The sequence below is a fragment of the Salminus brasiliensis genome, chromosome 9 (genome assembly GCF_030463535.1).
Source record: "Salminus brasiliensis chromosome 9, fSalBra1.hap2, whole genome shotgun sequence".
In the NCBI taxonomy this organism is placed as follows: domain Eukaryota; kingdom Metazoa; phylum Chordata; class Actinopteri; order Characiformes; family Bryconidae; genus Salminus; species Salminus brasiliensis.
Genome location: NC_132886.1, coordinates 26,096,013 through 26,211,692, shown reverse-complemented (window position 1 = coordinate 26,211,692; position 115,680 = coordinate 26,096,013). Strand labels below are relative to the sequence as shown.

The following is a 115,680-nucleotide window of genomic DNA, read 5'->3' as shown; positions in this document are numbered from 1 at the left end:
ATTACAGCAATCAAACGCTTCCTGTAATTGCTGACCAGCTTTTTGCATGTCTCCACTGGTATTTTTGCCCATTCATCTTTAGTGATGAGCTCCAACTCTTTGAGGTTCGAGGGTCTCCTTGCCATCACCCTGATCTTTAGCTCCCTCCACAGATTCTCAATTGGATTCAAGTCAGGACTCTGGCTGGGCCACTGCAAAACATTAATGTTTTTGTCTGCTAACCATTTCTTCACCACTTTGGCTGTGTGTCTTGGGTCGTTGTCGTGCTGAAATGTCCACCGGTTCCCAAGGCCAAGTTTCTCTGCAGACTGCCTGATGTTGTTGTTGAGAATCTTGATGTATTGCTCTTTTTTCATGGTGCCATTTACTGCGATCAAGTTCCCTGGTCCATTGGCTGAAAAACACCCCCAAAACATTAGGTTCCCACCACCATGTTTGACAGTGGGGATGGTGTTCTTAGGGTTGAAGGCTTCTCCTTTTTCACGCCAAATGGTGCACACATCATTGTGGCCAAACAATTCAATTTTTGTTTCATCTGACCATAAAACAGAACACCAGAAGTCTTCTTCTTTGTCCAGATGAGCATTTGCAAAGGTCAAGCGGGCTTTTGTGTGCCTTTTCTGGAGAAGTGGTGTCCTCCTTGGCCTGCGTCCGTGGAACCCAGCAGTGTGCAGTGTCCGTTGAACTGTCTGCCTTGAGATGTCGCCACCAGCAGAGTCCAGATTCACCAGGATGGCCTTGGTGGTGATCCTTGGATTTTTCTTCACCTCTCTCACTATTCTCCTGGCCAGCACAGGTGTCACTTTTGGCTTCCGGCCACATCTTATGAGATTTTCCACAGTGCGGAACTTCTTGTATTTTTTAATAATACTTTGCACTGTAGCCACTGGAACTTGAAAACATTTTGATATGGCTTTATAGCCCTTTCCTGACTTGTGAGCGGCCACAATGCACAGCCGCAGGTCCTTAGTGAGCTCCTTTGTCTTAGCCATGACTGTCCACAAACCAACTGCAGAGAGCTGCTGTTTTTCTCCTGTTGAGTTGATTAAAACAGCTGTTCCCAATGAATCAGGGTAATTAGGATGCTTTAAAACAGCTTGGACTATTTGGAATGGTATAGAACTTTGGATTTTCCCATATACTGTGACAGTTTTCAAAGGGTATGAATAATTTTGGACATGCCACTTTTTGTTCAAATGTGTATAAAAGCTGAGAAATATTTTTTCCCACAATGATGCCTCTTGTACATCATCGTGTTATCTCCTGGGAGATGCCTGTGTCGTTTCAAGGCAAAAATATAACTTCTGGTTAAATAAAAGTAAATTTAAGTCAAACTTTGCCAGGGGTATGAATACTTTCGGGCATGACTGTATATATATATATATATATAACAGTCAGTTCTTGAAGTAGATGTGTTAGGAGCAGCAACAACGCATAAGCTGAAGCCTCTTTCACAAGGACTAAATGGATCTGGCTAGATGACTAGAATGGCAGGTCTGGTGGGGCGTTCCTGGTTTGCAGTGGTTAGTACCTATCAAAGTGGTCCATGGAAGGGTAGTGAGTGAACTGAAGAACCCATAGGCTTTTGGGTGCCCAAGGCTAGTTTATGCCATCCGTGAAGGTTCCACCTCACAGGATTTGAAGCATCTGCAACCAACATCTTGGCAGCAGATACCACAAGGACACCTTCAGAGGTCTTGTGGATGCCTTAATGGGTCAGAACTGTTTTGGCAGGCCTGTTGCATATGGGGCTGAGTAGCTGCGGACTATTCATGCTGCCCATGCTAACATCTGTCCGCTTTTAAAAACAACATCTGTGATGGGCACACAAGTGTCTGGACTTCACCTTGGAGCAATGGAACTTTGGAAAGGTGGCCTGATCTGATGAGGCCTGTTTTCTTTTATATCACACAGAACGTGTTCGTTCAAACCGCAGTGCCTGCAGCTCGCAACTGATGGGACTGCTGCTAACGTCCTGGTGCCAGATTCAACTTCACATGCAGAGGTCTTGTAAACTGAGGTGTTTTGGTGAAACAGAGGACCAACAGCATATCAGTCATGGGTGTATATAAATATGTGACGTTTTGCTAAATTTGAATAAGTCACGAGTTTTGGATGGTCTAAGCTGGTATTTGATGGCCAAGCTGGTTGAAAAGGAAGAAACCATACTGGTAAGTGAACTGGTTGACCATCATAGTGTATGGTGCATGTATGTTGCATTTGATTTTGGTCATGCTTGTTGATGCTGGCCAATCAGCATGGTGTTGCTGGTTAACCAAGCGTCCAGGCTTTTCTCTGTCCTGGCATCGAAGTGGTGGAACGAACTTCCCCTGGGTGTCCGAACGGCAGAGTCGCTCGCTGTCTTCAAATGCAGACTGAAGACCCACCTCTTCCAAAAATACTTGGGTGAATGGTAGAGTACTATGGTCTCCATATTGACTTGTGTTTAGTAAGAGCGTCTGCTAAATGCTGTAAATGTAAATGTAACCAGCATGGTTAAATTGGTCATGCTAATCATTCTGGTCAACCAGCTTGGTCAACAGTTTGGCTGTCCAGCCTGCTCAGGGTAATCATGCTTGTAGGCCAGCTAAACCATCCAGTATGATTGCTACTTATTTGCTTCATTTAACAGGTTGCAAACCCCAAAACAGATTTCACATTAGATAGGTTCCACTTTTCCAACATGTTAAATTCAGCAAATAGGAATTGGGTTTGTTTCCTCAACACACAGCTAATAACTGATTATCAGACCAGTACTGATACCTCCCAAACATACTCCAGCTTAGAGCTTTCAGGAGGTCAGAGGAGCCCTGGGAGCACCAGGTGCTCACAAACCAGTGATTAACAGATCAGTCAATATATTGATGGGAAGGTGCATTCGGATGATTGGCTGTCAATGAGGAATGTCACAATGTTAAGAGTTTCAGGTTAGGAGGAGTTTTGAAGGTCATTGCAATGAGTTAGACAGTAGTTGAAAGGACTGATTTGAGAAAACAGGCTATGACTGGATATGTGTGTGTGTGTGTGTATATATGTGTGTGTGTATGAGTGTAGACACGGGGGTGGAGGAAAGCATCTTGCTGCCAAATTTAGTCTCCTCAGAGCTCTGCTGCTGTCATCCGCGTCGATATGACGACTTACAGGGGGGCGGGTCTCTCTCCACCTGGGACCTTCTGAGATGTTTTTGAGTCTATTTATACCCCAGCAGCCGGCTCTGTTTCTCATGCTTTTAATGCTCTGTTTAATGCCGCCTTGTTCCCTCTCCCTCTCTTACACCCTTAGACAACACACTCTTGCACATCATCATTTAGCGTGGTACATGCAATCCACCAACAAATTCAGGCCCAGGAAGTCTAAAAATCCACCCTGGCTGAGCCGCCCTGGCAGGATTTTTAGACTTCCTGGACCTAAATTCGCTACACACACACACACACACACACACACACACACACACACACCAAAAAAGTATAAAGTATTACAAAAATACATATTTAAAAAAAATAATCATTATTTTAACTTTGAGTTGAGTTTATTATTGAACCCCTTTTGCTGTCTTTTCACACATTTACACCATATAGAAACATATTTACACTGTTTACTGTTTACAAATTGCGTCACACACTGAGCTCTGTAAAGAAAGTTGCGCACGCACACACACACAAATACACACCCACACACACAGAGTGGACTGAGAGTTGCTTATTTTCGGAGTGCAGCTGAGAATGAGAACAGGTCAAGAGAGCAATTCCAGGGCTTAGGCTGCAGTACAGGAAGTCCGACTGTGCTCCACTGGAGTGAACCCTTGCATAAAGTGGATGTGTGATACAATCAAAGCACACACACACACACACACTTGCACACACATCAACATTTCACTAAGGAGACTGGCAAGCGCATGTTTTACTCACACCAGATTAGCTTACAGATGTGGCTCTAGGAAAACATGCACACAGGCTCTCATTCCAAGATGAACTCTTACTGAACCTCTGATGAAGGCTCCTCTCACGAACATAGCGCATGATTAAGAAGCTGACCTTCATCTCAGTCCAGCCAGTCCTGGATCCAGTATTTCCTAATGAGACTGTTGTGGGAATATTATACATAGAATTATAATTATACATGTATAAACATAATGATACATTATTTTAAATAATCTATGTTTTAATATTTATGTTATGTTTTATCTTCAAATACCAGCTTTTTCATCTTTTTAATGCTCCACTGCCTGTACTGGGGGTGGGGGGCGGTCTCTGATATTGCAACTCCAGGCCAGAACGGTGCCACTGCACAACGTAACTTTGGTAGAGCCGAAGCCGAATCCAAGTCATATTTGTGTAAAATCCTGTCATTTTACTGTACTGCGTCAGTCCACATGCTTCTTTTACTACAGATGATTGTTCTGTATCTCTCAGCTTGTCCAGAAATGCACAAATATGCACAGCTGTCCATGAGAGGGCGCACTGTATTTACGGCAGTGGTGTAAAAGTCATTTACACTTCAGGAACAAAAATACACACAAATCTCACACAATACTGCTTCTTTAAAAACTACTGAGCTTGTTTTTTCCCCAAACAATCTAGGCCTTAAACTTTACTACATGGACAAAAGTATTTGGACACATACATATATTTTTTCTGAAATCAAGGGTATTAAAAAAAGAGTGTATCCTGCGTTTGTTGGAGTAACTGCCTCTACAGTCCAGGGAAGAAGGCCTTCTACTACATTTTGGGGCATTGCTGTGAGAATTTGATTGTATTCAGGGATGAGAGTGTTAGTAAGGTCAGGATGACCAGGATAAGGTTGGATGATCACCTCCCCACCTCATCCCCAACTCCCTAACCCATCCTGAAAGTATTGGATGGAGCACCATCATCATTCCAGAGAACCCAGTTCCACTGCTCTACAGCTCAATTCTGGGTGGCTTTATACCCCTCTAGCCCACACCTGGCATTAGGCATGGTGCCAATAGGTTCATATTTATCTTCTAAAGAGGGTCATATTCTAATGGCAGTACTTTCTTTACAGGGGCTAGACAAGCTGTGTGTCTGTGTCAGCAATGGGTGCAATTTAAAGTAGCTGCATGCCTTTATTAGAAGGGGCGTCCACAAACATCTGTGTGTGTTTAAGGCTCGATTTGTTACAGAACTGGATCAGGAGGGTGGAGACACCGAATTGTTGTAGTGATTTTGTTTCTTAAATTCATACTTTAAAAAATCTACTAATTATGCTGAGACCCATCAACCCTGATATGCCATCTGTACTAAAACGTAAACATATCATCACTGTCACGCAAAAAATGTAACTGTACAGAAGAAGGCAAAAACCTCAACTTTTAATGGAAGTCAAAGTAAAAAAATGTACATAATTTTAGAACATTTCTGTTGGTCCATTCCACAATATAAAGAATAACAGATTCACATTATCAAAAGGTGAAAGTTGTTTTTTCCCCCAAAAGTGAAAAACAGTTTTACGTGACCGTGATGATAGCTTTAAAAAGTCTTACAATCTCAAGAAGAGACACTTTGAGACACCTTGACTAATTTAAAGATGACTTACTTGCCAATATTCAATGTTTTTAGCATGCACAGTAATAAAGCTACAGTTAGTCACATTCATTCTGGGGTAAAAACGGCCATTTTACAAGTTAGGACGTCACTTTAATGAAATATCCATAGGTCTGGAAAGCTCTACCTCATCCCAAAGGTTGTTAATAATGAATGGAAGCTATTTAGAGCAGCTTAGCATTAAACAAACAAAGTCATGCTGAATGGTCCACTTAGCTCGAACAGTCTGAACACATTCACATAGCACTTCAGTCAGTGTGCTGACTTTCTGCATTGGGCTTGAGCAGCTCATCACTGCATTACACTGAAGTAAAGAGCACCAAGCATCTTTTTGGTGCTATATAGAACTATTTGTAAAAGGTTCTATAAAGAGAAGTATGTCGTCGCTGTCGCACAAAAACCTTATATACAGATTTAACCACTGATTCTCAACCCTGTCTCAGCCTCAACCTGACTCTAACACTAGCCCTAACCCTAGTGCTAACCTTAAACCAAGCCCTAGCCGTAAGTCTGAACCTAGCTTTAACCCTAGTACTAGTCGTAACCCGAAGGCTAACACTAAACCAAGCCCTAGCTGTAAGCCTAAACCTAGCTTTAACCCTAGAACTATACCTAACCCTAGTGCTAATCATAAATTAAGTCATAGCTGTGAGCCTGAACCAACCTTACCCCTAGAACTAGACCTAACCCTAAGACAAGCCTTAGCCGTAAGCCTGAACCAACCTTACCCCTAGAACTAACCCTAACCCTAGTGCTAACCCTAAACTAAACCCTAGCCATAGACCTAAACCTAGCTTTAACCCCAGAACTAGCCCCCCCCAAGTGTTAACTCTAAATCAAGCCTTAGCTTTAACCCTAGAACTAGTGCTAACCCTAAACCAAGCCATAGGCCTAAAAGTAGCTTTAGAGCCTAGAACTAGACCTAACTCTAAGCCAAGCCCTAGCTGTAGGCCTAAACCTAGCTTTAAGCTTAGAACTAGATCTTACCCTAGTGCTAACCCTAAGCCAAGTCCTGGCCATAAGCCCAACCCTAGCTTTAACCCCAGAACAAGACCTAACCCTAAACCAAGTACTAGCCAGACGCCTAATTTAGCTTTAACCCCAGAACTAGACCTAACTCTAAACCAAGCCCTAGCTGTAAGCCTACCATAGCTTTAAGCTTAGAACTAGACCTAACCCCTTTTTGTAGATGCACAGATTTCTCTGTGACAGCGACGATAACCAGGCAAAGAACCACTGACACAGTCAAATGCTTCACCAAAGAACCCTTGGAGAACCCCTTTTCTAAGGCTTCCTAATAACATTGTTTCTTCGTAGTGTGCTCTACGTTTCAGCATCCTGTCATTATGCACCAAATTCACTCCTCCACCAAGAGCGTTCCGCAGCACAACCCTGACAGATCCTTCCACTCCCCGTTTGCCTCTTCCAGCAAGAACAGAGCGACAGCGAACATTGGAGAACATCTGGGTTCATCTCAAACCTTCATTTTCTGAAAGAAGCAGTGAGACAGCTCACACACGGCACAGAACTGAACAACTGTCTCCTGTAGGACATAAAAAAGAGGCTGCGAAGCGTCAATCACACAAAGCATCACACAGCTTTCCAGTAAGTCTGAACATTTCCGTCTTGTTCTTCTAGACGACCACAGCGCAAAGATGATGAAAAGAAGAAGAAGAAGAAAATAAAAACGGTGTTTCAAACAATTGGATGCGTTTGTTCTGGTGTGTAAGGCAAAACACAGTTGTGCAATTGTATCAAACATTACGTAGAATCATTCAGTCACTGTTAAAAATGCAGGGAGAAGGTCACACATCACAACGTACCACTTAAATTAGCATTTCTCTCCAACCAAACCCAAACAGTAGTCAGAACGCAATGGGAACACACCTAGCTACTAGAACCTACCAGAACCTGAAGACCCAATAAAAAAGACATCATTCCTGACAGACCAGAGACAAACGTGGGTCATTCACATCAAAAGGAAATGAAGAATGACGCCGTTTTATTGTTTAATAGTCATGTGTCCACACATAGATAGAACAAGTATGTTTGGCTGTGTGTGTGTGTGTGTGTGTGTCTGTTATTTACATGAACCTAGTCATCTTTAAAAACACCAGTCTTTACAAAGGAGAAATAGGAACTGACAGCCAAGAATCCAGGAGAGAGGATAGCAGCACATGATGTGTGTGTAAGTGTGTGTGTGTGTGTGTGTGTGTATGACTGTAATATACTGTCAGACCCAGTATTACCCTGTGTTGAACCTTAAGTGCGTGAATGGAACTGGACATTATGGTCATAAGAGACAGAACTTGGTATTATCTACCACTGGTGTTTGTGGAGTCTGAACAGGAACGAGACACACCATGAATTAAACGATTTATCGACCTTTTGGGGGCTGATCTGCTGCCAGTGGTCCAGGGGCTCGTTTTAACATTTGAGTAGTTTAATGAATTCCACTAAGTAGCCAAAAAACGTGGAGGTCTCTGCCAGCATGCTGAGACTTGGCCAAAAGGGGCACCTAAAAAACAAGCCCAGACATACCACCAAATCATCTGGGCAGTTAAGAATTGCAAACACACAAGTACAAACATTAAGGATATCAAGATTCCTGGAGGAAAGCCTTGAGATATGTCCTAGGACCCTATTAAAATGACAGGAATATCGGGCATGGAGGTTGCTGTGCCAGAACGCGCTGTTTTGAGAGGTATTTATAAATAAAAATAAGAATTTCAGTGAACCATTACTAGAACATTATTTTTTGATGTATTAAGAAATCACAGTACTATATAGAACAGCAGTTCCCATCACACAGCCTGATTGGTCAACAAGGGCTTTTTCACTGCAATCCAATGTTGCTGGAACTACTTTTGCTTGGAATGACATACAATATTTTTAAGCTTTCTTTGGTTTACTTTTTCCTTTAAGTGGTAAAACTGCTATAAAATCCTTTCTATGAAAAACAACATGGCCGTCATGCTGGAACCGCTCAAGCTGGTCTGACTGACCAAGAAAATGGGTTTACAACTAGTAAACTCCGTGGTTTCAGGTACTGTAGTAAGTAGTGCTTGGTGTAATGCCATGGGTAAGCAAAGATGGGTAATTACCCCGATTAACCCCCAGCAGACTTGGGCAAGTCTCCAAACTGAAAACAAACATCAGACAAATTCTGTAAATGGACATCCTGGTGCAGCCAACAGAGTAAAGTTGGTTGGGTGGGGAATGGGGCTTATTTTATGGACACATTTAAATGACCAGGGTTATTATAAATCACTTATATATTGTAGGCGTTATTTTGTCAAAGGGTGGTGCAGCAGGCCCTGAAAAAAAGCCATTTTAGAATGATGCAGTATAGAGTCATTGACCACTGTTAAAAGTATAAGATCCTTGAGGACATTTCAGTTCTTCAGTTTAGAACTGTGAAGAAACCTCTTAGGGTGCCTTGAAATACCTCCTAAAAACCTCAAAGCATCCAGGTTTCTCCACAGTTTCAAATGGAAGAGTCTCCAAAAGTTCCTCAAGGATTCATTTAGCAGTTTAGGCCACCAAATCTGGAAAATCTAATTAAACCTTAACCTCAGAATTTGAATATGGTGATAAGTTTGAAAATATGAGCATCATTATACCGCAGTAAGGTCCAACCTCTCCGTGTGATTGGCTGAGAGGCATTCTGAAGCCTGGATGGGATTAGTTTTATGTGGGGAGGCGAGGTAATGTAATTATTACCAGAGTTTCTCAGTGATTTTAGTGCCGCCTGAATGCGTCATGTCAGTCGTTTTTATGGACTGAATGCTCCCACATCAGTAAAAATTCCAGCACCTTTTACTTTCTATAAAACGAGCCATAAAACCTAACTTGGGTTAAATTGAAAAAGTGGGTAAATATTCTGCCATTTTTCTGCAGAAAAGGAATTTTTCGCAGATTAACTCCAGTATGGAGGCGCTCGAGGAGGCTATTGGTATCGTTGTGCATGGCATTTAAGCCTGGTAAGCCTCAGTCAAAACCAGAAAATCAGGCAAGTCATTGTGTAGCAAAGCCTATTGCCTACATATGTGTTATGAATGTGTAGCTGCATTATTGCTATTAGTGGGTTATAAAATTATTAGGATCATCACATTTATTTGGAGGTGACGGCAGTGCATGAATCGAGTAGATGCTCTCATCTCGATGCTTTTATGCTGAGATTTCTTATCCTGTGTGAATCTGTAATAAATTGTACAGGCGTCCTGTAGTAAAATGACATTACTCCACCTCACCATGTAAAGTGATTCCGTCCGAATAAGGAATGAGTGCCAATATCTCATGAATGAGAAAATTTCTGTAAACATCAGTCCACCTCGCCTGTAATCTATCAAAGGCCAGGAAGCGGTTTAAAGTAAGCGAGTAGGCAAGTGTAACGAGCTGAGGTTAAGCAGCTCATTACAAACAACATAGGCCTGTCTCTACATGCCACCAGCTGCAGAGCGCCCGTTTGGACAGACGGCCCATTTCCGTGTTTGAAGCATTGCACTGATGTTCCTCCTCAACTAAAACAAAGTGGTAAAGCCAGTGTCTGGTTAAGCTAGTTATACACAGTCGAGCAGAAACTAATTCATGAGCTGGAGAGCAGAGAGTTGTATGACTCTCACGGTTTAAAAGCAGCAGCTTGCTTTGCTGCACATTACAGATTGGAGCTATTTTTCTTGGCGGATGTGTGTACACTTTCTCTGTAATCAGTGTTTGTGTCTGAAAATTGAATCAGAACTGTGGTAAGGGGCTCTGAGTGGTCCAGTGACTAAGGAACTGCCACTATGATCTGAGGATCACTGGTTTGAATCCCAGGTTATAAGAAATAGAGAGCACAACTGGCCTTGCTCCCTCAAGGGTGAGTTGAGGGGTGTTGGTCAGCACAGGCGTCTGTTAGCTGTTGTATCGGAGCTAGGGAACCTTGCTTTCCTCCGAGCGTGCTGGCTACCTGGTTTACCTAATTGGCCTCCAAATTGGAAAGAAAATGGGGTAAAAATAATTCACAGAAAAAAAAGAACTGTGGTATGGTTGCAGTAATACACTGTGGTTGTGCTACACCATGCACCTACACTTGGCATGGGTGTGCTGCGGTCATAGTGTGTTGTGTATTATTGTGCATTATTGCATAATGATCACGCTCCTATATTTTATGATTGTTCCATCCCTGCTATACCAATAAGAGGCCTTGGGGAAGACTTCTGACACTACACTCCCCTACTTCTAGAGCCACTCTGGATCAGAGCCTCTGCCAAATGTTGTAAATGTGGTAAAAAAAGACTGTAAATGAAGGTTATTCCGTAAAACCCATCAATGTTACCAGTGACTGAGGACCTGACAGTAGATTACTGCAGTAATGGCGCATGTGTGATGTGTTGGATGCAGAGGTTCTAGTTGTGTTTGTGTGTGTGTGTGTGTGTGTGTGTGTGTGTGTGTGTGTGGGTGTGTCACTACTCTATGTAGTGATCTCTCGCCCACTCTGTCTCTCCCCTTTTCTTCTCTCCCTCAGTGGAGCGCTGTCTCTCGTAGTCGTGGTAGCGTTCTCGTTGCCCTCTCAGCGGCGGGCGCTGCCGACTGTTTCGGTCGCTGTGCTCATGCCCTCTCTCCCTGTCTCCACGGTGATGATGGTGATGGTGATGATGGTTATGCTGAAGAGGTGGCTCCTCCTCTTGCTCCTCTTCCTCATCCTCTTCCTCCTCCTCCTCCTCCTCATCCTCCTCGCCAGGATGGTGTGTATGTGTGTGCGGGTGCGAGTGTGTGTGTGTGTGGCTGGCTCGTGGCTCAGTGTAAGCTGAATCCCTGCTCTCCAGCGTCTCCTGCCTGGAAAGCGTCCGTGCGGTGCGGTTGTGGTGGTGGTGGTGGTGATGATGGTGATGGTTGTGGTGTTCGGTCCTTGTGGAAGAAGAGCGGTGGTGTGTGTGGGGCGCTCTCCGCCCGCTCCGCAGCGGTCTCTGCTCTTCCATGGCCTCGGGTTCTTCCTCCTCGCCGTCATCCTCCTCAGCGTGGTCCAGACTGGCCTGCTTCTGCAGCCGATGGTGGTGACGGTGGTGGTGATGATGATGGTCTTCTTGAGAGCCTTTCCTGTCGCCTAGCGACTTCTCCACTTTCGGGTTGCCCCCCGTGCCCTGGGTTAGCACACACATGCGCACGCACGCACACAGAGACATGCATTCATTAGTGAGGTGAGACGCAACAGTTAAGAGTTACTGCACTGCATAACATGCATTGCTCTGTCCAGCTTGCTCACTCCAGTGTTTCCAACCTAATCCATATGTGTCGCATCTGTAGCGGACGGCAGATTTTTGCCATTTTTGTACCCTCATCACTGTTTGCTGAATCATAATCAAAATATACTATACCTTAACCTAACAGCTTAGACACATTCATATCAGAACATTATGACCACCCCTGGATTGGAATGAATTTGGCCCGGGAGGTCACAGATACCACGTGACAGGGTTTGCTGCACGTATAAATAAGCGAGCACACCAGTCAGTTGTAGCAGAGTGCAAAACGATCATCATGCAATCGCAAAGGACTCAAATTGACTGACGTCCAAAATGGCAAAACAGTGGGGTCCCACGGGCCATTTATGCCAGAGGGGAACACCTCCCATCACTTAATACAGTCCATGTCACGACATCTCACAAGAGTCACTCGAGCCAAGGGTGTTTTTTCCACACTATTAGGGAGGTGGTACTAATATTCTGATATGACTGTGTATATGCTTTGTAATCATCCACTATTTTAATGCTATTTTAAAAATTATCAAATAATACATGTATGGTTAGTTAGCATCTGTTTGATATAGTTAGCATCACAATGATATTAGTCACCTATGAAGCACTAGCACTAAGTCATTGCTTTAAATGTGCCTGGTATCTAATTACATACCTAATCAAATCACCCATGGTGTGAATAGTTCCTTATAATTCAATAAATAACTTAATACTTAAAAACTTGACCAGTGGCTTCTGCACCTTCCCAATGGCCTCTACCATTCAACAAGCATCTCGTTCATTTTCTATGTGCAGGGTTAATGGCCTGTTCGTCACAGATGCGACAGATATACCTTTAAACATCAACCCAAAATCATAGACACCCTCAAAATTCAAACACACATACATACTAGGTGATGTGCATACAGAACAGGAGACCACTGCAAACCACTGCAAAGCAGAAACCCCCAGAAAACCCATCAAGACAGAGAAAAGGTTTCAGTCTCTCACACTCAGTATGAATCTCAAATCTATCCAGTATGAACATACCGCATAATTGGACCTCATTTCACTTTAACAGTAATTAATACGGATGAGATTCATTAAATATTGGCTGGTCATTGCAGTTTCACTCCTCAGAACTGACTTTAATGAAACTATAATTGAGTCTGAGTGCGAGGGCAACTGACCTCCTCTCTCTTTCTCTCACTCTCTCACGCGCTCACTCTCTCTCTCCCCCCCATGAGCACACCCACACTCACCATGGCTGAGGCTACCCATCTGCAATTGGAGTAGCCTCCTCAGTCTGAACATGAGCCACAGCAGTCAATAAAGAGATTGTTTTGTTTAGAATACAACACCCCAACACACATACACACATTGTAAATGCAGTGGTTTTCAAGCAGCACTATATAATTAGGCATCAGCAGCTGATGTATGGTTACTATGACAACATTTGCCAACAGTGGTAAGGTTAAGACTGCAGATGAATGACCATGATGGCCCTCAGAGAAATCTTAGTGATTCTACGAGTTGCGCTCCATGCTCCACAAAGCCTTTTAGAAACTCAGCTCAGTTCTGCCTTTCAGAATATGTTCAAGATGTTCTTTTCTCCCTGACCCTTTTTTACTACAGTACCTCGTCCCTCAAATACTAAAATAGTCCCCCACCACTGCAAGTCTGGCCTTGTCATTCATATCACACTCTAGAGTCATGCCTAGAGTGGAGTCATGCCCATAATGGAGATGTGTGTTTGTTTGTTTTTTATGTAGTATATACCAATAAAATTCATCCATGTGACTATTCTCTGACTATTTTCTTGTTTCTGGTACTCTTTAAGGTACTCTCTGGGCCTTGTGGGGCCGGTATGGGTAGCCCAGTTTTGTCCATGGGTTTCATGTAGGCCCCACATATGGATGCCTACCATGGTCAGTGATGGGACCAGGAGGGCTTAGATATGGTCCCCACCTGATTTGTAGACTGCATATGGGGCCTAGATAGAACACTGGTGAGATTAATGGGATAGGGCCCCTTTGGGAAACCCAGCTGGGTCCCAATAATAATGCATGTACAAACTCACTCAGAGCCCATGCCCACCTGGAACCCACCTATCCCACATTCCACCCATGTAAGCCCCACTTGAGCATGTTGCCGTTTTGGAGATACAAGGTTTTGCATGACGGCTACGGTATGTATAACTGTATGTATGAAAGTTATCTCTGTGTATGCCTTATATTGTGCCCTACTGACAAAACAGTACAGGTACAAGTTTGCAGTGAAAGCTCTGAGCTGGTGTTGAATGGATGGCAAACGCCTTCATGATTGTGACATCAAAACAGGCAGTTTTTGCAGCTTAGCTTTCATTAATGGGACATATCTATTCAGGGCAATAAAATCTTACTCAAATAAAGGACATAAGACAATTTTAGGAATGCATAATGATATCATAACCATATTATCATTCAAAATTGATCAAACAAATGATTAAATCTCCAGAAGAGCTCAGAGAATGTTTAGGTGATGCTGGACGACCTTAATAAAATATCTGCATTTATTTTACTATACTATTTGTCTGCAATGCTAATCCATTTGGATTTTGTCTCAATTTCTATATTTGTAAAAAGAAAATTATGTAATTGGTATTAGTAGCAGCAGATATGTACATGGAAAATATCAGATATCGGATATAAATGCATCCCATCTGGAATAGGGGCTCTTTCCACCATTTCCCCTCCCCTCCCTCTATCACTGTGCTGGTGTGCTGGCGGGACGGAGCTTGGTGAGCACCTGGAGCTGTAGGTTGGACAGTGGTTCTGGACTGGCCGACTGAGCAGCAGTGGCGGTGGTGAGCTTGTCCAAGAGCGGGTTAGCTGGAGTGCTGCTGGCCGGATGAGTGGACTTCCAATACGCCTCCAGATAGTCGGCCATGTGCTCACAGGCATCCTCTAATTGATTCTCATCCAGGATGATATCAAAGAGCTCCTGGGGCAAGTGAAGGTCAAAAAGGCAAGTAAAAGAGAGGTGGGAAAAGATGGGCAGGAATGGACAGGAAAGAAAAACAAAACAAAAGGGTCAGAGAGAAGACATAACAGGAAGAGAAAGTGAAAGGAGTAAATGAGACCATAAACCTGACTGATTTCATCAGGCTCTTTCACTTCTGCTTGATAAACAGACTTGTCAGTCGGCTAATATTAGAAGAGCTGATAAATATATACTCAGGGCAGATGTGAAGCCAGACTTTGGCTTATGAAACTACAGGAATTGGTGTCAGAAATAAGGTGACCCATTTAGTAATTTTATCCATTCATTCTGTATGAATTCAAAATCAAACGAATTATTCATAGAGCCCTCAAGGGCTGCAGCACACAAAGGAGTTTAGGGCTTTAACTAAGACTAAAACATTTTGTCTACCCACTCACTACACACACACACACACCAGCAGCATTTTCTTACTAATACGACCCACTTTAAATCTAGCTTTTTAACCCTTGCATAGTCTTAACATTATAAATACTGCACTTGTCCTAAGGGTCAAAAATGACCTGAAGACAATTAGGAAGCAGCGTTCATGGAAGTATAAACAAATTCTGTTCCAAAAAGATATCCAAGGTATTTTTTCTGATGTTGAACATAATGGCGTCTCACTTTTAAACAATTTTTCAACACAAGGGTAAATCTAACGTTGATTGTTTTCTGACACTGAAAGGTTCCATGTGCTCAAGTACTAATTATAAATTGTGTATGAGAGAGTGTGTGTGTGTGTGTGTGTGTGTGTGTGTGTGTGTGTGTATATATATGTCTGTCAACACTCACTGGAGGGCATTGAGCCAGTTTGTCTGCTGCCACCATCTGCACATTGAGGTGTTTGGCCTGAGACTTCCCTCTAGACTTTATCAATCTCTGCAAGACCTGAAAAACACACAAACACATCATTAGTACTGCCATAATACAAGGCCCATGTTATCACGATGAACCCATAAGACCCATAAACCACCTCTGCATCAGTCTCACAGCAATACTATAATAGTGTCACATGGGCATCACTGTTGTGTGCATGTCGAACTACAATATCCCTGTTGTTTACACCTACTGTAAGAGCTTGTTATCGCATTTCTACAGCTACTGCATAGCTGCTTTGGCAAATATCAAAATGAATATCTATTAAAGCAACATTATGTAGAATTTTACCTTAAAACAACAGCTTCAAAATCATTCGATACTCCACTCATCTGTAAAAGGGAGAACTGCATCTTTATTGTTGCTACTCCGGGCTTGGTACGCCGCTAAGTACACTATGTAACGGTGCTTGCGGGAACTGCGTAGCCCTAATCATATTTGTATAATATCCTGCAATATTACTCTACCGCCTCAGTCCACATGCTTCTTTCACTTTCAGTGACAGTTCTGAATGTCTCAGCTCGTCCAGAAATACACCTGAACATTTCCTTTAGTGCTGGCACTCGACTGTAGAGGGAGCCTAGAAGCAAGAAATACCAATTCTCACATAATGCTGCTTTAAGTGAAAATCACTGAAAAAGAGAGTGATATTACTTAACCATCACGACACAGGGTCATAGTGCTCCACTGCACACCATGCACACACTTTCACGAATCAGCCGATTGTAAAAAGAGAGTGAGGGAGAGCACTGGAAGGGAGAGTGACGGAAGTGGTGTGTGGGTGTGTACCTTTGGAGAGGTGATCTTGACATAGACGATGATTGGCGCGAGTGAGGTTTTGCCTAGTTGAGCTGGATGGTTTATCGTGTCAGCGTCTAAAACCACCAACTGCAGTGTTCGCGCCAGCTCAAAAATCCTCTCGATCTCACTCTGTACTTCAGCTAACACAAACACAAAGACACAAAAGAGGGTGTTATGAGTGTGGATCTGTTTTTGACAGTTTTGTGATAAATCTCACTTTGCTGAGAACTTTCATCTGGAGGAAGTTTTTAGCACAAATGCACAACACTATATGTGGAGAGAAAAAAAATACTGCACAACTGTGAAGCATGGTGGAGGGAGCATCATGGTTTGGGGCAGCTTTGCTGCCGCAGGGCCTTGTATGAAACGGCTTGTGATCATTGAGGGAACAATGAATTTAAAGCTGTCCATGACCTCAAGCTGAGGAGATGTTGGATGACCCAACGAGACAATAACCTAAAGCACAGCAGTAAGTCTAAACTAAAGAATAGTTAAAATAGAAGAAGATTTGTGGATCTGGGATTTGGGATCTGATCTCAACCATATCGACATGATGTGGCATGAAATGAAGATGGGCTCTGCACAAAAGCCATCCCAGAGATACTGATGAACTGAAACACATTTGCAGGGAGGAACTGTCCAACACTATATGAACCGTTTGGTAGACGTAATTGCTGCTAAAGGGAGATCTACAGGTTATTCACTCAAGGACTCACTTACTTTTTCTAGCCTGCATTGTGGATATTTACTCAATAAAAGACAAAATATTTTTGTGTGTTATTAGTTTATTAAGACTGTGTCTTAAGACTTAGATAACCATGGGACACTTTTATTAGAAATCCTGATCCCTTACTTGCCTACTTGCTGTATGACATACTGTTGTCAATATAATTGAATGATGGTTTGCATGATGGTGTACAAGCTTCTATTACTTTTCAGATACTTTTTTCACAGATCTTCAGCATCAAACTAAAGAAGAAAGCTACACCAAACATGGTTTGGCAGATTAATTAATAGCAATATGGTGTAAATGATACTATTCTAATGCTAAAACTAAACTACTGTCCCAAAAACCTGTCACTGTTAGACAGCTCAATAAGAGTCTGGTTCTGGTTCTCAGTACAGCTACTTTTATGACAACTTCTGTAGAAGAAATATACACCAATTAAAAAAATAAACCTCATCTGAATCAAATTGGAAAATCTGCAGGTTACAGGTTTGTGAGTAAGCATGTGTGTGTGTGCGCGCGCACTATGTGTGTGTGTGCTGAATAGTGATTGTACAAGAGATTACCAGCAGTGCAATCAGGAGGTCATGCTTTAAGAATGTCTTTGATCTTAATCATGCCTCGTTAATCAAGCCAAACTAACAATCATAGCGAGCTTCCTGCTCGATCTATCTCTCTTTCTCTCTCTCTCTCAATCTCTCTCTCACACACACACCCTCCCTCTGAAGCCTAGCCTTTGTATTCTTTCAGTGTTGGGAAGGGGGATTTTATATCATTGCTGCTGTATACGGTATGTTCATGAATTAATGGACATTAGGATTATGACATTATTGTTCTTTCAATGAATGCATTTTCTGGGGCAGGATGATTGACAACATACATCATTAACTGGAAAAAAATAAGTATTAAGTGCATAGGTTTTCTGAAATCAACACATGCTCAAAAATGACACACATGGTCAAAAGCACATACACCCACATAGTATATTAGTTTAGTGGTCCTGAACGTTCCAAAAGCTCTTAACTTCCTGTTAGTGATCATGATGAACTATAGCTGGTTGATGTACAATGGGAAATTCCAAGGAGTTCAGTGCAGATCTGAGAATATATAGGGAGGTGTAGTCACTTGGTCAAGCACTGGAAGAAGACCCAAACTGTCACCCTCAGAATTGATTCGGATTGTCACAAGCAACTCAAGAATCACCAAAGAACAGGTCTGCCACGGACTAAAAGATGCTGGAACACCACTGACACTATCTACGGTCAAGCAGGTTTTACATTGCCATGGACTAAAAGGCTGCTGTCAAAGACAAAAGATCCTGCTCCAACAATTGACACCTTCAAGCTTGGCAAAAGTTTGCAGTTAACCACATGGATTAAGACTTCTGGAGGGAAGTTGTATGATTAAAATGAGGCAAAGATGTTTGGAGGAGAAAAACTGTGTCATTCAGTCCACAGAACACTGTACCAACTGTTAAGCATGGTGGTGGTAGCAGCATTTTCTGGGGCTGCTTTGGAAATGGTACACTGCACGATACTGAAGGAGGAGGACTAGCTTAGAATTCTTCAGCATGACCATCAAACCATTAACTAGACGGTTGAACCCTGGACACCATTGCGTTTTCCAATAGGACAATTACCCCAAACAGGCAGTAGAGTTGGTTATAGAATGGATAAAGCAGGCTAATATTAAACTTTTGCAATAGCCTTCCATAAGTCCTACCCTAAATATGTGGACCTTGCTTAGTCAAGTCTGAATAATGTTTTAAAATATTTAGTTTCATTATTTATTATTTTAATCATTTAAACCTATAATAACTGACACTGTAGTGTATGTAGATACACATTTTTTATAATACCATCTGGTACCAGTACACACTTACAGCAGAAACCCACTCACCCAGGTTGGATCGTGTGTTGGATCGTTCAATGATGGCGTGTTTACTGGGGTTATTCAGAACAGAACGCTTGGCCAGAGAAATGTCAGCCGTCACCCGAGTGATGGATATCCTAGAGAGAGAGCCCGAGAGAGGGCAAGAGAGAGAGAATGCACAAGACAAGTGATGGCATTTAAAAAATGACTTCCCACAGATAATTCAACAAGAGCAAAAAAGCGGTACTGCAACATATATTACTACAGCAGCCACGAGCAACAGTGCTCAGACTTCCATCGCTCTCATTCAGCTTACCACAGTGTCACAATGATTTGTATATCTGTATACTGTAAAGCAAACTTAAGTTGGAGAATGGCGCATTATAAATAGAGTGTTATTATTATTATTCTATCTTTAGACCCATTGCTAGTCTACAGTGATTCATGAAATTTGATCTGAAATCCGGTCACTAAAACGCAATATTCCTACCTAGAAGTGATTTTACCAGGCACAATCATTACTACATCAGACCTTCTTCAAGATATATGCTTTGGTTATTTATTTATTTATTTTTTTAAACACTGCAACACAGAAGCAGTGGTGCGTCTTTTCTGGGTAGTGCAGTGGGAAGAGGGATTGGTCCTGCTCTGGGAATGCTCCAGCTCAGAGAAAGTGCAGGCATGCAGACCAGCTTTGTGCTTATGGTCCAGCATGGCCAATTAAGGCAATGAGACGAGACTATTTAAAGTAGCTCCGCACACACGCTAATACATAAACTACCCCAAAGGAGGACCGGCGAGGCTGCCAGAGAGAGACAGACAGACAGACAGACAGACAGGGACTTTCAGAAGCTCTTACCTCCCCTCAAATCTGTGCTTCAGAAAGTCAAATAATGCTTTCTGCATCATGTCTGTTACCTGCAGAGGTAAGAAAACAGAGACAGATGAATTTTGAAGATTTGTAAATTGCTCTGAAAGCATATATATATATATATATATATATATATATATATATATATATATATATATATATATATATATATATATATATAAATATATATATAAATATATATAAATATATATATATATATATATACACACACACACACACACACACTCTATAGGACAAACGTATTGGGACACTGCTCATTCATTGTTACTTCCGAAATCAAGGGTATTAAAATGGCCCTGCTTTTGTTAGAGTAACTGTCTCTACTGTCCAGGGAAGGCTTTATACAAGATTTTGGAGCATTGGGCTGTTTGATGATCATCTTCCCATCTCATCCTCAACTCCCCAACCCATCCCAAAAAGTACTGGGATCATTCCAGAGAACACAGTTCTACAGCTCCATAGCTATATCCTTTTAGCCCACACCTGGCATTAGGCACGGTGCCAATAGGTTCATGTTTATCTACTCCAGAGAGTCGTATTCTATTGGCAATATATATCTACAGGGACTAGATAATTTGCATATATATATATATACACACATAACATACTGGCCTGCAGTTAATCAAAAATGAGTGCCAAGCCATGAAATCAGGATGTGGTCAGGAAAATCTCAAAACATTCCAGAGAGTCAGTGGAAATCCCACTGCACAAGACCTGCTCTTCTGTGTAGATTAATGACGGAAGATTTATAGTCATTGTTGGAGAGACTGACCTCATAGCCCTTGAGTGAGGGTCCCACTAGGACCACCGGCCTCATGGAGGGCACAACGTCATACGGGGGGATGTGCTCCGTCTGCAGAGTGCGGGAAAACACACGTCATTTTCCCTCTCTCCCACACTCCCCCCCACTCTGCCAAACCCACTGCGCCACATGAGACACTTACATAAACTATCACGTTCACTGTTAATAAACAAACACACACACACAATCATATCATATGCCAGCAGTTTCCTATCCCAGTCCACTTTGTTCTCCCATTTTTGTGTCCTCCCTGCTCTTAAAATACATGGTCCAGGGCCGAAGTATATGCAAATGAGAAGGGTAGAGTTGATTAAGATTTGTTACACTGTGAAAAATGACTATAAAAGATTTGCCAGAACTGGGACAGGAATGGGCTGCCATACAGAAATGTTAAGGAGCTCTCCAGAACAGTCTAGAAAGTTCATTATTACTCTGAGAGCGGAAAAAAGGGGGTTTCCCAGAAGAATTGACAGCAGCAGAGATAATTCTATAATAATTCTTTTAAAAAGTGAACACATTTTTTGAATATTCTTCTGAAGCTTACTGCTTATTGAATTTAAACACTGGATTTTTTTGTTGTTCTCAAAGGTTCTTCGGTCTGAAGGTAAAAAAAAAAACACATACTGTCTACCACAAGTATTTCTGCCAAAGATACAAACATAAACCAAACATCCACTGGCCAGCTAGTTTGCTGGTTCAGTGTATTTATGTGCCCTGAGGGATACTATGTGTACAATGAATCAACTATTCCACACTTCATTCACATTCGTCATCTATTAAAAACAACACGTCTGTAACATCTAATTGACACTCTGACTGAACTTCCTCCTCACTTATAATTACAAATTCATTTAGGCGTCTCAGTCTGTAACTGGATCAGAATAATTAACAGGCTGAGACCAACACTGTTATCTGCAAGACACCATGAGCTCTCATAAGACACAGACTTGGAGGATTAGATCTGACATGATCATTCTGGAACAATACTGAATCCATTCTTAAGGGTTCATGTCTAATAATCCTGTACATGTTCCGGCTGATCTTATTCCTGAGTGTGCTGATTGATCTTAATATACAATCACCTTAGCAATTTTCGTAAAGATGATGATTGAAATCGCTCACCAAAACAGATGAAAGTTTACATTATCATTCACTGTCTGAACCAGTGTTCAAATGTTTGGAATCAATGTTTTCCATTTGGTTTCCATTCTATTTGGTTACAGATAAATGTATTATTCAACCCCTATTGCAAATTAGCAAACTTTAGTAATTAGTAGAGCACCATTTTGCTGTTCTGACCTGCTGCAAATGAGAGGCATAACCAGACACCAGCTTCTGGTAGCATTCCTGAGAAACCTTAGCTCACCCCACATGGACCATGGCCTCTATTGCACTAATATTCTTGGGTTTGCTGCTGCAACCACCTTTTGCGAACTCCATTATAGATTTCCGATGAGGTTCAAGTCAGGTGACTCCAGAATCTTCCAGGACTTCTTCTCAAACCAAGCCTCGGTGGACTTTGAGGATAATTTGGGGATAATTTTCCAATTGAAAGGTCCAGTGATGCTTCAGCTACCTCATGTATGGTTTCAGTAAAAGTCCTTGAAGATTTCGGAGTGGCCATCGCAGTCACACTTTGATGGAATTTGAAGAAGGTGGTTGTGGCACTCAAGAAACCCAAGAATATTAGTGTACTGGAGGACGTTGCCCATGAGGAATGGGTTAAGATTCCTCCGGAACGCTACAAGAAACTGGCATCACATTTGCAGCAGGTAAAATCAGCGAAAGGGTCTAGTGCTAAATACGCTTGTCTTGAAGGGGTTGAATAATTTTGAAACTGCAGTCGTCATTAAAAGTTATTTTGTGTTGAATTTGAAGAAAGCACTTGTTCTATTAGTTGAACTACTTAAATTATGGTTTGTTGCAACTGAACTGCCACTACAACTAAAAGTTTGTACATTTCAAGTTTTGTGTAGATCATTTTAAACAATGTCGAAAATGTACAGTAACAGTAACATTACTATTTACAAGTGGCAATTAAATGTTTAGGCAGGACTAGATAATTACATTATATTGTTACGTTTTTTTTTTTTTTTTTGTCCAAAGATATTTAAACATCGACTCAGTATGTTATGTTACTAAATACATAATAACTAAAATGATAGATATAAAAGGGGATTCCAAACTCCTGAACTGTATTGGTTATAATCAATAACAAAACCACTGTATCACAATATTGTAGAAACTGGTTAGTCCAAAAAAAAAAACACCTAGAGCTTTAACATTAAGAGAATATAACACAAAAGAGATTTGAATGGGAACTTCAGAGGCCAAAATGATCTTTTAAAAATAGCCATGAGTGCCTTTAGTTATAGCAATGTTACCACAGTAGAGGGGTGTTATTAGACAAAGTGAGCCATAGTGATACTCACAGTAAACACCTTTGTCAAAAGTTGTCTGCATCACTTATACAGCACAGAACAGTAAATTATAATATCTTGCCTCATTAATAAAGAATTTGTGATGCACAGACTTTATGTGCTACATGCTTTAATGTGTGTGCTCGGAACAGCTGTTAAAAAAGGCTCAGCCAGTCATATTTTAGGACATGGACTTTCATTTGAATAAAATTTAAATTCATAATAGACAGAAATATAAGTGACTGGACACTGGCAACAACCCCATTCAGCCTAACCAGAAATATTGAAAAATGCTCAGTCTTCTGACCAAAAAATAATAAGCTAGCTTGCATTAGATATCATAATAAATACTAATTCTTTACTCCAGGATGCACAATACTAGGTTTTTGCTTTGCGATATACACTATACGTCCAAATATTTGAGGACACCCCTTCTAATTAAGGCATTCAACTACTTTAAGTTGCACCCATTGCTGACACAGATGTGCAAATGCACACACAGCTTGTCTAGTCCCTGTAAAAACGTACTGCCAATATAATAGAACTCTCTGGAGCAGATAAACATGAACCTGTTGACACCATGTCTAATGCCAGGCATGGGCTAGAGGGATATTAAGCCCACCAGCATTGAGCTGTGGAGCAGTGGATCTGTGTTCTCTGGAATGATGCATGGTGCTCCATCCAGCACATGTGGAATAAGATGGGGAGTTGGGGTGAGCTTTGTCTATATAGTGTATCACAATTTTGTAATGCACTGTTTCATAGCTAGTGCTAGTGCAAAGTTTTACACTTTGAGGTGAATGGAAATTTTGCCAGTATAAATAAGGCTTGTCCAACTTGTCCAACCAATCCACAGCTTGACTGATCAAATGAGATGGCCACGAGTTCCCATTCCTTGTATCTCACACACAAACATACACACACACACACACACACAAAGACACCCACACACACCATACAGGTTAAAGCCAAGCTAAGTTACAGAGATCTGTTAGTGAGAAGGGAGGAAACACAGCAATGCGGAAACTCCAGCGGGCCCAAAAGGCTTTAGGAGCTGCCTGCAGGGCCTCAGAGCAGACCTAACTTACCGACTTCTGCTTCTGTTTAGCTGAGGAGAGGAGACGAGAGAGAGGGAGCAAGAGTGAGAGAGAGAGAGAGTGAAAAGATTTAGTGAGAGAGAAGAGAGAAAAGGGAAGAGCAGGAAAGCACAGTATAGAGGGAGGAAACAGATAGAGGGAAGGAGAGAACAGCAGAGAGGAAGGGGAAAAATAACAAGTGGTTAAAACCAAGCAAGCATGCTTCATGGCTCTTGCGTGGACATACAGACAGGGACGCCACACGGACAGACACTGCGTGATGCTGCACAGCGGCAGGTGCAATAAGACAGCCATACGGACGAGCGCGGAAGAGAGGAGGGCCCGTCGCCGTGGTTACCTTCTTAAAGAAGGGCATTCGTTTCTCGCGGGCTAAAGGGGATATGACTGTGTTTGGGCTGGCTTTGGGAGAGCGCTGCTGAGGAGGAGGTTCAGGCTCCTCTAGCTCTAAACCCGCTGAATCTATATCCACGGCTACACACAGACATATATATACACAGACACACACACACATATACACAGTTATATATGGGGCTCGGAGAAGCAAACAGGGAATGTACAATAGGAATTTACCATAAATCAAATCACATTTAAAATCACATACTAAAAATAAAGGTGCTACACAGAGCTCTTTGATTGATGCCATACAAATAAAGAACCATGTTTGTAAAAGAGACGTGTGGTGAACCCTTTCAAACATTCTCTAAATGTAAAGGGTTTTACCATTTAAAAGGTTCTTTGCATTTACAAACATGGTTCTTTATGGAATTAAAAACGGTTCTTCTATAGTATCATCAAAGAACCCTTTGTAGCACCTTCATTTTTAAGAACACAAAAATCAACATCCATCACTGCCATAACAGAACTTTGTGTCTCCTGAAAGTTGTGTTTACAGAAAGAAAATAAGATCATGTAACAATATTTCACCTCCAAATGTTTTACTGTAAATAGATTTTAAATGGTGTAAAGTTTTAAAATGTTTACATGTTCATCCTCAAATTTCATACTGTAAAGAACAGATGGTGTTTTAAATGGTGTAACGGAGGTGTAAAGATTTGATATGTTTACATGTTCATCATCAAATTTCATTCCTTAAAGAACAGATGGTGTTTTAAATGGTGTAAAGGTGGTGTAAAGTTTTAATATGTTTACATGTTCATCCTCAAATTTCATACTGTAAAGAACAGATGGTGTTTCTAAAAAGGGGTAACAAAGGTGTAAAGATTTGATATGTTTACATGTTCATCCTCAAATTTCATACTGTTAAGAACAGATGGTGTTTTAAATGGTGTAAAGGTGGTGTAAAGTTTTAATATGTTTACATGTTCATCATCAAATCTCAGACTGTAAAGGTTAGCTGATGTTTTTAAATGGTGTACATTTTGTATATGTTTACATGTTCATCATGAAATCCCATACTGTAGAGGGTAGCTGGTGTTTTTACATGGTGTAAAGGAGGTGTAAAGTTTTGATATGACAGTCAGAATACACAGAATTAAACCAATACAACACAAGATCTAATAACAACGTATCAGCAATGCTAACTACTTTTACATACCATACATATGTGAGACTCTTCAGGTAGGCTACTGCAGTCCTAGTCTAAAGGACTGAGGTTTGCATCAAATAAAAGTGTCATAAGCTTGGCTAAGCAGTTAACTCTGACACTCAGAACTTGTGACCATTCAGAACTATATTGCAACTACTGATATATATCATGATGCCTCATTCTAAGCCTTTGTACTGTGACGTTTGATGCAATGTTATCCAGTTTATACAGCTTTCATATGCTGAGGTTGTGTGGGTTTATTGGAATTCTGAAATAAACCAGAGTGGTAAACCAACCTGAGGACGGAGGAGTAGACTTCCGAGAGTTTGGAGCCACTTCACCTAAACTGGACGAGGAGTTAGCCCCTGATTTACTGTAGAGAGAAAGAGAGAGAATAGAGAAGGAGGCAGAAAAGAGAGTGAGAAAGAATAGAGTGAGAGACAGAAGAGAAAGAAATAAAGAAGAAAGAAAAACAGTTGAAAGATGAGGAGAAAGAAAGAGAGAGAGAAGAGAGGACAAAAGAGGGAGAGAGGCATAATGAGAGCGAGAGACAAGAAAGAGTGAGAGATATAGAAGGAGACGAAAGCAAGAGAGGAACACAGGTGAGAAACAATAAGAATGAAAGAAAGAGAGAGATACAGAAGAGAAGAAGAGAGGGAGAGAGAGAGAAAGCAAAAAAAGAGAAACAGAGGAGAGAGAGACAGAAAAGAAAGAGCGAGAGAGAGGAGACAGGAGGAAGAGTGTTTCACAGTAGGGGTTATACTGGAAATTCTTAAATAGCAACACGAGGCGTCTACATAAACACACATCAGATCTACACTGTATGACAGCACTCTGTCAGCTTGTCATATGCGAGAATATGTATGGGTGTATGTGTGTGTGTGTTGTGTGTGAGTGTACCTGGAGTGGAATTTGCCCTGTTTGGCTCGTTGCTCCTGGTGGATGCGAGTGTTTTCTAACTTCACTGGACTGGGGATAAAGCCGATCTCACAGCCCTCCTTCACCAAGCGACCAATCCACCAGTCATTATTAAACTTCTGCAAATACACACACACACATCACAGGCATCATTACACAATCCTGACTCCACACACATTCACATCAATATTAGCAGTACATTTCATTACAATGTGTGTGAGTATGTGTGTGTGTGTGTGTGTGTGTGTGTGTGTATTGATAGCTGACCTCTTTTACATGAAGAAAATCTTTAGCGTCGAAAGAGATGGCCATTCCAGGCACAGGGACATCATCCTCGAGGGAAGCGCTGTAGCTGACGTTTGTCCGAACAGCAAACGCTACGGGTTTTGTCTGCTCAGGGTGAGTGGAGATAACACATCAGAAAAAAAGAGAAGACAGGAAGAAGATGGTTAGCACTTCAGACAGACCTCAGAGCACTCTTACATTTGAAGACGGTTGTATTACGCTTGAGGTTTCTTCACATCTTTATAAGTAAAGACTACAAATCCATCTCTCTCGACTAATTTGGAGCTAGCTGCCTTTCCTCCAGACACAGGTAGGTCAAATGTGAGCAAGGGGATGCATCTGCTATTTACTGGTAGGAACATGTGCCTAAAACATGTGGACATGAGAAATACGCGGCACTTTACTCTCGAGTCATAGTTGGTGAAAACACAGAACTGCGCCTTTTTACTGTGCGTCTTTGTCGGCTTATAACCAGCAATACAAGAGAGCTGCTAATGCACAGCCATTTAAGCCATTTTGTATACTTAAGTATGCTTAAAGTATGCCATTTCAGACTCCTATGGTCCCACGAGTCCGAATTTGACGCAGGGCCCTCACAGTTCTACTTCAGCACACTTCTTTGTAATTCCTACACCCTTGCGCTGTTTAAGTATAAGCTTTCTGTGAGTAAACTAGTGGCACTGTGGATAGCCCCCATTTGCAACTGGTCTAAAAATAGTCCTCAGACCATGAGACGAGTGTAGGGTGACTCACGCATGAGTCATGGGTGAACGCGCAAACACATACGTTAACAGTGTGCGTAGTGCTAACTCACGCAGCATGGTGATGAGAGTGACTGTGAAAAGGAGACTATTAAGCGCTAAACCCTATAGATGCTGGCTAGTGACTAAGGCAGAATACAACCAAAGCGCTGTAAACTTATCATAAAGACTTGGACGGCACCAGTGACAGAGCTAAAGTCTTCCTTGGGAAAGGCCATTTCAGCAGTACTTTCGGAGGAATTGTTGGTTTACACACGCACTTTAAGCCTGCTGCAATACACTGTACTTTTCTATATCTCTGTACTGATATTATTATGCCAATAAGAGGCCAAAAGTGCCGAAAGGCAGAACTTCCAAAAGCAGCAACAAAGTGTCGCTGTGGGAAAATATGGGTATAAATGACCTGACCTAGATGATACATATATTCATATTTTAAGCAAGGTTGTTTCTTAATTTACATCTCTTCAAAATAACAAAAAAAGGCCCAGAGCAAAGGTCAGAGCACCCTGGCTGGTCATTTCTTTATAAAAGCTTTTCAAACAGTTAAAAATCTTTCAATTCTCCATAGATTTTCATCCATCCTTCTGCACAGAAGGCCGTCTTGCATGAAATGCTCTTTCTGGGACGCAAGAAAAGTATTCTTCTAATGAATCTTAATCTTTAATGAAGCTCATACTTGTGCAGTGAACCATCACTCCAGAGTCTGCTTAATCTTCCTGAAGGTCTTTTGCAGTTGAACGGGGGTTTGATTCACATGGTAGGAATTTGATAAGCAGCTTTCTCTGAAAGCTTTTCTTGGTTCTCCAGACTTCAACTTAACTGTCTCCACTGTACCTGTTAACCCCTTAAAACACCTATGGTCCACCGGCAGCCTGAAAGTGTCATTACAAACTTCTATTACCAAAGAATAGCCCCACCAGTTTGCACTGAGTAATACACCTTAGTGTAGACCTTAGGAGATCCTTTGTTCAGAGGGCCATCAGGCTCTTCAACTCTTCCCGGTGTGGCCGGAAAAGGGAGGAGGATGGATGAGGACTCTTCTGGTTAATCATAGGTTTAATCTGCACTATTTACACTTTACTGTACATCCTGTACATCTACACTACTGACACTTTACTCTACTTTAATACCAATATATGCACATATTTATTCAGTAGTGTCATCTGTCTGCTTCATTCCTTATTCTTTATAACTGCACTGCCTTTCATCTCTGGTTGGTTTTAAACAAACGCACACACACACATACACACACACACACACACACACATACATGTGTATATATGTGTATATATATATAAATATATATATACACACATTTATTCTATTTATTGTTATAATTATGATTATTGTATTGTATTACTGTGCTCTATTATATCCTTCGGGATCAATAAAGTGGCTATCTATCTGTCTGTCTATCCATCCATCCATCTATCTATATATCTAGTTATTTAATTTTTAGAGTGTTAGGCAGCTGCTTAGAGGAGCCCATGGCTCCTAATTGTTGGGACAGGGTTTGAGGAGACAGCCCTTCCTAATGATGACTGAACAAGACAGATCTTAAAGCTTATTAAATACATATTCACGTAATCGTTTCAGCCATTGTGTGGATTTCTTTCCTCAGACTTTTTTTTACAAAACCAGAGAAACCAGGCGTCACAAAGGGAGAATGAGATAGGGTCTGCATGATCTCTTTGTGACTGAATGTGTCAGCTTCTTTCTTGTTGTGAGCTTTTTGACAGCTTTTTTTCCCCACTATGCTTTGAAAGTAGGGTGGTCCTGCACCCAGTATGCAGCCTAAGAAAATAGTTCATTAATTTCAGAAGCAATATGAGGACATCCTATGTTTGCATCAATGCACATGTTCAGCAAACCATGCATCTTCAAACTGGTGATTTTAAAGGAGCTGGAACCAATGTAAGCATCTACTGGTGGACAAAGACATAATAACATGTAGCTCTTTTAGCATTCCTGATGATGTGTTTTTCAAGTATAGGGAATGAAGCCGTTAACTGTAAGGCTAAGTGTTATGTAGGTAAGTATTATGTTTGGAGGCACAATTTGCATTTGTAAGAGCAGAGTGTGTGTGTGTGTAATGGTGAGAGAGAAGGCACAGGGCCTGAAATAAACAGGTGAAGATTTATCCATCTTTCCCTTCTTCTCACCACCACCACTACAGAGCTCCCCGGGGGGTTCTGGCTTACACAGCTCACTGAATCAATCAATAGAGGAGGTAAAATCCTAGTGCTCCAATATTTTTGGATGACTTAGGAGGCACAAGGGCAGAAATCTCATCATTGTTCCAATGTACTATGCATTTCTGAGAAAGAGGGGGATTTCAAAACTACACACGATTTAAAAATAGGTCGGGATGACAAGGAATTAGATAAAATGACATAAAACGTTACTGCAGTAATCTGTATGTGTTGGACGTGGATGATGGCATTGGCCCTTTTTCATCTGAATGTGTGGAGTAAAGCTTGGCAGCAAAGGCTTAATGTGAAAGAAGGCTGGACAGGTCTAATACCTGACAAGCATGCAGTTCAGAATGCCAGGGGAAATGCTTACTGAATGTTATGGAGCGCCTGCAGTGAGATTTTAAAAAGCTGAATGATCTTAGCTCTCAGGAGAAGGAAAAGGAAAAGAGGGACAGAGGAAGAGATGCAAAGTCCAGCATAATACACACACACAGTGATTTTGATGGGAGGATGTCAAACAGATGAACACAGATGCCTCCTGGAAAAAAAGATGAAGCTCCATTGTGATAACTACTTGACTGAACCTTGGGCCTACTGTCGCGTTATTAAGACTTATTATTCAGTAGCCTCACTGTGAAGTCATCAGTATTTCCTATAAATGATTCATTATTCCTTTATAAAGCTGATATAACATGTATGTAGTTATGAGAGTGAGGAATTAAAGGGTAGAACATTGCACAGTTTCTTATGATTTGTGGTTTATGGCTAGTTTTCTTCATCCCCAGGTTCTTGGAGGTTCTGGGGGACACTGATTGTGAATATGAGTGTATTCAGTTTGACAGAATACTTTTTGTTCATCTTCTTAAACACTTCTTCCTGATCAGGGTCACAGAAGATCCGGAGCCAACCCGGAATAGAGCAAAAGGCAGGAAAACCCCCTGAACGGGCGCCAAATTAAAATCTTTTCACAATCTTAAAAGTTTCCTGTTTAATCTAAAATTAGCATTATCTTAATGCTAACACAACACTTGAGTCCATTAGTAGGGTTAGCAGAATTTAGCATTATGGTACAGGTTGGTTTTAGCCTTGATTTTGACAGAGTTTTGACTTATGGGGCCTGAACTGAAAGCCTAGCTTTAATATTCACAGTTCGTCATTGAATATAGCTGATCTCCTTTCCATCAAAATATGCCTGGATTGGCCACAAGCCTGATCCACTGAATTGGTTCGAGACATCCGTAGTTTAAAGGGTTAATCTGTCACTGCGTAATCATTTAGCGTTATTGTCTCTAACTTGCTGAATTGAGGTAGTCTTTCTACAATCCCTTTTCAGTCTGCTTTCCAATCCTTTTCTTCAAAGCCCAGCTTAAACTCTTCTTCTTAATGCTTTTAGTTTGGGATGATAAAAAGCAATGCATCAAACGGAGCTGATTCCAATGTGTACTTCATCTCCACATGAAGAAATGTATTATAACCCAATTTTGCATGTATTATGTGTAAATGTATTATAACACAAGTCTTTACTTTTTGACATAATAGGCTGTTCTTTATACTAGTACATCTAAAAAATAAAGGTCAAACAGAAATACATTATGTACAATACAGAAATACAGTCCAACTTCTGACAAATATGTACATTTCTACACCCAGTACAGTAGGTTCCTATTTAATCTCAGCCCAGGTATGATTGTGGTTGTGTATGCTGAACTAGAGTGAAAGATATTTATGATGTTGGAAGAGAAATGTATACTTTTATAAATTACACAGGATTTATAGAGTTTGAATAGAAATGTATACATGTTATAAATTATACTGTTTGAATATAAATTTATTGTTTTATAAATATACAGTATTTATACAGTTTGAACAGAAATGTTTACTGTTATGCATTATACAGGATTTAGACCATTTGAAAATGAAATGTATACTGTTATAAGTTATATGGTATTTCTACAGTTTTAATAATAATTTATACTGCTATAAATGATACAGGATTTATACAGTTCAGAAATATTTGATTAATTTGAGATTTAAAAATATGCTAGCATTATGTATGTGTAAGGAATGTGAAATATATAACCGTTTATACCAGTATATATCTTATATATATATATATATATATATATATCACAAAAATTATCTTTTTAACAATATCTTTTTTGAGCTGCACTAGTATTGTGTTAAAATATTGTGTGTCATGATGGACAGAACAATAGAAATGAGTCTTTTTACACTGTCTATTGAAGGTGAAACAGGTTTTTTTCTTCTTCTGTTTCTGAGAGACTCTTTTTGCATGACAGCGAAGATATATAAATTGACAAGAACTGTAAAAACACATGTCTCTGTGTGTGTGTGTCTGTGTCTGCAAATGAGAGAGAACCAGCAGCAGGGAAGAAACAGCATGGGCTGGGCTCAGTGTCGTTAGCATCCACATGACGGCCACACACACACACTGACACTGACACACACTCACACAGTGAATTGTGGGTATGCCAAACAGAGGACACTGTGTCCTCTAATGTTATGGGTGATGGTAGACTGTTCATACATCTCACACACACACACACACACACACACACACACACACACACATGGACACACATATCACCTCTTTTCTGCATTGGATGATTTGTTAAGAGTGCTGATGTCAGCTCTCCACCTCTTTCTCCACCTCCTTCTCTGCTGTCCTCCTTTACAAAGCCCTCATTCAACATTAATGCCAGTCTCAGCGTCAAACACACAGAGCATCTCTCCTGCTACTGTAGTAACACTCACTAATGGTTATGTAATGTAAAGAAAGTGATCTGTAAAGGCCTAACGCTTATATTTGTCATTGCTCCCTCCTTACTCTTTTGCATTCTGTGCATCTCTCACTTCTTTTTTTTTTTGCATCTCTCCATCTGTTACGCAACACAGGCTTCCAAAATGTATGCAGTATTGACCATGCAGGAGTGCGAGTGAGACAAATGAAAGAGTGTCATTCTTCTATCCTCATCAGTTTCAGTCTATTTCTGTCTTACTATGTCATGCATAAATGACAGACCGTGTGTTAAGTCTTTTTTAACCTCTAAACTGCAAAGCTTATTCAGCTACTACAGCATTTCTTCAGTAACTGCTGTACATTATTGTATTGAGATAGAACACAGTACTACAGTGAATTATTAAGTAACCACAGTAAATGTTTTCGCAACTGCAACCAATTTATGTACTACTGTAAATTATTCGGTAACTACTGTACAGTTATTCAGGCACTGTTGTTAATTATTCATAACTATACCGTAAATCATTCAGTAACTACTCTAATGGCTCTCCAGCTCTGATACAAAACAGTTAACAGACACCTGCGCTAACCAACATCACACTGGGAGTGATGGGAGGAAGTGCCCCCCTGAGTGAGCAAGGCCAATTGTGCCCTCTCGGACTCTGGCTGCTAATGGCAAGCGGCATGACCTGGGATTTGAACCAGCGGATCATAGTGCCAGCACCTTAGCTCCTTAGTCTCTTCAAGAGAGTAGAATTGGGTAAGGGACAGCAGGGACATGTCCCTATCAATATCCAGCTAATACTGAACTGTCACTAGCTATGATTTTAATAAAAAAAAATTCAAATACAGGTAAAAAAACACGGAAGGTTTCCGAGCTGTCATGCACACTGCGCCTGACCTCCTGCACAGCTGCAGAAACGCTGTGTTGGATTTGCTGTGCGCTACTATAGAAAATATGTTGGAAATCAGCTAATAGATTGGTTTCAAAGCTGCATTGCACAACTCCGGTGTACTAAAACAGTGTTATGAATATTGAACGTTCTTAATTATTAAACGTTCAATTGACAGTGGCATAAAATGCTCCTAAAATGCCAAAAATATCGTTTATCGCAATTATTTCTGGTTTATAACTTAATTATATCAAGTTTTAAACAGGCCCATGTTGTCTGACTGTTCATATGGCATGCCAGTGAATTCAGTATAGATATAAAATCTAAAAGTCAATCCCTGAATCAGAAACTACAGAGAGCTAACTGTGAGGCTGTTGGTTAACAGAATCACAATAGTATACCCTGTTAAAACACTGTATAAGATCCTTGAGGAATTTTGGAGGTTCTTCAATTTGAAACTGTGGAGGAAGCTCCTAAGGTGTTCCGAGAAACCTTCAAGAAAAATGTTCCTTGAAGGTTCCTTTAATCCTCCCTTTAGGAGTGTGTTGGTTATCTATAAATAAAGGCTCTTTCTGCACTCAGATGTGCCACAAGCAAAAAGTCTCATCTTCCAGGGGGACCCTTGTGGACCACTTTAATGTCCAAATCAAATCTACACCCTTGCATACAGTATAAATCAGCTATACATTTACTATGTCAGTGAATATATAATTATGTAATTAGGGTTGAATAGTGTGTGGAAATGACAGTAATAACCCAGACCCCTAGATGTGCAAAGGAAAGAGCATGGGTGTGTGTGTGTGTCTGTGTGTGTGTAAGTATACGGCAGTTTCCCTGTAGAAGGTTAATGAACAGTGTTTTATTCCTGTCTCAGTGTCTATACGCTTGTGGACATCTGGCCTTGCTATGAATATTCATGTGTCGGACACATTTATCAGAAGACATTGATGGCCGTGCTAAATTTAACACTGCGGAGGAAAACAGCGCTGGAGAGGGAGGGGAGAAATAGACAGGAGAGACTGATGGCGAGAGGGAAAATAAAGCATGAGTGAGGAAAAGTTTGTGTGAGAGAGTGTGTGTGTGTGTGTGTGTATGAAAAATCGCCTCGCTCTGAACACCTGCCTCATTTTGCCTCTCGGAGAGCAGAGCTTTCCTAAAATGAAAGAAGCTGGAGACGACCTGAGGTAACCCTGAAGCTGTATCTAAAATTCAGCAGCCAGACACCTCCTGGCAACAGGGTGTGTGTATGTGTGTCTCAAAGACAGAGTGAGAGAGAGAGAGAGAGAGAGAGAGAGAGAGAGAGAGAGAGAGAGAGAAAGAGATAGAGAGTGTCATAGAGACAGAGATATACAAAGACAGGAAGTGAGACAGACAGAGAGTAAGACTGTATGAAAGAGAGAGACATAGAGAGAGAGATGCAGAGAGAGACAGAGAGATATAGGAAGACAGAGAGTGAGACTGTGTGAGAGAGAGACAGAGAGGTATATGAAGACAGAGAGTGAGACTGTGTGAGAGAGAGACCGATAGAGACAGAGAGGTATATGAAGACAGAGAGTGAGACTGTGTGAGAGAGAGACAGAGAGATATAGGAAGACAGAGAGTGAGACTGTGTGAGAGAGAGACAGAGAGAGACAGAGAGATATAGGAAGACAGAGAGTGAGACTGTGTGAGAGAGACGGAGAGAGACAGAGAGGTATAGGAAGACAGAGTGAGACTGTGTGAGAGAGAGACGGAGAGAGACAGAGAGGTATAGGAAGACAGAGAGTGAGACTGTGTGAGAGAGACAGAGAGGTATATGAAGACAGAGAGTGAGACTGTGTGAGAGAGACAGAGAGAGACAGAGAAGACAGAGACTGTAGGAAGACAGAGAGTGAGACTGTGAGAGAGACAGAGAGGTATATGAAGACAGAGAGTGAGACTGTGTGAGAGAGAGACAGAGAGAGACAGAGAGGTATAGGAAGACAGAGAGTGAGACTGTGTGAGAGAGACGGAGAGAGACAGAGAGGTATATGAAGACAGAGAGTGAAACTGTGTGAGAGAGAGAGACAGAGAGGTATATGAAGACAGAGAGTGAGACTGTGTGAGAGAGACAGAGAGGTATATGAAGACAGAGAGTGAGACTGTGTGAGAGAGAGACAGAGAGGTATAGGAAGACAGAGAGTGAAACTGTGTGAGAGAGAGACAGAGAGGTATATGAAGACAGAGAGTGAGACTGTGTGAGAGAGACAGAGAGGTATATGAAGACAGAGAGTGAGACTGAGAGAGAGACAGAGAGAGACAGAGAGGTATATGAAGACAGAGAGTGAGACTGTGAGAGAGAGACAGAGAGAGACAGAGAGGTATAGGAAGACAGAGAGTGAGACTGTGTGAGAGAGAGACAGAAAAAATATACCATGAGACAAACAGAGAGAGTAAGATTGAGAGAGAGAGACAGAAGGATAGAGTAAGACAGACAGAGAGAGTAAGATTGAGAGAGAGAGAGAGACAGAAGAATAGAGTAAGGCAGACAGCGAGAATAGGACTGTGAGAGAGAGAGACAGAGAGGGATAGAAAGACAGAGTGTGAGACTGTGTGTGTGTGTGTGTGTGTGTGAGAGAGAGAGAGAGAGATAAAGAGAGACAATAAGACAGAGAATGAGACAGAGACACAGAGAGAGTAAGACATATAAAAAGACAGAGGGAGAGAGACAGAGACAAGAAGAAATAGACAGACAGAAAGACAAAGAGAGTGAAAAGAAAGGAGACGAGGGAGACAGAGTGTGAGATAGACCCAGGGAGAGAGAGAGAGAGAGAGAGAGAGAGATTGAATGCGTGGGTGATGGGATTTGTGTGGCTGTCTGTGTGTGAAAAAGTAAAGCGAGTGAAATAAAGATGAAGCGACAGGGCATCACTACTCATGTAGAACACACTGCCATTGTAGTTATAGGTCTTTACAAGTTAGCACACACACACACACACACACACAGGCTATTTTTACAGCACCACTATCATAACCACAGACAGGGCTAATCCATTACAGCTTATCTGAACCCAACTTATCTATTTTAATTACAGAGAGAGAGAGAGAGAGAGAGAGAGAGAGAGAATGAGTGAGAGAGTGTAACTTTATGTAACTTTATATCAGTCATGTCCCTTGACCTCACACAGGACATTAACACAGACTCAAACACACCAATGCACCCATCTGAAACTCACACAGAACAGACAGTCCCAGAATCTCCTCGGCGATACAGTCAGAGAATTAGTGACAGCATATATGGTGCACAGGTTTCCAACCCCAAAAACACTGTACCACCTGTTAAGCACGGTGGTGGTAGCGACACACCTTAAGGGTGTTTGGCTGCCAGTGGAGCTGGTATACTGCACTTTGCAAAGTGGGTGGAATAATGAATAAAGAGGACTGCCGCAGAATTCTTCAGGCTAGACGGTTGAAACTTGGGTGCAATTGGGTGTTCCAACAGGACAATGACCCCAAACACACATCAAATGTGGTTCTGGAATGAATACGACCGGCTAACGCTAACGTTCCCAGGCCCAGACAAGTCCTGACCTCAACCCTATTGAAAATGTGCGGACTGTTTTCAGCCTTCCTCAGAAATCCTCAGAGGGCCTCAGCACAGCTAACAGGAGGGCAGTTAGCATGTCTGAAAGGGAAGTCTCTCCAACACAGACGAAAGCCTAGTCTGTCTTGGCCGAAGCCCATCGTGCAAAAGTTCACAACATTTGTGTGACCCTGCACGTCTGCCGCAGCGGGCTGTTTACCACTGTACGGAGCTCAGCGGTGAACACGTTCAGTATGAAAAGCAGCGGCGTTCAGGCGACGGAGGGTATCACAGTCAGATCCGCTAGAAATCTGCCTGTGAGGTGTTTAGCAGAGCAGAGAAGAAGCCGAGCGTTTCTTCATGTTTACCCCACACCATGTCTCTGAGTGGACGGACTATAGACTAGCACTTACTGAGCTTCATTCTGGAGGAGAAAAAATTGGTCAGGTTGAATTTCTCCCACTCAGTCCATTTATACATTAGCAACATTAGAGAGCGACCTGAACACCACAACTAGCAAAGAGACACTTACACTCTTACGTCTACATTAAACTTCTCCGCAAGACCCGGCGCTAAGGGGTCTGTTTCTCAAGGTTTTTAACCAAACCTGGCTGAGAACAATTTGAGTGAATGTTGAGTACATTAGCGTTGATCTTCGAGGAGTGGAAACTCTGGTAAGTGTGTTTGGTTGAATTATGGGTCTATCTAGGAAAGGGCAGTGGCCTCAGCCATGGCTAACAACACGGTAGCTGTTTAACGCTACTATTTACACTTCCACATTCATAAACGCACAAGTGTGATAATGATCCATATGCTAATATAGTGCGTGACTGTCAGCCATCTATCACAGGCTAACAAAATTCTGTTTTTTTTTGTTGAGGTTTTTAGATTTTACTTTGAGTTAAAGTTGTGCCCCAGTCACGGCTCAAGCTTTAGCCAGTCAGTTTTAGCCTTTTCGCTTTAGTTCTCTAGTTCTTCGGGTTGTCGGAGCCATGTTGGCCCTGTGATTGGTCAGGAGTATGCAGATGTTGAGAGGAGAGCAATACTGGTGAAACACAGCAGACCTTTGTTAGACTCTGGGAAGATATTCATAAGACATACTGTGAGTATTTACACTGGGGGCCCTGAGGAGCCAGAGTCACTTCATTAGAAAGAAAGCTCAGACCTAGGTTCCCAAGGGCTTTCTGCCCCAGAAAAAGTCCAAGAAAACAGTCCACTATTCAAGATCTGTGTATATGAACGTCTGACCACTTAAACAGAATACAAACCTATGCTGTTTAGGCTTTGTTAGACAACATTCTTTACATATGAAATAAACATGTGATGGAATTACATTAAAATTGACCTCAGAATTCTAGGGATAATAAGCTGATGCCCTACTATCTGAAGTGCAGCGGTAAATACTGTTCCAGAAAAACGAACAAACTGCCCCAAAGTCACTGTTCTTCACTTTGCCTCTCAGGTCACACTCTTCGCTCTCTGAGGCCAGTTAGGAAATCATGACTGACACATTTGGGATAGATAAAGAAAGTGAGCTTTCCTGTCCGGAGCACTTTTGGGACTCCAATTTCAGATCATTCCCTCCTTGCTCCGTCCTTGCATGGACACTTCTGGCCTCCTCCGTCACAGGGACACTTGCTCGTTCATTGTTTCTTCCAAAATCAAGGGTATTCACTGAGTTTACCCTGCTTTTGTTGGAGTAACTGTCTCTACAGTCCAGGGAAGGCTTTCTACTGCTGTGAGGATTTGATTGCATTCAGCGACAAGTATGTTAATGAGGTCATAATGTTGGATAATCACCACCTCACCTCATCCCCAACTCATCCCAGAAGTACTAGATGGAGCACCATCCATCATTCCAGAGAACACAGTTCCACTGCTGCACAGTTCAGAGCTGGCAGGCTTTATACCCCTCTAGCTCACCCCTGGCATTAGGCATGGTGCCAATAGGTTCCTATTTATCTGCTCCAGAGAGTCCTATTCTATTGGCAGTACTTCTCTACACGGACTAGATAAGCTGAGTGTGTGCATTGGCACGCATATCTGTGTCAGCAGTGGGTGCAACTTAGCTGAATGCATTCATTAGACATGTTGTCTACAAACATTTGGACATATAGTGTAGATGGAAAAATACTGGTGATGGAGAAATGCATGTGAGTCAATGCAGATCCTTCAGTCTAGCACGTCAGCTTGTGCCGAGGGTTTCCAGGGGTTTATTATGGGATTTTGAACACATGTTTTGTCAAAAATGTGAGCTTCGTTTTCTCTCGTTTGATTGGTGTGCAGTGATGTTACCCGGTCATCAGCGAGAGGCAGACAGACAATGGATTCTAATAAACACAGCTCATGGTGTTTAACTGAATGGGATGACTGAAGCCATTGAGTTCAATGGGTTGGCTGCTCAGAATGGTGGTTGGCAGGCACTGTGGTGCTAACTGGCTCCTTGTTTCCTTCATGATGTGCTGGTGTTGTTTACATGGCTAAGCTGAGTTATTGATTGTGTTACTTTTAAATTGCATTTTCATTTCATGCCATGTTTCATGAGCAGTCCAATTGTCCTGTAGCTTCAGCTTCCTGTGTGTAGGCAGGCCAGTACATTTGGTTGCCATGTATTCAGATTAATTCGTTTATTTACAGTAGCCGGATGTGCTGCTCTTCTGTCCATTTAGATTTGTCTTTCTTGATTTGCATATGTTGAGGTACAGGTTTTCTACAGTCTCTTGGAGGAGAGCTTGGGGTGACTCTTTCTAGTGGTTTTCTTCTGTTTGCAGTTGCATGTGACAGTTGGTCTTATCTCTGATCATTTGCTTTCCTTTTGCAGACATTTATCTCCCATAGAGAAGCTCTAGGCTTAGGTATACGGTATGGCCTGTGAACTCTTCCTTTAAGATGGTGTTAATGAAGCATATGATAAACAGCAAACTGAAACTGAATATACATCAAAAGCTCATTTCACAAATTAGGGAACAAGAAAATGAATACTGATCCGGCAGTGCATATTAATTTATCATTAACACACAAATGGACCTTCCTGTGCAGCAACTAGTTCACGGGGCAGTGGTGGCTCAGCGGTTAGAGCTCCGGGCTATTGATGACAGCATTGTGGGTTCGATACCCGGGCTCGGCAAGCTGTCACTGTTGGGCCCTTCAGCAAGGCCCTTTATTCTCCTTGCTCCCTGGGCACTGCAGTAATGGCTGTTCACTGGTGTGTATGTGTGTGTTCACTGCACGGATGGGATAAAAGTGGAAGCCAAATATGGTCGTCTTGTCATGTTTCTTTTACACAACTGATCATTTTAATAAATTGAGAGGAAAGACAACCCTGTTACTTACTTTTTCAAGTACAGCCATGTGAAAAAAATTAATACATCACTTTACAAATTATGCAAAACATTCCAGTAAATCCAGCAAGTAATGGTTCAAAGAAATGGGCCAAGCCCCAATCTTAATCCTGCAGAAATGTTGTGATGTGATCTGAGGCCGGGCTATACAAGAAACCCCTCAAACATCACACAGCTGAAAGAATTCTGCATGGGAGAGTGGGGAAAACTCTCTCACAGTCATTGTCAGAGACCGGTAGATAGTGTTTAAAACATATGGGGATTGGCACAGCTACACATCATGCTGGGCAACCCACCAGCACAGGCTCTAGATCTGTGGTTGCTTTACTTTTGAGAGATTTTGTGCTGTTCATGTTTTCTACAGTCATTGGTTAGTACACTCTAAGCTAGACTGGAGTGATGTTATGCCTTTCCAGAATGGCATTTGAAATACTCTGCAGTAATGTACATAAAAGGTTGAGGAGCTCTGAGATCAATATCTGAAGTCTGAGCAATCAGAGCAGCTTCTATAAGAAAAGCAGATGTGTGTTTGCTGTGAAACAATAATGTTAATTTTATCTTTAAAGCAACATTATGTAGCAATTAACCTTAAAATACCAGTTTCAGAATCACTGACTTAAGTAACAGTGAGAACAGCGTCTCTGTCATTCCCACTCTGGGCCGGAACACTGCTACTGCGCTATGTAACTGAGTAACGCTGCATAACCAATCTCATATTTGTCAAAAAAAAAAAAAAGGAGTGTTACTTTACAGCGTCAGTCCACATGCACATGTATCTCTCAGCTTCTCAACAGATGCACGTTTATATCTGTCCACAAGGGGGATCTCATAGCGTGATTTGTATTTACAGCAGTGGTGTAAATATGCCAAAATGACAATTCTCACATATTACTGCTTTAATGGACCTTTTTACGTAGCATTTTTGTGTATTTTATAGAATCTGGTATGGACAACAAACAACAAATTATGGCAAAAGACCTTCTAAAGACATCCTAGCTTAAACAAGGACCTTATCATCAAACCAGCCACTACTCTGCATTCAGACCAACGTCTGCAGAAGCTGTTCAACTGTCAACAGAGAGATTAATTAATCTCCAAAAGGCATGAAGTTTAGAGTTTGAGAGTGTAAATGTGGCGCAGTATCACACCTGACCTGTATGATAATAGCCTTGAATAGTAAAGATTTTTTTTTACCACAGAAAAGAAGTCAGGCTGACAATCAGACACGGAAAGATAGTCACAGACACACAGACATGTGCCTAGATATGGAGACAGAGGAAGACGGAACGTGCCTGTCCACACACAGATACAGTAAAGACAGGTGTTTAGTCAGACAGGTGAATGAAAGTGGACCTTGGCCTTCTCTAGCTGTGCCTGGGCCTGTCTCTCAGCCTCTCTGCGCAGAGCCTCTTTATCCTCCTCCAGAGACACATCCGAGTCAGACGGTCGACTGGTGTATGAGTCTGCCGAACCCTATGGAGAGAGCAGAGGGACAGGAATAAGCAGACCGTAAACAGTACAGTGCAAGGTGAAACTATTTATGTAACATGGTGCAAAAAAACACATTACGAAGACTGAAATCTGTGCATGGTTACGCCTTCTTACTACCCATTAAAACACAATGGTGAACCACTGATGAGACATGGTTTGTTGGATCCTTTTTTTATTGCTTTGATTCATCAAAACACCCACAGAAACTCATTTGGAACATCTGAGAGTGGTCAGAAGGCTCACAGAACAAAGTATTGCTCATTAGCAAATTGCAGATTTCTGAAGTACTTGTACTGTAGAGGTACATAATATTGCAATGATGACCGCCAAAGGAGATACACTGGCATGCAACCCCCTGAGCAAAATCTGCTAGCGTGAATAGTCAAGTTAGAAGACGAAGACCTGATCTCTAAAAAGACACTCTAAGAGATCTCAGCTCTCAGATCATTTTGCCCAAGGTCTCAGACCTTAATTAGCTTGGTAGCTAAGACAACTGTTTATGGTTTATTTACAGTCATCATAAAATTTCAAGCTTTAAAATACTCTGAGTCCTCAAACCTTGTCCCAACATCAGCAGCCATAGGCTACTGATTGCGGCTCCCTAATGGCAGGTTCACACTACACAATTTTAGCCCCGTTTGTTGAGTCGACGACTGGTTTTGGAGACCACAGACAAAAGATGGAGTCGCTCTGCACTGGCTCTGACGCCATGTGTAAACTGCTGAAAGGCGCAATTCATGAGTTTGCCAAGTTATCATCAATGCCTCCCAAACTCTTACCAAATATCTAGCAGGCTTAGTTTCTGGACCTGTCGGGCTCTCTAAATCTGATAGCATGAAAAAACACGGGGTGAGGAGAAAGCTGAGGGTGGAGTTAGTGGCTTCCTCCTGGTGAAAGATCTTGTAATTTGTGACCCTCTTTCGCTGATTAGATGTGTATTGTGCAAACCACAGCCACTAAGGCTATGTTCAGACTGCCAGCCCAATTCCAACTGTATCCAGTTTGATTTTGGAGCCCAAATTCTCAAAGTGTCTTCTGCATCACTCGCAAACTGGCAGACGACAAACACCTCAAATCCAGATTGACGGAAGAGCACCACTGATTAGTTACTGATGCCTACATTGCTCCCACGGCAACCCATGCAGACTGATTTGTGATGTCTGGAAACGCAACCCCCCCCCCAAAAAAAAAAAAAAACGATCTGATCACTTGCAGATAACTGTGCGCACAGTCATCTCACCAGATCTCACCAGATCTCACCAGCCTATGGCTGCTGATCGTTGGGACAAGGTTTGGTGAGTCAGTATTTTAAAGCTTGAAATTTGCTTCACCTGGCCTTTCCTAATGATGACTGTAAATAAACCATAGACAGTTGTCTTAGCTACCAATGATTTGCTATGATCTGATTTGCAGTCTGTACGATAGCCTGGACGATTCCTGATTACAAGACAGCGAGATGTGTGTTGTGCAGTACAACGATCTCACGACTCTAGAAGTCATGCAGAGCGAACCTGGCATAACCCTCTGAAAATGTCCCATGCCCATGAAGCAGGTGAAGGCTTTAAGAAAATAGGTAGCCGTTTCCTCAGTCTGTGATGTGCTAAACATTCCAAGAGAACTGCTAAAGGGATTTCTAGAGCAGCAAATCAAAATTCAAGAAGATTTAGCGGACCCTGGAGTCATGGTCCACTGTTCTACTGTGCAGTGATACCTGCACAAATATGACCTTCATGAAAGACACATTAGAGAAAAATCTCTTATGCGTCCTTACCACAAAAAACATGTCCTGGAAGCATGTCCTGTGGGCTGAGGAGGTGAAAACAGAAATGTTCAGCCATGCTAAAGTAAACATAAAGGTATGTTTAGAAAAAAAAAACAGTTCAGAACTTTTCATGAAAAGAATACTTCTCCAACTGTTAAGCTCTGTGCTTGTGTTGCAGCCAGTGACACAGGGAACCAGCACATTTGGACAGCAAACATCAAATCATAAACACATCTGTCTACGACAACCGGCACAAACTGAGGGTTTTGCCATGGTCCTCACAGTCCTACAACTGAAACATCGCCAGCCTCACAAAAGCCGAGAATGCAAGACAGACCAAGAATATTTAGGAACTTTTGGAAATCAGGTCATCTGATTTTTTACTGGCTTAGCTATTCACACTAACAGACATTTTGGCCAGGGCTGCCCAAACAGCCAGTCACGCCACCCTGTAGGTACTCTGCAGTAGTGCTCAGACTTTGCAGAACATCAGTGATAACAGACTCAGACTCTTCACTTGCACCCTGAAGGGACAGAGGCTCAAATATTCCCATGAACTTGAGACAATCATCGGGGATGGCAGCAAGCGTGAATGAAGTGCGGCACGTGTGAATGAAGTGTGATTGAGTTTATCCATGTTCTACCAACTGTCACTGTGCCCTGCGGCAAGGCACCAGGTGTGCAGAAACGGTCGATACACTGAGTCCTTGTGGTCTGTTATGACGGCAAGAGCGACAAGCTCTGATCCTACTGTTCAAGACATTTAACCCTGGGCTGCTGCTCAAAATGCAAACAAACACACTGATCAGCCATAACATTAGTAGCACCAGCCTTGTCGCCACAACAGATCTGACCATTCAAGGCTGTAGTATCTGGTACCAAGACATTAGCAGCAGATCCTTGAAATCCTGTAAGTTGTAAGGTGGAGCCTCCATGGATTGCATCCATAGCCAGGTCGCCTTTTCACTGGTTGTCCTTTTATGGACCACGTTTGCTAGGTACTGACCCCTGCATACCAGAACCCCCCCAATCTGATCGGACCTACCTGATGTTTGGAGATGTTCTGACCCTAAAGTCTTTGTAAGAGTAACTCAGATTTGTATGCTTGCCCATTTTACCTGCTTTTAACCCACATCACCTTCATGAACTGACTGTTCACTTGCTACCTAATATATATCCCACCCCTTGACAGATGCCCCTCTAGATGAAGATAATCACTTCACCTGTCAGTGGTGCTAATGTTATGGCTGATTGGTCTCCAAATGGATGCAAAAGGCCGCCTTTAGAAAATCACATGTCCTACTGGGTGCGGTGGGCATCTTGACCAAACCAGGTGGGTTTCTCTGGGTGCTTCTCTGGGTTTTTCAATGTTTCTGTGATAATTATGTGCAAATGAAGCACAGAACAGAACAGAAACAGAAATGATCTGATTGTTTATCTAAAAAATGACTTTTTTTGACATAAGAACAGTGTAAACATGCACATATTTGTATATTTTGTATTTACTGTATTAATTGTCTTTGTACCTATTGTCCATGCATCCTACCTCATGTTTTGTTTATTGATCTTGCACTACTGTATCTTGTCCTACTGTATTCGGCACCGGGGTCTTAGCCTAACAGTGATTCGCTGAACTCTGCAACCCTGTATTAGTATAATGACAATACAGTTGAACTGAACTGAATTGAATTCACCCAGGCTTTTATCATATTAGCTTAATTTCCAGTCTACTGCATTACCTATAGGGCTCCCTGCACTTCTACACCAGCATAAGGCTTTTCCATAATTTCCATAAGTTGAAGGGTATTTCAAATGCAGTATATGATTAAATGCAAATGTATTCAGAAATGAGCAAGCTCATACACACAGGATTCACAAGAGGGTTCACAGGCTATGGATTCAGTATGGTGAAACTGGATCATGCTATGATATGATATTTACTACATAGATTTTTATTTTAATCTAGTCTAGCACTGTCATTACAATTTGCTTCAATTAAACAGTACCAGAACATTCCTGGCCTTCATTAAAAGCCTTACGTTTTAATATTATTTAATACAACAACTAACTTCTAATCTGCTCTTTTAATAAATACCAAAATTGGCAGACTTTGGAAACATTATCATATGGAAAACTTGATGCATGGTTGCTGTAAAAGACAATGATATCAAAATCATATCAGTATCAGCAGCAACTCTATTAAAGGGCCCATATGCCGTACAGTTATACTCACAACATTTACAACATGGGTTTATGTACCACATTTTTATGTGACTCGTTTCCATCATCTGTTCATCCCTTATAATTAGCCTAAATGGGCTGTTTTTGTACTGTTCCTTTAAGACGGATATATGTACATGAGCTCTCATTGGTGGCCCTGCGCCTCATTAACAAAGTAGTTTGGACCAAAACACTCCATATAACTTGAATGATGGGCGGGACTAAACTACTGTAGGCCCCACCTACAGTAGTATTTATGGAACACATGGATTGAGTAGTGAAAATTGAAGGTTTGCATTAAATTGATATAGAACGATTGATGATAATCAGCCTAGTTGAAAGGTGTCAAAATAAACGTCCCCTAATAAACCCATAGAGACCCCTCAGCCTATCACAAGCTGAGGTGCTAGATTATAATTTACCAGACAGTAGCATTTCTCCATCTCCATCTTTTTCCATCTACACTGTCCACATGTCCAAATGTTTGTGGACACACCGTCTAATGAATGCATTCGACTACTCTAAGGTACATCAATCGCTGACACAGATGTGCAAATACACACACGGCTTGTCTAGTCCCTGTAGAGAAGTATTGCCAATAGAATATGACTCTCTGGAGCAGATAGACATGAACCTATTGGCACCATGCCTAATCCCAAGCATGGGCTAAAGGAGTATAAAGCCCCCAACCCCCCAGCATTGAGCTGTAGAGCAATGGTACTGTGTTCTCTGGAATGATGGATGGTGCTCCATCAAATACTTTTGGGATGTTCTAAGGAGTTGGGGATGAGGTGGGGTGGTGACCTCAGTAACGCTCTTGTTGCTGAATGCAATCTAATCCTCACAGCAATGCTCCAAAATCTAGTACAAAGCCTTCTTCCCTAAACAGTGATAGAACTCTTTTTTAATACCGTTGAGCAAGATGAGCAGGTGTCCCAATACTTTTGTCCATGTAGTGTTTCTAGACTTCACTGATGTTTTTTTTTATTGTCCTTTGATGCTGGACTATGACATTTATGGCATTTGTAGCTCTACGAAAATTAATGTAATATTAGAGAATAAGCATTTATGTAATCAGCATCGGTCCACAATTTCCAAATCCTTCATCCTTAGCTGCTGCATGTCTCAGTATCATGTTCTGGACTCTCTAACCCACATCTGCACAGACATATCGAGCTCCTTCAATATAAATAAGCACTGACGTTCTAAACAGAGATCAAAGCAAAGATCGTCTCAGTATCAGCACACACACAGACACACACACACACACACACACACACTATTGATCTGTATATGCTGCCGACCGCACATTGAGAAACGAGCTCCTTAGAATTCTACTCAGGAAATCTGTTTTTAGCTCATCTTCCAAACACAGAATTAATTTATGCATGCAGTACAATACTGGTTACATCATATTAATGTATCATATGTTACAACATATTCCAAGCTAGAGTTGCAGCCGTACTTTGCTTTCAGGTATAGAATTGTGTGAGAATTAATGGTCATCATACTGTGTACATTTGCTTAATACTGGTATTGAAAAAAAATATGCATCCAAACAGAGAACCCCACCAATTTCTTACTATTTTGTTTTAAAAACCAAACAATAAATTGATTGATGGGGATAATAATCATAGCTGAAAATGGCATAGTTGAAAACAGCTCTACCTCAGCTGCTGCTTTCTTATTTATTTATCAAATGGGAGACATTTTAAATCTACTTTCATTAATACACTGTTTTAACTGTGGTAAATATTGGGTTTGTTCAACCAGAAGAACAACAGCAAGAGGAAGAATTGTTAAATATATCTTTCTACAGTTAGAAATAGTTTCTAGAATCTTTTTCATAGCATTGTATGCACTGCATTTGACTAGATTACCTCCCATCTCTTGACATACGCGGTCAAAAAAGCTGTCCTTAAAAAATAGTCCTTACATCAGTTAAGACCCATGCAATTGTTTACTTTCTGCTCCCAGTAAAATATTAAATAGCAACACTGGATTGAATTGCATTTCCACACTGCACAGGTTCAGCTAAGGACTCAGCTAAGGCAGTCGCAGAATACAGAAGACATATAATTTACTCAGAAGTTCATTCACACTAACACATGAACTCCCATGCGGTCCGCACACGCTACATAAACACATATGCAGGTACTACGACCTTCCTTTAACCCCGTAAACCACAACAGTCTCCATGTGAGTCCAAGCATCAGTTCCTGGCATTTTGGTTTCATAGCAGTTTACCTGACTAATACAGTAAATAAATCATACTGAATAATTTACAGCACGTAATAAAAAACTTAACTGTAAAATTAAAACTTTGAACTACAAATTTAAACCTATAAACCCTTTGAAAAAAAAGATCAACAAGCTTGCAGTTTACAGGGTTAACGCACATTCTCCATGGCACACACTCTGGCGAATGTAATGTATGAGCAATCTTACTCCGATGTCGTTCTTGACTCGACCCCCCTTTGCTCTTTTCAGCAGCCGTATCCAGGAGGCCTTCATCAGCCAGTAGGGTAAGAGCGTCCGCTCTCTTCACCATACCAACCACGAATGCAGCTGACCACTATCTACAATCGTACAGCAGGGGCTACTGAACACGACTCAGGGTGTAGGCTAAGACTGAAAGCTACAGCTAAGGTACTGAAACACATTCAAAGTAAACCTGAGAGCATGTTAACACTTGATACTGCTGCTACTGATGCTACCACTGGGTGCTGATACAGCAAAGAAAAAGTAAAAAAAATATATATATATATTAATAATAATAACAGTCCTGTAATTTGTCCTACAGTTAAAATGTCAAAATGTCTCAAAATGTCTCAGAATCTAAAGATAACCACATTGTCGTCATGCTGCCCTAAATATCTGTTGAGCTACTACTAAGTTACTGCTAGTAGTACTACTACTACTACTACGACTCCCAGCTACCGGTGTCAATGTCAGCACTGCACCTGCCCTCTAAGCTCCTTACTGTGCTACCTGATGTCCCTGCTATTGCTGGAGCTAACGCTATCAGGGCTAGCTGCACTGTGGCCGTTGCCGTGGGGACGGAGAGTTCCGATGTTTCCACGTGAGCGAGCGAGCGAGCTATCCCAGCGCATGCTGAAGGAAGGATGGCTTTAGGGGCCAGTGCAGAGGCTCTGGTGGTCATTGTATCCTTCAATTAGCGATGGGGACCTCCAGCCTGATTGGCTGGGGCTGCCATTGCTCCTGGCTTTTGGTAAAAGCAAAGTCAACGAGGCAGGAGCTCTGCTGCGGACGAGGAGGCTGAGGAGAAGGAAGAGGAGCACGGCGATGACGGAGCTCCTGCTGCTGTTTGTTGTTGCTGCTCTCTGGCCGTGGCTCACAGGTGCTGCAGTGAGCGGCTCTCACTCGTCCCCTGCCTCTTCTCCTCTGTCCATCCTGTCCGTTTACCCCCTCTTCCAGTTCTCTCGCCCCTCGTTCGGCTCGGCGCCTGATGTTTTCCTCGTCTGTGTTTTCCCTGTGCTCTGCTCTCCTCCTCTCTCTCTCTCTCTCTCTCTCTCTCTCTCTCTCTCTCTCTTGATCACTCATCCCTCTCTTTTGCTTTCTCTCCGCACCTTCGCGCTCACTCACCCCCCCCTTCTTCTCCCTCTTGCTCACTCGCTCTCCCCTCCTCTCCCATCCCGTCTCTCTCTCTCGCGCTCTTCACAGCACCTCCATCTGCTCTTTCTCTGCTGTGATTAATGTCTCTGCATGTTTGCGTGGCTATGTGTGTGTGTGTGTGTGTGTGTGTGTGTATATGTGTGTGAACGTAATTGTGTGAATCTCAGTGATTGTGTGTGTGTGTGTGTGTGTGTGTGTGTGTGTGTGTGCATTTGTGTTTATCAGTCCAAAGGTTGCCCTCTCTGGCACCTCGCTGTCACACCAGTACCTCTGTTATTTACCAGGTTATTATTATAATAATAATAAAACTATTACATAAAGCCGCTCGCAAGCGCACGTCCCATTCCACGGCTTTGTCCTCATCAGTCTGAAGTTCAGCAGTGTGTACAGTACAGCACTCTCGGGAGACTTTGTGAGCATGCTCAATCTGAGCACACATCACATCACGCACCGATCGAGTGAGTGTGAGTGAGAGAGAGAGAGAGAGAGAGAGAGAGAGAGAGAGAGAGAGAGAGGCTTTACAAACCCATTTAACACAAGATAAAGCATATTTCATTCATTTCTTCTCTATGGTGCCTGGAAGACTGTGTACATAAAGGTCATACACACCCTACATTGGCAAAAGTATTTGGACATCTGCTCATTCATTTTTCTTCTGAAATCAAGGGGATCAAAAAAGAGTTGATCCTGCTTTTGGCGGAGTAACTGCCTCTACTGATGTTGGCTGATCACCACCCACCCACCTCTTCCCCAACTCATCCCAAAAGTACTGGATGAAGCACCAACCACCATAGAGAACACAGTCCTTCCACTGCTCCACAGCTCAATGCTGGGGGCTTTATACCCCCTCTAGACCACACCTGGCACTAGGCATGGTTCAATGTATAGGGCTGTGTACATGCATTGGCACATCTGTAGGGGATGGGATGTCCACAAATATTTGGATAAATGTTTAATACGTATATACACAAGCTTCTTTGAAATTTTGGCAGGGAAGGCATTCTTCTGATGGCTTTTTTCCATGAAGGTCATATTAGTGCTGGTGTCACTGCACAGTAGAACAGTGCACCACCACTCTGGGGTCTGATAAATCTTCCTCAAGGTCTTTTGTAGTCAAATGGAAATTGATTTGCCTTTCTAGCAGTCCTTCCCAGAAGGGATTCTCCCACAATGGTTTGGCAAACTGATAGGCAGCTGCTTAGAGAAGCCAATTGCTGCTGAATGTTGGGACAAGGTTTGAACTATTAAAAAGTGTTGCAATCTCCAATACCTTGGCATTTCTCCTCGTAACTCTAGCAATGCATCCGACACTGAGGACACAGGGTAAGGACTTAATATCTGTCTCCTCCATTACATCCAGCCACCGCCTCTTTTCAAACGGCCACCGATGTTGCATCATCAGACTGCTAACACCTGTGAGAGACAGGTGTGAGACACCTGTGCCAGCCAACATCGCTTCAAGAGTGCCCCCATTCATATTCAACTCAATAATAGAAATGAGAGAGAGAGAGAGAAAGAAATATTTCTCAACCCTGGTCATGGAGTACCCTCTGTCCTGCAGTCTTCACAGTTCCCAACACCTGATCCAACTACTAAGCTAATGAACTTGCCTTTAGCTGAATTGGGTGTGTTAGACCTCAATTGTTCAGAAATGCATGAGAGAGAGAGAGAGAGAGAGAGAGAGAGAGAGAGAGAGAGAGAGAGAGAGAGAGAGAAAGAAAGAAAGCTCACAATAAATGGAAAAAAGTTTGACTATACTATATATCCTTAAAAAGAAGGGAACCCAAAAAAGCACACAAGCCCTCAAACACACTCTGTCTAATGAAAGTATCGTCACCCATCATTAGAATTGGACTTTTTTTCAAGAAATAGACACATTAATCCCACAATCCCACCCCTTAAAGCAGCATTATGTATCATTTTTACATTAAAATAACAGAAATGTGCAGAATACCGCTTGCATAACCAAACCTGTATAACCCAAGTCATATTTGTGTAAAATCTAGCAATATAACTCTACTACTATTCACTTTCAGTATCTCCTGGCTGGTCCAGGAAAACCTGTTCTTTAGGCTACGTTCACACAGCAGGTAACAGTGGCCCAAATCATGTGTGTGAACAGCAAGAAAAAGGAAATATGTGGTACTGAAATATAATACTGAACAGCCAAATATAATACTGAACATCCAAATTCAAGCGACTTTTATGTCAATACAACTCGACCTAAGCTGATGAGAAAGGAAAAAGAATGACAGACAGCTGTGAGGGAGGTTTTCAGTGGTGGGACAGTGGGGTTACAGGCCTCATCAATTTTGGGCTAAAGTAAATTAGAAGGCAGATACTGCAATAACTGCTTCGTGTTTGAGGACATTAAAAGCTTAAAAGCGAAGTTTAAAGAAACCGAGGACGCAGCTGTCAGGCACTGCTTGGAACTCCTTGGTAGCTCCTGTCGGATGCAGGTCACATTAAAAAGATTGTAAAAACTAGGCTTGGGTAGTGCAACAGTAATACTGTATACCACGGTATCTCAAAATGTTGACGGTATCTCAAAATGAGGACGACACTTCCAGATTATGACCGGTCTGATGTGTCAGATTTCTGTTCTGTGTCCATCTAGTTAACAGCCAAATAAGGTAATTCCCTCATGTGCATTTAAGAGAGCCACAGGGTGAGTGATGCTGTGGGTGCTCACTGATTAGTGATGCAGGTGGTACAAAAAAAAGACCCCCATAATTGCAAGGCTTTGTCGTCAAAACGGTGTGATTTGAACCTCAGTTAGCTGGAACATGGCCTGTGCTGTGGTGTTTAGCGTGCTAGCTAACTTATCCTAACTCAGCCTCGATAATTAGTTCCCAGTCCAAGCACGGCAGAACCGGTCTCATTTCGCCTTCCTGTTACTCCAAACACCAGTCGCCGACTCTCTCAGACCCAAGTTTTTATCGTCAACACAGCAGTTTGTCAGCAGCAGCTAAACTAGGCTGCCTGATACTCGGAGGAGCTGTAGCCGAGCCAAATCCAAAAAGGATCCAAAACTATGGCGAAAAACCTTTCATTTCAGTTTTCTGTCCTTTCAACAGCAGTCACCGATCATAAATCACCAGTCATTCAAGTCATTCTCGAGGAAATGTGTGCTTTTTTGGGAGCCAGCCTTGAATTTGTTTAGTGGTGAGCAGCCTGTTATGCAGTTAACGGTTTAACATTTATTGAAGGATTTAAAACTGTGCGAGTAAAGTGATAAAAATAAGGCAGAATAAGATTGTGTGGACGTCACATAACAAAACGCAACCACCCGTGATAATATCATATACTACAGTATAATTTTTAGACGGTATAAAAAAAGTGGATCCCCCTTAACCCTGAAGTAAACAGCCTAAAGAAACACAGGTGTGAACGTAGCCTTAGTGGTGGCTCAAAGTGTGAATTACCCTTTCTGACTGTAGGGGGTGCCCAAAAGCAAGAACTACCAATTTTCCATATTGTTGCTTTAAGACAATTCTTTTTTCTTCTTTTCTTTTTTTTACACATTAACAGATCCCCCCACTCAGGAGCTCATAATTACATTCATTGTGAACAGACATTCATTAACTAGGCACATTTCACATTTATCACATTAGGAGCTGCCTTTAGTAGAACAAAGGCCAACTCAATGTCAACTGCTTGGAGGCTAGAAGGCACTGTTTCTTGCTCAGGCTGTGTAAATAATACTGCAGGCTGTCTGTTTATTGTTTATGCTGAGGTATGTTTAAGTCTGTCTGAGGGCAAAACCACTGTCCTGAAAATTGCAACACTTTCATACACAGCATAAACTCCTGACTTCGGACGAAACAGAGTAACTGTCATTACTGTCCAGGGAAGGCTTTCTACTAGGTGAGGTCATTATGTTGGATGATCACCACCTCACCGTATTATCCCCAGCTCATCCCAAAAGTATTGGATGGAGCACCATTACTCCAGAGAACACAGTTCCACTGCTCCACAGCTCAATTTACCCCTCTAGGTTCATTAGGTCCATGTTTATCTGCTTCAGAGAGTCCTATTCTATTGGCAATACTTCTTTACAAGGACTACACAAGCCGTGTGTGTGTGCATTTGCACATCTGTGTCAGCAATAAGTGCAATTTAAAGTAGATGAATGGGTGAAAATATGTTTAGTGTATTTTCACTGTTTCTGCACCTAAGTAACACTGGCTAGAGTAGTTGGCCTATGGTTTCTTGGCAATGATGCTTTGGCAACATCCGACATGTCACCCTGCAAAAACTCATTTCAGGAAGGAAATTTCTATTAGAACTTTAATCGAGTCAGCAGTGAGTCTGACCTCATCTCGAAGGACATCAACAGAGTAGTGACAGACTAACATAGCTGGCCAGTTAGTTTAAGTAACATAGGCCATACTAATGATAAGGACACCTGTTAAACTCACCTGTCTTTTACAGTCATTTGACCACCAAGGCCATTCTCAATGTCACTATAACAAACACTGCAGCAACACTGGCCTTATTCTGACCCCTATCAGTCAGGGGTCATCTCAGTGTAGTCTGGGCTGGAGTGTGTTTATATTCTCGGTTTTAAAACTGAGCTGCATGAGTCTGCCATGGAGCTGCAGAACCGAACATAACGAATGCACAACAAAAGAGAGGTTGACTGTAAATCCCGCCCACAGAGAAAACTAATTGGTCTGCTCAGCACAAAGAGACACCAATCACCAATCAAAGCTTAATGTGTCACTCCAGACAAGACAAGACAAGCCAACCATATTTATCATTTGTCGGACACACATGGAATTTGGCCTCCTACTTTAACCCATCCGTGCAGTGAACACACACACATACACACTAGTGATCAAACACACACAGTGACAGTGAGCACACATGCCTGGAGCGGAGGGCAACCATTGCTGTGGTGCCCCAGGGAGGCTAGCCTGTGTATTTTGTCCATAGTGATTTCATATTGGGACCCCCAAAAGATTAACCAAGTTCTCTAGTACCTATGCATATTGGGGGGAAAATGGCATTTCTTGCTCTGGGGCTCCCCCTACTGTCGGGAAGTGTAATTTGCCCTTTGAACCACCACTAAAGGACACATTTTTCTGGACAAGCTGACAGATACAGCACGGTCACTGAACGTAAAGAAGCGTGTGGACTGAGGTAGTGGAGTAATATTACAGGATTTTACACAAATATGACTCGGGTTATGCACCATTACACAGCTGTCACAAGCGCTATCCTGTCCACACAGCTCCTCCTAGCATTAGCAAGGCTTCCGACACTAGGAGGGTTAGGCTTCTTTTCAATGGTCACCGATGTAGAAGAAAGTGCCGGGTCCCCAAATTCACCACACCAGCTAACAGACACCTGTGAGAGTGAAGAGGGGAGAGAGCGCCATCTACCTACCCAAAGCCATTTGTGTTCTCTCAAACTAGCAAACCAACCTGGTTCAGGATTCGCCCATTTTAAAGGTACTAGTGACCCCTGGGCCATAGTGGAAGCATATTATACCGCTGAGCCACTCGCAGCACCCACCCCCCAACCCCCATAGTGTTGCTTTAGCAACCTAAGCCAACTGTTGCAGGTGACAATCATAATACTAATAAATTTACAATCTTATATTTATATTTACCAAACACTGTGAATTACTGTCAGTTAAGACATGATACCTTCAAACAAATTTTATACAATATAGAGTAAAAATCAGTGTAACACACTGCTTATGTCAGTGTGATTAATAATTAATGTCAGTTTGAGGTGGAGTGCTCTGTGACCTACGGTAATAGGGACAACATGACAAATACATTACATATTAGGGCACTTTCATGTGGCAGCTCCCAAGTGAAATCAAGCTTAAATATGCCCCTATTACACCCCTACCCCCACCCCCCCACACACACACAAATACCCACACACAAATGGCATAGAACAGCTGTGCCCATGGGCTGGCTGGCACAGACGTTTAACCGAGTGCTCACAAAACACCAGTGCCCAGGGCAGCCACACACACACACACACACACACGCCCACACACACATACACACACACACACACTCATACACACACACCCACACACAAACATTGATCCTTCCTGATGTGCTGGTTCCACCCAGTGGTTGTATTGTGGTTTGATATATAGACCTACGCCCAGTACAGATAGCCAGAGATATTGACCCAATCACACAACGTGCCATTCTCTCTCTCTCTCTCTCTCTCTCTCTCACACACACACACACACACACAGACACACACATGGAAACGTGCACATACATTCTGGGCAATGTCACTGTCCCCTTCAGCACACACACGAGCACTAAAGTGATTTAGTGAATGTTTTCTACTGCATTATGGGAAATGTTTCAAGGTTAGCATTCATGGCGTGAATCATTCATCCTTGTTTTTTAGCTGCTGCTGAACAGCCCTCCCTCCTCCGACTCTACACTACACTGAACAAACATTGCATTATTAAATCATTAAGCATTAATTAATAAAGCCATACTCATAACTCAGTCAGTGTGGATCCAGCAGATCTACTGACCTCGTCATAACTCAGTCATTGTGGATCCAGCAGATCTACTGACCTCATCATAACTCAGTCAGTGTGGATCCAGCAAATCTACTGACCTCGTCATAACTCAGTCAGTGTGGAAACAGCAGATCTACTGACCTCATAATAACTTAGTTAGTGTGCATATAACAGATCTACTGACCTCATCATAACTCAGTGTGGAAACAGTGGATCTACTGACCTTATAATAACTCAGTTAGTGTGCATATAACAGATCTACTGACCTCATCATAACTCAGTCAGTGTGAATACAGCAGATCTACTGACCTCATCATAACTCAGTCAGTGTGAATACAGCAGATCTACTGACCTCATAATAACTCAGTTAGTGTGCATATAACAGATCTACTGACCTCATCATAACTCAGTCAGTGTGGAAACAGCAGATCTACTGACCTCATCATAACTCAGTCAGTGTGAATACAGCAGATCTACTGACCTCATAATAACTCAGTTAGTGTGCATATAACAGATCTACTGACCTCATCATAACTCAGTGTGGAAACAGTGGATCTACTGACCACATCATAACTCAGTCAGTGTGAATACAGCAGATCTACTGACCTCATAATAACTCAGTTAGTGTGCATATAACAGATCTGCTGACCTCATCATAACTCAGTGTGGAAACAGTGGATCTACTGACCTCATCATAACCCAGTCAGTGTGAATACAGCAGATCTACTGACCTCATCATAACCCAGTCAGTGTGAATACAGCAGATCTACTGACCTCATCATAACCCAGTCTATGTGAATACAGCAGATCTACTGACCTCATCATAACTCAGTCAGTGTGAATACAGCAGATCTACTGACCTCATCATAACCCAGTCAGTGTGAATACAGCAGATCTACTGACCTCATCATAACCCAGTCAGTGTAAATACAGCAGATCTACTGACCTCATCATAACCCAGTCTATGTGAATACAGCAGATCTACTGACCTCATCATAACTCAGTCTATGTGGATACAGCAGATCTACTGACCTCATCATAACTCAGTCAGTGTGATTATAACAGATCTACTGACCTCATCAAAACTCAGTCTGTGTGAATACAGCAGATCTACTGACCTCGTCATAACTCAGTCTGTGTGCATACAGCAGATCTACTGACCTCATCATAACTCAGTCAGTGTAAATACAGCAGATCTACTGACCTCATCATAACTCAGTCTGTGTGCATACAGCAGATCTACTGACCTCATCATAACTCAGCAGGTGTGTATACAGCAGATCTACTGGCCTCATCATATCTCAGTCAGTGTAAATACAGCAGATCTACTGACCTCATCATAACTCAGTCAGTGTAAATACAGCAGATCTACTGACCTCATCATAACTCAGCAGGTGTGTATACAGCAGATCTACTGGCCTCATCATATCTCAGTCAGTGTAAATACAGCAGATCTACTGACCTCATCATAACTCAGTCAGTGTAAATACAGCAGATCTACTGACCTCATCATAACTCAGTCAGTGTAAATACAGCAGATCTACTGACCTCATCATAACTCAGTCAGTGTCTATACAGCAGATCTACTGACCTCATCATAACTCAGTCTGTGTGCATACACTGGGAATGTAAAACCCCACTAAAAGATCAAGCATTCAAGCCCTTAGGCGGAGTTCGCCCCAACCTTAATCAAACAGCCCTCAAATACTCTGATTTCTCTAAACACCTTGATTATGTGGATCAGGTGTTTTAGATTATGGCAGGACTAAACTGTGCAGGGGGGAAAATCTCCAGGAGCTGGCAGGAAACCCTGGCATAAACCAATTAATAACTGCTTTGGACAGCCATCATGAAGCTCATTTTTGCACACAAACGTTGCAGCTGTTTTTCATTGCGGTTTTAATCATGTTAAAGGTTGACTTTGTTCAGTATGTATAAACATGTTCGCATGCTGAGTACAGGGCTTCTCACAGTGCTCTGTGTACTGGGATTAATATCACACACACACACACACACACACACACACACAGACACACACACACACACCAGACAAGTGACACATAGGTTAATTTCATTATTAATAAATACTGCCATAATGAGTAAAAGTACCTTTCCAAAAACGAATGTTGAGAATAAAGAATTATAAGAAACTTCTTACTACATCCATCAGCTGTCAGCACAGGAACTAAAAGCTGCCCACCCTCCAGCTACTGCTACCTGTCTCGGACTAGTTGTCCACCCTCCGTTACTATGTTGAAGTTTACATGGCCTTTTATTCCCAATAACCATGTAAACGTCAACATAGTAACGGAGCTGGTGCTGGGACTGTTTCATAACTACACACTGACATATCAGACTTCTGTAGAATGTAGTTACAGTCATACCGCAGACCGTGCAGTATCTGACTTGGAGAATTACATTACGGAATATTATCCCTGTGATGGAAATGACTGTCTGAACTCAGCTGGACTACTAGAAATGTTCTAAAACCAATGTAAAATCAGCAGACGGCCTCGAGAACCCTGTGTTCAGTAATGTTATTGCATGCTGCATTTGCGCATTTTGACCTAATGACCCTTCATGCACTCATTATTTAACTCCTTTAAACATTAGCACATTACCTAATGTGACATCGTCTAGATGTACAGTCACCCCATCTAAGCCTCAAACATTTAGCATGGTTTGCTCTTAGCGGTTGAGGTGAGTGGTATCTCACCATGGCCCGATGAAAAGAGCTCTCTGAGGCCTTCAGAAAGAAGAGTCTGAGGGAAGAGATTTAAAAAGATCTCAGAACAATTAGAAACAAGCCGTTCCACTGTCCCCAGAGTCATCTGCATCTACAAGCTACTTTCTGAAGGCCTCAGAGAGCTCTTCAGATCTCTCCATGGTGATATTTTTCATATGAAGATCAACTTGTCTCTATGTTTAAATATGCTATTAAAGGTTACATGGGGTGTCCTGATTTACGGACATGACAGAATACATGTCCCATAAGTCCTACCCATGTGCCACACAGCTATTATACACCTAAATGTCTACATACTCCAAATAAAATAACAAACAAACAAATCAGTCGAGTAGCACAAATGCGAGCAGTATGAACCGAAGCTGATCAAAAGACCTGGTTTAGTCCGAAAACTAAGACTAATCACATTAAATCTCAGACGAAGTAAAACCGGGGTTTCTGTATACAGTACTGATAAACTGTGGAGGGATAACTTTAAAAATACTGCTTTCAGTCTGCCCGGCATCTGCAGACACACTTTGAAACTGGAGCCTGCAGAATGTGTGTGTGTGTGTGTGTGTGTGTGTGTGTGTGTGTGTGAGCACATTACGAGTGTCAGTATTTCATTCTATTTAGTTCCAACCAGATGTGAACAGGCCTTGGCTTTACAGTTGTGACAATCACAGCATCAATCCCAGTGATGTCCTCACAGTCACACACACACACACATACACACTTACACACACATAAACACACAGGCCTCCCTTAACAAGACATTTTGTGAAGAAGAAAAAAAAAAAAGGACCAAGAAGAAGCTGTCCACAAAGATCAGGAAACGCTGGATTCCCGCCCTGAGACTCCGGCCCAGAAAAGCTCCAGAAAAGAGCCAGAATTTGTTCTTCTTTGTTTGGATGGAAAGAAAGCGAGTGGTCTCGATCTCCCTGTCCCGCAAAGATTGTGTGTAATGGTGTGTGAGTGTGCTCCATTTGTGTATATGTGTGTGTGAGAGAGCGAGAGTGTGCGTGTGTGTGTAAAGACGTCGTTAAACGGGGACTCACCACGTCGGACTCCTCGCTGGTTGAGAGGTACATGTCTGCGAGTATGTGTGTGTGTGTGTGTGTGTATGTGCGTGTGTGTGAGTGCGTGTATGTGTGTGTGCGAGCTACTCCACCCAGCCACTTTTCAGACAGGCCCAGAAAGAGGAGGAGAGAAAGGGGGACGAGCCTCACTCCCTCTTTTTGGAGGCTGTGCTTTCTGTGCTTTCACTACTCCTGCTCTTTTCCTCCGCCGGGCCGGGCCGGGCCGTGCCGTGCGGGACGGGACCCTCGCTGAGTCAACGCTTCCGTTTATTATGACTGAAGTTTACGCCGACCTTTCCGTTCTTTTAAAAGCTTCTGTTTTTCCAAACTTTGCTCTTACTTTTCTTGCTATGGATGTCCCGTCTTCCTCTCTCACTCTCACTCACTCGCTCACTCTCTCACTCTCCCTCTCTCTCTCTGCTGACGTTACACTGCTGCTTTCCCACGCTAAGAAAAAAAAACAGTTACATGACAAAACACCCTCCTCCACACACACACACACACACACACACACAGAGTTTAAAGTAAGATGTCAGCACAGAAAATTCCAGAAAATACTTAAAGCAGCTGCAGTGTGTGTGTGTGTGTGTGTGTGTGTGTGCGTCGTCTCAGAAACAAAAACATAAACAAATCTCTGTTTACATAAATCATGTCTACTAATCCTAATATGACTCTGAACTAATACCAAATTTGCACAACTAAACCAACCACCCACCCACACACACACACACACACACACACACACACACACACACATATATATATATATGGAGCACATGGACAGCATGTGTCCCCCAGTCAGAGTCTGTTGTGTGAAAGATCTGGTACAAACCTTTTCAGCTTTTATAGAATGAGGAAACAGGAGTTGCAGAAGGCGAGGTGGCCACATTACCGACACTGGGGGCTTTTGATGCTCTGATGAGAGTCAGGGAGGTTACAGCACACACAGCTGAAACCACCGAAACCAAACGAACTGTTTACAGCAACATTATGTCAAATTTTCTCCTGATAATATAACAGCATTTTGATGCTCCACTGCCTGGAACTGGCTCACTGGCTCAGCGTGCTGCTAACTGCGCTCTGTTACTTTGGTGAAGCAGGCAGGACAACCCTCACGGGAACTGTGAAACGCTATCCTATTCCAATCCATATTACAATCCAGTAATGTAAGTCTATTGCACCAGTTCACATGATTCTTTCACTTTCAGTGACGCTTCGGTATCTCCCAGTAAGTTTGGGTACCGAAGAACCCAAGTGGGTAACGATTCACGTCAAATCAGTCGATGCCATGTTTCGGTTCGAGCATGAGTCAGGGCAGCTTATTACATTGCAATATTTGTAATTTGTCATTTAAAACACTAATCCTGAGCAAACACCTGGTCAAAGACAAGCTATAGCTTAAAGCTGAAAAGTGTGTCGTAATTGATAGCCTGGGAGACAAGTCCCCAGCAACAGCTGGCGCTAACATTAGCAGCATGCCTCTGTTAATGAAGCATGGTTTAACCATTGCCATAATAATGTGGAATACAGTTGTGTGGCTGCTGTAGGCTTCCACACTGCTTCAAGCCATACACTGATATTTGTAGCTTGTATTTCAATGCAAGACTAATGAAAATGCATCGCAAGGTTGCAGGCTATCATGTTCCGATAGAAAATACGTAGTTGGTCTTTCAGTATTTTATCATATCTGACTCAAACGCCAAATGCGCCAAAGCATCTAAATAACAAGCCTCTAGAAGAAAGCAGAGTGAGAAGTCCATCACTCAGCCCAGTACAGTATCAGAACACAGAACTTGCAAAGACCGCTAATAGTACGAAAAAGGCGACTGATCTGTCTTTATATAAGAATGGTGCAACATCAAGGATGGCCACACATCTGAGTTGACATCACTCTGGTTTGTACCGGTACTGAACTCCAGGTTCACTCTCCACCTGTAGGGGGAGCTCAGGAGCAAAAAAATGGCCAAATTTCATTTGCGTGTTTAGGGAAAACATTTGCTGACTCCTATCTTGGCCAGTTTTAACAGGGTTGGCCGGCATAACAGAAGGTATTTCGTCAGTATTACGGCATGTCTGATGTCTGAGATTTTTTGTTCTTGTCCAGCCAGTCCACGGCCAAATAAGCGTATTCCTTATGTGCAATTAAAAGAGCCACAGGGTGGGGGCACTGTGGAAGTTGGGATTGGTGATGTAACACTCAGGTTAAACAGGTTTCAAAAAAAAAAATGAGTTTGAAAGTTATATTAAATGTGCCATTCTCTTAATTCTGTGCTCTGGGTTCAATTATTTTTCTCAGTTAACATCCACTGGAAGAAAATACCAGGATTCAAACTGTACGTGTTAGCTCTGTTAGCTCATTAGCTCAGAGGAAACCTCAGTTACTCATTTGTCACAAAAACCTTACCGATTTCCCTCAGCCATTTATGAATACTGACACACATCAATGAATGTCTTTGCCTTAACCAATTAACAGATTACCTATTCGTGAATTTGAATATCAGAATTATGCATTATAATGCACATCCCCAGTACAAGGTCCCCCAAACATTAATCAGGCCATTCCTTAACATATGTTTTTGTGTGTCTTGGCACATTTCACACTGCATGCTGACTCACTTGGTTATAAACCTGATTAATGAGGCAGACCACAATCTCCACCCTTTTCTTCTGCCAATGTATCTCTGATTTCTATCTGTCCTTCTCTTTCCCCTCCATCTTTCACTCATTCTCGAGCACATACAGCTGAATAAACAGCGTTGTTAAACAAAAGTTGAAAAATGCTTCTGGACTGTATACACTGCATACAGTAAACCTGTACTTCCTCACACAGCCGGCACCACTTACTGAAATGATGCACTGTTGACTGCGCTTCTCACGGCAGCCACCGATTATGTCGGGTCTATTCAGTATTCGGTATTTGCGAATGCAGTACCCCGTAAATATGAATTTACGAAATATCTCCTTAAAACCCACTCATGCAGTTTCTGACTCTGGCTTTTCTTATTTGGGATTTGACACAATTCTGCAGTTTAAAAACACATCATGTTTGCCATCAGCAGTGGGAGTCTGAGAGAGCACAACTGGCGGCTGTCCCCCTTCATTACCCTTAAGTGATGCTGCACAGAACAGGCGTCCTTACCCTCCTAGTGTTGGGGGCAAAAGTCAGAAGTGCTTACAGGTCCAAACTGCACAGAAAAAACACAGTGTATCCAACAAGAATGAAATATATCATATATCGTCTGCACTGTTTGCTGTGTTTGTGTTGTTAGCATTAGTGTTTTAGTTTGCTCTGCTGTGTTCTGATTCTCACTGTACTGGACTGAGTGATGGACTCTCAGGGTGTATCTATTTAGTGGTATTAACAGTGAAGAATGAAATATATCACATATCGTTGTACAACAATAAAAGCATGGTAGCTTACAGAATGTGCTGGTTCTACACACTGAGTGCATTCAAAACGGTTTACTCATAACTGTTTCCTATACAGCAGATTTAATCAAGTAAAAAAAATAAGTCCTTAGACTCTTAGTGTCAGGAGCATTGCTAGTGCTAGGGGGAGCTATGAATGAATGGGTAAATTGGCAGTACCAAATTGGGAGATTTGTTTAAATTTACAATCCATTATAAGGGCAGAGCTGTGAACAACACATAAATCTGAGACTGGGACTTTTTGTTAGGACTGTTCACAAGAACAACTTTAAGAAAGAAGATATTGTTGAATGAGGTCCACTGTTCTTTATGGAGGCAAAAATGGTTCTTCTATGGTGTCACTCAAAGAACTATTTGAAGCACCTTTGTTTTTGAGAGTGTAGAAAATGTCATTTGGATCTTTGTCCACTAACCAGATATTTAAGGGGTCATCACTAACTGTAAGTGAATGTGTCCCAAAAGAGAATTTAAGGTCATATCACTTCAGTAGGAGGCTTCAGTCCTTTTGGTCTCAGATGTTCAGTTGTTTTTAGCACATCCACAGTGTCTGAGTCACTGCGAGACTTGGAAATGTGTGAAGGTGAGTGAGAAAGACAGCAAGTTCACACCTCGACTGCTCTGATTACTTACACAAACGCAGTGGACACACACTCACACACACCATCTGAGCAGTTGTCATGGTCGCCCAAGTAATGATGCTCCGGGACACACTGTAATTACAGAGTGAGTGAGTGAGTGTGTGCGTATGTGTGTGCGCACATGCGTGCATGTGTGTAAAGGAGAAACCGAGTGAGAAAGAGAGGACACATCTGTTCTAAGATGCCCTTAGATCTGTAAGACCTAAAAAAAAGTTAAACTTCTGTTTTCAGCATCTGCCAACAAGCGCCCAACTAAAAGAGAACAAAGTAACAGGACATCGACTCAGCCGTACGCCAGGACAGAAAATCACGCTTCCTTTCCTTCTGTGCTTTTCCTTCGGGAATACATCATAGAAACACTGTGGTTCATTGATGCCTAATAGAAAACAGCATATTTCCTGCCTTCCTCTATGAATGGAGGTCGCAACCACAAAATGAGTCTTTAGACTTGATACTTGTGATTTTCCTAGTTGAAAAAATGTGATTCTGCAGTTTGAAGGCTGTGATATTAATACAAAATATTAGCATTTCTAATTTTCTCCCCTTTTCTACCTAATTAAATACCTAAAAAAAAATAACCCCTTTCTGTGAACCTCCCCATCACTAGAAATGTCCCTAGAAACACTAGGAGGGTGAAGGCTAATGTATGGCTTCTCCGTCCTCTTTACAGACTGCCGCTTAGAGGAAAGCATGGCTCCCCAGCTCCGCAGCCAACAGATATCTGTGCTGTCCAACATCACACTAGGAATGATGTGGAGAAGAGGAAGTGCCATCAACCCACCCCTGAGAGAGCAAGGTCAACTGATAGCAATCAGCATGACCTGTGATTCGAACCAGCGATGCTTAGATTGGCCTTAGTCCAATGCCACTCTGTTTGTGATATTAATATTTAGAGAAACACCAACAGTGCTTTTAGAGCCGATCCCGTTTCACGATCGTCTTTCAGTTTAAGTGGCCAATCATCGATACAGACTAAGGAAGGGGCTGGATGCCACATCCAGCATGAGAGCCTGTGAATTCCTATGCAGAACTGCACAGTGGAGCTACAACTGAAAGGGCTTTGCACGCAATTCCTTTAGCTTTCCACCTGCTGCTGCTGCTGTACTTTTGCTCGGGGTTAAATGTGTCTGCACTGTTTGCTGTGTTTGTGTTGTTAGTGTTAGTGTTTTAGTTTGCTCTGCTGTGTTCTGATTCTCACTGTACTGGACTGAGTGATGGACTCTCAGGCTGTATCCATTTAGTGGTATTAAAAGTCTTACTTTGCTTAGTTTACTTTGCTTCCACCACAAGACACCTTAGTTTTACACATTTTACAAAAATGTGAGTCTGCGTCAGTGGCTGTGTCTGAACCATAAGTAATGCTGCCTGCATCCAGTCATGTCTGAATGAAAGTTCAGTTATCTAGTCTTCAAATTTATGGGGCAAAAAAACGCTAATGGCTAATTACAACAAATCTCTGCCAGCGTGGACAGCAAGGCATAAAGTCTGCTAGCTACCTTCAGTTTCAGACACAGCCAGAGAATACCACAGCCACGCCAGAGCTCTGTCCTGAACTGCAGCATCCCTGTGCAGATCTGCTGTAACACTTAACTTGCGAATACGATCTGCTCGGCTGAGTTAAAGACATATCGGCCGATTTTCTGCCAATATATGTGATCTATACTGATACATAGCACAAACGATTTTTCCATCTCTATTAATATTGTGTCTTTTGTTATTTATTACACCTGGGCTATTAACATTTTTCATATTTTAGGCAGCTGCACACTGCAGTAGAAATGCTATGCCACCATACAATCGGTTTGTTTTGTTGTTGTTTTTTGGCACAACTTTGTTTTAAATAACAGTTATGTACAGAAAATAATACTTTATTAACCAACAGCTCCATCCTACACTTGCTGCTGGAAAAAAAAATATTTTTTTTTTCAAATAAGAGTTGAAACGCATTCATTTAATTTGTTAATTTGTTGTTGTGGTATCAAAATTGGTCTCGAGACTGGTATAGAGTCTAATGTCCATAATATTTGTACTGACAACCATCAAGAGACACAAGCTGAAGGTTCTATCACTGCCCTCATAGTCCGCCGACCTAAACATCAGCAGAAATCTGATGGACAGACGTCAAAAGAGCAGTGCTTGCATTACCCATTCACGGCAACAGGCATTTTGACCAGGGTTGCTCAAGCTTTTGCAGCCACGGGTCTATTCAGTATTCAGTATTTGTGAATGCAGTACTCCATTAATATGGATCAGAATTCTCAAGAATCCACAAACCCCGTAAATATACACAAAGTTATTTAACCTAGCTAACAAATCTAGACTAGTAACTGAATCAACCTGCAGCTTACGTATACCTAACAAGTGTATTCAGAAATGGCAAATCTGTTCAAATATAGAGCAGAAATTAAGTCTTACCCTAGTCAACACTGCTTTAGGTCTCGGAGACATTGCAGGCTTGTCCAACATACCCGGCAAACTTCAACTGACCAAACTTGAATCCTGGCTTGATGGAAGTCTGATACTATATCACTGCTGTGCTAACACTGACATAACCAGGCACTCTACACTCTGTGTCTCTCCCAGTACATCATTACATACATAACCCCAGTCTGGATGCTGTTCTGAAAAAGCATGTGGAGCTGACTGATCACACACACACACAGAGTGACTGCAACAACTCACTACACACTCCAGCTGAGGCACAGACACACACACAGAAAGAGAGAGAGAGAGAGAGAGAGAGAGAGAGAGAGAGAAGAAAGTGTGTTGCTACGGCATTTAGCAGTTTCTGACAGTTAAAGCAACAGCAAAGCAGAAGAACATGTACATAGTGTATAATTGTGTAGGTAATACATCAGTATAGCCAATACACTCTTTTTTGCTTCCATCCATCTCCATCTAGTTCACTCTCTCTCTCTCTCACACACACACACACACACACATACATACACTTTGCTTTAAGGGCTAGGTGCCAACAGGCAGTCATCATTCATTAGTTCACTGAGTGGAAGGATGCTCACTTTTTTCCACTCACAGTGACAGACACACATTTGCATATGGTTTGCACACACACATACACACTGTATTGCTATCCCAGTGGGACTTGACGTATTGATTTGGACCTGGACTCATGTTATTCATTCAGTCAAATCTAATGAACTGGGTTTTTTTTACTGCACTGTCTGTAAACTACAGAAAATAGGTTCTGCCGTTTCAAATCTTAGACCCCGTCCCACTTTCGCACCCAAACTGTCCTACTGAAAAAAGGCCAAAAGAAACTTAGCATATAGGTTTTCATTTGCCCCTAAAGCATTTACAAAGTCTTCTCCTTTTGCTGAATTCACCCTCATTTTGTAAATGTAATAGATGCATTCAGCTACAGCACAGATGTGCAAATGCACACAATGCCAATGGAATAGGACACAGCACTGAGCTGTGGAGCAGTGGAATCGTGTCTTCCATTCGGACACCCATGGGAAGTTCATTTCACCACTTCGGTGCCAGGACAGAAAAAAGCCTGGACGCTTGTCTTCCGTGGATTTTGAGGGATGGCAGGTCGAGCCAAGCCACACTTAAAGCTGGAAGGGCTCTTGGTGCAGATCGGCCTTTGACCATTGTCATCAAGTATGGACGGGCTGGTCCGTTCTTGGCTTTGTAGGCCAGCGTCAGGGTTTTGAATCTGATACAGGCAGCAGCTACTGGAAGCCAGTGAAGAGAAGTTACATGGCTGAACCTTGGAACATTGAAGACGACCCGTGCCGCTGCATTCTGGATAAGCTGCAGGGGCCTGATGGTGCGTAAAGGGAGACCAGCCAGAAGAGAGTTGCAGTAGTCAAGTGTTGAAGTGATGAGAGTGATGAGAACAAGCACCTCTAGAGAGGATGTCATCGCCTCATCCGACGTCCTGAGCTAACTAATGCTTTTGTCCTCGCAATTCTTCAAAATCTAGTAGAATTAGTAAAAATTGCTCAAACAAGAAATGAAAGACTCTTAGATGGCTACTAAACACTAACTGTGATACTTGGTGTTATTAAGTACTGATCATGCAGGATCCTTTTTTCCCTTGGGCTCTTGATTTTTTTTTTGTTTTTCTAAAACTGAACAAGATGGAAATAAATAATAGGTCAGACGAAATCATGATTAAAATTGCTGAATTTACTCTAGCTCTGCTCTGAGTGAGGTACTTTTAAAGCATTTGCACTGCTGAAAACTCCAAAACTGTAAAACAGGTTCTATTAGTTTGGTTTTAATAAAAAAATTAGGATATGTTGTATTCAAATATGTACGTTTGTACATATATCAAGTTAGAGTGTAAACTAGCTTGTCGTAAAAAACACTATTTAGCTTAAACCACCTTACAGAGAATGTGAAAAATGAGTCCGGCAGCATCACAGTAATGTAACCACTCACAGACATTAATTTTTACTAATGCTCAGAAAAAGCACTGAAATACAATCAAGCAGGTCTGAGTAAAAGAACAAGAAGCCACACAGCACACGAAAAAAAAATCGCTGGTATTACCTTAACCTTCTTAGACATGCTTGTTTTCCAGGAGTGGCCGTTTTGGTCATTTGGGCTGTCTACACTTCTTCTACTCTACTCTTCTACTCTGCATCAATAATGCATATCCTGCTCAACATTCACAACAGTGAGAATTAGCATCCTATTACAGCGACTAGGTAGCATTACAGGAAACCTGACGCTAGCACAGCACAGGCCCACATTCTCGCCATGGTGAGGGTTGGGTGCATTTAACCTACTTAAGTCTTCCATTTTACTCACTTTAAGCAATACTTTTACCAAGCCCTTCTTAAGAACACTACATTTATACTTGGTAGAGCCTCTTTTTGCTCTCAAACCAGCCTCGATTCTTTGTGGCAGAGTAGCGAACTGGATATTTCCTTCATACTACTTTGAATTAGGCGAATATTTATGATAATTTTCCAGATCTTTGAGTTAAAGCAGCTTTTACTAAGTGAGTTTAGTCGGTTGGCCATGCTCCTTCTGGGTGGATCTGTTAGCTGGTGGGCCTATTTGCTACCCTACAACGTTTGAAAAGAGGCGGTGACTAGCTTTGCATATATCTGGGAAGACAGGAGGATAAGGACTTACCCTTGTATTGCATTGCTAATGCTAGGGGGAGCTACAAAAGGGTGGGTTAATTGTCAGTTCCAAATTGGACGAAAAAGGCACATAATCAACAAAACTAATGTTTGTGTTTACGTAGACATGCCATAACCACATATAATGCTAAAGTAATGGTATCTAATGTGGAGTTACGTGAACTGTGTACGTACAGTAAAGCGACATGTTCTCGTGGTGTTGCTAATTTGCATTGTAAATGTGTTTTTCTACAGTAAAATAAAATATATAAACTAGTATTTATTATATCGGTAGAAAAACAACTATATTTTATTACTGAATTTTTAATTCATTTAATTGTTATTACTGAATTTGTATTTATTTACTAGGGAGTTGAATGGCAGAGTAATAATTACTCAAAGAGATATAACCCTACAAGTAATTATATTTATATATTCGCTCCAACCTGACAATCTGCGTTCAAACCAAGCTGCTATTAGTGACAACAGCACAGCATTTTCACTCTGTATCCCTCCACTGACACACTGACAACAATTGAAAAGTCTAAACTGAGAAGTCCTTAAAGGCATGTCTGTTCACTCAGCATCTTTGCAACACCGCCGTGCAGTAATTTCCAGTAACACCTGTGTCGACCAGGCCTCCATCTCTTTAGATGAGGAGAGACCAAACTACTGGAAACTGAAAATCAAATGACCATTTCTAAACAATCTGACAAAAAGCTCAACACTGCACAAAAAAACAGGACTTTTTGGCTTTCCGGCTCTGGACTGTGTAAAGGGTTCTACAGGTACCTTAACGAACCTCCACTTTAGTCAGTCCTGGTGATTTGGAATTGTTACTGTTGAACAGCGGTAACTCGTTAGTTGGCGGAAGGATAGGACAGTATTTTGTCGTAATTCGTAATTACGAACATTTGCCTTTTTTAAATACATAACACATTCGACAAATGACCGACTGACCACAGAACGGACACACCGTCGACAGATCACATGGGGCTGATGGCGTCTGATCATAACAGAGTGAATAGTTGCTGTGGTTAGTCACATGATGTGCTCCAGACACCATCTGGAAACATAATCCCTTGGTGCGGAGATAAACGGGCTGATGTGGGCGACCCTTTACATCCACGTCAGCTGCAGAGGCAATGTAAAGCAAATCTGCTCCAGCTTAAAGCTCACGTGCAACTGATTACAGCCGCAACTGCAGACAGACGCAAGGCTGTTAAATGAACTGTGCGCTGGGTTCGACAAAGAAATGTGCAGTAAAGAAGGAAGGTGACATACACTGTATGGACAAAAGTATTGGGACAGCTGCTCATTCATCGTTTCTTCTGAAATCAGGGGTATTACAAAAAAAAAGAGTTTATCCTGCTTTTGTTTGAGTCACTGTCTCTAGTGTCCAGTGAAGACTTTCTACTAGATTGTGAAGCATTGCTGTGAAGATTTGATTGAATTCAGCAACACGAGATTTAGTGAGGTCAGGATGTCGTCCCCAACTCCGCCACTCCATTTGTGCTGCAGACACACACTAGGGCACAGAAAGGTGAGCAAAAGCGCTAGCTGTTGAGCACCGGGAAACCCTGGGATTAGATGCCTAGCTCAAGGGCACTTCAATCGCGTCCTGGTGGTTGGGGGGGTCGAACCGGTGACCTTCCAGGTCGTCACAAGGCCGCTTCTATAACCTTCAGGCCATGAGGATAAAGGCTGAGCTTCAGTAACAGCTTGAGGAGTTGATGGATAATAGAGAACAGAACACATATGAGGAGAGAGACTGAAATTCCTTCAGGGGAACAGAGCTGTAGATAGATTAAGACAGCTGGACTGATGAACACACAAACACTGGGGCAATCTGTACTGCGATACTGTGATACTGGTGGCGTAGAAGTAATTTCTAAACATGTTACATAAGTTATTCATCTAAACGTAGACCGAATTAAATTAAAACTCTAATAGTAAAGAATCTTTTTACAATTTTATGATTAATCAGATTGATCGTGAACCGATTCATCTATTATGAAAATAATCATCAGCTGCAGCCCAACATTTTGTCAAATCTGTCTTCATGGGACCACCACGACCACCAAGCTTAAGAGCTTGTACAACGTTCTTGGCACTTATAATTTTATGAGTGCTAGTGTTAATGCTATGTTAATGTTTAGGAACACATACTGTTTTTACATTGTGATGTATTTGATCTGCAGTGCACTTTTTGCTGTTGAGGGATCCCGTCGCTACCTATAAGCAAATAACACAATGTATATAAATGTAGGTATTTCTTAATTCACTTCTTATGGTTGTTTTTATTAGCTTCCTTATTTCGCCAGCAATTGATCATCAGTATGTTTGACAGATGATCTAATTGGATGTTTTAAAAAAACAGCAACATACTGTCAATCAACATCAATGTGTGTGTATTTGTTTACAAGTAGGTCTTAACTTTTTCAATATGGCAGAGTTGCCCGCAAAGGACTACATGGTCTCTTGTGGCATAGCTAATATGTCTCATATCCTATATGGGATAAATATCAATAGGTATAATTACAGGAGGACTTGTAACCTCCCCATTAATGCACACACAAATATTCTCAAACCAATGAGTGCTACAATAGGTCCTAAATGACCATTTTCTGACAAGTAATAGTGGAGAGATCGTAAGCTCACTCCGGCCCTGGAGCTTCATGTGAAAAATAAAAGCCCTACATTTTTCATCAGCAGTCGGGGGGTGGGGCATTTTATCAGGAAAGATAACTCAAGGTACCAACGTATCATATTTTTGTTGCCGTCATGGGTTTGGGATGGGATTTGGTCATGAACTGTTAAAACGGGTTAAAATGGGTTGTTACTGGGCATTAAAAAGCCAAAGGAAATCTCCTGTGTATCTACTGCAGCTTTCCAAGAAAGTGACTTTGTTTTTAGGAATGTTCAGAGGTTTACAGAATCATAAAAATAATGAATCATTTCAAATTCGCTCCATTTCCCACAACAGGACTGCTGACTCTGTATGAAGGTATTTCATATTTTTCTTATTTGTGTTTGATAAAATCAGTTTATTACAATCTTACTTCAGATGTTTAAATGGAAACCAGCTGTTATTTACAGCAAATGTGAATTGTGGTTCTATTTCAGTAACAGTAATATTATACTGAAGTCTTGTGTCAGGCTGGAATCAGCATGAAATGGATCGGATTATTGTAATGAATCCTGTTTTTCATCATCTACTCTGCCTGCATTTTCACATATCTATGAATGTATAATGCACTACGCATGACTGAAGGGGAAACAGAGCAGACAGGGACGCACAGATATGGGCCTAGATATGGGAAATGTGGGTCGACATTTTGATGGGCATAGGTCTGTCTACTGATCAATGGCAATGCACACAAAATGCTCAACACTGAGACTAGATCAACCTGGATTAGCATTACAGAGAAATTTAAGAACCCCTAGGACTTTCCTGAATCATATAGCAGTTTACTGAATCACGTTTAGCCCAAGCTGACAATATGATCTTAAAACGAACACTGCCAAACATGCGGCCCAGACGTTTTATCTGGCCTGCCAGAAAGCTAGCCCTAACCCCCAAGAACAGAACAAACATATGTTCTCACAGCTGTCTCACACAAACCTTGTATCTCCATATAATAATGATGTGAATCTAGCAGTTGTTCTTAACATTATGTCAAAATCTCACCATGAATGGACCAATAGAAATGCTCCAAAATAACTTGGAATAAAATCTTTTTCCATTTAAAGGGTTTTTCCATTGACTTCACCAAGGACACTGTTCCTACTGTTAAGCTTGGTGGTGGTGGTGCCATGAAGACACCCAGATAGAAAGCAAGTAGAAAGTCTATTTTTCTGATTACTAGAAAAACGTAAAACTAAAAAAAGAATGAAAAAAAAGAAAGAAAGAAAACTTCCCTGACATTTTACAATTTTGGAAACTACTTACAGCATGACAACATGAATATTCAAACCCGTTTTTAAACACAATCAACATACCAGCTCGTTCACATTAATCACAAAACTCACTTTTCAGAAAAGATTGTGAATTCACAGATCGGATCCACTTTTTGATATTTTGGATCGCTGACACACAAGAGTGATATCAATTTAGATGTGCGAAAATGCTGGAGGTATTACCATTGTCATATATCGCATGTCGCAAGACGAAAGTGGCTTCAGTTTGTCTTCTGTTGGAATACCAGCTACAAACGTCAGTGTACAGCAGAAAGCACAACTGTATTCCATTTCCATTTAAGGCTCTTATTCAGAGCGACTTACAAAAGTGCTTTGCTATTTACCCAAGAAAAACCTCAGCTAGTTTGAATAGGCTAAAAAGATACCTCCAAGTTAAGACACTACTAAACACAAGTCAATAAGGTGACCACTCTGCTATTCCCCCAAGTATTCTCAGAAGAGGTGGGTCTTCAGTCTGCACTTGAAGACAGCGAGCGACTTCGGTGCAGGACAGAAAAAAGCCTGGACGCTTGTCTTCCGTAGATTTTGAGGGATAGTGGGTCGAGCCGAGCCGTACTTGAAGCTTGAAGGGCTCTTGGTGCAGATCGGCTTTTGACCATTGCCATCAAGTACGTATTCCACACTATTATGGTTCCTACATGAACACAGTCCTCTCCTCTGACAGAGCAGGCGAGAAAACAGAACAGCCTGACTAGATAATATCTTAACTTCATAACTTCTCTGCTAAAATATATGTATAAGTAAGTACAATGGACCAGCAATATCAGGGTCATGTCCATCTACTGTTTGATAAGTCAATACTGTAATTATTGTGATAGGTCTATTAGTAACTAAACATAATGTAATGTTGTGTTCACAATTTGTTTTAAACCCATCAACCCTTTTTATTTGTTTACTACTTTGTGTTTTTGGCCCACACTAATAAAAGATCCTTTTTGGAGGTTGTTCAGTTTGAAACCTTAAGGAATATTTTCTTCTAAAAAAACTTTTCTTCAAGGTTCTTCAAAGCACTTTAAGACGTACCGCGATGTTTCAAATTTAAGAACCTCCAAATGTTTCTCAAGGATCTTATACTTTTAACAGTGTACCTATAGAAGGTGGTGCGTCCAGCCCAGCACATCGCCGGGGTTTAGCTTCCAAACCTTATGTATTTATTATTATATACTGTCTGAGGAAGTCCAGGGACTCCATCCACTCAAGCCACTGCCTGTTCTCACAGCTGCCCAGCGGCAGACCAGAACCAGCCAGTTTCGAGAGAGCTTCTACCCCCCAGGCCATTAGGCTGCTGAACAGACAGTAGTACAGTGTATCAGTCTAGTCCATCACAATGCTATCTGAGTGGTCTGATCACACCTCCACCCCATCCTGCACTTACATATTTACTGGAACCATAAACCTCTGCTCAGCCACACTGCACCCACCAAAGACTTCCCCCCACTCAACACTACACCCAAATTTACATCTTATCCAATGTCTATATGTAAATGGTAATGTAAAGATTTCACAGATTATTTATAATAAACCTGCACATTTTAAACAGCGCAGTAATGTGTATATATATATGTAGTGTGTGTATAGTGTAAGTTAAGGTGTATATATTCTGTATTTCATATTTTGTATATATTTGTGTGTGATTTGATGAAGTTCTGTAGCTTTAAGCGGCGAACAACCCAGCTGTAATCTAAACACTACTTTCCTACTTTCCTGTACTTCAGAAGACAGAAGTTCTCCTGAAGTTGAACCTGAAGTCAGAAGATCATCTGCCAATGACAGAGGGCATTATGGGTAATGTAGAAGGCCCCTCCCTCATGAGCTGATTATAACAGAACCACTCTCATTAATCTGTCTGCCAGCTGCACACACACACACACACACATACACAGCCAAGACAAGAGACAAACAGCCAAGAAGAGATTAGTAATATGCGTAACCAATCCAAAACACACACAAACACACACACACACACACACACACACACACACACACACACACACACACACACACAGTGTAATCAAAGTCTTTATTGCACTGCTGGTTAATTTTTCTCATTTTACTTGTCGCTTATATGACTTAGAAGTAAGACAACCGAAGCATATGATTGGACAGACTGCTTGTCATCAGATGAGCTAAGAAATGAAGGGCCTCATTGGACTACTGCAACGCTATGCTTTGTCTAACTGATTTAAAACGGTTGGTTTTTGTTGCTGCTCCACAAGTATTTGTGTAAATTTATATCATTTAAAACTAAAGGTTTTAATATCAGTACAGCTGAGAATCAGTTTTTGGGCTGATATCAGCAGTAAACGCTGGATCAATGAATCCAATCCAGTCCTGTAACAGCTGTTAGCTGTGTGTTTCTTCTTGTGGGGTAGTCCAGTGTTTGGGTATCTGGATTGTATCCTTATAAGATATAAGCTAGCCACATGCGTTTACACTTGGTAGTCAATTGCATCTCGGGTTGGTCAGACTGAAATCTGATTGCTGTGGGGGACAGAATATGCAAATTTGTTTGTTGCATGGAAATGATTACTGGTGTTTGGGTTGTACTGGGAGGGATTATGGTTGTGGAATGCGTCTTGGAGAGGCGGATGTGTTTACACAGCTATAACGTGACTCAATGCGACTTAGAGTGATCGGACTTGTATCTGGTTTAAATGGGTGCACTTAAACTTGCATCCTGATACTCGAGACGCTTGAAGTGACCAGGTGTAAACCGGATCTAAGAGGCCCAAAACCTTCTGAAATCAAGGGTATTAAATTAATTCATCTCAGAGGTCAGGGTGTTGGATGATCACCACCCCACCTCTTCCCCAACTCATCCCAAACGTACTGGATGGTGGACCATTATAGCAGAGAACCCTGTTTCACTGCTCTACAGCTCAATCGTGGAGATATTTATACCCCTCTAGCCCACACCTGGCATTAGGCAGGTTGCCAACAGGTTCGTGTTTATCCTATTCTATTGGCAATACTTTGCTACATAGACGAGATAAGCTGTATGCAAGATTTGCAGATCTGTGTCAGCAATAGGCCTTCATTAAAATATTTGGACTTATAGTGCATAGTGACCCTGTTATTGTACTTCAGAGTTAAACACACTGAATTTCCTTTTAGGGTAGCCTTATGAATAATGCCATTAGCTCTGGCTATTTGACCGCAATGTGATGGCTCATACAGAAGGCACATAGCAGATAATAGGATAGCATGGAGTAGCTATGTTTTTAGCATTCTAACAAGAACACTAATTAATAGTGCTGCTATCTTGTCCAGCGGTTAGCGCACTGAAGAAATTGCAGCCTAGCACAAATTCCCGCTCCCTTTCCCAGCTTTCTCTTGGTCGTGAGCCTCTTTTGACTCTCATTTCTACTGAACAAAGGCAAAGCCATGGTCACAAGGCTACTAGCTGGTAACTAGATCTGATAACAAGTCTGGAGGTGGGCTGAGTCTAGACTGTTACATAACAGTTCTGGGATTTTGGAATTGGCCCGTTTACAGCCCTGTTTTTATATACTGATTTTCTTTTGAAGAAGGGGACAACAGTGTTTCACAGCATTCACTTCCTATACCAAGATACCCTTTTTATATTTTTAGGGCACATTTTAAAAACAGCTTTTATAAGTGTTGATGTTTGAGAAACATATTTTTATATGGTAAAATGGAATATCCAGAACCCCTACTGACCTCAGTATTCCAGTCTGCTCACCTGGGTGCATTGCCTCCACATTTTCTACTTTAAATAATCTCTACCTAATAATGTCTACTTAATGCACTCATTACACAGCTGTCAACTAATACATAGATTTTTCTTTGTCATTAGATTTATATATATATAAATTTCTTAAAGTTCTAGCTAGTGGGGGTGGCTGCAGTCTGCGGCACTGCTGAAAGGTGACATATCCCTTTAACACAAGTTAACACAGTTTCCTTGAAAATTACTTAAAGAATCAAGCACCACAACACCTTCCTCATCTCATTTTAACAGCCCTGTTCAGAGCCCTGTTCCGCTGATAAGCCACTACTCAACCCAGCCTCCACCCCCAAACTTTTCTCCTCATAACTCCTCAGTGCTACATGAATTCTTAGCCTTTACCTCTAAGTTTATTCTCATTCCCCCCCTGCTTGAACTAGCTAGCTAACCTTTACTTCGCCTTGAGTTCATAGTCTTCTCTCTCTTTCTCTCTCTTTTGTGAAGCCAAATCTGAAAGGCATGTTAAATGCTCAGTTTGCTCTTCTAGGCAGGCTACAAAAATGGGTTGATTTATTTCACAGTGCGTTGGTAGGCACTCCAGTTTCCCTAATAAAGTGGTACAAGCACTGGAAAATTGGGATTTTCATATGTCTTCTTTAACCAAACAGTTAAAAAGTAACTAGTTAAAGTAACTAGACTTGGCTCTTCTAAACTAACTACACCAGTGCTGCTTATATTCTATCAGCTTAAATGTGTGTAGAAACATTACATGAACCATGTCATTTGGTTTGTTTTTGTTTAATTTCAAACAATTTCATATTGTCTGCATGATTGTCCATGCATTTGTGCCTTACTGTGTAATTGTGTAATTATGTGATTAACTGGACTAAACTGTGCAAGTTTTAAACATGGTTGGACATCCTAAACATTTATATGTGCATTTGTTTCAGTGATTGTATTTGAATTACGGTATTTATGCTAACAGTCCTTATCTCTTCATTGTTAAATTAGATTAGCCTCGACCGTGGACTTAAAAACAAGCACCCGGTTAGACCTAACATTGAACACTGACCTTATTTATGCACCCACAGTAAACTCCAAACAATACATTTCAATGTATCTCAATATAGGTGAACACTACTAGAGTATACAGATTCTAGTATCAGCTTTTACACACTTTACACCAAAACTAGCTACACTATTCAGTAAAAGCACTATTATTTCTATCACAATGTGTGTGTGGTGTCCTAACAACACTTATATTTTATTTGAAGGACACACTTTAGGCCTTCACCCACTATAGAGGACAACTCAGCTAATAACACGGCTCTATATCAGTGCCTCTCAACCCTGGTAGACCTGTCTTGCACATTTATGTGTTTTCCTGCTCTCTCACACACCCTTCTACTCAGGAAGGGCTAATTGATAAGCTGGGTTATGCTCACACAACATGACGAATACTCTTCCTGAAAACCCTCCATTACATTGTTTAGAAAAAATAACAGTAAACCTGAACATTTTAAAGGATTTGAAAACATTTTTTTGGCCAGCAGTTCTTAAACCAGTCCTTAGGGACCTCTAGATGGCCCAGATTTCTAACCTAACTAGCAACACATGTGGAAAGAGCTAAAAATGTGGGCCCCTGAGGTACCCTGAGAACCATGTTTTGGAAACCACTGCCTTAGGTGACCAAATTGTCATTATGACATTAAGATATAATATAGTAAAAAATATAGTATAAAGTACACTTTACACAGTGACAGTCAGTGAGATGTTTACTTAATAATTGAAATAATTATATTTAGTTATAATAGTTATATATAGCCATTAAAAATATATATCATAATAATCATCATCATTTTACCACAGATTGTTTTTGGCTCCTTGCTTTGAGTTTTTAAGCGTTCAGTCTATGGAAGTATACTGGTCAATTCCAAAACCCCCAAGACAAGTTTCTTAAAAGTCTTGACTCATATTTACACTCCCAACATTTACATACAAGTCAAAGTCATAGCTGACATCGAAGTAAAAAGTAAAACGGCCACAGAATATGGCGAATATGGTGTTCTTGATACGTCTTTGCACAGTTGTGCTAAAAGCTAAACCTAGCTGACCGGCGTCAAGCTAGCTGCAAAGAGAAGACACAGCATAGACAGCAACGCTGTCCAGTAAGACTCAAACAATCCATTACAATATTCCAGTTACAGTGCCAAAACAGTGCTATGCTATGCTACGTGGCTTTTATGAGCCCACTCCGGTGACTTAAACTAGCCAATAAAAATCATTGTTTGCACAAGATTACTGTAAAAGAAAAAAAACAATTCTGAGGCACAATAACAGGGTTGTAAATAGGCTTGTAAAACCATGTCTGAGCATTTTCTGTCCCAACCTAAGTCCTAATGTGTGAGAAGTCCATTCTCTGTACACATTCATCACAGCATCTCTAGAACCACCCTTTGCCTGGTACCCTATTACCATAAGGTATAAGGCATAAGTCAAATCATGTCCTTTGCCCATGATGATTGTCTGACACTCTGTTACAACTGACTGGTGTGCTTGCTTACTTATACATGCAGCAAGCCCTGTCATGTGGCATCTGTGACGTCCCGGCTAATAACCTCCCGGTGAGGTTGTTGTAAACCAGGGGTGGTCCTAATAATCTGGTATGACTGTGACAGTGGGTGAAGGGAGATAGCATCTCAGAAACCGCTACCACTTTGTGGGATGTTCTAAAGCCGTCGTATTGAAAGTGTACAGAGAATGGACTTTTCACACATTGAGCACCTCCCAACGACATAACAGTGGTGCCCCACAGGCCATTGATGCCAAATGGGAACGCCAACTCCGAGGAGTGGTACAGAGCAATCAATGCGCCACTAGAGACCAGTTAACCTCTATATTGACCTAATATGATCCATGCCAAGATGTCTCGCTAGTGTAATTTGAGCCAAGGGTGGTTAATCCCACTATTAGGTTGGTGGTCAATATATTTTGGTATTATTCTGTGTATTTATACGTTACAAACTTTCCTTTTCTGATAAATGATCAAAAATCAATTAATAGAAAAGGCCACATTGCACATCCAGACTGGGGGACAAGATCCATTCAATTCTGATACAGGTGTTCAACTGCACACACAGCTGATATAATTGGCAATAGAATGGGATGTCCTGGAGCAGCCCCAGGTCACCATGCCCAATTCTCTACATCGGCTAGAGAGTGGGATGAGCCATAAAAAAAACTAAATAGACAGAAGAGAGCTCCTCCCGGGTCAGAGTTGAGACACAGTGCACTATATAAACCCAAAAGGAGCAAAATTCACTCCACCACAAACATTCCCATAAAAAGATCTGGAAAACTGGAGCAGTACATTCCCATTTTGGAATACAATGATGACTCTCATTTCCTTACAGTTTCACTACCACTGTAAGGAGCAATTGGAAACATGAGCACAAGCTGCCAACACCTAAACACCCCACCTAAACACACACCCACACACACACCTTCTCAATTCCCCACCTAGGCCGTATCCAGACAACCCCCACTCACCCAGGAGACGTTCTTGCTCTTGGGTGGTTTGTACATGGCAGTTTAAGGCTCCAGTTCAGAGAGGTAGGAGGAAAGGCCTCAGCCCCACACTCATTGCTCAGTGCTCGTGAAACACATGCAGGGTCCAGGGGGTCCGGCTGGCGCTCCATGAAGATCAGCCATCACGGTCACTCATCGAAAGCACCACCACAACTTTTACCTTCATATGACTGAGGAATGGACCCTAACGTGAAGCATAGGCATGGCAACTTTGGTTGTGTTGGCAAAAGCAGGCATGATGCAACAGCAGACAGGCCAGGAGCATGTGAGATCAGCTCATGCTCCTCGGAAGGCGGCGAGACATCCTGTAAACCGAGGTGAGAAAACTTCCATTCACTTCCACCTTCGGTTCCTCCTTGTTGCCGGTGGTAACTCTCAGAGCTGAAGGAGGAGGAGTGATGACTTCACGATCTGAATATGCAAAGCCCCACCCCCACCCCACCAGGCTGGAGCAAAGCCACCAATCAGAGAGCGGGGATTTTGTGGATGCTGCGGCGAGTGAGCTTACCGTGGTATTACTACAGAAATACACAAAAAGGGTGGAGAGACGGGGCAGATGTGGCGGCCAATGACGGAGAAGTACAACTACGGATTATCTGTTTCTCTATAGGGACGCTACACTCAGGGGGCAGGGATTTACACATGCTCAACATATCTGACCTCAGCTCTACCCTTGGACCGCTCCTCTCACCCTTTCTCTGTCACACAAACACAAACACACACACACACAAACACACACACACACACACACGCACACACACACACACAGGCACATCTGCTCCATATTTTATTGAGTACTTCTGTATATGTACAGGAGGGAATCTCTGACCTCACAATAATTTGATTACGACTATTAAAGAATACCCTATAAATTCTGACAGTTCTGACCTTTTGGTTTGTGTTTATTTATTCATGCTTTAATTATTGCACTTATTTTCTTTTTTTAAATACATTAAATGTATGATTGATGCTTTGTTTTGCTCTCTGTCCCTCCTCTCTCTTTCTCAGTTTTTGTTCCCACTCACTCTCTGTTTCTCTCTCTCCCTGATCTTCTTTCTTTTTGTCCCTGCTCTCTCTCTCTCTCTCTCTCTCTCTCTGTCTCTCTGCTCTGTCTCTCTCTCCTTGTTTTTACTCTTTGTGTCTCCACCCTTTCTCCCTTTGTTTATCTTTCTTTTTGTCTCCACTCTCCCTCCCTCCCTGTTTCTCTCTTTTTCTGCCTGCTATTTCTTCCATTTTTTCTTTTTGTCCCCGCTCCCCGCTCTGTTTTACTCTCTCTCTCTCTCTTTTTGTCCCGCTCTTACTTTTTCTGTTTCTTTCTCTCTCATTCCATCCCTCCACTCTCTCCACACTCTCTCTCTCTCTCTCCCCATCGCCTCTTTCTTTGTCTCTCTCGCTCTGTAGATCCCTCTTCTCCCTCTCTCCCTCTCCCTAGTCCCTCTCATTGTCTTCCTCCTCTCTCGATGTCAGTCCTCACAGCAAAGCTCCAAAGTCTAGTATAAAACCTTCCTCCCTGGACAGTATAGACGGTTACTCCAACAAAAACAGGATAAACTCTTTTTAATAGCCGTGGTTTCAGAAGAAACAATGAAGGAGCAGGTGTCCCAATACTTTTGTCCATGTTGTGTAGATTTATATTGGATTACTGTGGGTGGGACAGTCAGGAATCCCTCTCTAATGTAGACATAATTGTATTTCATTCTTTTATTTTTAATTGTTGGGATGTACATTTCTATTGAGTGTACTATGTACCTCTCTCTCTCTCTCTCTCTCTCTCTCTCTCTCTCTGCTGGGAGTGTTTGGTGCTCTGCTTGGTCACAGTTGTCATAGTGAGGGTCAGGTTATTGGACAGCTGATAAGTTGTGTTTACTGTAATAACCACAGAGAGGTGAAACAGCAAGTCCTCTCTCTCTCTCTCTCTCTCTCTCTCTCTCTCTCTCTCTCTCTCTCTCTCTCTCTCTCTCTCTCTCACACTTACTCTCTTCCTCTCTCTCAGCTTCACTGCTTTCTCACTCACTTCCTCACTAACTCACTTTCTGTGCCTCTTTCAGTTCTGCTCTCTTTCTCACTCTGTTTCGTCCTCTCACTTCCATGCATCCTCTCTTCAGTGCTGTCTCCCATCGCCTCCTTGCAAGCTGTTAGTGCTTTTGTGCATAGCAGTGCCTCTGTGCAAACACACACACACACACACACACACACACACACTTATGAAGCGATAATTATTCCTAATCCTGTGTTTTATGTCATTTTTAGGCACAAAAATAATTTAAGAACAAACACACATATACACATACAAATCTCTCTCTCTCTCTCTCTCTCTCTCACACACACACACACACACACACACACACACACACACACAGGCTTGTTAATTAGACCTTCAACCATCTGGCTCTCTATTTCATGTGAAACCGGTCACATCTTTGCTTTACTGTACGGCTGACAAGATGTTAAACACACACACACACACACACACACACACACACACACACACACACAACGTGGTGAGGATAATTAAAGCACATTTTTACAGAACTCTAAACAGACAGGAATCTCTCCACCCGCAGTATGAGAAGTGCTGGACAGTGAGCTGCTGGTTGGCCATTAATGTACCATTATGGGGTGCCCGTGGCCTAAAGGTTAGCAAAATGGGCTTGGGACAAGAAGGGCACCGGTTTGACCCTCTGAACTAGTAGGAAGTGGGGGCAGGAGGGTGTAAAGGAACAGTGCTTTCTCTACCCCCCAACATTTATAGCTGAGGTGCTCTTCAGCAAGGCACCTCACCCCCAGTTGCCCCATGGATGCTAAGGTGGCTGGCCATTGCTCTGGGTGTTTGTTCTTACTGCCTGGTTCACTTGTGTAAGTGTGTGTGTGTATGTGTGTTCACTGCATTGGACATGTAATGGCCCATAACATCCCATAATACCATTCTATTCTGCAAAACAGTGTCATCTATTGTGTCATCTGGAAAAGTAGTGTGTGTCTGGTTAAGGTTTACTACACTGTGTAAAGCTTCTATTAGTTGTGGTTTAGATTAGCTTTAGCACCAGTACCAGCATCTTGTCTAGAACTGCCAAAAGGACCCTCTGGAGCAGATAAACATGAACGTATCAAATAATATAATATTGCAAGTACACCACTTTAATTAATACCAGTTTGACATGTTTTTGTTTTTGTTTTTTTTGGGGGGGGGGTGAATTCATACAACTACTGATGTTGTGGTCACTACATTCTTTTTCGACCTGATAGATGGTGCTGCTGCTCATCGACTCGAGCTCCGCCTCCAACAGAGAGCATGGGTGATGGGTATTCTTGTTTAAACAAACATGCAAAGTAAACAAAAAGGGCAATAACGAGGTCAGCAAAAAAGCAAATATATTACGAGAAGACCTTTATATGCCTCGACTTTCATATTTTCACAAACTGAAGACATGTGTTTCACCTCCCACACAAACAAACACACCCATTTAGCCAGCTCTCACGTGTTTAGCCACGTGTTAAAACATATCTGTTATGGATTGATGTTAGATACTGTGGACTCGTGTTCATTGATGGTAAAACTCCTCCAAACCTCCAAACAGCCTCGGGTTATAGACTGCTGTAACTGGTGGGCTGAAAAAAGGTACAGTGTATCACAAAAATGAGTACACCCCTCACATTTTTGCAGATATTTAAGTATATGTTTTCATGGGACAACACTGATAAAATGACACTTTGACACAATGAAAAGTCGTCTGTGTGCAGCTTAAGACAGCATTTGGATGTGACGCTGAGCACATGCACTCAGCTTCTTTGGACGACCAACGCGAGGTCTGTTTTGAGTGGACCCTGCTCTTTTAAAATACTGGATGATCTTGGCCACTGTGCAGCTCAGTTTCAGGGTGTTGGCAATCTTCTTGTAGCCTTGGCGATTTTCATGTAGCGCAACAATTCATCTTTTAAGATCCTCAGAGAGTTCCTTGCCATGAGGTGCCTTGCTGAAACTTTCAGTGACCAGTATAAGAGAGTGTGAGAGCTGTACTACAAAATTGAACACACCTGCTCCCTCTGCACACCTGAGACCTAGTAACACTAAAGAGTCACATGACATTTTGGAAGAAAAATGACAAGCAGTGCTCAATTTGGACATTTAGGGGTGTAGTCTCTTAGGGGTGTACTCACTTTCGTTGCCGGTGGTTTAGACATTAATGGCTGTATATTGAGTTATTTTGAGGGAAGAATAAATTTACACTGTTATATAAGCTGCACGCAGACGACTTTTCATTGTGTCAAAGTGTCATTTTATCAGTGTTGTCCTATGAAAACATATACTTAAATATCTGCAGAAATGTGAGGGGTGTACTCACTTTTGTGATACACTGTACCTTTTTTCAGCCCACCAGTTACAGCAGTCTATAACCCAAGGCTGTTTGGAGGTTTGGAGGAGTTTTGATGGTCCAGCCACTTACCATCAATGAACACAATGAGTCCACAGTATCTAACATCAATCCATAACAGATATGTTTTAACACATGGCTAAACAAGTGAGAGCTGGCTAAATGGGTGTGTTTGTTTGTGTGGGAGGTGAAACACATGCTTACTGTGACGTCGGAGTAAGCAGCAAAACCCTGTCGAAGCCCATAGAAGTATATGCCTTCATATTTTACAATTTCTTGTAGAAATGGTAGAGACGATGACCAGTAACGTATCTGTGAACTGGCAAAAAACACCCAGGTCTGTTTATATGGTCTCCTTTAAAAGTCTGTTTAGTTTTTGACCATATTAACCATTAACACTCTGGGTTTATTATTCAGTTATTAATCTTAATGTTAAAACAATTTGTGAATTCATCGGTAACCATTTGGTTTAGCATGTCCTGTGGAGCCCCCCAGGGTTCTATTTTGGGGTCTATGAAACTGATGTAAATAATAACAGTAATGTGTGATTGAGTGATTATTTAATTATATTGGCCAGCTTTGTACATGTGAAAAAAATCATATCAGTCAGTTGTAATATAACATTATATAAATGTATGTTGTAATGATTGTGTATATATTTTATTTTGCAAAAAAGGAAACCATGTGAACAGTGCTGTTCTAAACGTAAGGACAGGCACTGCGCTGTCAGTGTGTATTCATGTGTTACACTTTCATCCAGCCAACAGACTAAGCACACTCATACATATTCTGGCTTGAACAAAAGGGAAAATGAAAACGCAGATCCTTTAGATTATCATTACATCTTTCTGCGTCTGGCCAGGGAATACGCACGAACACACACACCCACACCCACAACGACATAACACAGTTAGCTTTGCGTCACTCTTTCCAAGCTGGTGGTTTAAGAGTCTCTATCTGGATCTAGACACTTGTCTCACTCTTTCCTCAGCAGCGACGTTACAATAGCTCATATCTCCCATTCACCCCATTAACTGCCCCTCTGCTACGTCACAACAACGAAAAACAACACAAGACTCGCCGGCCAGTGAGGCAATTATCCGGAAGTCTCCATGCACTTTCAGTCCCTCTGGGAATCGGCAGGAATGCAGACACACTGCCAAGGAGACTCTCTCTCTCTTTTTCTCCCTCCTTCTCTCTCTCTCTCTCTCTCTCTCTCTCTCTGACCAGTGTAAGTGATTAGGTGTGTGACCTCACCAGTGCTCTGGAAAAACAGAATTGTATTAAAATTCTAACATCATTTGCTGTGAAACTTTCAAATCAGTCAGAAACACACACACTGGTTTCTCTGTAAAAAGTTGTAGCAACACAAGCCCTACAATAAACAATTCAAAAGTCTAAAAATGCAGTTTTTTTGAGGAACTTAAACAATACACTAACCTAAAAGAATTGAAAACAATACAATATTAAAGACTCGGGAAATTGTAAATAGTAAACTGACTAGTTAAATGAGTTTAGACAGAATTGCCATTATACATCATGATAAATTCAGAGGCTCTTCAAACCCTCGACAATCACAGGTTCTTCTTCTTGAAAATGAAGCTATCTGATGCAATGCAAAATTGATTTCTACAAAGCAGGAGGCATCAAAACACTTCCAGCTAGGGCTGGGCAATATGGTAAAAAAAAAAACAAAAAAAAAAACTATATACGATATACATCAGCAGTGTCAGATTCTTTAAAACTACTATTCAGATACTCTGCCGTACTGGATACAGTGATTCTTATTCAACATCTGCTGCTCCTCATCTAATTAAACTAGTCTAATTACACTGTCTGTAATGAGACCTGCAGCTGATCAGTGTTTATTAAGCACCACCAACCTCTGTCCATCATGATAACAAAATGTATCACAATATTGCCCAGCTCCAGTTCCCAGTTACATTGTTGTGAAGAAATGCTGGTTAACCCCTTAATACTCTGAGGCTTATTACACAGTATCTACAGGGACTTCTGTACAAACTGGTGGGGCTGTTCTTTGATAATAGATGTTTTGGCCTGTTTTTGGGGTTAAGGGGAACTGTGGAAGACAGGGCAAGATCTGAAAGACCAAAAAAAAAAAAATCAGATTTCCTTTGTACTGTGAAGGTGTAGCTTGGACAAACACTACACGCATGGAAGAGTCAGAAAGACACGCAAAATATATATATATATATATATATATATATATATATATAGAGAGAGAGAGAGAGAGAGAGAGAGGGGGGGGGGGGGGGGCAGAGAGTGAAAGGAGAGAAGTGATCTGCATTTAATTAGCCTACATTTGTGTGTGTGGAATGTGGCAGGCGGCTGGGTTCGTTCTAGCTGGAGCGTTTAATGCACTTCCATCCGGCCAAGTTCAGGGCTAGACATTCCTCTACAAAGTAGAACGGCTTTTCCCAGTTTGACTCAGCCACAACACAGAATTACGGAAGCCTTTTAAGAGTGCACAGGCGCACACACACACACACACACACACACACACACACACAAGATCGGGTGTTCCTGTGAGGCTCTTGGTCAGGAATACAGCCTGAACCTCATCAATACTGCAGAATATTTGTCAGAAACAGAGAACTGAAGGAAGCACAACAGAAAAAAGCTATTTCAGCATCTACTGTAAATACAAGCATCTTCCATTCCCCGACTCCACATGCTCCTTTTTCGTTCTCATTTTAGATCTTTGAACGTAATCCACTCAGCTGTTAGATTCTATCGTCCTCTTCTCTGTAGATATGAATCGAGGGAAGTGCTGTGGGGTGTTTGTTTGTGTATGTATGGAAGGTAAAATGGTGAGGATGACCTCTAGTGGCTAAAGGGGGCTTTGTTATGGGATTACAAGATTTATTACATACAACGGTTATAGTAACAATTACATTCTACAAATATTCCGTGGAAATACGGGTCAGTACAATTTAAATTCTGAACATATTTAATATGCTACACTAGAGGTGGGCATTATCACAATATTTTATGTAATATGATCAATTTTATTATCGTGCAATATGCTTTCCTGATCATATCTAAGATAGTTCTACAGTATTTTTGATTACAGCCAACATAATTAGTCCTGTTTAACTGGATTCAATGAAGCAGATTATAAAATCTGGCACTGCTGCAGGGGTCTACATAGTACTTAAAGAGGTTCTTTGACTCATAACAGTAGAATCGGTTTTTTTTTTAATCCTAAAAGAACTATATATAGAGAATTATAGAGAGATATATAAAGAACTACATATAGAAAAGAGGCAAATAGTCCTACTTTGAGTAGTCGTGATGGTTCAATGCAGAACAACTATTTTTCTAAAGAAATCTTAGTAAAAGGAGCCCCAGAATGGAAAGGTGTATGTATCTTGGCATAGTTAAATAATGAGAGTACAAAAAAGGTCAATTGCAAAATAAGAGTAAAAAGGTAAATTACAAAATCCTGAAACTGTTGAATATGGAGTTATATTTCCACCTCCAAAATTGACACACACCCAGCCCTCTTGTGAAACCTGGTGACGTGGTAAAACACAAGACGGATGGAGAGCGGTATATCACCTTCTAAACTGCTAGTTATAGGAATATGGGTAGCTACATGACCCAGGCCTCCTGATTGCACCTTTTCCTGGGCCAGTATCCACAGAAAGGGGAGCTCAAACTCTGCACACAATGAAGCCAAAGCCAGGGAAGCAAACGGGGATCTGTACTAGGCTAAAAGCTAACGCCAGCCAACTGGCTTTTACCATCTCATCTCTTCAAAGTCTAGTTCCCTCAAAACAAATGGGCCTACCAAACTGGAGCTGAAACACACCAGAAAGGAAAGCACTGGCTAGCGTTTGTTATTAGTAAGACTTGAGAGAAAGCCAAACCCATAGAGGGGAATGAGTGAAAACATGGCTAAACACTGCCCTGGTTACAATCTCTTTAGCTTGCTAACAGCGAGGGTAGGGTACAGTAACACTATTGGGTAGGGATATTCTGATTTAATCCAGTGAGAAGGGATCGAGGGCGATCCCTGAGAGTTGGGTATCGGCTTTTAAGGTTACAATTCACTTCCAATCCTAAAGTTTGCTGTAGCAGAATGCCATCTGACGTCCTCTAGGCATCATTAGTGGATATCATCCTCAGCTTCTGCAGATGAACTGCTCTTTTTTTTTTAAACGATCTTAGACAGAGTTAATCTGTGGCTTTATTTTGGTGAGCTAAACAAATAGAGCTTTATTTGGATTGACAAGTATTCTCCATTCCTGAAACATTCCTTAAACACTCAAACACTCGATAAATGCATTTAAAGGCCCCGTTAAGGGTAATGTCTAATTTGATGTTTTTTAAATGTCTATTTTTTGCCACATCGCCATTTTTAGTAATTTATCTAATTCACCTCCCTTTGGACGATACTCTGGGTTCACGGGTACTCGTAGCTGCTACGGGTAGCTCGTGACTGCTATGATACAAAACTCGAAGCTCTGCAAAACGACAACCAGTTCCGTCCAGTCAAAACAAACAGAAGAAGTGTCTGCGGCACCTCCCACCAAAACCATATCTTCCACAGTCACGTTAGCGTAAAGGCAGCGCAATATTACAGTATACAACTTTTACGTATTACGACTCACATAAGGGAGGCGATGTACGCGCTGATGGCCCCGCCCACAGCACAGCATGAAGGGGCGCTGCGATTAGACAGCCGGCTACCTCTTTCTCCGTAACTTCACAGCACCCAATCAGCTTCCGCCATGTTCCATCAGGTCAGATTTGGGCCTTGTACAGTCCGCCACAGCAACCTGACCCTTGTGCCTCCACAGTAGCCAGTTTACGGTCTTTTCACATTACCGGTTTAGCCTGCATCCGAACGACCCACAAATCTTGAGCCATTTCTCCAACATGTCTTCGAGAGAAGTGCAAAGGTCGGTGAAGAGTGAAAGTGTCCATATGTGTATGAAGGCTTAAGGAAATCCTCGGGGAAAGCCTGGAAATCCTTGGGGAAGGCCTTGAAATCCGTGAGGGAAGCACAGAAAAACCTTGAGAAAAGCCTGGAAATCCTTGAGGAAAGTCTGGAAATCCTTGAGGAAAGCTTGGTTTTATTTGACCAGCAGGAGGTGTGTGTGTGTGTGTGTGTGTGTTAGCCGGTGAGTAAAAGAGGGGCTTTTCCATCCCAAAAATCCACTGGAAAATGACAGCAGCTGAAATCTGAGAGCATGTCTGTAGATTCTTCAGGTCTAGCCAAGAGAAAGAAATGCCCTACTTCCCTCACTCAGGCTTTCCTTCTAGGACCATTCCTTCTTCTCTCATTCTTTCCATCTCCCCATTCTCTTTCTCCTCTCTCTCTCTCTCTCTCTCTCTCTCTCTCTCTGTCTCAGGACTGCTACTGCGGCATCCTCACAAATTCTGCCTGCTCACACACGGGCTGCCTGAATCTAAGCTGCTCCGCATTGACTCATTTCTGTACACTCCGGTAGTCCTCGCAGGACAATGTCACACACATCCCTGCAGACAGAGTCAAGTCAGCAGACAGATGAATGCAGCAGTGGAGGATTTCTGCCTCACACTATCTTTCCACCCTCTATCTTCTATCTATTTTCTGTCCCACTTGCCTCTTCATTATCTCTTCAGTTGTGTACTGCTTCTTTCCCCATTCTCTCTGCGAAAGATAAAATATCAGTGGTGCAGAAGAAAAGGACAGTGTACAGATTGTCTTGACGTATTTTGAGATGAGGACATCTAACGCTAAAATCTGAACCTCAAATAAATCAGCAGATATGTGATTTACATGCCAAATTTGAGCTGAAACTGGTGGCTTCTCAAGGTTCTTCCCACAAATTTTTGTTGAATTTATTCTTCCAAATTCCAGAATGAGCCACAAGGCACTGCTGATAAAAGCACATTCAATCAGTGTGGAGGACATGTGGGACATGTGGGAGGGGTTTGGTTCTTACACATACATATCTCAGCCACCAGAGTGTAGTGTTGCTTTGAGGCTTGGCTGGAATGCCTGGACTGTTTCAATTGTAATATTTAGTGCTTTGATTTTTGCTTATTTAATAAAGCAAATATTTATCTTCTGAAAAGGACTGAAGACAACCAGCAAAAAGTCTACTTTGATTTTGGAGTATCATTTAGTCAGATATGTAAATCGATATTACTGTGGTGCTTGAAAGTCTGTGAATCCTTTAGAATAGATTGTATTTCTGCACAAATCTGACCTAAAACGGTATCAGACCTTCAAACAAACCCCAAAAAAATTTTATGTATAAAATAAAATCTTTCATAAAAGTATCCAATAATACATATCTGTCAATCAATCAATCTTTCGGGGCAGACACAGGTGTGAGTGGGCACCCTGTACCCTCTATAATAAAAGCTGATCTTCACATCTCAAGCCAGAAAGCTGTTGGAACAATGTTTTGTGGACAGAGGAGACCAACATAGACATTTTTGGGTTTAAATGAGAAGCATTGTGTTTGGGGAAAGGAAAACACTGCAAAACCACTGTGAAACATGGTGATGGTAGTATCATGACTTGAGCCTGTTTTGTTGCATCTAGGTCAGGACGACTTGCCATCATTGATGGAACAATGATTTCTGAATGATGCCAGCAAATTCTAAAGGAACATTTTAGAACATTATGCAGCAAGACAACAATCCTAAGCACACATGTCGTCCAATCTAAGAATGGTTATAGAAGATTGAAGGCAATATTTTGGAACAGCCAAGTCAAAATCCTGACCATAATCCAATACAAATGTTGTGGAAAGACCTGAAGCAGCAGTTAATGGAAGGAAACCCACCAACATAACAGAGCTAAAACTGTTTTGTATGGAGGGCTGGGCTAAAATTCCTCCAAGCTGATGTGCAGGACTGATCAACAATTTCCTGAAACATTCAGTTGCAGGTTTTGCTGCACAATGGGGTCACATCAGATACTGAAAGCTAAGATTCACATACTTTGTCCACTCACAGATCTGTAATATTGGATCATTTTTCTCAATAAATAAATTAGCATGTCAATTTCTTTCTCTATAATGTTTTATTATCCTTATCTACGTTTCGGACTTCTGATGAAGTTTTAGGTCAAATTTATGCAGAAATATAGACATTTTCATTCAATCAATTTAGGATTTAATTCTCAACAGATTAAGGTTTTAAAACTCTCTGAAACTGCATTGATTATCATATTTCCAAATGAAACTGTGGTTTGTTTTATTGTACAGTACTGTGCAGAAGTTAAAGCAACATTAGAACAGGTTCAGGTAAAAATCAATACAGTAAAAAGTAAGCATTTATATTTTTTTAGAAAGCAGTTGAGATCTTGTGAGCTAGTTTGAAGAACAAAGCTTGGTTCTAGATTCCTCCTGGAGAAACACCCCCAGCCAGAGCTTGGATATGCTCAATTGCACCAGCAGTTCACCTCATTTAACATCATTAGGCACTAACCTACTTCACCAGAATACAGTGATGTAAAACCACTTTCTGTATGAATTTTATTGGTATTTATTCTGATATTAGAGTTTTCCTAAGCAAATAAACACTTGCTGCCCAGATAAATAGCTTTTTGTCTAATTGTCACAGCTTTTTTGTCTAATTGCCTTTAATTTCTGTATGAATTGTATTGGCATTTATTCTGATATTACAGTTTTCCTAAGCGAAAAAACACTTGCTGCCCAGATAAAGAGCTTTTTGTCTAGTTTTTTTTCATTTCTGTATGAATTTGAATGGTATTTATTCTGATATTAGAGTTTACTAAGCAAATAAACACTTGCTGCCCAGATATAGAGCTTTTTGTCTAATTTTCACAGGTGCCTAAAACTTCTGCACAGTACTGCAATTTAATTAGCTATTGTGAAATCACTCATACTGCTCCTACTGAGTAAGCATAATGGGCTCCAACATTCAGAAGCAAATACCTCTATGAAAAAAAACTGCTCTACTCCCTCTACTCTCTCATTCCAGCCAGATCAAAGGTGATGTTCAGAGACGCTCTTCTTGGGAGTTCTCTCTCCATACTAGGACCAAAAAAGAGGAAGTGTGCTTGTGTCTGGTTGGCAGCAGTTTATGTAAGAGTCTCCAGTGGGCCAGATCTGATATGGGCACAGCAAAGAAAAGCCATGGGCCGGCTTACATAAGCATTTCCCCCCAATGAAAAATACAGGCAGGGCAGATATGGACAGTGAAAGTGCTTTCCCTCATATATTCCCCCCTACGGCATCAAAGGGTTTATTCCAAGGTTCCAATTTATTGCCAATTGCATGCCTGTTTACATTAGAAGATTACAAAGAGCTCTAAATAAATAGAGTTCAAAGCTCTTCAAATTTAGACAAGACAAGTTGTCTACAGGGCCTGTATAAATAGCTAACTCAAACAGCGAAGGACATTTAGACCATGCCAGGTCAATCAACAAAAGTGCTACAATTTACAACAGTCCAACTTCTTTAAACAATACTTAATAAATGCGTCCCATAATTGTACTGTGATTAGGGGGAAAAGACTCCACACGCTAATAAACTCTTGTTATATTGGTCTCATCTGCAGGTTTTATGCAGGCTGCAGATTTTCAGCCAGATTTTAGCACTGATCTTCCAATCGTCCAAGACTTAATCGGAGTATACAGTGGCATGCAAAAGTTTGGGCATGCGTGATCAACATTTCTGTTATATAATTATAAATAATCATTTTTAATTATTTAGCATTATTTACACATTTCCCAGACAAACATCTACATAGCATGTGGTTAAAAATAGTGACTTGCCCAATATTAAGCATTTTATGCTGATAAACTACACTTGTGCTGTTCCAACCCAAGCTAGTGCACCCCCTAGAGGATGAAAATTCAGTTCTGCTGCATTTAAAGGTATTTAAAAAGGTGTATTTGTCACTCTACAGTGTACACTGTACAGCGAAATGTGTCCTCTGCATTTAACCCATCTGTGGTAGTGAACTAGGGGCAGTGAGTACACATACACACACCCAGAGCGGTGGGCAGCCAACTCCAGCGCCCGGGGAGCAGAGAGGGTAAAGGGCCTTGCTCAAGGGCCCAACAGTGGCAGCTTGCCAAGCCCGGGAATCGAACCCACAACCCTGTTATCGATATCCCGGCATTTTATTTTTTTTTATGGGGAATTATGCGCTCTCACTGGTGGCCAAGTGAGATAAGCTGTGATAATGAAATTGCTTAGGACTGTTCGAGAACAGTAGGGCTTTTAAGCATCAACACTTGCAGAGACAGCCAGGGCTATTAAGAGATTTGTCATTCTACATATTACAGTCCTACACAAAATTTGTATACTAATGAGAAAAGACCCCAAAAGACCCCAAAAAGACTGCCAATCCAGTTCTGCTGCATCTGTAACTCAATTGATCATGAAAATAAAGAGAAGATTTCCCCCCTTTTATGGGGACTTTTATACGCTCTCACTGATGGCCATGGTGACATACGAAGAAGAAAACATCTCTAACTGGTTAGGCCCCACCTCTGCACGCTTGTGATGGACCCACTGATATTGAGGGTGGATGTACTTTATAATATTTTAAACAAGATCACTTGAATATTGTCATCTTTTGCAGTTTAAAAAAAGGAAAAAGGGCCTGAAGTTCAAGATTTTATTTAGAACATTGGTCAAATTAGAAGTTCTAATTTTTAATCAAAGTTCTAATCTAACTGCAATAATAATTATTATTAATGATATTAAAATCCAAATGTGTATGTGTGCATCATTTCCAGTTAAGCTAGTAGTTTCAGTAATACATTTGAAGCAATTAGCGGTGTTGAGGTAGGGTAGATCTACATGGCCTTGCTTGGTTGAAGGACACCAACTGTAGTTATTCCACACTCATTTTCATTCATTTGACCTCTTCACTTCACTGCTATTCTAAACACTGAGGAGTTCTATGAGTAGTTGGGACCAAACATATAACTGGTACTGTATATAACTTTTTACTATACACTTAATAGTACTTCAAGGACTTCATACCAAAAATGCAAATTCTATAAATCTGTAAAAGAAAGTCTGAAAAATAAAAGGCAAAATCGTGGAGGTTCTGCTCTACACTCTACACAACATCATGTTCAACAAAGGCAGCCTCTGAAAGCCCCGTTACTTGCTTACTTTTAAATGCAACTCCATTAACACATACCCAAGGGACTGATAAATCTGGCCCTACATTATATTTATATAAACATTTGTATATTGGAAAGCGAGAGCAGCGCTGGAGCCGCAGAGAGGGCAGAAAGACGAGTAATTCACATTTATAAACAGCTGAAGGTGACATGCGGTTGCGGAGATATGAGTTATGCTAGTTATGTAAACTTATTCATATACAGCTGGCGAAAAGGCTCAGGTGAAAGACACTTTGGACTACTGTTTAAAATAACACTCCAACCCTTCAATCCCAGCCCTGCTCAAAAAGTTTGTATGTGGATGAGTGTGTGTGCGCCTTCTGTACTCTGGAGAGCTTCTTATGTGTTCATATTTGTAACGGTAAAATAAACAGCACAGTTCTTTTGGAAAGCAACCCGAATGTGAGGATGAGGCCTGTTAGGTCATGTCCTCGGTATTAAGGCTGCCACAATTACTTAATTAAACTTGATTACTTGATGAAAAAAAACATCATGCTGATAAAGCTCCTACTGATTCTGTTATTTTATGCTAAAGTTATGCATTGTTATCGTTTAGTAAAATGTATTTTTTTTGTAATTTATTTCATTATTTTGTTTTTTAAAAAATGATGATTACTGGATGAATTCAAAATCAAAATAATTATTAGATTCATAGGTGGTGCTATAAGTCATTAGCATAAGAGCGAAATGCTGTGAAAGTGAAAAAGCTTAGGACTGTTCGAGAGCAGTAGAGCTTTTTAGCCTCAACAGCTGCAGAGATAGCCAGGGTCATATTAATGCAATGGCCTTTAAGAGATTTGTCATTCTAGATTTAATGTCTCACACAATTTCTCAAAAAGTTGTATATTAGTGAGACAAGCAAACCTGCAATGTTGCATTGCTGGGAGTTCAACAAGAGGAAGTGGCAGGATTCACATGTATCAGATGAGATATGAGTTAAGTCCTTACCCTCCTAATGTCAGGTACAGTGCTAGTTCTAGGCCAAGCTACAAACTAGTGGGTGAAGTGGCAGTACCAAAAAACTCTCAAAGTTCAAAGTGTGCTACAGAACATCTAGAGGAGCCAGATGTGTCACGCACACAAGTGTTGAGACAGCAAAGGTACGCATAGAACATTTCATGAAGAAAAAAAAACCTAGCCAACTGTGAAGCATGGGGGTGGATCTATCTTAGCTTAGGGTTGTGTTGCAGTTAGTGGCTTTGGCAACACTGCGTAGGTGGAGGGAAGACTGGATTCCACAAAATACCAGCAAATCTTGGATGCAAATGTCAAACCATCTGTTAAAGGATGAAGCTGAAAAGAGAATGACTTCAAAAACTGAACAATGATCCAAAATATACCTCCAAGCCATCATGGACTACCAAAATAGGCACAAGCTGAAGCTGAAGCGTTTAGACTGAACTTCATTCTCCCCTGATCTAAACATCTCTGAACATCTGTGAACAGACTTTAAACAAGCTGTGCATGTGCGACCCAAGACCATCTCAGAACTAGAGGCACTCAGCAAAGAAAAGTGAGAAAGAATTCAAACTACAAGAACTGAAAGACTTTTAGCTACAAAACGTGTTTGCAAGTTGTGATTTCTGACAAAGAGAGTGTTACTGAATTCAATAAGATCCTCAAACCTGATGATTTTCCTTTTTTTATGTCATGAAAGCCAGAGTAACTGTGTATTAGCATTTGCTAAAATATGAAATATTGTTCTTCATGTTCAATTAGATGTTTGAAACGTCTCAAAAAAAATGAGTTGAAATGGGTTTAGTTTACAATTTTTTTTTTTGTTGAATTGGATAAAACATGATTTTCTTTAAAGTGGATTTAGTTTAATAATTAGGTTTAGATGAAGTGGATTTAGTTTAAAAATATTTTAGTTAAAGTGAATTTATTACAAATTTATTTTTAAAAAGTATTTGTAATGGATTTAGTTAAAAAATGTTTTGTTCAATTGGATTTTATTGAAAATTAATCTTAAAAGTGGATTTGGTTACAAAAATTGTGATTAATTAAAGTGGATTTAGTTTTTAAAAAATTGAGATTAGTCAAAGTGGATTTAGTTAAAAAAATATTTTAGTTAAAGTGAATTTATTAAAAAAAATGTATTTTAGTTAAAGTGGATTTATTTTAAAAATGTATTTTAGTTAAAGTGGATTTATTTTAAAAATGTATTTTAGTTAAAGTGGATTTAGTTTTTAAAAATTAATTTAGTTCAAATGCATTTAGTTAAATAATTTAGTTTTGTTTGTTTGAGTTGTCAATGCCTAAAAGTCCTTTTTGCAGCTTAAATGGAGAATGAGGGTCAAAAATAATTAGACAGATAGATAGATTAGATAGACAGTATTGAGACATATCCCACTGGGCTCACCTAGTTTAATTGGTGGTCCTGTCCCCAAATACAATGTAACGATTTTGTACGTACAAAATGTAAACTATATCACCATGATTCCTGTTCAGACGCTTTCCATCCCTTACAACTGATCCCTACAACAAGTCAGCACCAAGATTCAATGACCTGATTACTAATATGATTGCTGTGATTTGCACAGATGCAGAGGGAGATAAAAATGAATGGATTAAGTAGGGCTGCAACAACTAATGGACAATGTTAAGAATCTTGATAATACAGTTTATTGAAACTAAATTACATTATTAATTAGTTGTCTTGGTGATGGCTCTGTGTGCCATTTACATCACACGACTCCAAGTGGGGAATACAGATGGCAGGGAGTGCCGTGCAGGGTTTAGCACGACCCAAAAAGTCAAACAGCGTGAAAGATGCTCGGGAGCCACACTCTGAAATTACACTGCGTTTACGGCAGATGCTCAGCAAACTTTAGGTCTGGGGTGGTGCTGTTATAAGTTGCATATGATGAGTGAATATTGATTAAGTAATTGAGACGGGCTGTTTGAGTCTGTCTGCTGCCTGGTCTCAGCTCTATATTGTCAGGCTACTGCTAAGACACACAGACATGCTCTATAAAACATCAGATTTAATTACATGAAGCAACAAAACATGTTTTATTTTTATTTATCACTGCTTATTATTTCAGAAGAAATCATTTGAATAACAGTGTAATGTTCTTGGACAAACAGCCCACTTCCATAACCCTGCTTAAGCCCTATTCAGGTGGGATTAGTTTTACACAGGGAGGTTGGGTAGTGTAATTATTACTGGTCTACCTCAGTAATATTAAGCCTCATCTGAATCCACCATGTCTGTCATGTTTAAGGAATATTCCATCATATTTAACCTTGTAGTAAACAACTTCAGGTTATATTAACCTGGATTAATCCTGAGTCAACTGCTATGTGGTTATTTATTCCATCACATCCTGTGGAAATAGAGACTTTCCTGTGCTTTCCTAAGCTTAAGTCTCAAGGTGGTCAAGCCAGAGTTTAGTTGTGTCAAGTGAAATACTTGGTGAAAACTTAAAGTGCATGTCAAATGACACCTTCAGTGTATTTCAGACTTTTAGAGCAGATGGAAATTTTGTCCATACATTTAATACTATGAACACTTTAATGAATGCGTGCAGCTTACCAATGAAATTTATGTGCACATTTGTGCTGCTCACTTTTCATGAACGAGGCCCATTCTGTGGTAAAATGACTTAATGAAACTAAATGAAACTAATTCTATTTAGTCTGTTAAAAGCTGTGTTTGTGTTATTTCTTAATAGATCATTTCACCATGAGAAACATTGTTATTGAGGGCAATGCCCTTAATGGTCTTATTTTTGTTTTTTGAATGTTTGATGTTTTTTTTTCCCAAATCTAAATATAATTTTTTACATTAATAAATGATATCAAAATAACTTCAGAGCCTTCTACGCTCACTCATTGCAAATCCACTGAAATGCATCAAACAGTATTAACACAGTCAATGTCACAAATATGCTATAACTCAAACAGAGCAGAACCTCTTGATTCTTCTTGATTTTACATGTCATTCCTTTTCTTTGTAGATTTTTTTATTCTAAATGTTCTATTGTTTATATTCAGGTTTGAATCAAATTAATTCATTATAAACATCTGTCAGACAAATCTAGGATTGATGGCAATAAATGGCACCAATCAGAAATCAGAAATCGATGGCGCTTTACTAGACTAAAAACTCAAACTACAAATCAGCTCTGATACAGTGGATAAACAGCAGGCTGATGATGATGCTACTACTGACAAGAAGGCTATTAGATAAAGATTGAATCTGAAGACAAAAACTCTCTTCTATCACCTGTTGTAATAAAACTGCGGGAATGAACACATGAGGGTGCTGTTTATGCAGCTAAACAGCAATTCTTAGTATGCAGTTTTGTGTGAAAGATATAGGCCTGTTGAGCAATACAGTTAGCTGTTAACAGGGACCAACTGCGCTAGTTTTGGCAAAGCAGTATACAGAACTGCTGTTGTTGTACTTTGGTTGTGGCCTGGCTCTGTGCCACAAAGACAATGAATTAGTGGAAACTGCTAGTTAAACACACTACCCTGATTTAATCTGCCTTTACAAACATGAAGCACCTACAATTTACATCCATTTCCAATATAATGCAATACTCCAACAGCATATGATCACCATGGGGTATTAAGCCCCCTAACACTGAGGTGTGTAGCAGTGGAGTGATGAATCTCCACCTAATACCCGCTCCATAACCTGCCGTTTGTGATCCAGCACTAATCATCTAACATCAGTGACTGACCTGAGTAATGCTCCTTCGACTGAACGCAACTACATCCTCACAGCAGTGTTCCAAAATCTAGATTGCTGAGGCTGAAACTGCAGCAAAGATGGGACAACCTCCCTATTAACTGATCTGAGAAGGAACTTAGACTGAGCAGGTGTCTACAAACTTTTGGATGCATAGTGTATGTTACACGAGAGTGTGTCCACTTGCAGAACTAGAGAGGGATTTACTAGAGAAGGAGTTATGAGTGGGAAGCAATGACTCACACTCGTAGGCAGTTTGCGGGTGTACTCGCGGGTCAGGTGAGCATAGGTTAACATAGGCTAAACTGACAGTTTGTACCTTTAACATTAACTTAAAGCAATGGTAAACTTTTACACCGTCATTTTTTAAAGGAAAAGTTTGGCGAAGAATCAAATGAACATGATTGCTCACTGACCTCGGATGCAGTCGGTCAGTCTATGAAGCTAATGTTGCTAACAAACACTGGGCTTAGACTGTCAATAATCTCATCTCTGTAAATGCGTGATGAAAGTTGATTTATTTGCTTTAACAATTTACCAAAAAGATACCAAAAAGCTATTGGATGCTGTGCTGAGTTGCCAAATTCACTCAAATTGAGTTATTTTAATCCCAGAAATGATTAATGTAATATCCATAATATGATCTACTTGTAAAGTTTCTTTCTCAAACCCAAGGTCACTTTCTAATTAAGACACGTAGCAAAGAAAACACAGTTCTAAGGAGGCTGGGAGAAAACTAAATGGGCTCTCCTATTGGACACTCTGAGACCCAGCCGATGCACGGCATGCAGTGGAAAACTTTAGAATTTTCGATGACTCCTAAACTTCACTAATAATATCAATTATAATATTAGAATTTATTGCAATAGTTTCTGGGACAATATATCGTCCAAAAAAAGATTATCGTGTCTGATTATCAGGCCTACTTCATAAACATGATCCGACCAACCCGTTGCTGTCATACTGTATGAATGGGTCACATGTTGTAATTGTTGTTTATTAGAGCTAAACTATGTTTTATAAGATGATTATAACCAAAATGATCAGTATTCATTTTAACATCCAATGTATAAAGTGGATTTTACATCATACAGTTCAGCTTCATCTTCTCCCTCTCTCTCTCATGCACACACACTGCTTGGAGCTGAGTGTAGAGTGGTAGGTGTAGAGTGTGATGGATCACCATCCCCTACTTAGCACCCCACAACCCTTTCAGTTCTTTGATTGGTTAAATACAAGCCCACAGGCATGATAGGAGTCTGACTCATTCGCTAATGGCTGCAAAGCATCTGACTCTCTAACACCTCCAGCAAAGTTAAACATCTTTAACTGGGTCATCCTCCATGGACTGGAGGAAAACTGATGCAAAGTATTTTATATATAATTGTGTGACTCATTATTTTAAGTTATTCTGTGGAATATGTATTTGTCGCAGCAGAAGCAAAAATGAAATATTTTCATCCAAACTTGTACAAAGGTTATTTTTCCACTTATGTAGCAACTTTAAAACATGTTAGATAAAAATGTGCTTAATTGTTCTTAAGATTACATATTTGTTGTTTTAGGATACAATTTCTTACAGATTTGACATTTTGGACACAGAATCAAAAATAGGAAAGTGTGGGAGTATTTCTTTACTCAGCATACAAGCATTTCCTTTTTTAGATTAGCATAGCTACTACCAGGATTATGGCATTACTGGCACAATTATTATTTATTACCGCACAGATTCAAGTACTAAATCATGTAGAAAGAGAACCTGAACAAAAATGTCACCATTAATCAAGTGTGTGGGGATTTAGGCATACAGCAAAATGCTAATGGGTGGCTTCCATCTTCCATTACATCACTACTTTACATTAGTCTCATAGCTCTAAAGAAAACTTGAGACACAAAACTCTCAGGTCTCAGAAAATTTGAAGTAAATCTGAACATGTTCATGTTGTTGTTTGTCATAGACTAGATATTTATTTTAAATTTGTAGATATTTTCTCTATTTCATATCACGTTCATATTCATATTCTACTTGTATATATAGATTAAATTATATTTACTGGATGGCTTTGAATAATTTGGTTTTTTTTTCTTCAAAAATTACACTGTTTACATATGTGATCATTACTGTAATTTTATCGAACACAGCTACAATTTTATTTGAATGATTTTTAAAAATACCTTTATAAAAATTGCAAAAGTTTTTACTTCTTAACAAAAGTATTTCTTTACAAACATGTTGTGGGCTAGGTGAATGAAATCAATGGTTAGAATAAATACACAGTTTAAGAAATAAAGTAAAGATGATCCATTTACTGCTATTTTATGTTCAAAACATATAAAAAAAGCAGAATCATTCACAAACATTTACATTACATTTACATTTGCGGCATTTAGCTGACGCTCTTATCCAGAGCGACTTACAAGGTTACTTGTATTACAGAGGTGGGCCAATGCAGTGTTAGGAGTCTTGCCCAAGGACTTGTATTGGTGTAGCACACTCAGACTGGGAATCGAACCCTGGTCTCCCACATGGTGTAATAGCTCATGGCAGCTAGTGGTTTCATCTGTTGCGCCACACCAACCACATTTCATCTAATTTTGATCAAATTCTGATCAAAGTAATGTTATAATAAATACATTTTACAAAAAGTAAGAAAATCACAGAAATAAAGCAGAAATTAAAAACATTAAGATGACATCATATGCTCTATCCAAACAAATCAAAAACGGCATGTAATATATATTTCATTAAATTACTGAAGTTAATAGGAAAAATGCTTTTGGCACCAGTGGTGTATGTACTTAACAGTTTTATCAGGGTATTATCATAATAATACAGACAGAGAGCGAGAGAGAGAGAGCAAGAGAGAGAGAGAGAGAGAGAGAGAGAGAGAGAGAGAGAGAGAGAGAGAGAAAGCAAGAGAGCGAGAGAGAGAGAGATAAGGTACGACCAGGTCACTGGGTTGTTATGACAGGACATCTTAAAAACAGTGCCTTTTTCCTAACAGCTGAACAGTTACTGGAAGGGGAGCTATTTCAGGAGGCCCATTCCAGAAGACTGTTGTTACACAGTTCTGTGGTCTGTTGGTCAAATATGCCATTAAGTATTCTAGGTCAATCCATTCCTTTTTATCACTGGGCCCCTCTGTATCTCACTTCATAATGACAGACTGTTTACTCAACCAGTACAGGGACTGAACCTTAAAAACTGTGAGAATACAACCACCAGGGACAAAGTAGGGGGGAATGAAAGACCTGAAGACACCTTCACTATTAGAGACAACTCTAAAAAAAAACCATACTAGTGATGGTATGACTTGTCTTGGTGGGAAAGTATGGGTCATACTAGTCATAGTAAGGCTTTTGTACAGTATCTGTAGTATAGAACAGAAACTAGAGTCACATTTATATCTTTGGAAAATGTAGAACCAGCAACTGGTGAGAAAAGTCAAGCTGCTGCAGCGAAAGGACCACCCAATCAGACTAATCAAACACTAATCAAGGACAAAAGCATCAGAAACTGCACATGAAAATACTTTCTTAAGAAAAATGTTAAACATAGTATTATTCTTTTTGCAAACAATGTCATCAATTATATGAAACTAAAAGTAATGAAGAACTGAAGGACTAAAACAGGTTCCTTTCAGCTTTTCACATCCCTAACGCCTCAGCCGTGCTATTATTTTTGTTTGAATTGACCATGATGTGAAGGTTAAAGGTAGATCAGACGTGACTCAAATCCAGAGTTACGAGGCTGTGAAGATGAGCTGAGATACCGGTCTCTGGCTTTCTTCATGTCTAACTGGCGGTTTCAAGTGTCAATTGGTGGATTTGTGCGCCCGTCTATAGGTTTGAAACTGTCCAATGGACACTGGTCTTCTGCCTCTTGCCGTTTATAAACTATTTCATTCATACATTCTACTACTTTTGTAGAAACTAATTTTACTCTGTGAAACTCATTTTAAGCACCAAAACAATTCATCCACATGAGTAAAGGGATGATTTTACAGGAAATATGAAGAATTTCTAAATTCAGACTTCAGTTTTTCACATTTATGGTCAGAGTATCTCTTCTTGCAGTGCTCTAGATCACATAGGGTCTCAATATAGAGAGAGCTGAGATTGTTCTGAACTTTGTGGGTATTATCTTATATGCAAGTGTCTTTTAAAGGCACATTTATTATGATAGAAAAATCAAGAAAATGCCAATAGACTCCAGAGGGTTAAGCACTGATCATATCCTCGTTATCCCTAGAAAAGCATATTGTCTATCACGATAACAATATTTATAACGAAACAATAAAATATCGCCATATTGCCCACCTCTACATGGAAATAAACCTCAAAGACTGGTGTCGACTCCCAAACATACATACACCAATCCTATTAGTAAAAGGCCTGCAAGCCCTAGTCAAAGCTGGCAAGGTGGTAAAACGCAGCACTTGTATATGAAATATGTGCGGTTTTGCTACTTTTAGTCAGCGTTCTGAGACAAACTTAAAGCTTAAGCTGGGGAAGCAATATGCTGGGGAATCTGTGCTAGGCTAAAAGCTAGTTTAGACGACTGCCTTTATACGTCTATTCTCTCTCCAACATTGTTCCCTCGAAAACATCACCCCAAAAGCTGTACAGGAAAGCCAAAAAACTTGGGAAGCAAGGGAGTACCCATGCTAGGCTAAAAGCTACCATCTCTTTAGCTAAGTATTCACACACCACACTGAGAGGACAGCAGCACTCAAGAATAATTACAATGAAAATGTTCTTATTAAAGTGCTAAAAAGTGCTAAAAGCTATGCTAGGATATGCTGTGGTATGCAACGTGACTTCTGTGAGCTGTTGCAGGGATGTAACCAAGCCAATAAAAACAGTATTTCCTGTCTTGCACCCAGTTTCCTTTTGATGCAAAATAACAGGGTTGTAAATCGGCTTGTAACATCATGTTTGAGCATTCTTTCCCCCCAACCAACGTCACATACTCTCTATTTATACATTAAAAAACTTATTTACAATAGTTACAATATGGCCTAGTTAAAATGACCTTATTAGGTTAAGCTATTTCTCGCTGTAACATCCTCATTGCTGGGTTATGTGTGCTCAAAATATAGCATTAGTTTTTTAGGTAAATTATGATTTACATACTAGTCTGTCTCCAAGTCTACAAAACTCATCTCATTCATCTGCTCATCTGGCCCATCTGCTCATCACTGCACTTTTGAATAACATGGAATATCCAGTTTGCCGCCGTCCGTCAACAGTCATAATATAAATACGACATAGATCCTCCCACTCTGAGCTGTTGCCATACAACATGATTGACAAGCAAGCCGCCTGTTGGGTGGTCCGATACATGTTTTTTCTCCCATTTTCAGATCCTGGGGCAGCGACAGAAACCGGAATGTGGGGAAAACTATCCAAAATATTATAAAAATTGTTCTGATTTAAAAATCGCAGACCCCACCCCCTCTAGCCATGGGAAAATCACTGTAATGTACATCCTTAAGCCACTGTAATTGGCTTACTGCTCGGCCATCACTGGTTGTTGTACACAGACTTTCTGGAACTGGTCAAAATGTTGGTTGTTTTACGAAGCATGTGACTAGCTAGTGCTGTATCTTCAAGAGTTGAAGATACCTGTGATGTGCTCAGGAAAACATACTGTGATGTCATCTCTAATGGTAATAACAGCATATTGTCTTCCTGTCCACACTACAAAGCAACCAATGTGTAACCAAACACACACTTAAGAGCAAGATGAGGAATGGTCGGAAACCTGCTCGTATCTATCTTTTAGCTGTGTTGTGGTTTGTAACTGTGTGTGTGTATGCGTATATATGTCTGTGTGTGTGTGTGTGTGTGTGTCACTGTTCCTAAAAAGGCAGAAGCATTCCTGCAGAGGTTTGTCTTGAGGAGAGGAGTGGAGCAGCAGGTCAAAGCAACAAAGACCAGACGCCTCTCAGACCATAAACACAGTGTTCCTACTGCAGCCTTCAGCTTTATGGCATACACACACACACTCACACTCATGCATACAAACATTCACACTCATAATACACACACCCTCAGAGGAAAACATCTATCACATTTTCTGACAGTTCTGTTGTTCGGTGGCAATCAGCCCTGTGTGTGTGTATGTGTGTGTGTGTGTGTGTGTGTGTGTGTGTCGTTACTGACCTGAAGAGCATGATCTAACCATCATCCAAAGCTTCTACTCAGCTTATGTAACTGCAGGTAGGAGTTTCAAAAGCAGCTAAAAATGCTTAATCGCCCACACTGTATCATCATCTATGCGTATTGGCTCACACTCACAAAGCAACAAAAGAGAGAGAGAGATGGGAAGTGACTACCAAAGTAGTTCAAGTAACTCCGAACTGCTTCACCTGTGATTAACTGAAAACTGCGCTCAGTAAATCACAATAAACTAGTAAGTAGATGTCGACCCACAAGGAGATGTTCATTTAGGAGATCTGTGGGTGTTTGAGAAAATGCTCATAATCCACTGCTTCACTTCACGTCCTGAAATTATGGATCTGCAAGGACCTACATTCATTTTCTACCTCTGACGCCCCAATCTCATCCAGAGAATTCGGATAAGGAGGCTGATCTAGGCATACATTAATGGATTGCTGTAGATCAGTTATCCTGGGACAGAGACCCAATTTTCCTTATATGTAAGCTGCTGAAAGAACTTTGCATGCATTAAAGCATGCCTAAAATGGCCTAGGTCAGTTTTGAGGCCATGCCACCAAAACCATGTGGAAAATAAACTTCAACACCCTTCACTCGTGAATTCCAGCGGAATTAAAAGCTCACTAAACTACTGAGGAGGCCAGAGGCAGTGCTATTCATTTTAGGCTGGCTCATGCATGTTAGAGGGGGAGAGCTCATTCACGGCACTATTAAATAATACAATATTCTGACAGCTGTAGTCAACAAAATAGAATGACCCACTGTACAAATAACAAAAGTTCCAGATCCAAATCCAGTTCCGATCCAGTAGATCTCGGTTGATCGGCTGATATTTTGATAGATTTGAATGGATTTCAAGCCCGATCCAGTTCCAATGCTTGGTTTTTACCTTTGTGTTCTTGCAAAGTTCCCTCTGGCATCTTCTAGGAGCCAGTCGTAAGGACGTTATTCCCAGCCTGCAGCAGTAAGTATGTTCTTAGAGCGTAAAAAAACAGTTTAGCATCTTAACAACTTAGCATTATGGATCTGTTTTACAGGTGAATATGGAAATGTATGATATGTGGTTCTAGTGCTTTGATTGTGTTTGAGCTGCTTTTCCTTCAAATGTTTTTTTGGTTTTTTTGCTGTTTATGCCCATGCCACCAAGCCAACCCAGCTGTGTTGTACTTATGCAAAGACGTTGTGTTCGGGGCTTCACTGGTTCGAATCCCATCAGCAGCTGGAGCCACATCACCTTGGTGTGATGCTGGCCAGCACAGGTATCTGCTAGCCAAGAGCTGGGTACCTGCCGCATTTCCTTTGAGTGCAGTGAGAGTGCAGATAGTTTTAAAGGGGCGGTGGCCGGTTGCGCGTGTGTCGGGCCGGGTAACTGGGTAATCTAAAATTGGGGAGGGAAGATGTTCTGCTTGAAATATACCAATAGAAACACACTCCCACCATGTCTGTACTCCTGAATTGGTTGGAAACTAAACAATCGCTGGTTAAACTATTCCATGATAGTTTAGTACAGTATTTCCCAACCCTGGTCCTGGAGGCACCCTGCCCTGTACATTTCAGTGCACACCTAATTCAACCACTCAGCTCATTAAAATACCATTTCAGAGTTGCAGGGGGCGTGTTAAAGCACGGGGTCCACTAAAATGTGCAGGACCAGGATTAAGAAACACTACTTTAGTAGTACAGCACACCTTGGATTGGTTTTCAGCCAGCAAGGGCCGAGGCTAGGAGGGTAATGCACAGACCTCTACACACACACACAAAGGGACTTGACTGCAGTGTTGTAAAGGAGCTGGGAGATGAATGGTCAGGGAGGAGAGTCAGACTTGATTATCAGATATTAAACACACTATAAAACAGTCATTTTAAGAAAAGTCTCAGCAGCTCTCAGCAGCTCAGCTTATCTAGCCTGTGTTGTTGTATGATCTACACAAAGGTTGGATCACACTGTTATCTGTCAAAATGCACTAGATAGTTGGATCTGACTGAAGTCGAAACTCTAGGGCTGCCACTAATCACTATTTTTCTATAAATGTTGACACTAAAAATGTTTGCCATTGCATGACACAAAAAGTAAACAAAGGTTTACATATTAAAGTGTAAAACTGTAGATTTTAACCAGGACTCCAGCGTGACAGTCAGCAGTGCAGTGAGGTATTTATACCCCTCATCAAAGTGTATGTGATCTAGGGTATTTATGGCATTCCCAACACAGAGACATGTGCCTAAAATAATCTGCGAAATAAAATTATTCGATATGTTTTATATCCCATCAAGCCCCAAGCACACAAACACACACACACCGGTGCCATCAATCAACATAAAAGACCAGATTCAAGCCTTAACATTTCTGTCAGTCATGTATTCACTGGAAATTCACTGGAAATTCTGAGGTAGAAGGCAGAAGGTGCTGTAATAATGTGTGAATTTCACGGCTACAAGTACAACAGATTTAAAAAAGCTTTCCTACTAATGATTAATAAGCATGAATAGACAACAGTTACGGAGGTTTTGCCGTTTCTAGTGGCCCATCGGCCAGCGCAGCACCTGTGTGTTTTCTCCTCAGGTGCTGCTGTGGTATTCCATTGAAGCTTTGCCCAAATCTACAAACTACCTTTTTAAATAATTTCAAGTACTCCCATTCTTTTAACAACTTGGAAACTTTGTAAACTCAAAAACTTAAAAACCTATTTCACAACCCAGTCAGACTCTGAGACCTTCAGAATAATGTAAATGTAAATGACTTCATTCAGCACCTACATTAACACTACATTAGTAACCTGCAGTTCATGAGGAAATGCATTTGTTGTTAGAGATTTTAATAAATATACACATATTCAACAAAGTTAGTGGTTTCCGAGATGCTACCACCTTTCGTTCACTGTCACAGTAATCAGAGTATTAGGACCACCCCTGGTTTGGAATGAACTAGAACATCACATATGCCACCAGCTGTAGCAGAGCGCCAAATAATTGTCACGGGCATAGAAGGCGAGTTGACTGATGTCCAAAAATGCATGATAATGCGGTCATCTCGGAAACTGCTAACAAGAGCAGCCATAGTGAAGGTGCCCCACTGCTGACCAGCTAACCTCAATAATGAACACCTTCCCTCACCTAATGCAGTACATGCCACGACGTCTTGCTAGAGTCATCAGAGCCAAGGGGTGGTTATTCCCACTATTAGGTAGGTAATCATAATACATAATAGTCTGTATATATATATATATATATATATATATATATATATATATATATATATATATATATATATATATTTTTTTTTTTTTTTTTTTTTTTTTTTTTTTTTTTTTTTTTTTAATGATGTGTTGTTACACACTACTGAGATTGAACCAGAGGTTGGGCTGGGACATGACGGATCAAGACATCCCTGGTGGGATACTTCGAGTGTGGCTGAGAAGTATGCTCTTCATTTATGAGACAATGGAGGACTCAACTGAGTTTGAGACCTTCCGTGAATTCTTTCCACTACATTTCCATTTGTAATGAACTGTGGTGTTAATTAATTTAATAATACCAAAACCGAGATCGTACAACAGTAAGCCATGGCGTTTGTACATGTGTTACTCTCTCTTTGAGACATGTCTGTTGTGATGCCACAAGACAGTTCATTGTCCTTTCCAGAATGTCGACATCAACTGTCCAGCTTTGTTGAAGAGGAAACTCAGTGGCCTAAAGCCTAGAATCAGCCGACACTGATCCGATATTTGTTTTCACAGATCATGGAGACACATTGTGTAAAAGATGCTGCCAATTAATACTACAGTAAATACTCTCTTTAGTTAGTACAGTTAAATTACACTACATTACACTAACATTTAAGCTGCTTATCCAGAGCGACTTACAAAAGTGCTTTACTGTTTACTCAGAAAACACCGTTTACTAGTTTGTATTGTCTAGGATCTACATAATACCTCTAAGCTTAGATACTACTGAATACAAAACTCAGTATGGAGACCACAACACTCTGCACTACACTTTGCCCAAGTACTCTTGGCAGTGGTGGGTCTTGTGGTGGCCAAGGCCAAGGTTAGTTCCACCACTTGGGTGCCTGTACTGTACAGTTTATAATGTGCCATTATGTACTTATTATTTAACTTATTTTTAGCTTACATTTTTAACATGACTATAGTGTGTGTATGTCTGTGTGTGTGTGCGTGTGTGTGTGTGATATCTTAAAAATCTCCCTCTGTGTAGTGGTCTGGTCTAGTCTATTTGATCTATTTATAGTGGACTACTGACATGAATTATTTTATATAATTATTTTATTATTTTTATTATTATTATTTCTCCTCTCATTCAGTTTTAAATGTGCTGTTCGATGCTAGTTTAAAATCAAAGAAAGGCATTTCAGCTGGAAAACAGCTGTGGTTCGAGAGTAAAAGACATGGTGGGTTCTTCAGCACAGGCACAAACACCTGTGCCCTCACATCTAACGAGTCTGGAGGAAAAGCTTCCCAAACAAAGTTGAATTTTCTGAGGTTTTCATGTTCCACTGTGAACACCTCCTCGTTGCTGTAGTAGGCTGTGAATAATGCTCGTTGGTGGTGCTTAGAGGACACCAGAGGAGAGCTGTTAGAGCACGGCAGCACCACAGCAGTATTAAAACAAAGGATCCCAACTGAACCGATACTAATCCATTATAATAGCCCTGGTTCGGCCCCGATCCTGATCCAGGGGATCGGATCAGAACAAGCTGAACCTTACAAAACTACTTAGCCTTCCTGGCATAGCAGCCGAGAAATGCTTCTGTCCTCGTCTGCATCCTAAGTTATTGAGTTACTGAGTTAATAATAATAATATGAATGAATGAAACTTCACCATAGCATCTCCAAAGACTGCGACTCGGGGCGAAGCCTGAGCAGCTGGACTGATGCTCCAGCCAGCCTTCAACCTGCAAGAACAGTGACGAAGCGTCATGCTGAATCATCTCACCTGCCGCACAAAGCTGTTATTTGTGGTATCTGAGGAGGTGCTTCCATCGGAACCTTTAAAGCGGCCCTTTCTCCTCATTTTCCTCCCGTGAGACTGCAGAGAGAGGGTGAAACAGAACCAAACAGTACTGAAATCAGTAATCAGTCATTCAAGTGGCTAATTACATGAGTGGCTCTTTGTTGATTTTGTGCGACTGTCACTGTCTCTGTCTCTCTCCCTCTCCCTCTCTCTCTCTCTCTCTCTCTCTCTCTCTCTCTGTCTTTCTCACACACACACTTCTGTAGTGCATGGCTCATGGAAAGCAGGCCATGCCAGACAGTTCTCAGTGATCGTACTGTAACTTAAACGGAGGTCAGAGCTGCTCACATGTCACCAATGGCAACAGGAAAACATTCCTGATCCTGAAGTTTTTTTTTTTTTTTAACAGCACATTCCCCGAGGCCGTGTAAAGCACAGTCGTGAAGGCTGCCAGTCTGTCTGTTTCTAAGACAGCAGCCAGCCAGAGTGGGTAATGTTTATTTTAGCACTGTCCACTCTGTCCACAACCAAAGTTCAGAGAGAGAGAGAGGGGAAAAGACGGTGAGACCGACAGACAGACAGACAGACAGACAGACAGACACACAGACAGACCGACAGAGTGCTGTTCCTGAAGCATTCCTGCTCGGCAGTTCAGGGTGAGTGTGTGAGTGTGTGCTCTAAACACACCCATTGGTGGTCTTGTCTGGACTGGACCTACAGGACCCCTCATCAGCCCCCTCGTGTTTTACATGGCTGTGTTTCTAACAGTAGATTTTAATACAGGTCTCCTTATAGTAAAACCACACAGGCTTTAAAGCTACTGTAGCATCAGAACATGATCAGCCACGACGAGTTTCCTCCTGTTTACCTCCCCTCACCTCCCCTCACCTCACCTCCCCTCCCATCACCTCCCCTCACCTCCCATCACCTCCCCTCACCTCCCATCACCTCCCCTCCCATCACCTCCCCTCACCTCCCATCACCTCCCCTCACCTCCCATCACCTCCCCTCCCATCACCTCACCTCCCCTCACCTCCCCTCACCTCACCTCCCCTCACCTCCCCTCACCTCACCTCCCCTCACCTCACCTCCCCTCCCCTCCCATCACCTCCCCTACCCTCCCATCACCTGCCATCACCTCACCTCCCCTCCCCTCACCTCCCCTCCCCTCCATCACCTCCCCTCCCATCACCTCACCTCCCCTCCCCTCCCATCACCTCCCCTCCCATCACCTCACCTCCCCTCCCCTCCCCTCCCCTCACCTCACCTCCCATCACCTCACCTCCCCTCCCCTCCCCTCACCTCACCTCCCATCACCTCACCTCCCCTCCCCTCCCCTCACATCACCTCCCATCACCTCACCTCCCCTCCCCTCACCTCCCATCACCTCCCCTCCCCTCACTCACAGTTCTACAGAGGAAGAATCACACCTACCTGAACCACGGGCTGCTCCAGAGCATCCAGCTGTTTCTCCACCGAGTTTGAGGGCGTTTTAGGCATAGTGTTCACCACCATTTGACAGCGTGTCGAGATGAACAGTGTGTGTGTGTGTGTGTGTGTGTGTGTGTGTGTGTGTGTGTGTGTGTGAAGAGACGCAGAGAGGAGAAAAGTTTTCAGTCAGACTTTCTGGCTGAAACCCTCCGTCGTTTCAGCTCAGCCATGATAAACGACCACATCTGAGTGAAGGAGCAGGACGGAGTGAAGGAGCAGGTCGGAGTGAAGGAGCAGGTCGGAGTGAAGGAGCAGGACGGAGTGAAGGAGCAGGACGGAGTGAAGGAGCAGGACGGAGTGAAGGAGCAGGTCGGAGTGAAGGAGCAGGACGGAGTGAAGGAGCAGGACGGAGTGAAGGAGCAGGACGGAGTGAAGGAGCAGGTCGGAGTGAAGGAGCAGGACGGAGTGAAGGAGCAGGACGGAGTGAAGGAGCAGGACGGAGTGAAGGAGCAGGACGGGTTGCCTCTTTTTGAGGGTTTGTAGCGCGTGGCCTCTCTCGCCTCGCCTCCCCCGCCCCGTTCACGCGCACAGCAGAGCCGAGCTTTAAGCGCGCGGAGTTGTGAGTCTGTGAAGGGGAGGAGTTATGAAGACCCTCACACGCGTCTTATTACATCATCTGAAGGTTAAAGAGCTCGTGAGCACCAAGGTGGAGATATAGTTATATTTCATAATATAACATAAACCGTTCCCTCCTTCTGATTAACAGTTCAACTTAGGGGACGATTTATTAAAGTGGGGGGAACGGTTTAATAAATTGTGTGTGTGGGGGGTGGGGGGTGGGGGGGTGTTATTAAATGGAGGGAACGATTTAATAAATGTAGGGAGTGATTTACTAAATTAAAGGAATGATTATTGGCATTGGGTGAATTATTTAAGTTCAGGAAAGGTTTTATTAAATTGAGGTAATAATTTCTTAAATAAAGGGAAGAATTTATTAAATTGAGGGAAGTATTTATAACATTGAGGGAATGCTTTATTAAATTAAGTGGAACGATTTATTGTATTGGAGTTACTTATTCAATTCAAGTAATTATTAATTAAATTGGGGGAATTATTTATTTTTATGAAAGGAAAGATTTATTAAATGGAGGAAATAATTTTTACAATTGGGTGAATGATTTAAGTGCAAGAACTGGTTTATTTATAAATTGAGGGAATTATTTCTTAAATAAAGGGAAGAATTTATTAAATTGAGGAAATGAGTTATTGATTTAAACATGTTCAGTCTCTAAATATTATTTTTGTACATTGATACTTTAGGGGTTTCATTTAAGGTCATCTCCTTCATCTGAATCGCAGATGGGGCAGGTTTGCCTAATTGTTCATTGTATTCAGTAAACTTATGCTGCATTAGATGCATTCAGGTACATGACCAAAAGTATGTGGACATCAATCATGTTGCCACTTCACAGCAACAGCACTTACGGTTGGCTGCAGCAGCTTTAGCAGGACATACATTTCACAAACTGATTTGTTGGAAAAGGAACATCCTATGAAAGTGCCGTATTGGAAATCACTGAGGTTCTTGGGATTCTATTCTACCATTTGTGCTGCCAGTATTTTTCGATTAAAGATTGTATTCTTGATTTTGTGCACCGGTTTTTACACTTCATTTTTGTCACCCAATTAATGTCCAAGTCCCTTCCAGTAGCTAGGACTCCCCCATCAGATGATGCTACCAGTGCTGGGATGGCAATGCTGGGATGTCCAAGTCACATGAAGCCATCGCATTATTTTGAGTGCCACAAATGCAAGGTGAAGGACAGCTGAATGCACTTTTATTACCTGCACAATATGGAATAAAATCAGATGCTATGCAACAACATATAATCCCAAACCACTTTATCAGGAAATAGCATATTCCTTATACTAGTTAGGACCTTCCTTTGCTCTCAAAACAGACTCAATTCTTTGTGCCATGGATTCCACAAGATGTCAGAAACACTGTTTTGAGGTTTGGGTTCATGTTGACAATATATTTATCTGAATATTTTTCAGAAGCACTTTCATGCTTTGAATCTCCCGTTCTACCACATCCATAAGCTCTTCTATTAGATTCAGACTTTGCTTTGTGACATGGTGCATAATGATGCTGAACGTAGCCATTAGAAGATGGTAAATCGAGGTCATGGAGGGATGCTCATAGTCACCACATAGGCTCAATAGGCTGTGGCATTCAAACAATGACTGATGGTATTAACCAGCTAGGATTTGGAGTTAAGTGGGGCAAGAAAACATTTCCCACACCATTACACCACCTCCACCAAGTCAGATTGGATCCTTGGATACAAGCTGTTGGCACCAAATTCTGACCCTGCCATCAGTGTGCCTCAGCAGAAACCGAGAGCCATCAGTCCAGGCTACATATTTCCAGTCTTCAGCTGTTCAGATCTTCAGCCTCAGCCTTCTGTTCTTGGCTGACAGAAGATGAACCTGACATAGTCTTCTGCTCTTCTAGCCCATCACAGTTCTTGAAGTGGGACAAAATGCTGGTACTCCCCGTATTTACTCTTTGAGGTTTGATGTTTTGTGCATAGTGAGATGCTTTTCTGCTCACTACAGTTGTACAGGGTGGTTAATCTGAGTCGCTGTAGCTTTTCTGTCAGCTCCAACCAGTCCGGCCCTTCTCTGTTGACCTCTCTCATCAACAAGATCCACTGAACTGCCACTCACTGGATGTTTTTCTTGATTGCACCGTTCTGAGTAAACTCTAGGGACTGCTGTGCTGAAAACCTTGGAGTTCAGCCGTTATAGAAACACTCGAACCAGCCCGTCTAGCACCAGCAATCACGACACGCTCAAAATCACTGAAATGACATTTTTCCTCATTCTGATGGTTGATGTAACCGTTATCTGAGGCTGCTGGCCTGTATCCACATGATTTTAGGCACCACACTGCTGCCACATTATTGGCTGATTAGATCATTGTATGAATGGGCAGATGTACAGATGTTCCTAATAAAGTACTTGTGAGAGTTTATTATGAGATGAAAAGCAGACACTGTCATTACTAAATATGTAACAATGTATGTCATATGGCATGGCCTATTACAATTAATATGCGAACAGCGTGTTAAAATAGCTTCATGGTTCATTAATATGGGACGTGGATGTTGCTGAATTAATAAGTAAGCCTTCCTTTTATGTAACTGCTTATTAAAGAATACACAAATAGACTAAAAAAGATAATAAAGAATTATTAATTAATTATTAATTATTAATATAAATAATGTATTTTGCTTATGAAGAAGGAACACATGAGATAACACAGCAATAGAGGTAAATGGCAAAGGCTTTAACAGAGAAATCAGAGAAAGTAGCAGTACAACAGGTTTGTGAGTAGAGCTCTCTCTGCTGCTTGGTGTCGGTACTACAGTATATTAATAATGCTGACAATAAAAAAAAGCACTCCCAAAAATGTCTTTAACTTAACATCAGAATTTA

The 115,680-nt window shown here is 41.3% G+C and overlaps 1 protein-coding gene across 7 annotated transcripts; it reads right to left on the bottom strand.

Annotated features, from left to right (window-relative positions):
* Window positions 1-3,507: 3,507 nt before the first annotated feature.
* On the bottom strand, window positions 3,508-112,686 carry LOC140562414 (voltage-dependent L-type calcium channel subunit beta-2-like). Of its 7 annotated transcripts, XM_072688044.1 has the most exons (15): window positions 112,180-112,686; window positions 110,728-110,820; window positions 41,885-42,004; window positions 27,022-27,144; window positions 26,737-26,873; window positions 26,133-26,209; window positions 24,282-24,301; window positions 20,744-20,824; window positions 19,939-19,997; window positions 19,107-19,216; window positions 16,469-16,620; window positions 15,596-15,691; window positions 14,570-14,764; window positions 13,045-13,088; window positions 11,603-11,689 (listed from the first exon to the last, which is right to left on the bottom strand). In XM_072688044.1, the coding sequence occupies exons 1-14, from the start codon at window positions 112,258-112,260 to the stop codon at window positions 13,056-13,058; spliced, it is 1,377 nt and encodes a 458-aa protein (XP_072544145.1). In that variant the 5' UTR covers window positions 112,261-112,686; the 3' UTR covers window positions 11,603-11,689; window positions 13,045-13,055. The 7 variants fall into 7 exon arrangements, with proteins under 7 accessions (XP_072544146.1, XP_072544141.1, XP_072544143.1 ...); XM_072688045.1 differs by lacking the exons at window positions 13,045-13,088; window positions 24,282-24,301 and adding an exon at window positions 24,628-24,761 and having other exon boundaries at window positions 3,508-11,689; XM_072688040.1 differs by lacking the exon at window positions 13,045-13,088 and having other exon boundaries at window positions 3,508-11,689; window positions 112,180-112,685.
* Between the last annotated feature and the right edge of the window lie 2,994 nt (window positions 112,687-115,680).

What these genes read in the sequence shown, in the direction of transcription:
- LOC140562414 (XM_072688045.1), bottom strand. Translation starts at nt 112,260, where the DNA reads ATGGTGGTGAACACTATGCCTAAAACGCCCTCAAACTCGGTGGAGAAA. An exon ending in GAATGCCCTTCTTTAAGAAG is followed by an intron (nt 20,825 to 24,627) that starts GTAACCACGGCG and finishes CGCACTCTGCAG; the next exon opens with ACGGAGCACATCCCCCCGTA. An exon ending in CCTCACTCAAGGGCTATGAG is followed by an intron (nt 19,998 to 20,743) that starts GTCAGTCTCTCC and finishes TTACCTCTGCAG; the next exon opens with GTAACAGACATGATGCAGAA.